Source organism: Panthera onca, chromosome A1, assembly GCF_046562875.1.
Source record: "Panthera onca isolate mPanOnc1 chromosome A1, mPanOnc1 haplotype 2, whole genome shotgun sequence".
In the NCBI taxonomy this organism is placed as follows: Eukaryota; Metazoa; Chordata; class Mammalia; order Carnivora; family Felidae; genus Panthera; species Panthera onca.
The window spans coordinates 188,117,418-188,261,596 of record NC_138339.1 but is presented as its reverse complement, the minus strand read 5'-3'; the positions used below and the strand labels follow the sequence as shown (position 1 = coordinate 188,261,596).

The 144,179-nt window shown below is 40.3% G+C and overlaps 2 protein-coding genes and 2 long non-coding RNA genes across 4 annotated transcripts; 1 reads left to right on the top strand and 3 right to left on the bottom strand.

Moving 5' to 3' along the window:
• Positions 1–32,660: 32,660 nt before the first annotated feature.
• On the bottom strand, positions 32,661–36,618 carry LOC132680276 (uncharacterized). Its single transcript, XR_013554309.2, has 3 exons — positions 36,181–36,618; positions 34,970–35,097; positions 32,661–32,980 (listed from the first exon to the last, which is right to left on the bottom strand). It is a non-coding gene; the product is annotated as an uncharacterized LOC132680276 (long non-coding RNA).
• Positions 36,619–41,807: 5,189 nt separating this feature from the next.
• Positions 41,808–44,025, bottom strand: POU4F1 (POU class 4 homeobox 1). The gene is made up of 2 exons (XM_060634038.2): positions 43,644–44,025; positions 41,808–42,950 (listed from the first exon to the last, which is right to left on the bottom strand). Exons 1-2 carry the CDS (start codon positions 43,764–43,766, stop codon positions 41,808–41,810), a joined length of 1,266 nt encoding a protein of 421 aa, XP_060490021.1. The 5' UTR covers positions 43,767–44,025.
• A 7,137-nt stretch (positions 44,026–51,162) lies between these two features.
• OBI1 (ORC ubiquitin ligase 1) lies at positions 51,163–94,544 on the bottom strand. The gene is made up of 6 exons (XM_060636890.3): positions 94,413–94,544; positions 82,153–82,288; positions 80,982–81,073; positions 78,205–78,453; positions 74,595–74,683; positions 51,163–56,215 (listed from the first exon to the last, which is right to left on the bottom strand). The coding sequence occupies exons 1-6, from the start codon at positions 94,482–94,484 to the stop codon at positions 54,700–54,702; spliced, it is 2,154 nt and encodes a 717-aa protein (XP_060492873.3). The 5' UTR covers positions 94,485–94,544; the 3' UTR covers positions 51,163–54,699.
• On the top strand, positions 93,892–103,625 carry LOC132681953 (uncharacterized). The gene is made up of 4 exons (XR_009611351.2): positions 93,892–94,298; positions 95,143–95,311; positions 101,824–101,924; positions 102,317–103,625. It is a non-coding gene; the product is annotated as an uncharacterized LOC132681953 (long non-coding RNA).
• Positions 103,626–144,179: the final 40,554 nt, after the last annotated feature.

Below are 144,179 nucleotides of genomic sequence, written 5' to 3'. Positions count from 1 at the left end.
GAGGGGGGAAACAGGAGCCTGCTATCCCGCCAACCCTACTTTCCTTAGCTTTCTTGACGACTTAGCCTTCCTCTCTATATCTGAAGCTTGGACTCCAGGGAGGTCCAGAGCGGACGCTGCCCGACCCTGGCGACAGTTTCCAAGCTGAAATTTCCCTTAACGGATGGCTTTCACGCCTATTTTAAAATGCACAGCGCCTCGAGTGGGAAGCGTTTTTAGTTTCTTCTGGGCCCCGCAAAGAATGACAAACAGCACTTCCTGAGAGCTGGCGGGAAGAGTGGACACTGCTGGAAGAGGCAGGATCCCGCAGGTGGAAGACAATCTCGGTCAGATTCACATTTTTGCCCGGGGCCAGATTTGCCTAAAAGCTTCACGCTTCTGCACAGCCTGTCCCCCAGGATCCCCAGCGCACCCAGGGTGAGCATGCTTGTCTCCCCAGGGTCAGCCCTCCAGGTCCACATCACAAAACCTGCTGATGTGCCGTCCAGCGACGCTTCCGTCCTTTGGCCTCTTGTGGATGATGGTTTGGGAGGAGGGAGGATTGTTGACAACACAGGAAACTTTCAGTTCCTGTGACTAAAACCTGGAAGACTTGTCAACACCTCCCAGAGCTGTCAGAGGTGTCGGGCAAGGCAGATGGGCAGTGATTCTGGTTAAAATGCTGCTCCTTATTCCAGGGTCAAAAACTTCATTTCTCTGGCTGGAGTTTGGGATTTTAACTACAGAATTGCAAGGGCAGGTGAAAGGAAACTGTCAGAAATATTAACTGAATAAATAGAGGGATGGATGGAGGCTAGGAAGGAGGGAAGAATGGAAAAATGAAGGGAGGGAGGGACTGAAGGGAGGAAGGGAGGAATGGAAAAATGGAGGGAGGTGTGGAGAGGGATGGAGGGGGGAGGGAGGCGGGAGAGAGGGAGAAGGAATGGACTGACTGGACGGTCTAGGCATTGCTCTATTTAATTCTCACAATCCTAGGAGGCAAGTGCTGTTGTAACCATGCTTCATAGATGAGAAAACGGAAACTAATACAAATGAGTTAATAGTCACATCCCAGTCTTTTTTATTCCAAAATCTTTTTTTAGTAGGTGTTATGCTTACTCTACTCCCATTCCTCACCTACACCAGAAAACTGGAATAAGCAAAACCCTAATGGGCCAGAATCTGACCCCAGTTGCATTGAAGAGTAAGGATAGGAGGTAAGTAAAAGGCTTAGCCTCTCTGATCACCAGAAGTCACAAAGCACTCCCAGTTGTCCTCTGCATCTTAGCTCTGCTATGGTGTAATAAGAACAGCCTAAGGAAATAAGGTACTTGTAATGGTGGTTATTTGTTCAACTTCTTTGATTTTTTCCCCCCTTACTCTTGATTTAGTCTATTTTAGACTTAAGCTCATTGAAAGCATTCGGTTTCCGGACAGTACGAGAGAACGTCCCTTACGGTAGAAGTGGCTTAGATATTTAGGATTCCAGTATCTTTAGCTGGAGAGGAAAGTTGAGGGAGGCAGTGGCAGCACAAGTGGGAAATCAAAACTAGGGTTGCTGAAAAATTGGAAAATTTAATGTGGAGGGGAAAAAAATAAGAATGTAAAAAGTCATTTCTGGATCCTTTAGAATGAAGTATAAGGAAGATTATCTATCAAACCTTTTCTCCATTTTTTTATTCAGTCAAAATAAGAGTGTGAGGTCAAGTTACAGTGGGAGGAATGCAAGTAACTGCATACCTATGCCCCCTTGCCACCTGGAAGAGTACTTATGTGTCAAGTTCCTGAGCTACAAGAGCAGTTTAAACCAAGCTGGTCTCTCCAACCAAAGCCCACTTCCTGAAGGGAGTATGGGATGCCCGGCAAGAAGGAGCACCAGCTGGCTTGCAGCCTTTACCGGGGTCCCAGGCAACATTCAACAAAGAGGGACACAAGACCGGGATAAACTAAACCCACCAAACTCTATTGTACATGTCATCGTGCAGGATAATAACAATGGCTGCCGTGTACTGACAGCATCCAGTTAAGACTCTAATGACATCACCTCACCTAATCTTTACAAAAACCCTATAGACAGGTGCCATTTTTACCCCCACTTAACAGGAAGTTAAAAAAAAAAAGAAAGAAAGAAAAGAAAAGAGAAAAGAAAAAGATCAGAGAGGTTAAGTAATTTACCCAGGCTTATACCACATGTGGCAAAGTGATTCAAGTCTCTAATTTCAGGTACTAACATCTAAATCCAAATAACTGACTACTCAGTCAACCGAATTTCTTTTCCCTGATATGGACTTAGGAAGAGCAAACCAAATCCAAAGATAACAGGGCTTTAACTTTAAAATAAAAATAAAATGCATCTAACCTGTGTTCTCAGGGCAGCACGGGGTCAGTTGTATTACCTCAGCATCTCGCTCATTCATTCATTCAGTCCATAGGAATTTATGTTTAGACTGAACAAAGATCCTGAATAGACAAGTCTATTATATGTTGTATATGCTCTGCGTGTGTTATATATATATATATATATATCTACCATAAATTTATTAACAATAAATAGGAAAGTTATACAAAATATTTTAAACACAATGCTAAACCAGATTTTTTTTTTTAACAGGGCAGGGATTTCTGTTTTATCCACAAATCAAATCAATTACCATTCTCTAAACATTATCGCTTATTGAGGTTTCACTATAGGGTTTGATGTGTACTTAGATGATTCGCTAATAACAACTAAGAAAATGTCTAACTAGCTATCAGGGAAGTGCAACCATCTCTAAGCCTCTAATTATTAAAATCCAGTAACATACAAATCAATATCAAGATAGGAAGAGGGAAGAGAGGAAAATCTAAAGTGTGCCTTGAGAAGACGGCTTCTCTTAGGCTGATGGACAAGTGGTGTCTATTTACTATGCAGCTCATTGGAGAAATGCTTTTGAGGAGTGGAGGATGTTTGAGGAAATATAGCTGGCCACTAGCCAGCTACGATACTGCTTCCGGTCCACACATCAGACTAGAATAACCCAGCTCCTTCGGAGGAGCCCAGGGAGGAATTCCTGGAAATGGCAAAGCGTATTAGATTTCACATTATCCAACAACATAAAATGATGTATTAACATTCTCCCTGAATTGAAAATATGTATTGATCGCTTTAAATCTTAGGTAATTTAACTAGGTTATATTTGCATTATGCACTATAAAATAAACATTTCCAGTTATTTCTGCTCCTATCATGCGCTGAGTATTTTGTCTAAAATATTTCTGCATTGCCTGAATTTATGGTATAAACTGAGATGGTACAAGTCAACCAAAGTTAGTCATCAAATATTTAGGTGTGTTAAATACTACAGTTATTCACAGAGCCCAAAATAATTTTTAAAATGGGACTGTGTCTGATAGTAATATAAAATTGAGAGAAATGCATGAATGATTCTGTGCCATCTAATAACGAAGATGAGGCCGGTGTTATGTAAAAGAAACAAGAAAAATGTTCTGCATAAATGTCAAGGTGAAAAATGACAGAAGACGAGAAGAGAGAGGCAGTGTCTGATGGGCTTAGCTGTAATGCTGAAGACTGGGCTTTCTGGCGGTAAGATTTACATTTCGGACAGGCTGCTGTGCTGCAGGGTGGCAGCTGGCTTAGAGGGGAGCGAGACTGGAGAGAGAGTCTAGTCAAGAGAGGAAGGCAATGGTCTGGTGGAAACCTGAGGAGGGACTGAACTAGGTGAAGCCAGGGGATATTCATCTTTGCATCCCCGGTGCCTGGTATAGTTCCTGGTACACAGAATGTGCTCAAATAATATTTATTAATTTAGCTAAATTTATTTTCCTCACCCACATTTCAACAAAACCTCCATCTCTTGGCTTTAAAACCGCATTTCTAGTGACTATTATAATGCATACTGAGGTTCTAGACAATTCCACAAATACGTCATATAAAAAAAAAAGCACATTTATGAATGTTGCTAAAAATTAACTGGATAATCTGCTTAACATGATCATAATTCATTCCACAAACATTTATTGATCCTTTCCACACTTTGCTTTTCCTGGACCACAGGGATGTGGATAAAAATACGGATTTTAAAGGATTGTTTCAATGCTCATTGCAACAACAACAGCAACGAAAACTAAAGCCAGATGGCCAATTAACTAAGCAATCCTTCGTGCCGGAAATAAGCAAACCTACAGCTGTCATTGCCTATAAAAGTTCATATACCTTGTTGGGCACATGGAATGCACACAATAAATAATTGTAGATTGAAAAAACAAGGCTCTGCCAGAAATTTTTTTTTTAACAAAGTGTGATCAACAGCTGAATTAAATGTACGCTAATCTCATGCTATTGTGCAGCCCCACACCTGGCAGTCCTGCATCCTGGAAGCTCAGTTATCCAGAAGGGAAAGCACCACGATATGAAAAGACTTCTACGCCAACAAATAAACATCAAAAATGCCAAGTCAGACTGGAAGGGCTCCAGTCCAGGCACTGCCACTCAGAAGCTATTTTTCACATGAGCTACTTAGTCTTCTTGAGCATGTCTTCAACTGCACCCTAACTTCAGGGGCTATGATTGGAGCTAGTGTTAATACAAGTACCTAGAAATTGCTGACACATGATAAGCTCTCCATGGAAAGTGATTAGAATAGTGTTATAAGCTGTTGTACCAAAATTCATATGCCCCCACCACACACCTAAAATTCATATGCCAAAGCCCTGACTCCCAATACCACAGAATGTGACTGTGTTTAGAGATAGGGCCTTTTAAAGAAGTAATTAAGGTAATGTGATGTCATATGGGCGGGACCTAATCCAATTTGACTGGAGTCCTTATAAAAGAGGAAACTTGGATGCACAGAGAAACACCAGGGGCATGCCTGCAAAAAGAGCAACCATGCGAAGAAGCCACAGGAAGGCAGCCATCTTTGAGCCAAGGAGAGGCCCCCAAAACAATCCAACATGCCCACACCCTGCTATCAGACTTCTAGCTTCTAGAACTGTGAGAAAATACGTTTCTGTTGTTTGAGCCACCCGGCTAGGTGTCATTTTGTTATGGCAGCTCTATGGCAGCTCATGTATTCTTCAAAGTAACTTTGAGGGGGACAAGAAGTCTGACATTTGAGTGACAACATGTTGACATAAGCATCTAAACTTTAAGTCTTTTTATGGGTTCAGCATTTATTTCCACAGTTAGTCTGGTGGCCTGGCACACACAGATTCTTAATAAGTATTTGTCGAATGTATATATGAATGAATGAATGCACGCCTGCATGCCTGAATGAATGAATATTAAGAAGGTGATAAGCCTCTGGTGCCGGGCACACCACAACAGACAGCTGACAGATTCACAGGAACAATGACTAAATGCTTATTATATGCCAGGCACTGTGCAGTAAAAACTATAAAAAGCAAATGCAAGAACATAAAACCTTAGGAGTCTGAGGGCTTTTAGAGTAAGGAAAAATGGTCCATGTTACCACTTCATTATCTTTGCAAAACACCACTGTGTAATCACTGGCCCAGAGAGGCAGGGCTGTTCGTGGGAAGGAGCACTAGGCTTGGAGCCAGAAGACTTCGGTTTGCTTTCTTGTTCTGGCACTCATGAGAGATCCTTGGGAAAGTCGTTTCACCATCCTGAGCCTCAGTTTCCTCTTCTATAAAACAGGGATATTGCTACCCACCCCACCTATGCCATAAAGCTGAGGCGAAGATCAGAATAGGAGGTATGTGTGTGAAAATGATCGCGAGCCCATAAAATGTTGTGTACATTAAAGGTATCCTGTTAATAATGATAACCTTGAATCATTAAGTAAACATTAGCATGTATTCTGGACATTAAATCTTATATGAAAGGGCATACACAAAAGATTTTTTTAAGGCATTCCATTCAAGTTAATAATCTCCTTTAAAAACTCAGGTCACCTAGGGGCGCCTGGGTGGCTCGGTGGGTTGAGCGTCCAACTTCTGCTCAGGTCATGATCTCACGGTCCGGTCTGTGAACACGAGCCCCGGGTCGGGCTCTGTGCTGACAACTCAGAGCCTGGAGCCTGCTTCGAATTCTGTGTCTCCCTCTCTCCCTGCACCTTCCCCACTCAAACTTTCTCTCTCTCTCTCTCTCTCTCTCTCTCTCTCAAAAATAAATAAACATTAAAAAAAATTTTTTTTTAATTCAGGTCACCTAAAAGTTTATTTGGAAAAGTCACGTAGGAGGTGGCAACTCACGCCTGATGATACTGATAAATGTGGTCACCCTTCAGTTTTTAAGACGGTATTTCTGATGGTAATTATTTGAAAGCTTTTTGCCATGGGCAATTCTGACCTTTAGATTTCTGGTTTTTTAAAAGTGTAGTAATAACCAATTAGCAATTTCCAGTGAAAAATAGAATTTATTATTTTGGCCGATAGATGCAGAAAAAAAACAAGACATTTGTGCAAATAGTGATGTATTTTAGATTTGTTGAATTGTTCATTGTTAATATATTTATATTTCTTTTTCACTTTAACAATTTAATACAGAGGGGCGCCTGGGTGGCTCAGTCAGTTACGCGTCTAACTTTGGCTCAGGTTACGCTCTCGCAGTCCATGAGTTCGAACCCCACATTGGGCTCTGTGCTGACGGCTCAGAGCCTGGAGCCTGCTTCAGATTCTACGTCTCCCTCTCTCTCTCTCTGCCCCTCCCCCACTCATTCTCTCCCCCTCCTTTCTCTCTCTCTGTCTCTCTCAAAAATAAACATTAAAAAATTATTTTTAAAAATGTAATATAGAAAACCTGATTTCATAGACATAGCCACAACACATTTTTTTCCCGCATTACACAAAAGTAATGGAAAAGAGAGCAAGACATGAGAGGAGAGGAACAAAAGAAATGTAGATGAGTAAAATCAATATTTAGCAAAACCCCAAGGTGGAACTATCTAATTCATTTTTTTTGAAATACTGCCAACCCTTGAATATTTTTCAATAAATAGTAGCAAAAAATAATAAATGTCTGGATTTCCACTTAAGTATTTGCAACACAAATCTTTTCAACTTCTCCTTTTCTTTACTTTCACTGGAGAAAATATCTAGCGTTGTGCTAGAAATGTATGCTGTATTGCATTTGTTCTTATAGAGGCAATATGGCAGCTTTAATGGAGTGATGTCGTAAGAACATGGTCTGGTAGGACACCATAGCTAATAACTTTTAAATCCAAGTTGCTTTTTTCACAACTGCAGGCATAAGCAATTTCAAAATATCTGAGTTATAATACAGAAGATTGGATTACTAATCCAGCGTATTTTTGTCAGGTAAATCTGATATGAAATGTTCGCCATTCACCCTAATTAAACAGGGAGTAATTAATAGTCGGTCCTACTTCCACATCTGTAACCCAGGTACCATCAAAGACCAAGTTTCTTCAATGATACATTGAAGCAGAAATTCTTGGCTTATTTACCTCCCAGAATAATGTATGAATATAGTCAGATGATTGGATGCCTTTGGTGTGGATATCTATGCAACTGTGAATGCATTCAGATTAAGAAAATAAGGAATGCTTTACAAATAGACATGATACTGTTAATATAAGTTCCTGAATGCACCCTAAAACATCATTATCTAGATTTGTGTTCAGACCAGGAGGATGACAGACCAATTCGTAAATCTAATAAAACTTACATTCAAAAAGAAACGTTTTTATATATTTCCTACGTGTTTGACAGTCTTTGAACTGTTTTTTTTTTTCTATGTGATTCTTACTTCCTTTTGGAATAAGTTTTTTCCTGTCTTTGTCAACCAATTAGTCGACAACTTTCATTATAGATACATTATACATACTATTGATACATTAAAAGTAGCTTATACATTAAAAGTAGCTTATATATATAAGTAGCTTATAATTAAATATATATATTATTTATATATATATATATAAAACTTATAGAATATAAGTTTTATAATTAAAATTTAAAATATAAGATTTATAATTAAGTACCTTCCATATATTTCCTGGGTGTTTTTCTTTTTGGTTTTTCTAACTCGTGAAAAATTCCAAACACAATAACTTGAGAAAAATAACATTTAGATACCTTCCTTTTAGACTTAACAATTATTAATATTTTCCATGTTTGCTTTCTCTTTCTCTGTGTATATGTATGCATAAGGACATTCTCAAATATACCACAATAGTATCTTATAACTAAAAATTTTTAATTACTATTGAATTTTTATGGAATACAAATTGTTGCATAAATATCACCTAGATCCAGTTGCACTCACATTTTCCTAATAGTCCTTGCCAAAAAAAGAAGTCATCCCATTGCTCGTTTGCCATTGACGTTGTTGTTATTTTACATATTTCACGGAGTTGTTATAGTTCCTTATTCTCTTTTAATTCAGAACAGTCCCCCTGCCTGCCTTTTTTTTCCCCATGATATTGAACTTTTTTAAGCATTCAGGTCCAATTGTCTTACATAGACTATCCCACTTTCTGGATAAAACTGGTCACTTCTTCAAGATGCACTTTCACTTGTACCCCCTTCCCCTGTATTTCTTTAAACTGGAAGTTAGGTGAGAGACTCAATTGGATTTAGATTAAACATTTTTGGCCAGAATAGTTCATGGGTGGTACTTGATACCTCATGTTTGATTATCTAGTAACATATGAGGCCTTCTTGTCCCTCTGGAAGTCACAAACTTGACTATTTGGTAAAGGCAGTGACCACTTGACCTCTCCATTGTAAACTTACATTTTGTCCTGTTTCAGTCTAAACCATGAATATCCCCTTCCTCAACACCCAATGACTTAGCATCTACTGACCGTACTCACATGAGTTGATTATGATATTAAGGACTATAAAATGGTGACTTTCTAATTTTATCCTTTATTCCACATTTATTATTGACAGTTTTCTCTAAAGAATTATCCTCTTTTTCTTGCTTTGTTTTGTTTCCCCTCACATTGGACGGTTATTTTTAATATTTTATCTTTTAGTCCTCATAACTTCTCTAATGTAAATAATATCACCCCTATTTTACGAGTGGAGAAACTGAAGCATAATTAGTAACTTGCTCAGCTAGCTAGTAAATCGCAGATACAGACATGGAATTCAGCTGTCACCCATATTCTTATACCATGGCTCATTATATCACGGTTACCTCATAATATAGAGGCTCACTTGATATAAGGCATCTGTTCAACCCCTTAATTACCAAAGGTCTTTCTCTTCAAATACTTCTGCTGTGGAACCATGACTAAGCTTCCCGTTAGAAAAGATCAAGAACCAACATCTAAACGCTCCCAGCACAGGCTCTAGGGTCTGGGCTCTGATAAATGAAAAATAAAAATAGGTGATGTGCTGGCCAGTAATGGGATGACATTCCTCACTCCACACTCTAGTAACTAAAGATGACATTGAAAAATCTGGGATGCTCTTAGAAAGGGGGCAAATGGGATATTGACCCATCAAGAGTTTGTAGACCAAATCCCTTGAAACCACCAGTTACACAATTTCCAGGTGATTCTCTTATTGGCATTGGCCGCGTCTCATAATTTGGCTGGGGAAAGATGAGTTGTTCAACGTGAAGCTAATTTTGTTCTATTATAATTATTTAGAACTACAAATGTTGGGCATATATGCACCTGGGCAGCCAGTACAGTTTCCATCTACCTATTTCCTCCCCCTCTACTCTTCTTTCCTTCATCTACAAAATAGAATTATTAATAAGAGCACATGAGTTATGGAAGATAGTATATAAAGGTTCCAAATAGCATCTGGCACTACCCCTCTTTATTTCAATTCCAGTTTTCCTTTCTCCTTTTTTCCTCTTTCTCATTCTCCTATTATTCCTTCCTGGAAAGAAGCAAAGTTTAGCCACTGGTACAAAGAAAAGGGGGTTAGGTGACCTAAATTAATTCTTCTAGGAAAAACATTTAATACTAAGTGCCTATGAGGATGGCCTGGGTAGCTTAGTTGGTTAAGTGTCCAAGTCTTGATTTCGGTTCAGGTCATGATCTCACCGTTCATGAGATTGAGCCCCGTGTCGGGCTCTGGGCTGACAGCACAGAGCCTGCTTGGAATTCTCTCTCTCCCTCTCTCTATCCCTCCCCCACTCATCCTTGCTCTCTCTCTCTGAAAATAAATGAATAAAGTTAAAAGAAATACTAAGTGCCTATGATTAAATAGGTATGGTAAAAGATCTTAGAGACAAAAAAATGTGAAAAATTTCCCCCAGAAAGTGTAGAGCAAATATCTGTTACAATGTAAATGCAAAAATAAAGGTCTGCACATGGTTTGGGGAGCTCAGAGGAAGAAACATCCTCAGCACTGTGACTCTGTGAGTTCTTAAAGCCCGGCGTGTCTCATAAGCACTGATTAGGGAGGAACAGTTGCTTCATTTCCTTGTAACAGCAAAGAAAGGTTATGGGATTTTGTTAGTTTTAATTAAAGAAGAATCTAAAAGGAAGGTTAATGTGAACCTGAACTGATCTCAAAGAGTAGACTTGCAGGAAAAGGTTTCCTGTGAGATTTGTTGAAAAGTGAGAGCAAAGACCCTAGGACCCCAGAAATTATTTTCATGAGCAGAATTTGCACAACCTCAGCTCAGTCAGGAAGGCCAGAATGGTGTGTTCCCAGAATTGTTCTTCCAGCCATCAGCGCCATTTTGACATCCTTCAGTCACGGGGATGTTTGCGCTCATTTCATTAGAAGATCACGGACCCACATCAACTCACATTTAGACAACAGAGCCCGGGGATGAGTGAACTCCCCTTGGGAAGAAGCCCCACCCCGAATATCCTGAGCCAGCTGTAGACAGCCAGTTTCTAAAGTTCAATTAAGGTTCCTCAGCAGTGAACTTGTTGTATGACCTTGAGTGAGTCACTTAATATCTCTTGACTGTGTTTCCTCATTTGTACAATGGGGACAGAGATGCTGACCTTTCCCTCATGCCCACTTTGAGGAACAGCTCATTAGCAATCACAAAGTACTTTGAAAATGTAAATGCTGAATTATAATTTTAATCAACAAATTAACCTTGGTGCTTCCCACTCAATCACTCCCTCCTGGGTAAACGATCAAAAATGTTGGCTGACTCAGACACTTCTAGTCCGGAATTCACCCCACACACAAAACATGGCTCCTCCAGAGATCCATTAGAAGTCCTTTTCTGCCCCTGTCACCACACCGCAGGTGCTTTTCTAACACTGATCAGGACACAGGAACCCCAATGTATTTGAAGAGTATTCAAACACGTACTTAACAGACACTTCAACTCCAAGGAAATTATGATAAAGAAAGTAACAAGCCCAACCCCAGGGAGGTGTAAACTATATCTTCTCTGGGTTTGTGAAGGTTTTCAATTATGAAAGTATGTAATTATTAATTTATTTTTAACAAATATTCGCTGAATACTTAAAATGTGCATGTTAGAATGAAATTCTTTTATAGCTCAGTCAGTAGGAAACCTGTAGCAATAAGATCAATGGGCCAGTGGTCGTTGGTAGCAAAGTAAAGAACAGTCTCATAGCCAGGGCTGGGTTGTAGGCAGGGTAGTTTGCGCAAACAGCAAGTCTCCACCGGGTGCCTGACGTGGCCTGGTCCTCACGTCGCTCAAAGCACTTAGTGTCAAGCACATCTTTGTAAAAATGACTCTTCATTTACCAATAAAGCAAGCAATCCAGTCCTGGATTGGATTCTTTTTAAAATTTTTTTTAGAGAGAGAGAGCATGAGGAGGAGAGAGGAGCAGAGGGAAAGAGAGAATCCCAAGCAGGCTCCACTTTTAGCACAAAATCTGACACAGGGCTCAATCCCACGACCCTGGGATCATGACCTGAGCTGAAATCAAGAGTCAGACACTCAACTGACTGAGCCACCCACGTGACCCTGGATTGAATTTTAAGCAGACACTCCCCAATCTAGGAAAAGAAACATGCCAAATCCTCTGACACTAAATACTCTTTGAACTGAAACCAGAGGTGCTTCCCTTCGAGCTGAAACCAGAGGTAACTTGAGTCATAAACCCAACTAGAAATAAACGCCAGGAATATATCCCATTAGGGGAAGTTGCATGCATACATTTACTAAGTTCCATTAATAGTTGCAGGTAGAATAAAACATAGAGTCTTCATTGAAGTGGTTATATTTCCTTTCAGACTTAATCTGAGCCATTCAAGAGCTAGTGTGCTTACATGAGTCATTCGCTATTTCAACACCTATTATTAATTACAAAGTTGTTGTGGCTATACCTGTTACGGATTGATAAAATACAACCACCTCTGGTAGTTAGTAGATAGATTTGGAACCCAAGCACAACACATTCTAACACTGTGATTTGGGGAATCACTCACACTCTCTTAGCTTGAAATTCCACCTTGATGAAATAAGAATAATAATAAATGCCCTTCCTAAACCAGGGCCATTGGGAGGCACTAATGGAATGATGTATGCAAAAACATTTTGTAAGCTATAAAGCACTCTGAGTTTAAAGGATGATGATTATGATTACTTCTGTTAAATCTTCACGGAACAGGTGAATTTGGAAACCCCTCATTAAATGAATAAAAAGGGCACACAGATATTAGAACGGTGCCTGTAGATAGTAATAAATAAGTGTGGATCATCATGCATAGAATAATAAGAAAATAATATTTTCTTCAGATTATGCCTTTGATTAAAAAGATATAACTGGCTTCAGTGTACTTTTCACAGCTATCACATTTATGACCTTTACAATTAACTTCTAAAATATTCATATTTAAATGGCATACCATAAAAATAATGGATTCAGAAAAATTACCATATGTGGCAAGAACAAAGAAAAAACCAAATACTTCTCTCTACCCCCAAAGAGTTTCAGAAGTTTCAGATTAATGAAATTCAGCACTCTCTCAGACGGTATAGACGCACAAACAGAATATCATTTTTAAGAGAATCTAACTCCCTGGTGTCACCAAAACCTGTGGATCACTGCTACTTAACTGTGATGAGATACAGGACAAAATATAGTAAATGGGTAAATAGGCAGGTGAAATGCAATATGGATTTCTAAAACAGTCATCGAACAAGTTTACATATGTTAGCAAATATCTACATGTATTAGTATAAATAAATTATTATGAAATAGTAAAATGACATAAAATAAAATGATATACAGCAAACCTTATAACAATGTAAATTTAGTCCTTGGTTCATTTTCTTCTTAAAAATTATTTTTTCACATTTTCCTAAATACTTTTGAAAATATTCATGTGCCATCTGTTATTGATATACAATACTACAATTTTTTGTTTTATAAGCCTCTATTCTCTTCCGCAGAGAAGATACAGACTAATTTTTTATAGTTCTCTATATAACCAGCCTTCATATCTTGGGAGACATGTTTGGAGACAAGCATGCACTCAATTTTGCTTCCCCAATCTCCTCTCTTAAGAGACAGGGGAGATACAACGTTATGTCCTTGATGGCGTGAGTAGAACAGAATCGATCTCTCTCTCTCTTCCCTTCTCTCTTTCTCCCACCCCACTCCTTTCCCCCTCTCTCTGTCTTTAGGGCCCTCTGGAACAACAATTAAAGTGTTAGAAAAAACCAAGTCTATTTTTCATTTTACCCAAGGATTTTTTTCTCTATTTATCTAATGGTGCATTCAGTGCATTTTTCTCTATTTACCTAACAGTGATTTGATGCATAACAAATCACTCCAATACTCAGCTTCTTAATATAACAAACATTTATCCTTTCATAGTCTCCATGGGTCAGGCATCTAGGTATGGTTTAGCTGGGTCCCTCAGACTCCAGGTCTCTCATGAGCTTACAGTCAAGCTGTCAGCTGGAATATGATCACCACAATCCCCAACTGGGACTGAAGGTATTAAGTTCTCTCTCAACTATTGTAGCCAGGCTGAAGATCTGCATTCCCCTTTGGCCTCAGCTCCTCCATATGCCCTATGGGCATCTCCATAGGACTGCTCACAACATGGCAAGTGATCCCGGGGAGTGTGCAAGAGAGCACCACAAAGGAGGCCACAGTCTCTTTATAACCTAACCTCAGAAATAACATCCCAGCATTCTTGCCATAGTCTAGTCATTAGAAGGGTCCAGCCCCACTCAAGGGGCTTATATAGCATTGCATATCATTCTTAGATCACTCTAGAAAATGCAAAACAGTGACAGATGAGTTTATTTCCTAAGAAACAAAATTAACATACTCAGTGTGACTAATTCCACTCGTAAAATGCTTTTGACGAATCCAATTTTTTTTCCCAAAAGAACCTAATTTATTCATTTCAAAATTGTTTCTGATCAAACCCCTAAACAATAGAGTACCTAAGATGTGTTAGGCACTGGGCTTGCTGCCAACTGTACAAAGAAACAGACAGCCTCTGCCTTCAAGCACCTTTTAATTTTGAACTTTGTTGTTTATTTCCAGATCTTTGAAAATCTTTTTAAATATTTTAGTTATTTGGATTTTGTTTTGTTTTGTTGAAACAAGAAATGATTACCCTTCTAAATAAATATGGAATTAATTGTGCCCTTCCAAAGAGCTTCAAAGCTCTTGAAGTGTCAATATCTCTCTGGATCTTAGATTCCCTAAATAAATAGAGATTCAGTTTACACTTACACAAACTAACACATAAAAGAATTAGGTTGCCTGTCCTGTGCCACAAAGATAAGAAAGATAATGGAATAAAAGACTCTGTCTTAACCTTAGTGGCTATCCACTTCCTTATTCACCAGGGATTACTGGCTTTCTCTGAGCTCAACAAGCCAGTTAGAATCATCATTAGTTTCACAAAACTACTCATGTAGTTCATTTTTACTCTTTTACCTCTTTATCCCTTGACTTGCTGTAATGTACCCCTTTCACCTTTTCCCTGCTCTGATCTTTGCATTAAAGCATTTAATTTTTGCATCATACAGTTGTTCCTGATCTCTCTTTCATTCCAGACACACTGTGCTTTACACTAAATCCTTGAGACCACCTTCAAAAATCCATGTCACATGTGCTTTTGCTCTTGAGGATTCTTGTTCTTTAGTGGTATTGTGATCAGGTTGGCTTTTATTAAATCTTAGTTGACAACAGCGTCTTTCCAAAGAAGAGAATTTGAGCTTCACCTCCATGCACAAAACCAAGCCATGCCTATTTCAACCATTCGTATTAGGATTTGCACTACCTCCAGAGTTTTCTCCCGGTCTGAAATCAGATAATGGGAGAATCTTCATACAAAGTAACAGTCTGTGAAGCAAGATACAGGAGTCCTAAGACAGAGTTGGCTCCTTAAAATAATTTAAGGGGAATTATAATAATATGGCATGCTAATAGTCCACCCACATAAAAGTGAATTATTTCAGTTATGTTTCTATCTATTTTAGTGTAACAGGGTAAAGGTTACAGAGCAAATAGTTAAAGAGTCTACTCCATTGATATTCAACATCTTCACGGCAATATAAAATGCCATACAAGACGCTTTTCTGGTGTTTGACACCACATCTGCCTAAGCTTGTAACATTGCTGGTCTAATTCTTAAGAATAAGCATTATGACTTTCAGGTATCTGGAACTCTGAGAAACTTAAAGAGAAAAACATTTTTGGAAAAAAGGATTACAAAACAAAGATAGTTGTTGTTCATCCAACCGAATTATATAAACACCACTGGATCCATGGGTTAATGACATAAAATCTAAATGTGCTATAGCAGTGAGTGGTCATAAGAGCATAAATTGCTGTCACTGACAATCAGGCAGTCTGGGACCTGTAGGGAAACCAGACGTGTTCATGGCTTCTACCGTGGTTAGCAATATACAATAAACAGCAAAAATGGGCCTCCAGAGGGAATCTGCAAAGGGTTGTAGACAGATGTTCTGAATCTTAGAGTCCAACAGAAGTGTATTTAGGTCAAGGAATAAGGTTGAACAAGGAGAGAAAGAGCAGAAACAGAATTTGTTGTGTGACCTCTAGAAGCTGTTTCAACAGAAAATTGTCTTGATATGTGCTTTCTAAAAGAGAAATGAGATTAGTTCTGGACTACAGTTAAGCTAACATTAAAAATATGGATCTAAATGAAATTACATTGAAAATGTTGTAGTGTTTGAGAGTTCTATGACAGGGTCCACAGAAGAGAAATTTTTTTAAACAGAATTCATTGCCAACAGAACCAAATAGCAGTGTGGTTTTCTTAAATGAGGCTTGATTTTATATCAGTTGTTCAGTTAAATTAAACTTCCTGAGAAAAGTCGTTTTAATTCTTCTACATACCCTTCTTCTTTCTAATATCTATGCAAAGATAAAGAAATTGATGTAGCCAATAAAAGCATGAGTCACACTGGTATGACTGGGATTTTTTTTTCCATTATATATATAATGTTATAGATATAATTATTTATTGATTTATAATATAGGTAAATATTTGTACTTGTACTTAATTCTATTTATTATCTATTATATATATATTTTTTCTATTAAATATATGTCTGTGTATATAAAATCAAAATTATGTTTGATTCTCCAGTGAGAATTAAGAAACATAGGAATAGAATCCTACGTAATCTCATAGGATCCTAGGTGTAATCTTGCTACTTCTGTATATTAGGAAACTGTTGTAATAGGTAATAATATTAATAGCTCAGATAATAGATTATTTAAACAATTATTCTAATAACTACGTTACCAAATTTCCATCTTTTTCCTTTACCCCAACTTATCGCTCCCTTGTCCCCACTACTTGGCTCTCCTAACCTCTGTCTCAGACACACTTATGACTCACTCCAGGCCAGATCGGCTCCCTAGACTGTGCTTGGTTTCTAAAACTTCTTCTAGAACTAAAATATTGGTATTTCTAGAATCTTCATCACCCCTACCCTCTAATCCTATCCACCCTTATCATGAAGAGAATGAGAAAATGACATAAGTTGTCCCCACATAGGAGAAGGTCCACGCAACTTCTCAGTATAGACAAGGCTCATCAAATCATATTCCCACTCATTCTCTCATCCATTTTTGGGTGGTCCGGATGAAGGATAGTTTGCTGATGCTAGGCTACTAACTCCACAAGATTGGACCTCCTATAAAACGGAACCCATGTAGTGGTCTCAGGTTAGATTATTCCTGTTTCTGAAAAGTACACCAAAGAGTAGCATTGAAATATCAAAATATTACCACCATGCCCAAAGTGACCTATTGTGAGAATAATAAAAATATGTTTATACATGTGCACTATATTTCTACTCCTGTGTTTGGAGTCATGGAATTCAGGAAGATGAGGAAACAGTAAAAAGTGAGTTAAAAAATAAGGGCTGTTTATACCTCTTTGTCATAATGGGGAAAAGAACTTAGTTTTCATTTGAAATTTTTGGAAAAGAGTGACAACCAAGAATACATCATACCATATCAAACTAAAGTATGAAATTTTTGTAATTCAGTTATGAAGCTAAGGGCTACAAAATCCTTGAACATTTAAGGAAAAGTGAAAGAAAAAGAAATGGCTCCTATCAAACATCAAAGCTGAGCTTTTGCTACCATTTAGTGCAGTTCCCTCCGTGACCCTCGCTTTTTTTTAAAGTAAGCTCTACACCCAACATGGGGCTTCAACTTATGACCCGAGATCAAGAGTCTCATGCTGTATCAACTGAGCCAGCCAGGCACCCTGTGCAATTCCCTTTTGCAGTCCTAGTTTACACATTCTGTTGACCTCGTTTACCAGTTGCTTTCTTTTCTTTGGTAATAAGAAGAAAGGCCAAAGACAAAATCAGAGATAAGTGGGTGGTGGCACTTCATCTGGTGGCAGCATTGTGGGCCATGGACAAGAGCTACAAGTCTCGGAACCAATGAGTTGTGCAGATGCCCAGTCTCCTGTTAACTTCTGCTTAGAGATTAGTGATGTTCATAAGATTCAGTAACATATTACTTCTAACTGACTAACTCTTGGAGTAATCTTCACGGTGAATTTTTCTTGCCATTTAGCACATTAGAAGAGACATTTTAATTTAATTGACACAATCAATCCACATGCAAGTGGTTAAATGTCTCTTTATTCTTAGTTCTCTCTTGGCATTTTTTGGGAATAAAGAATGACCTCTGCTTTCTATTGTTTAACATATGACTGAACACAAATACAAAACACAAATTATGACAAACACATAGTACTTATTCTAAATATGCACTGCACTAATTTGATTGTATTAATCCCCTAAATTCTCCTACCACCCAATAAAGTAAAATACAGCTAACTCTTGAACAATGTGGGGGATAGGGGTGCTGTATAATTTTTTGCTACCCCCAAAATTAACTACCCATAACCAGCCTACTTGTTGACCGGAAGTCTTACCAATAAGATAAATAGTCAATTAGCACAGATTTTGTACGTTATATGTATCATACATACACTGTATTCTAACAATAAAATAGAGGAAAGAAAATTTTCTTAAGAAAAAATACAGTACTGTACTGTATTTATTCAAAAAATCTACATGTAAGTAGACCCATGCAGCTCAAACTTGTGTTGTTCAAGGGTCAACTGCATGTTATTACCTCCACTGTACTGATGTGAAAGGTGAAACATGGAGAATTTATATAACTTGCCCAAAGTTATATAGCTAATCAGTTGTGGATCCAGGATATAAACCCAGGCATTCTGATTCCCCAATCTATGCTCTCATTTAGCATGTTCTATTTTGAAACAGTCACGTGTTACATGAATTTACAGGAAAAGAAGATAAATGACCTGGAGAGGTTCATGGATAAAATGGAATGGACTTAGAACTTGGCAAGTGAACAGACCATGGCCAGGCAAGGAGCAAAGAATTCTGGCAAGAGGATGAATGATAGGCATGGAGTGTCCCCGGGGGAGTAGAGAAGCCGATCTGACCAGAGCGGGTGGGAATGAGGAAAACTCAGATGAGATCATTAGGATGGAGAATATTATGGAAATTTCCAGTGAACATTTCAAGTGAAAACTAAATTCCTAAGAGGGTAAAGTTATAATTGGGTTAAAAGACATTACCTCAAAAATGTATTTTGTTTTAATTCAATGCAAACAAAGCTTCTGTTCAGGTATAGAGATCTCTAAATGATCATTTCACAATTGACAGAGTTGAACAGGGGAAAATACTGTTGGCATACTGAATGCATGTTTATTTTTAGGTAGCATGGGAGAATGGCATCCAAGGAGCTGGATTTTTCAGTACTGACCCACAGTGCATTTTGATCTGGATTCCATCTTTGTGCTCTCTGACCACTAGAGATATACCAGACTTGTATTTAAACTGAATTGGGTTAAAGCCATGAGGCCTGCCTGAAGGAAGGCTTACAGAAGGAAATTTTCTCAATGCCGCCTTTCTTTTGAAAGCTCACTCCTAAAGGGAAAGCAGCCGAGAGGCAAAGAGAAATTGTGGCCTCCCTGCCAAAAGCAGAAAGGGAGGCGAGGGAGGAGAAATAGAAACACATCCAAACCAACTCTGGGGGAAAATGGATACTATGGACAAGTTTGCCAAAAATAAGAGTGAAGCTTAAGAAAGCAGGGGGTCTCAGTGGGTCACCAGAAAAGTTAAGCCAAGAGGGTGGAGTAGGCTGGCTCAGGAACACGGCCAGACTACTGGAAGGAGAAGCGGGAACAGTTTCATAACCTCTCAATCTTTCCAACTTCTCACAGTGTTCTAGAAAAGAGAAAGTGTGCTTGATAAGAATGATTTATCGAGCAATTATCTCTTTCCGCCCTCAGCTCTCTAGAACTGGACAGCAGACAAGTCTGGTGACTTATATTTGTGGAGTTCTCCGGAAGAGCTTCCTCTCAAGGATGCACAACTTTCCAGTTAGTCACAAGGCAGCTCTCCTTTCTGCACGTTTCTGTCATTTTAACTTCCCCTTCTCTGTCCCTTTCTTGGTCCTTGCTCATTCCCCACTGATTTAGGATTGTTTACTGCACCCGCCATTATAATCATTGCTCCCCCCCCCCCCCGCCGCTGCATGCTTATCCAAAGCACTTGCTCCCTTTTTGCTTCTCCCACCGTTGCTATATGCTGTTCCCACTCTGTCTGGACTGCCTGCTCCACAAGCAAATGGGGACGCCTGGTGCCACCCCCTCTGCCCTCCCTCCTCCAGCCATGCTCTCTGGGTTTTGCCTTCCGTCTCTGGGCAAATACCCTACAAAAGGAGTCTTCCTGGGTTTCTCTCCACTAGTAGAGCTCTTCACACCCCAGGATTTCAAGTCTCCACTTACTCCTGTCCATCCTGGCTTCATAGAACTGCTGTGGTTACTGCTGACAAGCACACGGGGTGGGGGGGGTGCGGTAGGGTGGAGCAGGATATCAGGGGAAATTGTGCTTTAGGTTCAATAATTACTCAGGTTTGATTTGGGTAGCCTTAAAGTGCTGAAAAGTCTGTTTCAACTAAACATCCTACAGTCCCAAATGTGGTGAGCCGGTCTCGTTTTTCATCTGCTGTCATGGTTAACTGGCAACTTCCAGGCATGGGGTGACTGTCTGGCACCTCAAGCACACAATTACACGCAGACAATTACATAGAGAATGCCAACAGATTACAGACCATCAGGTTGTGTTTTAGCGGACGTCTTCTAGCGGGGAATGTGTGCCAGCATCTTAGATCAATTGTGGCACATTGTTTGTTTCAGAAGCTTTGTCCCAGAACTGTTGGGCACCTGATCATTCCAGTGTTTTCTGCATTACAAAGTTGAAGGAGAAACAAGTTTGGGCTGAGTATTCTCAATCACCAGTGACTCAGTGACAGGTACCAAACTCATTCCACTTAAGACTGCAGGGTGAACTCAAATTGGGGTCCCTGAAGACAAAGATGGGATCCTTTATCCAGTGCATTAAAGGAAGCATTTCTTGTTTCTATTAAACAATCAGGAAAGGAAAGATCATGCAACAGCGGGAAGAGCACTGCAAATATCAGGGTTACCAGGAGTCACCCAGAAACCTTTAAAATAATTTAAAGTGGTGATAGAACAAGTAACACAGTGTGTTTCTATTGATGCAGTAATCCTTAACCCTTGAACTTAACTTGTACTTGCACCAAGAAGTCAGTAGAATGGTTTCTAGTTGCTGTACCAAGGCAATTCCCCATAGTTTAATTGATTGGGAATGGTGCTGATTTTCTCATTTAAATTGTCCACAAAGCACTTAAAAAAATGCGACTCTTTGCTGGAATTATTATTCCATGATAATAAAAAACAGAGAAACTAGTAACTGGATCAAGATTAATACTGCGCTGTGAGATCTAAATACATCAAAGATAGATGGATATATCAGAGCTATGATTTCCTCAATTCTTTGCAAGGTAACCAAAGCAATTCCAAGAAGTCTTACTTTATTAGAAATTGGATTTCTTAAATATTATCTAAGTTCACAGTGAGCAGACAGCTACCTTGAAAGTGGGGCTAAGAGAAGATAAAATTCAAAGGTTTGAAAATAAGTAAAGGAGAAGCAAGATGCTTTGAGTCATTAACAGCACAACGCAGGCACATAGAGATACAAAAACAGCTAAAAAGGCAAGGACAAAATTAAACAGTAATGATGATTTATAGTAAGATACTCTGAGACATGACAGAAGTCTCAGTACACCAAAAGGAAAATCTTGTTTGCTCAAATTATTTGTTTCTTCTGTCTAATGAATGTAATTCTAATATACAAGTGATAACACTGGCATTTCTTTGAAATGTTGATTCAGTTTAATTATGAAAATCACCAAGGTATTTTCTAGCTGCTGCATCACTCCCTGTACTAAGATTAATCACATCAACATCATTCATTTAATCTTCAAAGAGGAAGCAGTTGTCCACAAAAGCCTTCAAATAGCTTCATTAGTGCAATTTTTCAGTCTCAAACACTTAGCTGGCAGCCTATGATTGAGAGTAAGGTCATTATATTCATCTATTTCCTAATCTAATTTTTTTAATGTTTCTACATTTAATGTAGAAATGTGCAAGTGTGGAGTTTTTGCCTTCTCTTTGTTTGGCAAACAGCCCAAAACGTGAGGAAAATATGGATTGTGATTGACAAAATATTTGGTTGCTGGGGCTTCAATTCAAGAAATGTAATGTGGCAGGCCCCAAACTGGCACATTTTCCCTTTTGGGGTTTGTTTAGTGTGAAAAGGGCCGGACCTAGAAGTGTCATGTTTTCTTGTCTCTTACAAAGAAAAACTTGAACATGAGAGACATTCCTTCCATTCAGGAACTCCAGTTAAAAGAGACGTCGCAAATAAAATTTATTTAGTGTTTTAAAATGCAAGATGGATTTTATATTCAAAAACAGAAATGGTCAACCTCACTTATGTTTCATTACTAAAACCACTTTTAGCATCCTTCCCTTTGTTAAGAGCATTAATAATTTCTTCCCCTATTGGAAACCAATAAGCATCAGAGTCCCATAAAATAACACCGTAATAATTGATGCGTTGATCAAATCACAGTATCAATCATTTAAAAATTACCAATGCAATCAAAAGCATTCTCAGAGACTGAGAGCAGAGCCTGGCACCAACAGGGGTGTGGCGGTTGAGTTATTTGTAATTACTGTACCTACTTTGAAGTGTTATAAGATGTGTCAGAAAGTAAAATTTGCTGAGCCCTATTACCAAGAATCAAAACTTACTAACTGCTGCTTTAAACTCTGCATCAAGAAATGATTTATTTGACTCCTGACTGGTCCACTTGCAGAAATCATTGCATTGCAATATTCAGTGACTGTGCAAAGGAGAAGGAAAGCATAAATCATGCAAAGACATTCTCAAGTTAATATCTGGGGACCATATGATGCCAAATTTTTAAGGCAAGATCTGCAGATGATGGGACAAATAATAGATGGGATAAAAATGCTGTGGGTAAAGGCAAAGGATTAGGGCTTTTGGTCATGAAAACAGTTCAGAAGCACGCAATGATCTGCGGCAATTATACAAATTTTGTTTCCACAAATGACATATAGACGATTACTGTATTTAAAGTACTAACTTCTTTTAAACTGCTTTAAAATAAAAACTATAATGAGTTTTTGTGGAACTAAATTCTAACTGACAGGACATAATTTTAAGATAAATTATAAAGATCAGAATAACCCCAGCTTGAAAAAGCCAGTGTTGCCATTTGTCCAGCCACAGGTGAAGTCACCAGGATAAAATGCAACTACATTTGGCCTTTGAACAACACGAGTTTGAACTGCATGGATCCACTTACATGCAGATTTTTTTTTCAATAAATAGAGTACTGTTCTGTAAATGTGTTTTCTCTTCCTTATGATTTTCTTCATAACAATTTCTTTTGTCTAGCTGACTTTATTGTAAGGATACAGTGTATGTTACATATAACATACAAAATATGTTACTCATCTGTTTGTGTTAACAGTAAGGCTTCTGGTCAATAGCCCTCTATTAGTAGTTCTGTTTTGGCTGAGTCAAAAGTTATATGCAGATTTTTGACTGAGCAGGGGGCTGGCGCCCCTAATTCCTGTGTTGTTAGCAGATTACCTGTATATGAAAGAGGAGCAAGAAATTGCATTATTTACAAATGTGTACGTTATCTACATATGTACATATATTACAATATGATGATCAGGAGAAAGAGCTTTGTGCATTCTTAACTCATGTTGTGTTAAACATTCAGCCAAATATACAGATAAGAAAGATAAACCCTGTTCTCTTGAGATGCCTTAACTCTGGTAGAAAAACAGGAACACAAACATATCTTTGTAACAGAAGGCAATGTGAGGTAAGTACCTAAGGAGAAGAAAAACATGCCTAGGAATTCATAAGTAGGTTTCCTGGCTGAAAGATCAAGGAAGGCTTCATGGAATGACAACATCTGGGGTTCTAAGGATGGGTAAGATGTTAAAGGGTCAAGACAGGGAAAGAGAAGATTACATCTTAGAGTTTAAAATATTCTATCTACCCTTCCCAACATCTAATGCATATCTGCAGAGAATGATAAAAGTTCTCTTAACTTCACAAGCGTCAAAATGATTTTTTGTAACAATATACAAATATACTTAGAAAGACTCAATGCTCATTCCAGTTGATATGTCTAAAAATGAGCCTAAAATATCCAGTTTAATGGTTCATGTTAGGCAGTTAATCCAATTAATACAAAGAGATTAAAACAAAAACCAGTAAACCTGAACAAGTGTACTTAAACATGTTTCAAAAAACAGATGCATCTACTTTTCAAATAACAAAAAGAAAATTATTTTATTCATGTAAAATCTGGCTGGAAATAAAAATTATAATTTAGAGAAAATGTTTAAAACTGTAAATTATGTAATTTCATGGATTCTTTTATTGTTTCTTCCCTCCCAGCCTCCTTCCCTCTTTCTCTCTCAAAATATATATACATATACGTGTGTGTGTGTGTGTGTGCATTCCCCTCACTGAAAGCAGAGCATTCCTATGAAAGTTTTCATAAGCCAAACTGGTATAGAGGAAAGACTCAATTACCATTAATCTACATGGAAAATTTTTTGAGAGTCCCCAGACCCCTAAAATTACCTCTCTTAGATTTTTCTTATACCTTAGGCCACGTCTTGTTAATGGACACACACAATAAACTGAGATAAAGCACAGATGTTCACAGGCACAGCTCAAAGGCTATGGCTGCTTGATGCTGAGATGCTGAGGGTGGTTCCCAGGGAAGGGGATTGGGGGTGCCGTTCTCGTTGCTTGGGATGCATGCTGCCTCTATAAGGGCACATGCAAAACAAACTCTGAATGCCATGTTTGCTTCTCACCTTTTTTCATAAAACAAAAATCTTCAGATTTCTTTTGGTCAGCAAAACAAGTCCTAATGTAGGTCTTTCATAAAAGCAAAGTAGCATAATGTGGACTTTTGAAACTCAGGGGATACCTGCATGCCTGAGGTTGGAGGTGGAAATTTGCTAACAGATAAAAGTGGATCTCATCAAAACACCTGTAGTAATATAGAATCCAAATATTATTTAATAAAGAGCAGAAAATAAAGCAAATAATGAATAGAGCTTCCTGAATCCATCTAATTCACAAGCACCTCTGACGTGCTTCTGTTCATTTCAATCATCATCTTAAAAGTAAGAAAGCTGTCTTGCAGTATTGGACAATATTGGGAAATCGACAAACCAAAACAGTCTCAGGAATAATAAATGTGTATTCCTGTTTGCCAGCATATAAAGGATAAATACAGGTGGTTTGACAAAATATGAAGAGTTCATGAAACAAAACTAATCATATACAAACTAATACCTAATTTGGGTCCTATTCTGGAATGTGTCTCACTAATATGAGAATATGCAGTGGCTCTTTTAACTGCAAGTAACTGAGAAGCCTCTTTCACAGAACTCTAAGGAGCTTAGAATCACCTTTCTGACCATCTTTCCTGTCTTCTATATATCCTCATAAAATATTTACTGTTCTTCTGAATGACCACTCTGATTATCCTTCGACTCCTTTCAGATTCCCTGATGATGTCATGGAAATGTTAAACCCATTATGCTAAGTTAGGACCTCCATCTGCAGTGACCTCTTGGCACAAGCTTCGAGGACAGCATGATATTTTTACATAAAAGTTAGTCTTCATTCAAATCCTCGAGGTCTGATCCTGAAAAAACACTGACAGCTCAATCAACCCTAATAAATACTTAACTAGGTCCATGGAAAAAATAATAATACAATTCCCCCCAAAAATCCATTACATATTCACAATTGAGTCATAAAAATGTCTATTAAATGTACAATTATTTTACCACATTTTTATTGGAAAACAAGCATTTATCCTAATTTACAGGTTTAACCCAAAGGTGGTACATGACATTCCTTTTCATTAAGCTATTAGGGGAGTGACGAGTGATGGTGCTCAGCTCTAATTATCTTTAATGTAGTGTTTCAAATTGATCATGCATAATGCAATTACAAATCATAATTAAATTAATTTGTATTGATTTAAGATTTTATAAGTTGTTAATAACTACAGTGTAGTACATCTATTTCCATGAGCTGACATTAATATTTTCAAATGCCAAAGCACTTCCTCCTTTTTTCCTCCAATTTTGTTCTCGTTAAAAAGTTCACAAACATACTGGGTGTTGTATGGAAACCAATTTGACAATAAATTTCACATTAAAAAAAAAAGTTCACAAACTTGTCACTACTTTACGGCAGGGAAAGCTAACTTCAAAACCTTACAAGTAGAAGTCTGAGTATTTAAATAAGGTTTCTCCAAGAAACGATTTCTAATGCATTTGTAGCTTGAGGGTCTTCTACATTTAGAAGTATACATGTCTTTGAAACACCCTTGTCCTCCCCCATCCCCTGCCTATCCAGCCCACCACAGCTGCCTTCTTGGCTGGCTAGTAAGTCTTTGCACATCATACCAGCTTCTGATTGACTGACTCCCCAAAACCAATGGAAATGCAGAAGTCCTTTCTTCAGTATTACAGGGGGTGGAGAAGAATCTGGACTCCACTAGGAGGCTCAAGCAAACTTTAGCCAGCAACAAAACCCAGGGAGGTGGGCCTTCCTGGAGACTTCCCTGGTCTCCTCATAGTCACCACATTCAGGGAATAAAATTCCCTCAGAAATCTCCACACCTGAAGACAAAGTCCTAGTAGACATCTGTTCTAGTAGATGGCAGTCCAGGGAAAACCAGGAGCACCTCCTCCCCCTGTTTTTCTCAAGAACCGACTGGGAAGATGGGACAAGGAGAAGAGTAAGAAAAGAGTGGGATGGGTTAATGACTCGAAAAGCCCCCAGCAGTATGTTTTTGTAACAGGAACAAATATTGAGCAAATTTGCCAATTCGGTCTGACCTGTTTTGTCACATTCTAAAAAAGTATTCCTTCACCTCCTAAAACTGAAACTGTAAATCCAGCTAGACCCATGGCATAAACCACAGAGAGACATAACCTCCTCTATCCACCTTCCACAAGCCTGGCAACTGGGGGAGGGTAGATGGTCGCTTTCATGCGGAAGGGTGGGCCGAGAGTTGAAGGGGATATTTTAGTGTCCTTCTCTAAGTGTATAAAATGCCTTAATATTCTATGAGGGGGAAATGAAGCAATCACATTGGGGGGCGAGGTGGGGGTTGGAAATGGAAGTGAAATGTCTATGAGAAAGGCTCAGAAGTGAATATTATGGGTAGAGTTTCCTCATCCCAGCGCTCCTCTCTAAGACGGGTCAGTAACAGGCACCTACTAAGCTTCAGGAGTGCACGGTCATAGCAAGTTGAGGCCGGAAGTCCCCTAAGTCCCCTGGTGGTCTTGGCGGAGTGCGAGGCTTGCTGCTCACTAGCGACCCCTCCAGCTCTCAGGGGGAAACAAGCCGATGCCCGAGCGCACCCCGACACTGGTCCCGGGCGCGGCGCCCAGCGCCTTTCCGAGGGTCATCCCAGCAGGACAGTCCCATCCCGGAGCGCCGCAAGCCGCCCGCCAGCCCTGCCCTGCGTGCGAGCGGCTCCGGAGCCGCGCGCTGGGATCGAGTTCCAGGGCAGCCCCGGCAAGGGAACTCGGACACTTTCGAGAAGAGCACCCCTTTCATCACCGCGAGACAGAGGCTGATGTCTCCGGGATCCTGAGAGTAAACTGAGCAGGAGAGGAAAACATGCGAACACCCAACTCAGGTGGAACCGACGCGGGGGTCCGAGGAAGGGAAGCCCAGCGAAGAGCGAAGGTGGAAGCAGAGGGTCCAAGGGGCTCTTCCCCTGTACTGGCCACCTTAGGCTTGAACTCTAACGTGTGGGGTCGAACTACCGCGATGGTTTCAGATAAAAACAAGCTTGAGCAATACTTTCTCTACACATCCCCTAGTTATTGAAAAGTACGCGCACACACACACACACACACACACACACACACACACGCCCCCCTTCCCCCACCCCCCTACCTCCCTCCCACTCCCTCCCCGCCCCCCCACCCCCACCCCTGGGCAAGAAAGCAAAAGCAAAGGGGGTCCAAAACTTGACTGGGTTGTCAGGCCCAGTTCTTCCCTTAGCCGAGGTGCAACCCAGTCTACCCCGAAGCCACCTTGCCAAGTAGGCGGGACTGCATCCATAGGACACGCCACGTGGACAAATGCAAGCGTTAGGTTGTTCCAGGTTTCTGAGGCCTCAGCCCAGTCTCGTCACCAACTGGCAAAATCAGTTCTCCAGACTGATTTCTGAAGACTTCTCTTTTGAGTCAAGCATAACAGAGGGGTTCCCGGTGGTGTCTCATTCTCCCCAACACTACACGGAAAAACTCCAATGGACCGTTGTTCCCTAGTCTAATATTTCAGAAAGAATCTTGAGTTGTGAAGGGATCTTTGCATTAAAACGTGCTGGACGGAGAAGGGGTAGGAGTGGGGCGGAACAAATATTTTCAAGCAATCTCCATACACATTGCTATATCGAAGAGTAAAATTAATTCAGTCAACACATTATTTTCCTTAACTCCGAATACTCAGAAATGGAAATACGGATTTCCTTGAACTTGAGTTACAACTTGGCAGTAGACTCAACACTCAGATTCAACCCTGAGTTTGAAATGCCAGCCATTAATTCTCCTGTGTGCATTGTCCCTGGGATGGTGATGATGAAGCCCTACCCTCCAGGAATTAGAACATTTGGGGGGGGGGGAGGGGGATTCCATCCATAGAAGATTTAAGATTTAAAAAACAAGACTCTGGTTTTAATAAAGTCATACAACTGAGGCTGAATGTTAAGTGTTTGGAAAAAGAAGGTTTCGTATTTTGTGAGGTTTAGGGTGGGTTTCCATTTTTGGGTTTTGGTTTTTTTTGGTATCGGTATGTGTGACTAGCAGTGCGGGTTGTTAAGTCTCCAAGCAGGAATCAGCTTAAAATGCATGGATTCTATTATATGTACAATTTAATCACAAGGTATTTAAAATAGACATTTCCATCTAAAATCCAATCAGAAATCAACACAGTTCCTCCAGGCATTAGATGATCATCTCGATTTTGCATTTGTAAACTGGGAGAAATAAATGTGACTTGTGGATACCAAGAGGTCAAGTACGGCTGCTCAAATATTTTTCTTACAAAATGACGGATTTATTAGACAAATAAGTAGCCCGGCTGATGCAAAACCCCCAGTGATTGAATTTTGACGTTAAGTCAACAACAACTCGAACTACATCAGTGCTTCAAGATTTAGTTATGATGGTAGAGATTACTGAACAAATAAGAGCCAGAAATGAATACAGATTTCTGAGGATCTGCCCCTGGCACCCTCTTCTTGACATTCTCCTCCATATGCTTCCCCTCTCCAGACTGTATTATAATTAAAGGACTTGCCTGTGCCTTGTGATTGGAAAATAACTTTAAAATAATTAGGCATATTTTTCTGTTAAAAGCAACAACAACAACAAAAGAAACAGGCTCGGAGAGAAAGCCAATTGAGTTTCATTATAAATTCCCTCATGGCCTGAAAGTCACCCACAATTAGGAGGGAGGGAGCATGCAGTGGGTGCTGAGTTTTGTTTTGTAAAGATCTTATTTTCATTAAGAATTTTGATAACCTACTCTCCTACCCTTTCCCCCCTTTCTCTTAAACTGCTTTCTAAAAGAATTGAGGGCTTGGGCCATGTTAGTATCCCACTCGCGGATCTGAATCCACTGCTAAATAATTAAGCCGACCGTAGACTTTCAGGAGTATTTAGATTTCACCTTTCCTGGGTCAATGGCTGAGTTTCTCCCCACAGCGGCAGACCCCGACCCCCCTTTCCGGGGACTGGGGAGGGGGACTGGCCATGGTGCTGAAAATCCTGCGTGAATCTTGTCGGAAGGAAGGGCACTATTCATGAAGGCTTTAGCTCGTCATAAAAGGGGGCTTAAATAATTGAGATTACATTTAAGCATAAAACAGTTCATTTCTCATCTTTTCATGGAGAAAGGCGCTAATCTGCTCCTAGTGTGAAAATGTCTTTTATTTATTCTATGTGGGACTTCCTTATTGCAGTGGAATTGGTGACTTAATTTCCATTTAAGTCTTCTTGAGCCAGCCAAGAACTCATTCCTTCTACCCTCTCTTTCTCTTATTCATCAATTTTCGGCCATAGTTTGTTCCCCCTATTCTATGGAACTGCTTATTTTGCAAGGATAAATCTACATTTGATTTTAAGGCTACATTTGATCAAGGGCTTGACACAATTTTTCTCTGTAGCTAGAAATTTGTTTTCTGGCTATCAAGGCACAGACTGCTAAGAGGCAACAAACTGGTACCAGATCTTTATCCCAGATTTTATTTAAGTGCAGTAATAATTGTATTCTGTAAAATAAGTTGCCCATCCAGGCTCCTCTCCCAGTCTGCCATATTCTCCTCCCACGTATGCATATACCCATAATTTCTACAGATGTTTTCATATGCTGGTTTTTAAAATCATCTATTGTATTAGTTTTCCCAAAAAAACCTGAAAATACAAAAATTGCTAACCCTACAATAGTAATAGAATTCATAAGTAGAAAGAAATGTTTCATAATTATTTGCCATTCCTCAGGATTAAGTAATAAGTTGTGCAATTGAAGCCCTTCTACTACTTCTCTATTCTTCTTCCTTTTTTAATATTGAATAGTTATCTTCAGTCCAATAATGCATCTGTTTACAGTTTGCCTGAACTTGTTTCTGGATTTATATTTCAATATGCTCCTTAGGATGCAAAATTCCTGTCAAATTAAAGAGTGCTCATGTCTTGCCCGCTTCCAGCAAATCACTTGCAGCATCTAATAAATCCAGCTGGGGTTCTTTCCATAGCCCGATGCTGTTGAAATCATTATTGTCCTGCCTTGTTTCATGTCAGAGGCCTCTTCGCCTCATCTGTCATGAAACCAATTTCACTTTATTTACATCCATTTGCTAGTTTAATTACTGTGCTGATGAATAGCCTGAAGGAATTAAGTTACGAGTCTTTGGAAACCCAAAGCGACAGATATATGGGCTACCTTTTAACTACAGGGAAAGAAATGAAGGCCAGTGTGCATGCACCAAAATTTAAAGATAATAAGTGTTTCTGTCTACCCAGCTACTCTTGAAATTCAGGATGATCTTGTTTTTATGTATTCATCATCTTCTGGATGAAATATAGTGCTTTAGAACCTCTCATATTTACAGATTCACTGCAGTTCTATACAATACCATTCTCCATTTTTTAATGGTTTTTTTGGTTTTGTTTTTCCAAAAGAGTTACAGATGATTTTCCAGCCAAACCAAATAATACAATGTGCTGGTGTTTTGGCACTTCCAATGTTAACCTTTCCTTGTAACTGAGAACCTTACTTCTACATAAACACAAATAGGTGCCTCTGTAAAAATTAAGAATATTTAACATGTCCAATCTAATATACAGCATAAAGTATTCCATTAATATTCTATAAATGATGTAATAGATGACATTTATATAATTTTTGTTTATCACTGAGCACAATCTCACAAGTATCTTTTTCAATATATTTTTTAATCATAAATAAGAGCATTCTGCTCTCTTTTTTGCAAGTCCAATATAATAGAGTCCTATGAATCTACGTTAATGACAGATGTTTTGTGATATGGATGTATAATCTATGCTTTCAAATATATATATATAAGTAGTCAATCATTTGCATATATATTTTAAAACCTACAATCAATAAACTTTTTGGTCATTCCATTATACTATAAATTAACACTGTAAATAATGCCTACTAATCATGACATTAAAAATCATTTTCAAGGGTATCCTTTCCTAAATTTTATAATTATACACCTTGAAACTTAAAATTGATAATCCAGAATTAAGTCCTCATATGGTTCATCATCATTGACTACCAATGAAAACAATAACAATACCTTAATTGATATTTGATTTTATATTTTCTGTATCCCCAGGTAGCATCACACATGAAAACAATGCAACTTTTAAATCTAAGTGTCTATATGTTTTCCTTTCATTGCTCTGTTTGTGATTTTAACATCAGCACTTTCATGTTAGTTTATGGCATATGAAAAATATATTCACCATTTCAAGAAAGAATGTAATTTTTTTCTTATAGACTCAATGTTTCATTCACCTGTAGCAGACTTACTCATCTATACCGTCTCCACGTTGAGGACATAATTACTTCTAAGGTTGTGCAAACTTTCTAAACTATTTATCTAACCGAAATTTGTTTTTAACATTCAAGGACAAGAGATAGTTCTAAACAAAGCAGAAATGAGAAAGATGGGAGTTTTAAATACTTTGTCATTTCCTCTCCCCTTAAAAGAATTAAATACTTTTTGTACCCTGTAGACTCTGAAGTTTCATTGATCATAAAGCCAGCCTGAAGAAAGGGATAAAAATGTAAACACTTTATATTTACTCTCAGAAGAACTACAGTGGTGAAAACTCTACTGTATACATAGATCTATATTAATAAATTACATATTCATTACAAATGCTCCAGGTGCCTCCCTCCACACCCCCTAAACACATATTTGCCCCATTCCCCCTCCCCCTCTACTTTTAATAAAGCTCATCTACAAAACAACCTATATAACAAAACAACATTTTTTTGTATCAAGTCTTTCTTATAAAAGTTTTGCGATAAAGGAACCCTAAACAAGATCTTTCAGATGAAATTCCTTTCTATTTTAATAGAGGCAGATACTCTTTCATTTCTTCTAGCAGAGATTTATGAACAGTCTTTAACTCGACAGAAAAAAATTTGCATTGGTTGAATCTTTAGCTATTTTTATTCATTTTTTATAAAAGAAATGGGAATGATGGGGGTTTAAAACGCTTTCTCTACCCCTCTTCCCCTCCCCCATTGCTCTCATTCTCCCCCTTTCGAAGACCCTCTCCTCCCTCTCCAGCTCTTTTTGATTAATAGATCCATGTGGCTAACGGCCTGACATATGGTGTGCGAAGCAGCTTGAGATAGTACCTTAGGCATCCCCTACGGCCATTAACATATTAGGGGCTTATGTGCAGTCAGACAGTCAGACCTCATCGAGAGCCGGCGTTTTCAGAAAGGCTGCACCCCAGAGCTGTTTGATAGAGAGTTTCAATAATGCACCATTCTTCAATTTTAAGCATTGCTTCTAGTGCTGAAACACTGGGACAAAACCAGAATAAAGTTTAGAAATGAGACTCAGTTACATTTAACAACAACAGTAAAATTGTGCCTACATCTGTTTGTACATGGATATGCACGTGGAGATACAGCTTCAAGCTCACAAACACACGTCAGCTCCTGAGTATTATCAGTAAACAGGCAGCGTCGTCTGCCTGGATTTATTTTGTTTAAAGATTTATTTTGTTTAAAGTCCTCTTTATGCCAAAAATACTAACAATGCGATTACAGAACAGTTACTGATAGGGATGATAAAGCAAAAATAAAATACAGTAGAATGTTTAAGAAATAAACTTCTCTGAATCATGTAGCTTGATGCTTTTCCCTCGTAGAAGAACTTAAGTGCATTTTTACATCTGTAGCTTTGAAATAAGAAAAAGAGGAGGAAAATAATGAAAATTTTAACTTTAAAAGATGTGATAATATTTTAGATACATTTGCAGATCAAAGCTCTTGGAAAGGTAACTATTCTTGCTCTACAAAACCTGGAAGTTTACAAACAAAAGTCTTGACAATAACTCTGAAGGTGGGGAAAGCCTCTAGTGTATATATATATATATATATATATATATATGTGTGTGTGTGTGTGTGTGTGTGTGTGTGTACACATACACATATACATCTGGTGAGGGAGATGATATACAAAATCAAAGAAGGCATCCCACTTGAAGCTTATTTCATTCACTTTAACGGTTTAACGGCATAACTGAAGCTAGAAATTCGCTTTACCCAACGTTCTTATTCCAGCCTCCTGCTGATAAACCACTGTACCCCTTTTGAACTGTACTCTGGCTGTTTGCTTGGCAAATAAATGCTGTTCCGCCCTATTAAACCTTTTAGGTAGTTTCATCTTCTGATTTCTCAAATACAGAGCTAATAAGGAGGTGCTTTGATGCTGTTTTACTTTCAAACTATAGCCTCGAGGCGTTGAAACGCGCAAAAGGTAACCGAAAAACTAAATTGCCACGAGCAAGGCGCACCCTCCCTTTCAAAATCGCTCCGACCCTGTGCAGTGCACTGCGTGGCAGCCGAAAATCGCCTGTTCCTGGGCAGAACTACGTCCCGTCGGCAGCCCCTGGGGTTCTGAACCCATGCCACGTTACCAGGGGGATGAGGAGAGGGGGATGCACTTTTAAGTTTAAAAGCCCTAGGATCCCTTGGGGGAAGAGAAAAGCAGAGGAGGTAGAGACTGGAAAGCTTCTCAAAAGTTGATTCTAGGCAAACAAATATCAGATGGGAGTGAAGATGAAGATACAACAACTTGTTTAAGCAGCTAGTAATAAAACTTTTGCATGAGGCGTGGCGGCGATGCCCAATAGTCTGCTCACAGGGGCTAAGCCTGCTCTCAAACACGGGGCTCAGTTTACACTTTGGAGGGAAGACCCCCGCGCGCGCTCATGTCTCGCACACACTTGATTCTCGGAGGCACGCGCGCACACACACACACACACACACACACACGGGCGCGCGCGCGTGTACACACACACACACACACACACACACACACACTCCTTTAGTTGAACATAAGCAAATGAAACAATCGAAACATATCTGTTTTCTTTAAAACTGGGAAGAAAGAGACTCTCGCTCAAAGGCGTTTCATTTCCTCTCATTTAGGTACATTTTCAGAGGAAATGCACGCCCCCGGGAGATAACTCTCTGCCCAAGTTAAATAGGTCCTACCTGCTTTTTAAAATGCCTGCATTTCCATTGCTAACTCATAAAACGTATTTTAAGCAAGATAGTTGAGGTCCAATCTCAGCCTCAGAGCCCCTTGTTACATTCTGCTTCTCTTTCTTTCTCTTTCGTTCATGACAACGCTTTCGTAAAGTCGCATAAATGATCAAAATTAACATAAATCATTATTAGTTATTAGGATTTGCTCTAAATTACACTGTGAATATCGCACCAGCCCCATCTGCCGCCCCTGCTCTCGCAGCAATAGATTGCAGATAAAATAAATGTCCTTACCCCATTAGAAGGTTCCTGTCTCTGTAGCCAAAAGCCAAACAAAAGCAATAAATACCGGGCTTTTTCTCTCCACTATTCAGCTGTGACTCTTTTCATCAGCTCTTCCTCTAGAAAAGCTCGATAGCTGTCTGAAAATATTGCATTTTATATCACCAAAGGGCGATTAATATTGCATTAACTGTATTTAACATTTTTTAAGCACGAGTAATCTACAATGAGTTGGTTTCTGTTAATCGGTACGGGGGTATCAGAACTACTGCAGACCGCTTAAAATATCCGTATAGGCATATTATTTGTCTCACACTTTGTTTTGTTTTGTTTTAAATATACCGTTAGAGTGTAGCGCGCAATGTTTGAAGTGGAAGAAGCCTTGCTAATGGTCTGCTTAAAGTATTCTGACACTGACTGGAGACAGCCAGGTCCCTGCCTTCATTAAATGTTTATTGTCAACACTTGGCGGGGGCGGAGGGGGTACAGGGTGGGAAGAGACTGGTGAAAGTGTATTTCCTCGGCTGGAAATCGTCAACACTTTGTTTAATTCTGATCCGTGCCTACAAAAGTTTGTGTACATTACGCTGCACTAAAACCAGGAGTCAGAGTTACCAAACTTTTGTTTGTAATTCATTTTACCTAACCAATGCGGGCAGTCTGTCTGTCTTCCTCCTCCCTCCTTCCATTTGCCACTTCTCTGTCCTAGCTCTCTCTTAGCATCCTTAGTTTCCCTTCTGGTCTTCCAATCCTCTTGCCTTTGTAAATCAGAGAGAAGCGACCTCCGGGGCATTCCGGCTTGGGGCTGGGAAGGGGACTGGGCGCTTTTTGCAGGGGCAGGACGCTGGACGCACGAATTTGTGCTTTGCCAGCTTCTCTTGGACCGAGATTTTTCAACCTCCGTTTTGCGATCCAGGATTCTACTGAATTCTCCCGGACGGAAGCAGAGTGGCCGGGCTTCCTCGCACCCTGGGTACAAATCGTTGCCTAATAAACTCAAATCCGTAACAGGGCTTTGATGGTGTGCACCTTAACAACAACAACCAAAATCTAAGGTCTTACTCCTCCCAATTATTATTTAAATGTAAACCAGTTTTGGAAGTTTCTTGGTGTTTTAAGGCGTCCAGTTGACTTAGGCAAACTGTGGGGAGGAAAGTATTTTTAACCTCGGTAAGACACTAGTCCCTTCCCTTTTCTCTCGGGACATCTTCAAAGGCACTTACATGGCGGGAGAGGACCTGAGAGCGCCTAATTACCAGCTGCGGAACTCCAGCTCAGCTCGCGACAGGAACTAGAGTACGCAGCGCGCATGTGCGAGCTCGGCGCGCTCCCAGCGCACACCGTGCGCGCCGCGTCCGCCCCGCGCTCTCCCCGCGGTCCGCGCCCCGCGCGCCACCTGCCACCGCTGCGCAGGCGCGCGGGGCGACTGGGCCTTGGACCGCTGGTGGGTCGGGGCGTTTTGCGGCCAGGCCAAGTCCCTGCCTGGGCCTGCCCGCCAGTGGCTGTCCCGCCGTCCGAGAGAAACTGCGGCCTCGGGTGGCTGGAAGCTTCCAGGCCGCGAGTCTCCCGGCAAGCGGTGGGAAGGTGCAGACCCGGCGCCCTGCGGTCGCTTGTTGGAGGCTCACACGCTTGGGGCGCTGGGATTCCCCGCGCGGACGGCCCCGGGTGGGCGGGTGTTTCCATGGCGGAGGGAGAACCCTACACGGGTCGGGGGAGGGCGGGTCTCTCCTGGCTGCAAATTATGACCCAATCAGCTCTGCCTGTGGTTTGAAACGGCACCCGCCAATCCGCCCGCTCGGAAGTCCGAAGTCTACCCCGGATGACAAGTGAGCTGCGGACCGCGGCAGCTGGAGGGGAGGGAGCAGCCCCACGAGGGGGACGCCGAAATAACTCCCTGAGTCCAAGGAGCGCTTGTCCGCTCCAGTTTCGAGGCCCTTCCCCGCCGGAGCCCAGCCCTACAGATCCTCCAGATTCGGGCCGAGGGAGAGGGAGGGTTGCCCGTCTCCCATCAAGCTGACTTGACAACAATTATGAAAGTTTTAATTAGCTTCTTGTTATCATTCATTTTATTAATTTCCAGAACTCTCAAGCCATGAATTATTCAAAGGGCAAGGCAACCGGAGCGGGGCGGTCGCGCGCCCCCGCCGCACGTTCCCGGCCCGGCTCCGGCAGCGCCGCTCGACTGCCGCCCCAGAGGGCGTGAGCCGGCCCGGCGCCGCCAGCCGCGGTGGCGCGAAGGTTTGATCAAATATTAAATAACGTAATTATTGCGACAAGGCTTATCGCGCAGGTGGAAAAGAGGCTCCCCGCGAGAATTAGAATTCGGCTGCTATTTTTTAAAAAATCAATTAAGCTTGCGGTCTCCTTTGAAACCGCCGGCGAGCTCTACGTGGCTCTCTCATCGTGGGGCTAAGACCCAGGCGCGAGTAACACCGATAAGCAGAACCGTACCAGATAATAGATGTGGTCGTCACCCGTATCATCCCGCTGGCCACCAAGGCAGCTCGAATGGGGTGGGGAACACTGCTTTTTAGCCAGAGTCAGAACTCGCAATTCCAACTTCAAGGACTCGACTATGAAAGCTCATCCCTGTTAAAGATGGAGCAGGGATGCTTCATGCAGGGTTGACGCGACGGGCCCGGGCGACAGGGCAGAGGGCAGTGGGCGCGAGCTGGCCAGGTGAGTCCTGGGGCTAGGGCGCCCTGGTTTCTCTTGGCGTGGCTACGTGTGGTAACGGGACCGAAGTAGTCTTAATATCACAAGAACGTAAAAATCGATACAGTCATGGCAGTGGGTGCCTACGGTTTATTTATGAGAGTGTAATCGAAGTTGAGAGCAATTTCAGAACACGCATTAAACAATCTATTCAGAAGTTAGTTGATGTGTCTTGAGGACATCATTTCTTAGAACTATAGAAGAGCAGGACCCTGAGCTAGGGCTGGGGAAAAGAAGAAATTTAAAATGAATGGATGACATAAACGTTGGCAGGTGCATTTCATGCTTGCTTTTCTTTTGCCCTTTCTACTCTTCTACCGCCTGGATTTCCTGAGAAGCTGAAATATAAACGGAGCACAAGTCCCCCACTGTCTCCAACTTACTTTAAGATTATTTTTTTAATGTATGGGAACCACACATTTTACTATTTCCACTCACCGTCTGGTTTCAGAATCTGCTTAGAGTGGAGTTTTTCTTCACAACCAGAAAACTTTGAAAGGACAGCTACCGCTGAGTGACCAGCCTTTGCACTTGCTTAAGGAGGACGTTTGCTTGCTTCTTCATAAATTGACAAAGGTGTCATAGAATAGTCTTATTATTCCTTCCCGCAATACACAGATTCACTCACCAGATAGCAAAGCATTTCTTGTTTTGCACAGTTTCCTACTACATAAAATAGGAAACTCTGCAAAGCATGTGTTTTCGTTATGTTTTATTAACATAATATTGTCTTTTTATTTGGTAAGGATTTTACTTAATACAAAACAAATGTTTAAGTTCTTATTACATACATTGGTCATCATTATATAATACAAATGTATTTGCCTGCAACATTCCTGTTTGGAGCAGATTTAAAAAAAAAAAAAAACAGCCTTTGTTAAATCTTTTCATTTGTTCATTCCTGGTTCTCCAACAATGAAATCCGGTCATACTTTCCTATAAAATAATGGTTTGTTTGCTTCTTTTTTTACAAATGCATTTTATTAAAAACTTTGATGACACTTCAAGTCAACAACAGAAACAAATCAATTTTGATGGAAGAGATCTATTTTTAAAAATACCTCTAGTGCTTTTTTTAAACATTAACAACTGTTTAAAATCACAGCTTTTTAAAGGTACTATTCTGTTTTGAACATCAAGTGTTTTGTTTCACAGATTTGCCGGTGAAATTAAAAAGATTTGGCTAAACTAGGATGATGTCAGAAGATATCCCAGCTATTAAGAAACTTTGTACATTTGGCATCTGATTTAGTCTTGGGTCACCAGGAAATAAAGTATCTCTGGTCTTTCTGGAGCAGTAGGTGGCACACTAAATGTTCCAAACGAACAGAAGCATTTGACATGGTGGCTGGGCAGATCAGTGGATGATTTTTTTTTTTAATATTTATTAACTTCCAAAGGAAAGTCATTTACTTTTTAAGAAATGTTTATAGGCTAGGATAACATACACAAACCTTCAAATGCCTCTTTCCCTGAACCTCAATTTAATTTGGGGGGGGGGGGGTACCTGGTTATTTATTACCTCCCAGCACTCTGAAGTGAGGGCTGTGGTTTAAGAGTTTCTGCAGTTCAAAAAAAAAATTGATAAACACAGGCAACTAATATAGAATTCATTTTATTCAGAGCACCGCTTTTCACATGAGTTATCTGAAAGTGAATTCTGATTCAGCAGAAAAATACATCATTCTCACCCCTTCCTCACTTTTTATCCCCCTTTCAATATCCTCCCCTGTATTTGTGGTTGAATTGAGTCTTGTTTTCTGACCGGCTCTACCAGGATTTGGCCCAGTATAAACAAAAATGCACCCAAATCATAAAACTGCTCTTCTTTCAGTTATGTTTTATTTGTAAGCATACTGGGACACATCCCCCTGTTGTATTTTGGCGCACAGAAATGGTTCTAATAGAAGTGGGGAGGGGGGAAAAGGTAATAGAGCAAAGACATAACCAAGGAGAAAGCTCAGCAGACATAACATGGACAGGTAGATCAATCCGTGAGACATTTCAGGATTAACACTGGCAGTTTGTAACCACTGTGTGAGTGTGTGCATTAAAGAAAATATTTACAGTAATCTTCCTTTTTTTCCCCTCTTCCTCTAAATACAAGAATATGACAAGAATGTTGTGTTTTCGGTGAAAACAGGCAGTAGACTGTGAAATCACACTATCCACAAAACGGTCTATCAGAAAGCTAGCCCAGTTTAGTGCTCAGTTTCAAATGCATAGAATGTTTGCGCTGCAAACAATGATATACAACGTAATTAAATAAATAATACCTAACCAGAGTGAGACCTAATTGTGTTTCTTTCTGCACCTTTCAGATCATGCATGATTTCAGTCTTGTTAAATGGCAGAGTTTTCCTTTTCTCATTTGTCCGGTTTTTAATTTTTTAGTTCTTATTAAAGGATGGTAATAAACCATCTCCACATGAGATCGGAAGAGTATCTTGTGCACCAAGCACGCATTTTACCTAACCACCTTCAACTGTCTTTCTCTTTTTTTTTTAATCCAGTTCATAAAGTATCTTGATTATTACTATGAAATACTATACATGATTTTCTATTTGGGAGACTGATAGTGCAAATTAAAGTTCTTGCTACCCAACATTTATCCCCAGCAATAAATTACTTTTGAATAATAATAATAATAATAGTAATAATAATAATAATAATGAAACACAGTTGTTCTGCTTTCCACCCCAACATGCAGACCCCTTTGAAACAAATGGAGGGCTTTAAACCTGTCTTCCTCTCTTCTGGGATTTAGTTGATTTTTCTCCCAGCCAAGTCCTGCTCCAATTGAAAGCAGAAACTTCTCGGATTTCAACGATTTCATGTTCTCTAAAAGAGAAAGAAAGGGTACCTAGAAGAGCAAGACGGGTCTTGTTCTGGGGAGAAAATGGGACAGAGTATCTCTCCTAGTGTCTTCCACCCCATCAGTCTAACTGAATCAATGGGGGGGGGGGGGAATCAGCAGGTAGTTTAAAATAAACCACACTAAAAAATAAATGAAGGGGCAAGCACGGTCCATGGGGAGGGGGGAGGCCAGGGAGGGGAGGAAGCTTATTTTGAAATAATGTTTTCCAGATCTTAGATACAAAAGCAAACATGAAAAGAGAAAAACCTTGCTAAAATGGTTTTACTTCACTAGAATAAAATACTTCGGGGCCCCTAAATTCTGCCTTTTAGTCAGCTCAAAGACTGTGTGTGTCTCTCTCTCCCAGACCGTCCCCACATGACAGTGACCAGGCCACAGTAGAGGCCAGGTCACCAGAAAACTTGGGACCCCTGAACAGCCACCCTCCCCCTTTTACCTGTGCTCCCACTCACTTTCCAGCAAATGGAGAGCAGCTATTGGATTCTCATTGGAAGCGAGAAAAATAAATCAAAAGAGGACAGGGATGGGGTGGAAGTGACACTTGGAGGGAAAAAGTAAACACTGAGACAGAACAACTAGCTTCGCTACCCAGAATTTCACCCTCTGGTTCGTTTGGTTTTCGGTTTTTAACTCAGTTCATGTATGTAGGGTTGGGGTTGGTGGTAATAATGGTGGTGCTCTTTTTTCTCTTCCTTAGGGGGTAATGAAGCTGCAGAATACGGCTCCCCAGACTTAAGTTACTAAAGCATTTTTTCTTTGCTTTTGTTCTGTTTTGTTTTAGTTTGTCTTTATTTGTCTAGGTTTTTTTGTTTTGTTTTTTGGTGGTTGGTAGGTTTGTTTTTGTACGTAGTTCCTTGGTCCCCAGGAAATTTTGACAAGTGTCTCTGGTCAAAAACAGTCCATCTCCCTACTCTTCCCCACTCTCCCCCCACCCCAACCCCCAGAACCAACCTGCTCCTCAAAACCCCTCCTCCAGTCTCCGCTTTCCTTCCCCTCAACTCCCCGCTCACCCAAAAGGTCCCTCTTTTTCCCCCACCTGGCTCTTGGGTGTCCACACCCAGCACCCAGTCCTCTTTGCTGTGGAGGATCAGGGGCAGAGGGAGCACAGAGAGGGTGGAAGAGAGTGCTCGAGGAGGGACTCCCCAAATGCAAGCAGGATAACGGACACTCCAAGTCTAGGGGGAAGCAGGCCCAAAGAAAGCTCCCGAAAAGCCCCTTCAGCTCCCCGCTCTGCCCCGCCCCGCACCTCCCACCCCCTCAGTAAGTGGCGGAGAATTTCATCCGCTTCTGCTTCTGTCTCTGGTTGCAAAACCACACCCGCACCACGTTCTTTTTGAGGTCCAGTTTCTCGGCGATGGCGGCGATCTTCTCGGAGGAGGGCCGGGGTTGTACGGCGAAGTAGGCCTCGAGGGAGCGCTTCTCCGGCGCTGCGATGGAAGTCCGCTTGCGCTTCTTCTCGCCGCCGTTGAAGAGCTCGGGCTTGTTCATTTTCTCGCGCTGCGCGCCCTCGGCCTCCTCGAGCCACGCCTGCAGGATGGGCTTGAGCGCGATCATGTTGTTGTGCGAGAGCGTGAGCGACTCGAACCTGCAGATGGTGCTCTGGCTGAGCGAGCCCACGCCCGGGATCTTGAGGTTGGCCAGCGCCGAGCCCACGTCGGCCTGCGTCACGCCCAGCTTGATGCGCCTCTGCTTGAAGCGCTCGGCGAACGCCTCGAGCTCGCGCGGGTCCGTGTCCGAGTCGCAGATGGACGCCAGGCCCGCCGCGCCCACCACGGCCGCTGCCGCCGACGCCGCCGCCACCTGCCCGGCCGCCGCCGCCGCCGCCGCCGCCGCCGCGCCGTGGTGCGCCGCCGCCGCCACCAGCCCGGGGTGCGGCAGACCCGACGGCATGTTCATGGCGGCCGCCGCCGCCGGGTGCGACAGGTGGCCTAGGCCGTGCATGTGCGGATGCGGGTGCGCCGAGCCGCCGAGCAGCCCGCCGCCCGGGCCGCCGCCGCCGCCCCCCGGGCCACCGCCGCCGCCGCCGCCCCCGGGGCCGCCGCCGCCTGGGCCGCCGCCGCCCCCCGGGCCGCCGCCGCCCCCCGGGCCATCGTGGGCGCCGCCGCCGCCGCCCGCCGCGCCCGCACCACCCGCGCCGGCCATGAGCGCGAGCGAGGGCGACGAAATATGGTCCAGCAGGTCGCCAGGCTCGAGCGCCTGGTGGTGGTGGTGGTGGTGGTGGTGGTGCGCCAGCGGCACGGTGGACGTGGACGTGCATGGCACGCTGTTCATCGTGTGGTACGTGGCGTCTGGCTTGAATGGGTGGCTCTTGCCCTGGGACACGGCGATGTCCACGGCCGCCAGCGCCTCTGCCCGCGCCAGCAGCGTTTCGTCTAGGCTGGCGAAGAGGTTGCTCTGCAGCTGCAGGCGACACAAACCAAACCAAAACAAAACACACACGCACACACAAAACAAAAACAAAACAACAACAAAAAAAGCAGAAACGCAAAACAAAACCACACACAAGCCGGAAAGCACAAGCAAAGGGCAAACCAAACACAAAGCAACCAAAATAACAATAACGGGGGTGGGGATAGTGGAGAACAGGAAAGACGGAATGGGGGGCACATTGGGGACGAGACAGGGGGGATAGATGAGTAGGGACGTATGTGTGGGGAGGGGGACAGATGCAAGGGAGAGGGGAACACAAGAACACATTCCGGGAACCGGCGTGGGAGACCAAAAAGGAGGGGGAAAAGAAGAAGAAATGGAGATGTAACTCGCAGCTGGGGACCCGTGTCACGCACCCGAACACGCACAGAGACCGCCTTTCCGAGGCGTGAAATTAACAGAGAAAGTGGAGGGAAGTCGAGAGTCACGGCCCCGGCGCTCCCCACTCTGATAGCAGGCGCCCGACACAGAGGCAGAGGCGACGGGAACACGACATTAAGCGCCACTGGACAAAACGTCCCTCGCAGCGGGATTCCTCTAAAAATCCCTGCCCGCAAATCCCCGCACCTGGACCTGTGCGCACACCAGCACCCGACATGCAGTGTCTCGGAGACGGGGAGGGGGCAGGCGCGCGGGCCGGGGCCGCGGGCGTGGGGCGCTTACCGGCGGCGTGGGTAGGCAGGCCCGCCGGATGGCCTCAGAGCTGGAGTGCAGCGACGGGTACTTGTGCTCAGGGAGGGTGGGATGCATGGCAAAGTGAGGCTGCTTGCTGTTCATAGACATCATCTTGATGGCTTGGCATGTAAATCCACAAACACTCCGAAAGTCTGCCGGAAAGTGCGCACGCCGGCTCCCCCGGCCTCCCTTCGGAGGCTGCAGCCGCGGCGGCTGGCGGCGCGGAGGCGGCGGCCGCGCCGGGGGCTGCTGCTGCTCCTCTGCTGCCGCCGCTGCCGCCCGGCGCTCCCTTTGACCGTGCAGAGCGCCGCGCACCGGCCTCGCGATCCCACTTCTCCTACAGCTCTAGCCCCGCGCGCCGACGGGATGCACTCCTCTTACACCTGAGCCCCACTTCTCGCGGCCGGTTCGGAGAGCTCTCGCGAGAGCTCCGGGCCCCGCAGCGCTGACAGGCATCAGCTGTCTCTGTCTGTCTGGCGCGCGCTCGCTCTCTCCGCGGCGCCGTGCGTCTGCGCGCGCGCGCGCGCTCTCCCGGCCGCGACAGGCGCTTGGGAGCCGCTCTTATAGTGACCACCAGCAAGGACAGCGCAGGTGATGCACCTGTAGCTACCCGGGCATGCGCACTTGCACGCCTCACCTTTCCCACCGCGGCTCTGGAAAGATCAAAAGGGCTAGCTATTGTCTGAGGGTACGCACCTTTTAGGGGGAGAAAGACAAGATGCTCACAAGCCCGGTGGTGTTTTCCCTCTCTCAAACTCTCCCCCATCCCCACCGCAAGCCCTGAATATATGCGCATTACTTAGGCACACCTCCACTCCGGGATGTCTAACAAGCTGTTATATAATGTATACAGCTGGATATTTGTATGTTAAATTATGCCCGCGCATTCCTCTGTATACAGTATAAATAACAACACAGAAATGCAGAAGATGCTGTCTTTTGCTGCAAGAACCCGTTTCTTTCAAGGTTTATAAATAGGTTCCTGGAGGATAATCGCGGTGACAGACATTTGTTTGAAGCAGTCAGACGCTATTGATTTCCATATAATTTAATTTCCTCCGCATACTTTGTTGTTGTTGTTGTTGTTGTTGTTGTGAATATAACTGTGTCAGGCACCGACAGTGACAGCCACTTAGGAGCCACAAGGAGCGTGTGCGTTCTACCAGGGAACCGCTGTTGAAATGAAATTGTGCATTTCTCTTATTGTTTGTCTCCTTTAACCGTGTACAAACCCACATTTCAAACGAGCTCCGGGTGATCTGAGGCTTCTAGTAATCAAAAGGAAAAATAGTTAACAGGGTGTTGTTGGGATCCTTTCCTCTCCTCAGCGTGTACACACACACACACACACACACACACACACACACACACACACTTTATGCTGGAAACTCCAGAAAAGGAAATTGCTTTAGAGAAAAAAGAATAAGATGTTGAAAAGAGAACTTTCTTTTCCCTTCCATCGTTTTGGCTTCTTTGCCTCTTATCTCTGCCTCTCTCTCTCCCTCCCTCCGTGTGTGTGTGTGTGTGTGTGTGTGTGTGTGTGTGTGCGCGTGTTTTCTCTTTTCCAATAGGAGATAGGATCAAGCCAGTTTATAGGAAAATGTGATTAAAATATTAATTCAAACCAACTTGAAAGAAAGAAACCTAAGCTCTGATCCGGACTTTATTTTTTATGTATGCTCTTATTGTGAAATCAAAACCTAAGAAGAATGAATCAATTAGCCAACCTGTTATATGTCCCTTGTGTGGCAGGCAGATCAAGGGCCTCCCGTGAGAACCACAGTTCAGGTGCCGAGTCCCCAGGGATACAGCACTTGCCCCGGGTGATAATAACAGCCCAGATGCTATCACATCTGTGGCAAGAGAGCTGGAGAGCGGCAAGAGGCTACTTATGGGAGGCAGAGATCAGATAAATAATCTTTCTGGTCCTTCTCACATCAAAGAGGTCTGTATTTCTACCGCAGAGCCGATCTTACTTCTATAAACCTTAATTTGAGTTCGCGTGGATCTTTTCTTCCAATAAACGCGTCCGTATTTATCATATATTAGCACTCAATACTCAAATTCCAAGAAGAGCCCACAGGCGTCACCATGGCTTTTTCTTTCTTTCTATTCTTTTCTTCTACCCTCCACCCCCTTTGCAGCCAGAGAGGGGAGTAAGAAAGATGTTCACTTGCCGGTGCGAGGAGCCGCGTTTCCATCCATTACGTAGTCCCTGGGGAGTGCTAAATGCAACTTTATCTCTGCAGGGAATGGAGAGGAGCAGGACTTCGCTGGAGGGAGCGAGTGAGTCCTAAGGTAGTCGCCGCCCCGGGTGTCCAGGCTTAACCTAATCCTTCTTGACACCCCTCGCAGCGGTTCCCCGAGCTCTCTCACTAGGGGAAGGAAGGGTCCCACAGAGGGCGAGCGCCTAGATCCTGTCTGCCCCCCAGGGAAACGCTGGCCTTTAGGGACCCTGAAGCGTGCACAGGAGACAGGATTTCAAACAGCGCAGGTTAGGGCTGGGTGGACCTCCAGAGAGCGAGGCCAGCCCCTGAGTACCGGAAGCTCATCTCTGCTCACACTACCACCCTGGGAGGGCACCAGGAAATCCAGCGGGGAGACCCCCTGACGGAGATCAGAAGTTCACCGCTCCCACCCCCCACCCATCTCCTAGTTCACATTTCTTTGGACACCTTTCTTAAGACAACACCTAGGGGTGGGGCCAGACCTCTGCCCAGATTATCTCAGCTTTTCCTGGGGTTAGAAATAGGAGGGCTATAGGTTCAATTCCCAATCCAGCCCCCAACCAATGGACTGGAAGCCCATTTAGGGCACATCTGTGTCCACCATGGTACTTAGCAAGGTGTTTGTCACAGAGTAAAAACGCCCCATGAAATAATATGTGTGTCTGGGAAGGAAGAGAAGGCAGATGGAGGGGCAGGAGTAAAAGCCAGAGAATTCAACAAGCCAAGGTTAATGGGGTGGGGGGGAGAGCTAGAGGAAGATCACTGAAGGGTCTCCTCTCCTCCTTTTAAAAAGGAGATGAAGACTGGGCCAGAGGGGTGTGTTGTCCCCACACAGAGCTGTAAATCTGGATAGCAGCTTGTTCTTTTTTTGGAGTTCAATTATTTCATCTCTCCCTCATTTACTTTCTACTTTCCTTTCCTTCCTCAAATGCTTGGTAATCACCAGTCGGGGCCAGGGCAAGACACTGGAGAGAAAATGAGGTATAAAATATGGGTATCTGCCCTCCAGGAGGTGGCAGTCTAGGAGAGTGGGGCAGCCCTAGGTGAAGAGGTGTTTGTGGTATAGGTGTGACAGGTACAACGAGAGGGCGTTGTACAGAAATATGGGACAGGCTGGGAGATGATGCTGGGATACTTATCTTGCCACATCCCTGCCGGGCCTCAGCTCCAGGCTAGAGAATGGGGCATAGTGGCAGGTCTGCAGGCAGTTCCTTGGTCCTTCTCTACTTACCCCAAGGCTGAAAGAAAAGGGTGGTGGACTGGGGCTCACCAATATGTTACTGCTTTGTTTTCCTGGATTGGCAAGCTCAGTAACTAGCTGGCCCCTGCCTGTGCTAATGATGCCCACATGGGGTCTGAGCCTTGGCATAGATTCCTGGAAAGATTCCCCCCACCTTCCTTCTCCTTGTTTAATGACCACCACAGATTCTCCCCTCCCCCTAGCTCATAGCTTTGCATTTTATCAAGAGGGGGATAATGAATGCACAGCTATTGATTTCCAAGGAATTTCCGCCCCCAGGGATAGGGAGTCTATCATCTGGATCAGAGACACATTTCTTTCCCTCATTAATTAATTTTCTCCTCCTCCTTTGGCAGGCCCCACTTCACATCTCCTTTGGCAGCTCCTTCCCCCCCCCCCCCCCCCCCCCCAGCTCAGAGAGCAGAGATTCCTTGGTTGGAGTGAGGGCCAGCACTGCTGGGAGTGAACTCTCCTAGCCTTGGACACCCACGCACCCACCCACCCACCTCTCCAGCTCTGGAGAGAACGCCTGACAGCTGCTGCCCGCTGGGGCTACCTTTCTCCTTCCAAAGGGGTACGGGGAAAATTAGTACTGGACTCCGCAGCCACTACCTGCACGCATACACACACCTATGGGATTGGACCCGAGTTATTTGTTCGGATTCAGGGACAGGGTTTTGGCCCTGAAGAATGTCTACTTAAGTGCGTGGAGGTTGTGTGTGTATAGGGAGGAGAGGATCGGGCCCCGGGTTCTAGCGTGAACCCAGAGATCTGGCGCTACCTGCAGGACGGCCACCTCGGGTTCTGGCGCCTGGAGCAGGAGCTCTGCACCTGCCAGATTCGGGGAGCCACGTTTCCCGCGGGCACTTGCCCAGTTTTGAAACTAGGCACATTGCACAGCGCAGTCAGCACTCTGCGCGCAGAGAAAGCCCTCAGAGCCCAAAGCTGGCCGGTTGCAGAGGCCGCTTGGGTTGTTTTTAAGCAGTGTGAAGGGGCAGGCAGGGGAGGAGCAGGCCCAGAGTAGGGGCGGGGGTCGGTTCTCCGAAGAGGAGCTGCACTTGGGTGGGCCCTGCACCCTCTTGCGCCGACACTTTCTGTCTGAAGGGTGGAATGGAGGAGCTGCTGGTGACTGTACTTTCGCTTCCTCTCCCGGCCGCCTTCCCGGGCCAAGCCTGGGCTGCCTCTCAGCGCTTCCCTCGCGCACGCCGTTCGCGTCTCTCCTGCTGGCAGGGGCCCGGGATCCTCGCGGGTCCTGCCGGGGTCCTCAGACCTCCTCCACGCAGACCGCAAGGCCGCAGCACCCACCGGGGCCGGCGCTTGGCGGTGGCCCTACCCTCCCTGCCAGCTCCAGGGCCCAGCTCTGCCCCAGCAGCGAGTTCAGAGTCACGTCCTTGCTGGCGGGAGCTCGGAGATTTCCTGAAGGCCCTGTCCTCCCTTTCGCGCCCGGCCCGCGCCCGGCCTGCACCCTGGGCTGCTTGTCTTGCCCCCAAAGCTGAAGGGGGTGAGTTATTGAGGCCCACGGTGATCTCCCGTAAGGATCCCGCCCCGCGTTCAGACCGGATTCCAGATGGGACCTGAGGAGAAGGTTCTTGAGGGAGCCGGTCGAGAACCTACTGTTTTCTTTCTTCTGGCCGTTTAATTCAAGTGCAACTTCCGTTGGGAACATTTTCCTGGATGTCGACCACCCCACCCCGAGATGATGCGCCCCCAGTAAAGTTCACTGCCGGTCACTATCACTCTTGGCGTTACACGTGGAGATTATCTGTGTTTCTCTGTATCTATCTATCCATCCATCAGCTCCACCTTAATCTTAATCTCTCTGTGGACTTAAAACCAACCTACCTTGAAAGATCTGCGGGTGAGGCCGGACAACTACATCTCCATCCTAACAGGGGCATGGCCTCCCCCGCCCGCTAGCTGCCAGAACCAGTTACGCTGTCCGTGTGAACAATGTTGTATCACTAAACGTGGCCACGCGCCCATGTGGTCTAGATCCCAAGAGGAGGCAAGTCGCCCCCGCCCCACCCAGGCTCTTTCAAAACTGGAAGAGCGCGCTGGTCAGAGAAGGGGTTCGAGGTCCCCGGGTTAAAAACAACAACGAACGAACCAACTCTACAGCAGGCACTCCCGCCAGTGACCCTATGCGACGAGATGGAAATTCTGTCGCCTTCCCTCTGCTCAGCCGCCTGCCCACCGCTGCGACTCGGACGCACGCAGGCCCCAGGTGGAGGGAGCTCCGCTGGCGCAAGTGGACAGCAGAGGACCCCCGGCCCTCCACGAGTGCGGTTCCGGGGACCCGGAGGCTGGCGCCCATCGCCCTCCGCAGGCTCAGCTCTGCCTGCTGGAGCAGGATCCCTAGGAGAGCCGGGAGCCGCCGAGGAAAGCGCGAAGCCGCGAGTCCAAGCGCCAGAAGTGCGGAGTTGGGTCCTGTCGCCGGGCTCCAGCGCTCGCCGGCGCCGCCGCCAGCCGCCCCTCCTCCTCGCCGCCCGCACAAATCAAAGCCCCTTGCGAGGGACTGGGAAATAGTTGCCTTGTCATGTAACACATTGCCCTGATTTATTATAAAATTTTAACGAAATCATGCATATTTTAACAGCCTTTAATCACTGCATGAAAATTTAATTCATGGACTGTAGCGCGTTTAAATAAATGAAGTGTTAATTCATTAGGATTAATTAATTTGTTAAAGGATTGTGTGCAAGGTTAAGGTGGAAAGAAAACTCTTTGTTGGTTTCGCGTCTTAATCGCCAGGTTTCGGGAGTGGTAATAAAATGAAAGGAAACCTCAAAGCAAGTCGTTTCTTCGGGTGGGGTCTGGGCGGGACCAGCTGACAGCGCTCTCGAGAGCGCGGGATATTCCGGCCCGAGGGGCCTGGGCGGGTGGGTCCCCCCCGGGGCACTGGGGGGCCGGGGGTTGGGGGAAGAGCAGCACTGGCTGCGGAAATCCCGGAAGGTTGGGTTCCTTGGAATCAGAGAGAGGAAAGGGGGCTCAGAGCCGAGGCTAGCGGGCTAGACCTCACCTCCCCACCTTCAGCACAAAGATGACCCTGTGAGTGAAGCGAGGTCGCGCCTTCCGGCCCTCGAAGCGCAAAGCCTCGGCTTAATGGACAGATGATGGGCCAGCCCTGCCACCTCCTGAGCCTTCCAGCGCCCAGGGAGTCACTGTCTCGCCATCAGGCCGCCGGCCCTGGCGGCGAGGGCGAGCTTAGAGCCTCAGGAGACGCTTGGAAAGAGGAGGCGGAGCAAAGCCAAACTTGCAAGCTCAGGCTGGAGCAATCTAGAAACCTTTCTCAATCAGGAGCCTTGACATCAGAGAATGGGTCCTTCAGCATCTCTTCTGAGACGTCTGCTAAACAGGTGCTCCTTCAAGGATAGCGGACGAGCAAGGGACGTTCTTTTCCGCACCGAGCTCTTATTCATCCTTAAAGACCCAAAGTTAACAGCACTTCCGGTAAGATGCCTGATTTCCTCCCTGCTCCAACCTACCCCCAACACCGACTTTTTCTACTCACCACGTTATTAGAATCAAAAAGGGACACAACTAGCTCCTGTCCTCATAGAAAGTCTCATTTACATGCCTAAATTATTGCCCTTGGGAACTGGATCTTTACACCCCCAAATTACAAGTGTCATACAAGGCACACACTTCTTTCTCCACAGTTGGTTGATCCAAGGACCATTTCTTAGAGGGGGGTCTGCTCCCTGATAAGACACAGCAAGCCTAAAAATCTACCGTTTCATGAAGTGGAACTTCAAGGTATTTCTAGGCTGCATCTGTCACATAAAACTGAAGATCACCCTAGCTTGAGCTCCAGAAGGGTTCTTCTTAAAAGAAATCTGCATCTTAATAGATGTTTCCTCGCTCAGAGTGGGGTTCCGAGAATTAGGCAATAAATGTTCACTATGCACTCTGAGATCATTGCTTAAAAGGTTTTCTCTCTGCCAAGTATTATTAAAAGGGTAGGGTTACATCATCACAGGCAAAGACAGTGTTGTGGGACTCGCACAAATAGGAATGAAAGACCTTATGAGGCTTTGGGAAATACTTTTAATCTAATAAGCCACATTCCATAAAAGTTAAACTGTTATCTCAGTTTGATGTTCTACAAGTGTCATTCACAGGTACAAAATCTAGTGTATGTATTACACTTTGAATAACTGAAAACCATTCAAGTATTAGAAACAAGTTTCTGAAACATCTTAGGGTGTAAGACCAAAGTTCTTCCCTTGTTCAGTGGTACCTTTAGTTTTGAACCAAATGTAGATACAAAAGAGATTATAGAAATACAAAGTACATTTGAAATTTAAGGGACTATAAATCTTAAAGTCTCCCATTTTCAGTTTTAGTCTCAACTGATCCATTAAAACAGGAAAAAGACAGTCATTATGGATAGAATTAAGATTTTGAAAATTAAAAGATGAACACTAAAGGTCATGTCAGAACAAAATCTAGCATCATGTCACATTTCCTTAGCCATTACACTTTAGGTGAGCAATCAAAAGATGCTGTTTTTATAGACATGAACTGTGTCTGCTTCTCTTATCAAGAGTGCATCTTTTTCTAACATCGCCTCTCAGTAGGGAGAGGCTACATGTCAGAGTTAATGTGAATCTTTCTACACTTAAAAGTGGCACACAACTCCCATCCTTGAGCTTCTACCTTAGTAGTGGAGTTAGACCCTGGAACACTGGCAGGAATTAAATGCTACTTGAAAAGAAACATGCTAATACTTCTAAAGTAGTACTTTAAAAAGAATCCGTGGAAATTTCAATTCCATTCATCCTTTGGCCTACAATTGCGAACTCTCATGCATGGGGGAGGAAGAGTACAAGGTCTGGAGTCAGAGGCCCAGCTCTAAGACATGGTTCTGTCCCATTCCAGCCATGTAATCACTGATCTTCAATTCACTTATTTGTAAGGTGGGGATAAGAGTTCTTGACTCACAGAGTTTGAAAAGAGGATTATTAGGAAATAAAATTTAGCAAAGTACTTGCTTTCAATAGAAGTTTTTGTTTTGTGTTTACAGTGTGCATATAATAGATGTACTTGAAAATACAAAACCACTGTACTTATTATGATATATCAGATTATGGTAAAAGAGTACAAATGAGAATATGTGATTAAAATAAAATCCTGCAGGGGTGGCTGAGTCGCCCAGTTGGTTAAGTTTCTGACTTCAGCTCAGGTCATGATCTTGTGGTTTGTGAGTCTGAGCCCCACATTGGGCTCTGTGCTGACAGAGCTCAAAGCCTGCTTCAGATCCTCTGTCTCCCTCTTTCTCCACCCTCCCCCTCCCCTCATTCTCTCTCCCTCTCTCTCTCAAAAAAAAAAACATTAAAAAAATAAAATCCTGGAGGTTATTACCTTCAACTGAAAAAGTCACAGGTTTAATTTAATACATGAAATATTGTTTTAGGAAGGATGGAGCAAGGTTTCTGAAGCAGCTGGGAAATACTCTGGTCCAATATAGACACTAACCCTGATTAGGCATTAGTAAATCAGGTTACACATTCTGGATTGCCATGGCACACTGTCAGTTTATACTGGATTAATGAATTAAAAACTGACACATTCATAGTAAAAAAGAGTTACAGACAGAATTAGAGTGAGGCTTACCCCCAAGTTTACTCTGTGATTACTGAGAAAAATTGTAGGTTTTTATATTTAGTGAAATTTCAAATATATTTACCACATTGTCAAAGACACCTAAACTATTAATATCTCTAAGAGTATCATTAACATATCAAAAGAAAAAATACCACACAAATACTTATTGGAAAACATACATGATAAAATAAAAATGATGCTTTACATTAGCTTTTCTTTTTGGCCCTTATTATTTCCAAAAGTGGAGGGCATGATTCTTCAAATCATAAAACTGATTTGTTATACTTTTATGGTTTTATTGAATCCTTAGAATCTATTATAACAGGGGTCAGCAAATTCTTCTGTAAAAGGCCAAACAGTAAATATTTTAGGCTTTGTGGGCCATACGGTCTCAGCGGCAACTATTCAACTCTGCCACTGCAATGCAAAAGCAGTTACAGATATTACGTAAACAAATGAGTGTAGCTATGTTCTAATAAAGACTTTATTTAGAAACACTGAAATTTGAATTTTATATCATTTTTCTGTATTAGGAAGTATTTTGGATTTTCAAAGACCATCAAAAAGCACAAAAACCATTTTCATAGTTCACAGAACTTCCTTCCACAAAAAACAGGTATAGGCCAGATTTGGTCCATGCTCCATAGTTTGTCAACCCCTATATTATCATGACCAATTAAAAATTACAAGTTTTACTGGTCTTTATAGGCTAATTCAATATCTGAGACACCATCAAGGATTACAGTGCTTATGACATCCTTTATTCAATTCACATAGAAAAGCATGCAGTATTAATGTAAAACAGTACAGTATTAATGTAAAATTGTTCAGTGCACATTAGATAAACAAGTCATTAGCATACAAACCATTTTGAAAGGCCTATATAGGCATACCAAACATGTTTAGAATATACTTTTTCGGAGCCCAAATTAAAAATTGTGCTTAGCTCACCTATTCTCATCTCCTTAACACTCTTCATGAAAAAAATTTTTATCCTACATAAAAGATATTCTATTAGCCAACTAAAACTTTTTTTTCTTAAGGAAAACAGTGCAAGCAAGAATGCTACCATGCATACAGAGTTTCCACAAAGAATAGTAACATGCAAACAAGAACTTGATCACTCCAAAAAAAGCTCCACCAGGATAAAAGTGGATCAAGAACTTGACAAAGGGCAGTTCCGCACCTGTGTATCTGGAACAATAAAGCTACCATGTTTAGGATCCTCCAAACCCAACCGTTCTGTGCCTTCTTTCCAAAGTAGGCTCAATTTCTGATTTTCGACGCACACAAAGAGATGAGCAAATGAAAGCTACCCGATATAAAACAAATATTTTCATATACAAAATGTATTCTTTCATACTAGCAAAATGTTTTCACAAAAACTGGACAAAACACAATGTTAAAAATGCAAACATACATAAAACCTGAAAAAAAAAAAAAGCAAATGAATACTGGACTAAGCTTAGAGTGCTATTTTTCCACCATGGCCTTGCCTAAAAGTTGGGCCATCACTAAACATAAATAAAAAGGGGCAGGCAAAATAACTTCCACCCAAGGAAAGCTTTAAAGAAACTCAAGTGTCTTATAAGCAGTGTGTAGACAATATGAAAAGTTTTATTTAAGAAATCCACGTTCTGAAGACAACTGAGGCTCATTTACAGGCCACTGTATCTAACAGCTAAATCAAGACTCAAGAAAACAAAATACACCCAAACCAGATACATACAATATTCATTAAAAGAAACCCTCTCCCTACCTCTTCTGATTAAAAAGATCCCCAAATGAAAATGAAAAAGGACAAATTCTTTAAAAGTATTCTGGGTACAGGCTAATTCACCATTCTGACTTGACACTTGACTACAGATTATCAATTCAAAATTGTACAGAACTTTTATGAGGGAAAAAGTAACTTTAAAAACTTATATTCCTCTCAGGACGAAAACACAAATGACACCTTTCTAATGAGTCAACTTTTCGTTGCTTTTGATGGGCTGGCATTGGAAAGACTGCTCTGGATTTTTCTTTTCGTTGACTGATTGATATTTTTATTCCTCTTTTCAGGCACAAAAGAAGTAGACCAAGGAGACTGAAGGTGGTTATGAAGACCATGCATCTCTGAGGTCATCTTAAACAAAGATGATCCAAACCTCTGATCTTCAAATAGCCGGTGTGAACTGCTTAACAAAACACCCTGGGAAAACTCAGTCTGAAACAAACAGCTCGGTGGTTTGATTTCATTAGTTCCTGGGTTAGAACTGGTATGGAGTGAAAAATCTTCATTCATTTCTTGGTCAGATGGAGAGAGGAGAAAAAAAGAAGTGGGTTTCCATTCATTTCCATTTTCTAACTGATCAGTAGTTAGAGAACCTTTGGAAAGGTTTGGCTTAGTTCTTTCATCCAACTTATCTGGTTCCTCAAGAAATTCACTGCCTTGAGAGGACTTTGATAACCCATCCAAATCTACTGACTTAAAACCGTTATTACAAGGGCTCTTGCTGTTGTCTGACTCCGACATCATTGAATCCAACTCAGATATTTTGTCAAGGTAAGCTGCGTCCATTGATGCTTCACTGGATGTTCTTGTCCGATTCATTTCAAAACAGCGAATAGAATTCAACCTCTTGGATATGCATGAGCCTGATTTCTCACTTAATTTTAAAGAAATTTCTCCAACAGAATTTGCTATTGTGTTTCCCTCTGAGCTTTCAAAATCCAAGCTCTGGGCATAGCTCGTGGAACAACAATCCCAAAACCCTGTCTTTGAGGAAGTAAAACATTCTGATTTCTTTTCATTTTCACTTCTATCATCTTCTGATGAGTCTTTAGTACAAACATTCGAAGAATCACAAAAATCATCAAACACCAATTTTCTGAGATGGTTTGAGTGCTTTTTGGAACCCACTGCTTTGACCACAGAGCTCTCTCTGTTTTCTGGAGTACTGAGCTGAAGGCAACTAAGGGACAGAGGAGTACAAGGAGCTGGAAGATCATAAAGTTCTTCATCTTTGTAGGGTATACAATCACTTGGCTTATTACCCCATTCTCTTTCCAAGTAAGTATCCATACTTGTATCTGTCACATCTAACATTATTTCCACCCGTTTCTGATATAGGTCTTTGTTCTTAGAACAATTTGGTTCTGTTTTGCTGGTGCTTTCCTGCCTGGCAGAACTGCTGGAAGGCTTTGGCAGGTGAGAACTTGAGGTGGATGAGCCAAGCTGCTTTCTGGCACCATCACCTTGATTCTTTGATGCCATATCCTCCTCACCGCCTAGGCTCCCCTTGCCATCTGTAGAAAGTGCTCTCTGGCAAATGGAATTTATAGCTTCCTTCTCTTCGCTTGAATTTTTTAGCTGTGCAATCTGAGATTCTAGTTCCTCTATATATTTATCACTTCGTTCCAGGGCTTTCTTGAGGCGATTGGTTTCACGTTCATGCTGTTCTACTTTGGACTGAAGAGCAGCTACTGTAAACCTTCCAAACCTGCAAGGAATGGAAGGATAGTTAACTTTACAGTTCAAGCTTTTTTCTTTCTTTTTCAAAGTTAAGGGTGCAAACTATGTCAGCCCATTCTAATCTCACATACCAGTGACCTTTCAGACCAGTCGATGGAACAGTACAAAAGCAATACCAGACAGATGTAGTATCTTCAACAAAGAGTTTCTGCACTGTATGTAATAATATGCATATGATAATACTGGCAAAGATCTCGTAGGATACTTTTGTGGTCAAATAAGACTAGTAATGGCAGAGAGGCAGAAACTTCACTGCTGACTTCCCTTCCAAGAGCTAGCTCTATCAATTCAGCTCATATATGCATGCAGGGTTATCCCCTAAAACAATGGCAAAGATTTATGATAACATTTGAACAGTGGTCCACATTTTGAAATATTTACATTCAATCATTTTCCTATCGTACAGCAGTGTTTTACAATACATTTCTTGTACAATGTCACCTTGTCAAACATAAAATGCCAATTTGAAATTCAGAAATCTTAGCAGTCCCAGCAGGGGTGGTTTTAAATACTTATTTGGACCCTTTCAATTATAGCCACCCTTGATCTGAAGCTTTTACTTGGCCTTCTGAACACTGGGCTTTAATTCATTTCATTTCTACTTATTTTTGGCATTTTACAACTGTGTGGGACATCAATCTCATTTCTTCCAACTTTGAAATACAAAGGCAGTACCTGTGGTTCCAATATATTACGCATAAAAACATTTTTACATTTCCTGGAAAGGAACATTTTGGAGAGTAAATGAAAAAGAACACATCAAAAATTCACTTCTTTTACTCAGCATTATCTTGTTTTCATTATTCCCTTAAGAATGGGTACTGGGTTCAGCTCAGAAAACGCTTCTGAGCACCTAGTATAGGCTCATGGTATTATCCAGAGTGGGGGATACAAAGATCAATAAGACTGTCCCAGCTCCAATGGATATAAAATGCCTACCTTAAATTCCATCTGAACACCAAAGAAAATTCCATCTTTCAAGAAAACTGCTTCTTACAAGCCAATAAACGTAAGCCTTACATTCTAACCCCATGAAAAATATTTCTTGCCACAGAAGTTTTTAAAAAGCCTCCTTTTAATCATCTTTTTCATGACTTAAATATTGATCCGTCTTGAAGAATTCACGGATTGTCTGGAGGGAAGTATTTGAGAAGGTAACAACTTCTTCTTCTTCTTCTTCTTCTTCTTCTTCTTCTTCTTCTTCTTCTTCTTTTCAGTTTACTTACTTATTTTGAGTGAGCGACAGAGAGTGCATCTGCATGCGAGCAAGTTAGGGAAGGCCAGAGAGAGAGGGAGAGAGAATCCCAAGCAGGCTCCAGGCTGTTAGCACAGAGCCCTATGTGGGGGCTTGAATCCACGAACTGTGAGATCATAACCTGAGCCAAAATCAAGTCAGACATTTAACCAACTGAGCCACCCAGGTGCCCCAACAAGGTAACTTCTAAAAATTGTTTCTACCTATGGGTTTATCTTTTTCTTCCTTTTCCCCCTAATTATAAAAGTATTACAAGTAAGAAAATGTACTAGATATTAAAAAAAAAAAAAAAACATAAAGGAGAGGAAATCCACAGCAACTACCTTTTAGAGTCAACCACTACATGTTGTATGCCTCTCACTCAATGCCCAACTCCTTCTCCTACATACAGCCCAATTCATGCTGTAGTTCACTCCGACACAATCCCTGCTCTCGCTGGTCACAAAGAGTAAAAAGTGGGTGGGGCGCCTGGGTGGCGCAGTCGGTTAAGCGTCCGACTTCAGCCAGGTCACGATCTCGCGGTCCGTGAGTTTGAGCCCCGCGTCAGGCTCTGGGCTGATGGCTCGGAGCCTGGAGCCTGTTTCCGATTCTGTGTCTCCCTCTCTCTCTGCCCCTCCCCCGTTCATGCTCTGTCTCTCTCTGTCCCAAAAATAAATAAAAAACGTTGAAAAAAAAAAAGTGGGGCAAAGGTAAATATAGATTCATAAAATCTCAGAGTTAGAAAGGGCCTTAAAAGACACGGTACTGAATATTGATCTACTCATTGCAACTAACTGAACTCCCGGAAAGAGCACACTCCCTTCTAAAAAACAAAGCAAAAACCACAGGTATAACAAAAACAAAACCAAATACAATAATAAGCCTCCCTATTTTAAAGACAAAGTTTACTACTATGAATATCTGGTTAAATGAATGCTAGTAGTTTTTCTTTCTTTGTTAGAGACAAATGTTTGGTTTGTAAATGCTATAGTTGAAAGAGCTGTAGTTTCTGTGAGAGAATTTTAAAGAGTGAACAAAGATCTTAAGGACATCAGCAAAAATGTTAGTGAGTTCTTGACTGTAACCACTGTGGCATAATCAAATAACCCACATATTTTTAAATGGAAAAATTGTGTATCATGTTTTTTTAATGCGAACGGCAAAAGTGACAGCCTTAAAATTAGCTTATCAAAAATTTTTTTCTTAAGTGCAATTTTTACAATAAAGGTAAACTCAAATGAAAAAAATCAAATGATTTAAAATTGAATAATGTTACTAGATAGTAAGTCAGCTATTACCAAAGGATGTCCTTGGGAACTCAGAGGCTTACCTAAGGAAAGACAAGTGACAAATAAGAAATATTTCCCAAAATATTTATAGTTTCTTATTCTAGGTTTCAGCCTGGAATTTCAAATATAATGTCACTTTAAGACGCTACATTTGCCCCTCTGTTTATTTTTAAATTATGTTTTGAAAAGAAGCAAGTTAATAAATGGTTCTGAGTTGAAGTCAAAAGGACAGCCCTAACCATGTATTGTGTTACTTCAGAGAGAAAGCTGAAGTGCCATGAGAACCAACAACAAAGGCCAGCAATGGAGCACATATGACAGGGACAAGCAAGCAGAAGTCACTGATGGAGCTGGCGGTTTTCTAAAAGGTCACTGCCCTCAATTCCCCAAAGTTCCATTTCAATACTTTACAAGTCTATAATACTCTGAGTGATCAGACCTTTTTACCATGCTAATAAGAGGCTTGTACTGGTGGGCAAACTAACAGAAATGTACAGTGAAAGCCATGGAACTGATCAATTAATTAATCAATCAATGTAATTTGTTTTTGTCTCTCTCTCTCTCCAATTAAAGTATAAGCTCCAGGAAAGCAGGGAGTTTGGCCATCTTATGTTTACTGCTAGTCCCCTAGAACAACTCCTGGTATACGGTAGTCCTCATTAAATACTTCTTGAATAAATGTTATTTTCTTACTTTAAGATGCATCAATGCCTGACACAGCAAGACAGAGCCAACACCGCAGGACAGGATGGGCTGAAGGGTCCATGGGCCTCTATTACATGTAAGTATTATGAGTTGTTATATTACTAAGTTGAATGTTTCATACTTTGGACTGTTTTTCTTTTTTTTTTTTTTTTTCACTGACACCAAAGAAAGCAACAGAGGACAACATATACACAGTACAGTTTTGTGGGTTTTTTATTTTGTTTTTTACTACAGGTTTGCCATCTTATACTGCTCCTTCCAAAAACAAAAACAAAAAAAAACCTTGCACTTCAACCTTAGCAAAAGAATGGAAACATAAGACTTTGACATAGTTATTAGGAATTTTTAGCTCACAAAGGTATCTATATTAAATTTGGCAAAGAGAAATTAATCAAGTCATATAGAAATAACAATTAGGACTGCATATCTGATGCGATAATTCCATAAAAGAAGACAATGAAGATAATGGCTTATTTAACTTTGGGTTTTAATACTCTGATTCACACTAATTCCAGATATTTCCAGAGTACATAACATTAAATGAATCAATGCCAAGGCAAGCCAGAGGGAATTCTAACATCATTTACCATACTTCCTTTTCCTGAGCAAATTTCAAAATGGAGTATTTTTATAAACATTCCATTAGAGACCAAAAGGCTTTGATTTTCAAAGTAGCAGTGATGGCCAAAGGCTTCATTATGTCAGAGAAAACCTCGTAAAGCAGTGTGGGAGCTGCAACTGATATACCAGAAGTATGTTCTGCTAGAATCTAGGAGAAGCTTAAAGGATTTTTCAGCTTGCAATGTTAACTGATATATACATTCTGGATTAGGGCTCCTTGTCCAAAAAGCTACAGAGGTGCAAGATTGTTCCTGTCCCTATTAGCAGTAAGAGAGATGAAAGTCCTATTGGTTTGACCTCTGAGGTATTATAGAGTAGAGCGTCTTTAACAATGAAAAGTTCCTCAGTCCGCATTTTCTCATAGCCCATCACACAGGAGTAGTAAGATGTGCTCAAAGTACCAAAAGACCTAACCTCTAGTGCTATGCTGCCATTAACTATTTGTGAAAACTTGAGCAATTAACTTTGTGTCTCTAGTTCTCAATGGCATCCCCACAAAAGGGATAAATGCATCAAGCCCAGTGGGTTGCTGAGACCACTAAACTTCAGAAACATCTTCAGGACACAGGGTGACACCAGGGAGGTGAATCTACCTGCCTCCCATGTATCTGATTTCACATCTTTCCCTTACTTGCTCGCTGAGGTAGTAACTGTAAAAGAAAGTGAAAGCAATCTTTGGATCTGGATCAGCTTTTATAATCTGGCCTACGTGACAGTTTTCCAGCATAGATATCCTTGCTGTACATGGTTCTTATATGCGTAAATTTCAGTTGCCACAGTTAAGTAACCCCAGTCACTTAACAATGTGGTTCACACTTACCACATTATATCAGCTGTGACTAACTGCATGAAACTGCATAAAATAAAAATCTCACTACTCGCTTTTCAGTTCACAAAACACTACATAAATAACAGATGTGCATCAGTGACCAATCAGGTCACTTCTTTCAAAGTCTGAAAGTGATTGGTCAGTCTGCATCTGTTATTCAGTTCACAGACAGACAGTAAAACATGTAGTGCTGCCACATACATTTTACAAGGATGAATAATCAAAAGACAGAACTGGCCAACAAAAACGGTGGACCAAAGAAATGTAAAGTGATCAATGCTAGAAGTAAAACTGGATCCATTTGTAAATGTAGTTACTGAAGATCTGACCACAGAAATGTTGAAACTGTCACTATTTGAGAGACCCTAGCAATGCCAGAGGAACTTGGGAGCGGCAAACTTATTGACATAAATAAGAGAAGTAGTTGTGATGAAAAGAATAAAGATGTCTAGAGGAAGTGACAGGCTGGTAAAAAAAACTTCACATTAAGGCAATATGGAGATATTTCATGACATTGAAAACATTAAGGATAAAATGTTGGGAGCTGATGCAAACTTAGGAGTATGGCAATTCGTCAAGGCATCAGAAAAGATACTGGCTTCATATCGTAAGTTATGATACAAAGACAAGCACTATTCAGATTATTCTCTACAGGTTTTTTCACAAAGAAATACCTTAATTTGCAATGTTTCTAATGTTTTAAATTGTACTGTGTAAATATTAACACACTAATTAGTTTTACTGTTTATTTCCATATACATTTATAACTGATAACAAGAGATTTAATGTTTTGACAAAAATTATCAAAGTTTATAAAGCAACTTGGTTTACTCATTGATGATTAAGATTGCTTTTCATGGTTTTAACCTGAATAGCCTTTTTATGGTCGTACACAACTGTGCAAAGTGAGGATCACCTATACTAAAGGAACAGTTGATATGTAAGAAAACCAAGTAAACTTATGAGTCTTGAAATTTTTTTTTGATTTATTTATTTTTGATAGAGAGCACAAGTGAGGGAGGGGCAGAGACAGAAGGAGACACAGAATCTGAAGCAGGCTCCAGGCTCCGAGCTGTCAGCACAGAGCCTGATGTGGGGCTCGAACTCACAAACTGTGAGATCATGACCTGAGCTGAAGTCGAACACTCAACCGACTGAGCCACCCAGGCGCCCCAGTCTCGAAATTTTTTTAAAATAACTACCACTTACTTACCCTAAAAAAGAATAACCCATTCACAGGGGGAATTTTATTGTAGAGTTGCCTGTCTATATAACTGCCAATTGCATATCTGCTCATTCTGAGTTTTAGATATTAGAAAAATATCTTACTTTAAACAGAGGAGAGGTAGGGTTTGGAAGGGAAGAACATCCCATTATTTCTTTCCCATTCCTAAGTATTTTCTTCTAAAGCAAAATTCACCAGTGAGAGATTCCTTAAATTTGCAAACTCCTGTTTTTGATTACACATAACTTAAGTGAGTAGCTTGTAACATGAGCTCTTCAGGAACATGAGTTTTGACAGGAGTGGGAAGAACAGGGAGAGGCCCAAGTACTGTGTTCTGCCTTGTGTTTATGTGTGCAGGGTGGGTAAAGGGGCATATTTCAAGGAAAGAGGGCAGAGAGGACCAGGACTGTAAGAAGCTCAAAACTGTATTTGGTGGTAGGGGCCTTTGTCTCATCTGCTTCCAAAGGGTCATCTCTGTGTTCACCCATATCTATCTAACTCTTGTGTATGTGTCAGGAGGACGGTGGGGAGCATTCTGTCTTTAAACTACTAGGGATGGTGGGGGGCGCCTGGGTGGCTCAGTTGGTTAAATGTCCGACTTCGGCTCAGGTCATGATCTCGCAGTTTGTGAGTTCAAGCCCTGTGTCAGGCTCTGTGCTGACAGCAAGCTCAGAGCCTGGAGGCTGCTCTGGATTCTGTCTCCCTTTCTCTCTGCCCCTCCCGTGCTCACACTCTGTCTCTCTCTCAATAATAAATAAACATTAAAAAAAATTTTTTAAACTACTAGGGAAGGGGCGCCTGGCTCAGTCGGCTAAGTGTCTGACTTCAGCTCAGATCATGATTTCATGGTTTGTGGTTCGAGCCCTGTGCCGGGCTCTGTGCTAACAGCTCAGAGCCTGGAGCCTGCTTTGGATTGTGTGTCTCCCTCTCTCTCTGTCCCTCCCCCACTCGTACTCTGTCTCTGTCTCTCAAAAATAAATAAACATTAAAAAAATTTTTTTTAAATACAATAAACTACTAGGGAAGCTCTGGGAAGTGGCCTATGCATTTTTATCTGCTGCTGAGCTGTGTGACTTGCCAGTATTTCTTCAAGAGTTTTCTTTTTAAAGTTAAATACTCCGTTATGAAAATGCTATATTCTTAGAGAATTTATTCATCATAAAAGTATGGTCTATGGCCAATCCTAGACACACAAGTTGGTCCCACAAAAATACATTAAAAATATGAGGCAGACTGAGAGAACAGGAAGCATTCTTCCCTCCAGAAGACTCAAGACAACATTTCTGTTTTCTGGACCATCATCAAATAAACAAAGAAAGAAACAGCCCATCATCAAATAAATAAATAAATGAAGTGAACTTTTATGATGGAATTTACCAAGAGTAAATGTAATTATAGTAATTATTTAACAGTAGCCTGATGACTACTGACAATGATGGTGACAAAAATAACAGCAGCAGCCACTATTTACTAAATGTTTACTTGCATCAAGCACATTGCTATATGCTTGTTATAGAAGATCTTTTTTTTTAATGTTTATTTATTTATTTTGAGAAAAAAAGAGAGGTAGAGAGAACATGAAGTAGAGGGGCAGAGAGAAAGAGAAAGAGAGAGAGAGAGAGAGAGAGAGAGAGAGAGACACTCCCAAGCAGGTTCTCTGCTCTCGGTGCAGAGCCTGATGTGGGGCTCGATCTCATGAACTGTGAGATCATGACCTGAGTCAAAATCAAGAGTCTGGCACTTAACCAACTGAGCCACCCAGAAGCCCCAATCTTTTTAATTGAATTGTTATGTCAACCTTGTGAAAAATGATGTTATTTTGATTTTAAAGATAAGAAATGAGAAGCTTAAAAAGACTGTCTCTTGTTCAAGGATAGGATTTGAATTCAAGTCTGAGTCCAAATACCATGTCTGAAATCACATGAAGTGCTTGAACATGAGATTCCTTCTTAAGTAATATAAGCACCTGTTTATGTTATAAAGTAATGTAAAACACAAGCTAGGTTTGCTGAGCACACAGTTTGTACGTACAGTTAAGAACATTGCTGTAATATTTATTAATACATGCATTTTCTAATGAAACATGGTGAGGAAATACGGAAAGATACAGGAAGTCATGCAGATATGTATGCACAAAATTTATAAATATTTATCAAACACCGACTATGTTCTAGATACACGCTCAAGAATATTTTGTAACTTCCAAAGATCATTCGTTAAAGTGGCCTTTCAGGAAACTATAGCACAGACATCACCCTGGCAAATGCCAACCCAAAGACAGTGGCTATTTTTTTTTTTAAGTTTATTTATTTATTTTGAGAGACAAAAAGAGAGACAGAGACAAAGAACCCCAAACAGGCTCTGCGCTGACAGCGCAGAGCCCAATGCAGGGCTCAATTTCACGAACCTTGAGATCATGATCTGAGGCGAAACCAAGAGTCGGACACTTAACCGACTGAGCTACTCAGGTTCCCAAAAGAGGGTGGCTATTTTAACCTGAGATATGAAGACTAAGTCTGAACCAGAACCACAAATTTAAAAGCTCCATCTTTAAGTGTGCTAACTACAGAAAGTATACATGATCATCTTTCTACCTCATGCATAATCAGCAGGCATCTTCAACTGTAAGGAAACAATGCTACTTATGTGAAATGAGCAAAATTTTAAATGCAAAATTTTAGGGCCCAAACATCACATAGGTACTGGTCTCAGGGTCTAATATCGAGGCATTAAAAAAAAAAAATACAAACTATATTATGCTGCATCTTAGTTTTAGCACAGAATAGAAAGTGCTTCAACATTTGCAAGAATAAAGAAGTCACAATTTCCCCCTTAAAGAGGTGACATGGAAAGTGGAACCAGATAAAGAAATAAGGCCTGTGCAGCCATCCTTCTTCCCTTTACCTCCCAAAAGTACTGTTTAAAGATTAAGGCACAGTCTGCTTTGTAAGCTTTCAAACAGAGAGCAGAGTTTTGAAATAACAGCTCATATTATTAACACAATTTTAAAGGAAGTTTCGTGTGTGCATGTTTATTAAACTAACCATGCATTTGTAGTTAAAAATCGTGATGCTGAAAATTCTTGCTGAGATACCTAGAAATTCTTAACACAAACAATCCTAGTGTTGAGCTGCATACGTAAATTGAAGAGGAACAGAGTCCCTTTTGTAGTCTTTAGAAAGGGCTGACCCATATATATTTAACTGCCTGTGTTGGATAAAACTACTCTTTTTACTGTGGACTAAATTCCATTTTATTTAGCAAATATATTTCATTTCAATTCCACACAGAAATGCCCCAATTTTCTGCCCCAAAGGAAAAGATCAGCCTTGAAGTTTACGGGACATCAATGGGGATCCCAATCTTTTGTGGAAGGAAACAACCTATGACATGCTATTTCCTAGCTTGTTACAGTTCTAAAAGGAGTAAAGGACTTATATCTTTTCTTAAAATGTAATAACCTTAACAACAGCAAAATTTCAATAGTATAAGAGAACAACTATTGTTACATGAAAAAAGCATAATCAAAAATCTCTGGACTAGTCTATACATTTTTCACTACAATTAAATAGTTAAATCATTCTCTCACCAGGAGGAACAATCTAAAACAAAATAAAACAACACAAAAAACTGTGATCCAGCCGCCTTGTAATTATTATTCATTCTGACGACAGTTACTGAGGACTAAAGTATGCTGAAGGGCCATGAGAAAGGAAAACAAAAGGAGCCGAAGACGTTCTCCTTGTTCTCAAGCATTTCACAATCTTCCTGACAACCTTACTGCTTAGTCATTAGCATGCATTGCAGGCTCCTAAAATATCTTATCAATACAATAAAGACAAGTTGACAGAAAACTGCAGTAACTGTCCATCCCCAATTAGCTGAGTACCCAGAGAAGGGCCCCTCAGGCAGCTGAGGGGCCTGAGCACACCTGGCTGTCACAGTCTGGCCCCAGGGTATCATCAGGCTCCCATGACAGTCTACAAGCTCCCCTTCCGGGAAAACCAAAGGGCATAGCAGAATCAGTCATCAGATCAGGCCAGGGTCAAATACCAGGAATCATGGTATTTGTCAGAGCAGAATCATGAGAAGCAAAAAAGGCCAGAATAGGTCAAGAAGGGACAATAGCCAAGGCCAATAAGACCAGAGGTGTTGCTGAGGAAGCCGAAAGGCAGGAGAAATCTGAGTGGTACTGGCATGTCTGGAGACAGTTTAGGAAGAGCAGAACTGTGAACCAAAAAGGAGCCTCAGCTCAGAGTCAGCATGGAGACAGGTTGGATATGCTCAGTTCAAGTTCAGAGACTCAAACAAATCTTGTCCAGGAGCCCAGCAACATGGCCTCCTCCTTTCCCCTTTCTTACTCCCAATCTCTAGTACAACTTTGGAGAACTTCAGGAAATCCTTCTGCTCTCCCCATTTGGAGAAAATGCCAAGAATCTTGGATTTCCTATCCTTATAAACTCTTTGTACTTTAAGCTTCAAGAAAGCTCAAAATCTTAATTCCCTGGTTAGTTCCCTTCAAGATGCAGATGGAATATTACAGTATAAGGACTCCTTCCATCTGCCAGGCTCCACAGAAGGACACACACACACACACATACACACACACACACACACACACACACACACCTTCACATACATGTATTTTACACAGATACATATATGCGTGCATTTTTAAAAATATGTTTTAGCTTTAAGAAGCTAAGCAGTAGAGGGGCGCCTGGGTGACTCAGTCGGTTGAGTGTCTGACTTTGGCCCAGGTCATGATCCCGCACTTCGTGGGCTCTACCCCTACGTCAGGCTCTGTGCCTACAGCTCAGAGCCTGGAGTCTGCTTCAGATTCTGTGTCTCCCTCTTTCTCTGTCCCTCTCCCACTCTATCTATCTGTCTCCCCAAAATAAATAAACATTAAAAAAAAAAAAAAAAAAGAAGCTAGGCGGTAGATTAACAGCATGCCAGTCATGGAACTGCTCAGTACGCCATGTGATCCCTAATAATATAAGAAGAATGGGAATATGTTAGGAAATCATGGAGGGCTTCAGAGACAGAGTGACAACTGGGGAGGAATTAACCAGGCAGAATGAAAAAGGAGAGACTAATGGGAAGGACCAGTGAAGGTAAAGGAAAAGGCATGAGCAAAGCTGCAAGGCTATGTCACACCATGGTGAATCTGGGCCCGGTGAGTAATTCAGCATGGACAAAGGCTGGAGAGGACAGAAAAAGGCCAAAGCTCAAGTCATATTGTAAAGAGCCTCACATACTTACTAAGAAATTTGAGGACAATGGGGAATCATCAAAGGTTATTACGCAAGGGAGTGAGGTGATCAAATTTATATTCTCGAATTCTAGCAACAAAAAGGCAGATGATTGAGAGTTGAGAGTGGAAAGAAGAGCAATCAGTTGGAATGTTGTTTAAAATAGGCTAAGCAAGAAATCAGGTGGATCTAAACTAGCAGGATGAGGAGATGGATTACATAGACATTTAAGAGGTAGCCTAGAAAGAATATACTGAACAATTAGGCGTAGGATGAGGAGACAGGGTAGAGAAACATAGAGGGCTGAAGTTTTTATCTTAGGCTACCAGATAAGTAGTAAAGCCGTTAAGGAGGATAGGAAGAAAGTAAGAGGATAAACCATCTTTTGAGTGAATGGATAATGGATACAATTATCTAGACACATACCTCTATTAGTTCTTGGTGCTACATATTGTTTCAAGGCCATAAAATTATTTCTGTTAATCCTCCCAAGAACACATCACCCACATTTTACATAAAGAAAATGATGGCTCCAAGGGATTAAGTAATTTATTGAACGTTATTTACCTATTCATTTAATTATTCAACAAATATTTATCAGGCACCTTTTAGGTGCTGGCGTTTGCAAGTGAAGGAAATAGGCAGCAGAGCTTAGAGTTTAGAATGGAGGAGACAGACAACAAACAGACCAAGCAAGTAAACAAACAAGATAAATTCAGGCTGATAAGGGCTAGGAAGACAAAAATTCTATAACCTTGGTTCAGCATTAGCTGTGGGCTCTGTTACAAGGGCATTTCAAGTTTTAATTCATTTAACCCTTACTACAACCTATAAGATCAGTACTACTATTGGCCTCATTTCACAGAAGACAAAAAATGGAACTACAAAAAGGTTAACTATCTTCCCCCAAATCACAAAGCTAGTAAGTAGACAAAACCAGAGTTCAATCCTAGGGAGTCTGGTTCTGGAGCCTGTGCTCATAATCACATGCTATCCTGCTTCACCATGCCATGACTGTATTACTATGGTATCCCAATAAGACAGGGTAAGGAAGTAGAAGGTACAAAAGCAGAATGCTTCTTTAGAATGAATGATCAGGAAAGGCCTCTCTGAATCTGATGACAGAATGAGTCAGCCATATAAAGATCTGAAAACAGAACATTCTAAGCAGAGAGAAAAAGTCCAGCATGTTTCAGAAACACAAAAAGGCCAAAATGGCTGGAGCAGGATGAGCTGGGGGAATGGGAATGAGAATGAGAAGCAGAACAGGCAAACATTGACTAGTTTGTGAAGAAACGGATTGTATTTCAGGAAAAAACTGGACAGTTTTAGGTAGGAGACTTATATAATTTGATTTATATTTTATAAAAAGACAATTTCAAGTATGGTGAAAATGAATTGGGTAGGGAAAGGAGGGGCAGAGTGGAAACAGGGAAATCTGAAGCCACGTAATCTGTCTCCAGAACTAAGCATTTATTTAAACACTATGCTTTCTGGTGAATTTAAGGTATAGGATCTTGGGTGAAGGTACAAAATAGACAGATGGGAATACGAATGTACAGCTAAGGAAAAAAGTTGAGGCCAAACAAAGATTAGATTTTATTTTATAATCTCTGACATACAGGTAGATGATTATTAAAGCCATGGGTGTAAATGAGATGACTCAAGGAACACAAATACAGCAAAATGGGAAGAAAGCCCAGGTCATCATCTGTGAAATCTATTCTTTCCTCTTCAGAGCATTTTTTTCCTTATACTAATAACAGGAAATACTGCTCACTATCCAGAGAGTGTCTGGAGCCTTTATCTTCCCTCAGGAGGAGCAGGGGCATGGGGGAAGATTGGTCCATAATGACAAGCCTTGGGGTTGCTATGCAGTAAAAGAGCTGCATGCAGGGAAACTTTATCAAATCCATAGATCTCACTAAAGACACAATGACAAGAACACATGACATTCCTGAATACATATTTATAGAAAGGAAAGCCATTAATCCAATTATAACCAAGTTTTATATTAATGACCTATGGAGTTTTAAAGTAAGTTAGGAGCTGAGGGCAAGAACTGGTGCTCCACTAAAGCCTCATACTAGTGGGCACAACCTCTGCCTAGTGTGCCTAGAGGGGGGAAAAAAAAGGCACAACTGAACAGTGAGATCTCAGAGAGCGGGCATGAAACTTTCAAATGCTCTACAAGTCAATTTTTCATATCTCTTCAAGCTGAAAAAAAAAACAAAAAACACTAAGGAACTCCTAACTCTATCAAGGACAACTCTCCATTTCTGGGCACGGTTTAGGGACAGTAACTGAAGCCAAGGAATTTAGGAACATGAGAAATGTAACACTAAGGTTTTCCCTTCAGCTTCTTCTCATTCTTGTTATTTCTTACCACGTAGAGGTGTGACACTCTTGGTGTTCCCCACTAATTAGGAGACTAAGAACAGGCCTTTCTGTTTAAAGCAGAGAGTGATGGATATAGTGGAGTCATGCTAACCAGCTATTTAAGTGGGGGTGATGACAGTCGCAATGACAAGATGTGCAAATTACATACCTCTACACCTTCTGCTCTGGTAAGTTTGAGAACGAAGCCACCATGCTTCTTGAGCGTAATTGCAGCCACTACTGGAGACAAGGGACTGGAGCTAAAGGGACTACTTAATATTCCTAACAGCTCAAGCTGTTTCCTCTAGCTCAGAATGCCTTCCTCCTCACGGAACTCTCCATCCTTCAAAGTTGGCTCAAGTCCTGTCTCTCTGATAAAGACTCACCCACTGCTGTCTCATATTTTTTTAACTCATATTGCTGTCTTTGCTATTTGGTTTAGTATGTTCAGTCTTTATTCATTTCACGTATTTTTGTTTCTTGCCTTTATTAGATTATGAGCTTCCTAGAGGCAGGGACCAGGTTTCATTGGTTTTATTTACTTATTTTTTTTTATTGTAACAATGTTCAGGCATTCACAGAAGTAGACAGAATAATATAACCAATCCCCACATACTCATCATTTACATTCAACAGTTATCAAGATTTTGCCTCACTCCCCTTATTTGTACATCCCTTTTTCCTGCTATTAAAATATTCTATAGTCTGTATTTTAGTGTGCTTTTCTTCCTTTTTTTTTTTTTAATTTAAGAAAGCTCCATGCCCAGCATGGAGCCCAACACGGGGGTTGAAGTCACGACCCCTAAGTTCAAGACCTGAGCTGAGATCAAGTGTAGGCTGCTTAACCGACTGAGCCACCAAGGCACTCCTAGTATGCTTTTCTAAAAGAAAATACAGACATTTTCTTAAGTAACCACAATACCTAAACAAAATTAACAGCAACCCCTTGGTATTACTGAATATCTAGTTCGTACTCAAATTTACCCAACTGCCTCAAAAATGTCTTGTTATTAATCAATATCCAAACAAGATCCATATACTGCATCTAATTATTATATGAGGCAGACCCCCCCCTTCTTATTTTGCCAATGATTTTTTTTTAAGTTTATTTGTTTTTGAGAGAGAAAGAGAGAACGTGTGAGTGGGGGAGGGGCACTGAGACAGGGGACAGAAGATCTGAAGCAGACTCCATGCTGAGAGCAGAGAGACCAACACAGGGCTAGAACTCATAAACTATGACACCATGACCTAAGCCGAAGTAGGACGCTTAACCAACTGAGTCCCCCAAGCACCACCCCCACATTGCCAATGATTTAATGAAGAAACCTAACCGTTTTTCCTCCTGAATGTACCACATTCTGGATTCATCGTTTCCTCATAGTCTTAAGAGTTATGTTTTTCATCTACTGACTCAACAAATATGTATTAGGAGCAGAATATGAGTAAGAACTCTATAAAATGTAGTGGCTACAATAGCGAACACATCTACAGTCCTGCCTCAAACAAAAGAAAGCCATGAAACAAATAGTTATACAAAATATTAATTATTAGCAATTATGATATGTGCTACAAAGGGAAAGTACGAAGTCTTAAGAGAAATTACGACAAGGGAGCCTAACCTAATTTAGGGGTCAGGAAAAGTATTTATTTTGTGTAGTTAAAGCATCTTGTACAGTGTTAAGTACATAAACACTCAGTGCTTGTGGGTTGGCTGGGAGAGCAAGTTTTCTTCAGATTATCAGCCTTGTAAACTAAAGGGACACATCACCACCTCTGGAGTTCTGAACATCAAATCTGATTCTCTTAGAAGCCCATGTTAAAGAAAGCTGAAAGGGAAAATAAAAGGTTTTCCCCAGGTGAATTCTCCAAACAATTTTGGAAGATAAGAAAAATTTAAGAAGTGGCTATATAAAGTCAAAGAAAAAGATCACATTTTTCTGGACCATCAGTTTAGATATTAGGGCAATGAATTTTTGACAAGTAACAGCATGGGTATTATTGAAACCTGGAAGATCACGCTTAGTAGAATATCTACCATACTGCTCAAAAAGGCTTGGAGATTAAAGAAGAGAAAAGAAAAATATCCAGGTACACTTTAAGAGTGGATACACTGGATGGTAACAGACAGAACAGAAAAACAGTAACACAGGAGATAAACGATAATCCAGATTTTCATTTTAGAAGGCTATATAGCACTTTAAAGTATTATAAAATGCATCACTTTTATATGGCACTATCTACTTGAGACCAATGTAAATGTTTAAGTCCCCCTTGTTCACACCAGATGTCAGTCTAATTTGGGGGCAATAACATGATTTGAGTGTCTTAAAAAGAAATACTTTCTGCCATGGATTGAACTGTATTCTCTACTCACAGTCAAATAAATTCATATACTGAAGCCCTAACCCTCAATGTGGTGATATATAGGGATAGAGTCTTTAGGAGGAAATTAAGGTTAAATGAGATCATAAGGATGAGGCCTTAGTCTGATAAGGTATCAGACTAAGGACACCTTATTAGACTTGGTGTCCTTACAAGAAGAGGAAGAGAGACCAAAACTCTCTTTCTTTCAGATATGTGAAGACATAGAAAGTGGTTGTCTGCAAGTTAAGAAGAGAGCTCTTGCCAGAAATTAAAACTGGGGTTGATTAAAACCCCTTGATCTGGGGTTTCTAGCCTCCAAAACTGTGAGAAAATATTCAATGTTTAAGCCACCCCATCTATAGTATTTTGATATGACCACCCAAGCTGACAAATTCACTTTCCTAAATTCTTTCCTCTCTAGGGTCTAAATTTTAAAGCTCTCTCTTCTGCATGATTTGTAGAATATGTCTGTGCAACTTGAAGGATACATCAGAAACTAAAGCTGTGTGTTTAAAAAGCATACCTTGACACCTAACCAAGTAGACCAAAGAAAAATAATTGGTCAAAGCACTTCTAGTCAAGGGAACAAAATGGAACAGATGGTTTTATTTGTTTGCACTTACTTTTAAACTCTTGAAATTTCATATTTTTTCAATACAAATAGGAGCTCTCCTCAGGTGAACCAGATCTGGGTATTTTCAGCTGTGGTCAGCTTCTCTCTGAATCCCACTAGGGTTTGGTGATGCAGAGTAAACAAGGCTATAAATCAAGTGCAATGCATTTAATACCTCAATGCATTGCAAATTGATCTAGAATAGGGGTCAGTTCAAATTGTTTTTTAAGTGAAACTGTTCCCTTCCCCTGAAGGGAAAGAGTGGAAGTTAGAGCAAATCCTGAAGTTATATGGGATTTAGAAGTGTGGTTGCTTGTTAGCACAGACAGAGGCCAGGTTTCGTCAGGCGAGATTCTTCCGTGGTTTATCAGGCTGGAGCCATGGATATTTAAAAACACATCCTGGTGGCTGGCATTAAATCTGAAATCTGGTGGGCAACTTTTCAAGAAATAAAAGCTACAAACAAAACAGCTTTAGTTCCATTCAGCATGCTGTGGGAAATACAGCTAATGGACAAGCATTACTATGACTGGCAAGGCGAGGTGCCAACAAATGAGAGGAGCAGAGTTTCAAACCACCACATAACAGCAACATTTCCTAAGCTTATTTCACTAATTTGTCAAAGCAGAACATTATCTGAAGTGAAAGAAAAATGAGGTTGGAATGCACAGGGGAAGGAACTATTTAAAAGTAAAAGCTATGCTTCTTTCTCTATCAGTTAGTTATCTCTGCTTTGAGTAATCATCGTTTACTTCTACCATTTTCTGATACCACACTTGGTTTGACTAAAGGCAATGTTTTCTCCTTTTCATATGATAAGCAGACAGCAACTTCTAGTAGGATAAATTTCCACTGCCGGCTTATGTCTGCCTTGCCTTTTCCACTGGGAAGAAATGAAGTCTAGTGGTTAAAACAGAAAAGTGTGGAGTTCTGATATGCCACTCCTCAGGGAGGGATGGAGGGCCATATTCCCTGCTTACTGTGTTTTTTTTTTCCCCCTAAAGAAGAAAAACTTCAAGTGCTACCTTCCATCCTTTCTCCATCTTTAATTCTCAACTCTCAATTGTATCTTATAATTTTAAACAAACTGTTAAGCAGGTCGCTATTTGTACTCTCTTACTCGGAATAGAATGAATACTATCCCATCATAAAGAAAGAATAAATTTACTTAACTTTATAATTAAAATAGTCTAAAATTCAACAAATGATGCCTTAAATTCTATTTCAGATAGGCTTTTCACTATAATGGTTAATGTAATAGTGTAATGGTCCTCAGTGTAACATAATAGAGGATGTACTCCAGGGCTGGACTACCTGGGTTCAAATCCTATTTCCACCACTTACTAGCTATAGCTGTGCAGATTTAGATAAATGAATTTCATCTCTCTAAGCCTCTGTTTCCTCATCTGTAAATGGAGAACACTAATAGGATACCGCAGGTTGTTGTACCTGGCAAACCGGAAGCATTATACACATGTTAACTACTATTAAGATTGCTTCAGAGAACATCTAAAGGGCATTATGTTAATCCCCCTATTCTCTGTTAGTACTATTAAAGTTATATGTAAAACCAAGTGAAAGTTCTCCAGTCTCAGGTCACATAAAACAATCTTCTTGCTGATCAGGTAAGAATGAAATCCCTTCTCCAAAATTCGCCCTAACTGATACAAAGATTTCACCAATAACATAAGCATACACTTGACTTTTAGAGGCAAGACATTCTATTCAAACCTACAGGTTTCGTTGAAAAGAGTCAAATGAAAAGCACATACAATCATAGCACCTAAAATACTGACACAATCTGAAACACTGCTCTATAAGCAAAATACTTACTTCTGGGGTGATCTGTTATCAACTTCAGCCTTCAGTCGTAAATTCTCCCTCACCAGGCCACCATTTTCCAATTTCAATTTTTTATTTGCCTTTAAAAAAAGAGTTGAAAATAATTAAGCATGAGCTAAGACAACTGCTTTGTAAAAATTATGTCATGAGCCATCTGTATTTTTTAGAGTGATATCAGAAAACTGAATACTAGAACATGGCCTTCAGAAACTTAAAATCACCACTGGGAATGACTTGTGAATCTGTGAACACAACCAAGCATTTTTAATCCATATTCCCCAAGCACTCTCCAATTCTCCTATCCAGGGAAATAAACAGAGCTATGTTAGTTAGCTTAGAGTCATTAAGGGACTATACTAATGGCAAATATGTTTTTTTTTTTTTTTTCTCTTTTTCACATAACTGAATACTCTAAGCATGGTAACACTATACCACATGCAATTATTTGCAAAACTAATGCTAAGAGTTAATTCTCATGAATTATGAGCTATGAGATTGATTTTTGGTTGCTCTTTAAAAATAGCTTTTTAGTGATAACAAATCTAATATAATTAAACCACTTGCTTTCTTTCTTCTAAAGGCTTTCCCGAATGCCCTGACTCACAACTTCTGGGACTCTCAAAATTGGGTCAATATTTTCTTTTTTTTTTTTTTTAAAGTTTTATTTATTTTTGAGACAGGGAGAGACAGAGCATGAACAGGGGAGGGTCAGAGAGAGGGAGACACAGAACAGGCTCCAGGCTCTGCGCTGTCAGCACAGAGCCTGATGCGGGGCTCGAACTCACAGACCGCGAGATCATGACCTGAGCCGAAGTCGGCCGCTTAACCGACTGAGCCATTGGGTCAATATTTTCTAATAAATTCTATGGCTTCTCTTGATTAAAAAAATCCCACTATTATTTTCTTTTTTGAATTGTCTACTACCTAAAACTTGTCTGACAAAACATCAATTGCTAGAAAATTTAGAAGTTGAATATTGATTTTGGACAGGCGAAAAACTAGTGTGCCTCAATTTTAGAGTCTTTTTCAAAGCTATTTAAATTCCTCAGTTATAGCATTTTTAATTCCAAAGAATAACAACACTCCCTAGCCTAGAAACTAATCTCACTAACTTGGCAAGAGAAAAATCTTTGACCAGAACATTAATATTTAAAACATTTTAAGGTAAATGGATCATAAAAACTACTGTCAACAAAAAGGTTTAAACCAGATTTCAAAAATTTGACCCATGCTTTTGGCTAATTTCTAGAACTTCTGACTATATTACTTGTCCATCCACACACAAATGCCCCAAGAGGATGACAAGGTAAGAAGGGCAAAAAACATTCTTCTAGGTACAAAGCCTAGCTCTTTTACTTAGGTTCACTGAGGTTCTCTCTGGACTCTGAGCAGCTCCTTCCCTTCACTGTCACAAACCAACCAGAACCATGGAGGGTTAATTCTTTAAGTGACTGACAAACACTACTGCCCCCTCTGAAGATATAAGGAAAGTCATTTACTTCCTCAAACACAGACAGAGAATGAAGCTCTCAAGGATAGCACCATAAGAGGAGGCACCTAGTGAATGCTTTTTGATGATGATGACAAGCTTAAATCTGAAACTCATTTGATTTCTTTCCCCCATTCCTTCATCTGTATCGCTACATTTCAAGGTCTTTCCCCAGTCTTGTGGCTAATATTCTCATTATGGGCTGGCTGGTTCTTCAACTATCAGAGGTATTTTCAAGTTCAGGAGGTTCAGGTGAGTGAAGATTACAAAGGGCAAAGTTCTGCCTATTTGTTGCACCAGAAGAGTAATGAGGACTTTGGCTAACTATTTTACATTTGCAACACTGACTGGGTAATGATACTGGCCTCATAATGGTTTCAAAACTCACTTAGTCCTGGAAACATCAGAAAACAAGTCCATGTCACTCATTCTAAGTAGACTGAATCTTCTGTACTCCTATATTTGATTTATAGTATGTTATTATTTTGTGTTTCACATCCAAAGTTTACTCCTATATTTGATTTATAGTATGTTTTTATTTTGTACTTCACATCCAAATTTTGCTTCCATGTGTTTTAATTCATTTGTGTCCCAGTTTATTGCCTCATACTCTCTAATACCACCACGAGGCATCCAAAATGAGCTTATTAAATATCCCAAATAATTCTGAGGTTTCAATGTGCTTTGGGTATTGAATTTAACATGTGACCTTTAAAAGAACAAAGAAAAACTGTGTTTTATGGAACTCTTTTTTTCATATAGACTCCCTACACCACTCTTATGAGTAATGTTTTCATATAGATCTTCATCTTCAAAGAAGCATTTATTGAAATGAAAATTTAAATGAAACTTAACAACTATAAAGGAGACCATGTAGAACCTAATTATGGCTCAAGAAGATAAAGGGAAGTTAAAAGGGACATGGTAGATTGATAAATACTATAACTTTCCAGCTGTCTTTCCTTTTCATATCCTCTTCTTACACAAACCAACAGGCTAATGTTGGCCTTCAATATCTAAAGAAACTACACACTTTCCCTAAATTTGTAACAAACTCAGTACCATTGTATCTGTAGTTTATTTTTTCTCTAAAAGCACTAAGTTCCCTTCTTTCTCTCATTTTGGCCTTTGTTGAGCCCAAACAACATTTATTTTATACGTGGGTATGTGAAGATGGTTTAGTATTTACACTAAGTTGCAGACTTCAATGCTACTTAACTTCGCTGAGGATCTGAGGGTAGTAGGTGATGGTACTTTTTAAAAATATCATATGGAGCTCATTAATGATTTCAAGGAGGCAGGATTCAGTAATTCGGCACAGTAACAATATTTTAAGGGAATGCAGATAGGTTAAATGGGTGGTTGTAGACATGGATACCACAAAACCATCTCAATTCAGACCAACAAAACTCCACTGTGGATATACTTGAAATCAAAGTCACTCAATTATAACCTCTTGTACTAATGGCATGGATCTCATCTCCTTTCCTAGAGGTTTGCCTTTTTCACCTGTGCTTTTATCTCGTTGGATGAACGGAAGAATAATTGAAGAAAAATGAACCCACATCATAAGCTTTAATACTCCTCTGCACGGAGTATTCTAAAGCAGGTGCTCACAGCTTCCTTGGAATTAGTCATTAAGCCTAACTACTAACAATCTTAAAAATAAGAGGATGGTAGTACTAGAAAATATATAATCCAAACTTTTCTTTTTATAGGTAGGGAAATGGATACATGTTTGTTTTTATGCATACAGGCCAGTCACTGACATAAGCTTAAGAAAAATTAAGCCAAACCACGAAGAGGGGAAATAGAAACACATCCTTTAAACTGATGTCACTTGTCTACAAGAAGATGCAAACTCATATAGAAGCACTAGAGTGTCTCCAATTATAGTCACAAATGGAACCGCCTGATATTTCTTGGCAGCTAATGACATTTAAGGAGGAAAGAGTTTTCCTATTGCTTATAAATGCTCATCCAGAGATTTTTGTCCTTCTCCCACAATCTTCTAATGAGTCAAGATAATATGGCTATTTATACTTTTGAAGGTACTCATAATACAGAATTTTAAAAACAACTGTAATAGAATTTTTAAAAACCACAACTTACTTCCTTTAACTTATCCACGTCATCTTTCACTTTTTCATAGATTTCGTTCGCTGTTCTAAGTTTTTTCTTCCACTCTGCTACAGTTTCTGGGTCAATTTTACTTGGATTGTCTGCAATTGGATGTTTGTCTTCAGTTTGGCTGCTTTGCATCAAGGTTAAAGGATCCAGAATAGTCTTGATTTGTGACTCCAAGCTGAGATTTTTACTCTTAAGGTCTTCTACCTCTTTCTGCAGACAATCTATTTCATCCTGATAAAGAAGTGCATATCCATTAGATAGACACAGATACTGAACACATATGTATGCTAAACGGAGATCAATGTGTTTTTAAATTTTATACTCAAAATTCTGTAGATACACAGATTAGTTACGCATCAGAATAGTTCTGTAGGCAGAAAGTCACGTACAGTTGAAATTCTCAAAATAAAACTGGCATTTCCACTGCTTTAATTCAGTGATAGTTTGTGGTTAAAAAAATAAAAATGTCAAATCTTTGATTTTATTGAAGATATCCAGAATGACAAGTCACATGAATTCAACAAGGAACCCATTTCCTTCCACTTTCCATTTCAGAATAATTTGTGTCATTTTTAGTTATACTTTTAACTTTTCTACATTCTGGTTCTTCCATTACCACTATGACTATTTCAAGTATTAGTTTTCCCCATCTGGAACTGCTTATTATCTTAAACCCAGTTACTAAACATTTGATCTAGAACTCTTTTTTTGTGATACCATTTATTAATCTATAATAGATATTTCATCTTAAACTAAGACTGTTAGAAATTCTGTTGTTAGAAAATAAACTGGCAAGTAGCTCAATAAGCCAGAACTCTTAAAGGATTAATCTGATTAGGACCTAAGTATGATAAATATTAAGTATTTAAGAATACATTTTAGAATTAATATAGATAGTACTATTGCATTATAAGAAAATCACTTTATTTGTTGGAATTAATGTATTAATGAATAAACAAATAAGAATAGGAAAACATATATGAATCAACATTTATACAATCATTTATGTATGTCCCACTTTATTTCAAAAGTTTTTGAGGCAACTGAAGCAGTTTCCATGCATATACTTCAAAATATTTTGTGTCAAGGGGCGCCTGGGTGGCTCAGTCGGTTAAGCATCCAACTTCGGCTCAGCTCATGATCTCACGGTTCACGGGTTTGAGCCGTGCATCGGGCTCTGTGCTGACAGCGCAGAGCCTAGAGCCTGCTTCAGATTCTGTGTCTCCCTCTCTCTCTCTGCCCCTCTCCTGCTTGTGCTCTGTCTCTCAAAAATAAATAAATGTTAAAAAAAAATTTTTTTAATAAACATTAAAAAAAATAACAATAATTTAAAAAAAATATTTTGTGTCAAAATAAGAGAATAATAGTATCCCCTCCTTAGTCAACATAAAATAACAACTGGGCTTAATGGTTACTATTCAAGAACATATAAATGCCATAAGCATGAAACTAATTTGGAAAATTTCCATTCCCATGTCAAATCACCTTCATAAGAAATAAAACTACCGCATGATCCTACTTATATGTGGTATCTAAAAATGCTGAATACATACAAGCAGACAGTTAAACAGTGGTTATCTAGGGTAGGGAGGTAGGGCACATGGGGAGGTGGGAGAAACAAGATGGGTCAATATATACAAAGTTGTAGGATGAGTAAGTCTAGAGATCTAATGTACAGCATGAGAACTACAGTTAATACTGTAGGCTGAATATCAGAATATTGTAGTACTGAATACTAGAAATTTGCTAGCAGGGCATATTTCAGATGTTCACAGCACAAAAATAAAAAAGCACATGATGAGATGGCTATGTTTATTAACTTGACTAATGCAATCATTCACAATGGATATGTATATCAAAACATCATGTTGTGCCCCTTAAATACATGCAATTTTTATTTAAAAAAAATCACTGGTTAACATGCAAAAAAAAAAAAAAAAATAGAAAATAGCATATTTCACACCAAAATCTCTTTGCTGGTAGCTGACATAAGTATATTTACTTTACCAAAACTAATGAGCATAAATTATCAGTGAGTTAATAGACAAACCAAATGGAATGAAGGTTATAGTCACTGTTTACCAGAGAATTCATAATGCCTTGTGGGGGCTGGAAGACTGACTTTAACAAGTGAGTTTCCTTTGTTTCCCAACTTCTTGAGGGAGCAAATACTTATAAAATGATGTCTGTTGACAAATTTGAAATTAAAGAAAGGAAAAAAGAAATGCTTGTATTTGTTGCTGTCTTCTATTTGAAATAGAAAAGGAAAAAAGAAAAAAAGTTCATCAAATAAGGTATTTTTTTTTGGTAGGCTCCCTACCCAACATGGGGCTTGAACTTACAACCCTGAGATCAAGAGTCGCATGCCTTACTGACTAAGGCAGTCAGGCGCCCCTCAAATAAGATATATTTAAATTGGCATCTAAAACAAGATTTCGGGCACCTGGGTGGCTCAGTTAGTTAAGTGTCTGACTTCAGCTCAGGTCATAATCTCACAGTTTGTGGGTTCTAGCTCCACGTTGGGCTCTGTGCTGACAGCTCAGAGCCTAGAGCCTGCTTCAGATTCTGTGTCTTCCTCTCTCTCTGCCCCTCCCCTGCTCGTGCTCTGTCTCTCTCTCTCTCAGAAATAAACATTAAAAAATAATAAGATAAAATAAGATTTCATTGGATGTTTACTCTAAGAAGTCCAGAGACTGAGATAGCTCAGTTTTACCTTGAATTCAATGCTGTCCTCATTTTAAATTGTAAGTATTATTTACCTCATATTCTTTGTGGAGTAACTCAAGTCTAGTTTTCCGAAGGTGCTTCCTGACTGTATGGCTTAGCATAGGTTCACTTTCACTTGTCCCTCCTACAGGACAAAAAAAAAAAATGTAACTTTCTTTGTGATTTAAACAGTATGAAAACAAAGATAAACTTTTTTCTTATTGTTTTATATGGTTCTCCAGCTTAATTTCTTCATACTTGGGGCTGCGACTTAGGCCTTTTCTCTATCTTGATCTTGAGAAAAGAGAAATATCAAATAATGCCACAAGAAATACCTTCAATAAAATATCATGTGTGTTTACTTACCTGTGTATCTTATTATAGTAAATTCAATGAAAGCAAAGGCTATATTTTGTTGTCACATTTGTACTACTGCAAAATTTGAATACAAATGTTAAATAATATAAAGCCAATGGTTATATTTATATTTAACCAAAAATTATGTAATATATTATCCATGTTACCAATTTAAATTTCATACAATTATCAAATGTTTACCTATATACATCATATATAATCATATAGGATATAAATATTATTATAACCAATGTATTCAAACATACCTAGTTACTGGTAACACAAATAAAAAGATTAATGTGTCTTTTTACTGAATCTAATAACCCAGTTACAATGGATTATGAATAACAGCATTAACTGTATGCGCATAACTCAATACAAGTACACTCAAAATGAATTCTTCCTGAGAGCTCTTTACTTATGCTATGGTTATTTTCTTTGTACTTCTTAGTATCATGATAGCAAAGGCATTTTACAGATGTTGTTTTTCAGGACATTCTATCCAAATACAAGGATGCCTGAACTATTTTACTTGAGAGAATTTATGAAGTATCACTTATATAAGAATGAATAAAGGCAGGAGAGGGACGTGAAGAGAAGCTGGGGAAATACATTCAAATTATTTTCATCAACAAAATTCACAGCAGAAAAATACTCCTCTACCAGATTTTACCCAGGTACCCAAGAAATTAACCTTGGAACAATCTCTGATTCTTCTTCAGATTTCTTAGTTCCAAGTCCTACTAGTACTTCGATAATGGCAAAATGACATCAGTGAAAACTGTCTATTTTCGTCTTCCTCCAAATATACACTATTTAGAGATTGTTTCAAATCTGTTTCTATATGTTTATAAAATAGGCCCTTACCGATAATCTCTTTGCAAGGATTTTCAGGAGTGATGGGGACTCTGCAAGCTGGACACTGGCTATTATTCTTCAACCACAAATCGATACAAATTGAACAAAATACATGGTTGTTGATGCATATGACAGGCTGGCGTACCTTTGAAAACAGAAACATTACTTTTAGCACAGGGCAACAGTCATAACTAGAATCCCAATAGGTTTAGTTTAGAGCAAAAAAATTGCTTCTCTAGAATACAGTAGAGTAGGTGTTTTAAAAGGAAATTATCTAGGATTTATAAAAAACATTGGTTTATAATTTAAACAGCAAACAGTGCTGATGGAAATACGGACATACACTAAACACACAAATCTCTGACTCCATTTAAACAAGCACAAATACTAATACTTTACATTTATGTCGTCTTATATTTTACAAAGGGCTTTCACATGCACTTTCTCTGTTTTTGTTTTGTTTTAAATAATCCTGTGAAGTAAACACAGGAAACATACATCACAAATGAGGTAACCAAAGTGTGAAGCAATTAGGTGGCTCAGTCAGGATTAACTATGTGTTTGTGTGTAGTTGTTTTATAAGACAGAATATAGAAGAGAGAAATTACTTCAGTTTTCTACCTGATACTAGTTTGTTTACGTATTTATTGTCTATCTCTTCCATTAGAAAGGAAGCTGCATGAGAGCAAGAACTTCCTTCGTCTTATTCATGCCTAAATCCCTGATGCCTAGAAGGCAGCCTAATACACAGTAGGTACTCAAAAAAATGTGTTAGATTAAGTAACTGCTATTAAGACAGTATTTAACATTAATTAGGTAGGGAACTTACCAGAGGGAATAAAGACTTAATATTCTTCAACCAGCAAAAATTTTAAAACAGAAACCAAAATAACACCGAAATGCTTAGGCTTTCACTTGATTTACAAAGAAATGTTACTGTGGGACTCAAAACACTTTACAGCATTTTCAATATTTTCCTGTTCTAATCATAAAAATACCATTTGAGAGTCCTGCACTAGAGACAAGAAGATCAAGAGAAAGCAGAGGAAGTAGAGAGATAAGGAAGAGACAGAACCACCACAAAACACTTTCTGCAGAGGAAACGCTTGTGCTGTCCTATATCTGCCTCAGAAAGACACTATGAGTATTCGTTCATTTGAAAGGGGTCTCCGCCCTCAAAGAAATCACAGGTGTACGGCAGTTCAAGATAGGCAGGTAATCATTTTCAGTCTCACTGTGAAGAACTCTCTGGTTGGGGTGCCTGGGTGGCTCAGCTGGCTAAGTGTCAGACTCTTGGTTTCGGCTCAGGCCACGATCTCACGATTCTTGAGTTCAAGCCCCCCATCGGGCTTTGCGCTGACAGCATGAAGCCTACTTGGGATTCTCTCTTTCCTTTTCTCCCTGCCCCTCCCCAGCTCAGGGAAGGAAGGAAGGAAGGAAGGAAGGAAGGAAGGAAGGAAGGAAGGAAGGAAGGACGGACTCACTCACTCTCTGGTCTTTGTCTGGCTTTCCAAACGTTTAGATGCTCCCTTGATTATGAACACTAACATATGAAAACTAAATAAGGGAAGATAAATTCAGCATGCATTTAGACTTCCTTTTAGAGAAACCAATTCTAATTCATTCAGTTCAAATGATTAGACAGGACTGATCTGAGTGAATGAATGAGACCATAAAGGACAGCTTCTCAAACTCTTCTTCTAAAGTGAGCCTACCTACAGAGCAAGGAGTGAATGTTTATCTAGGACGTATTCTTGGTCAGAGTCTCAAGAGGCAGACAAGTTGGAACTTCCTTTGCAGGTTCTGTTTTTTCCTAAAAAGTCAAGTGATGCGTCCGAGTCCAGACCATTATATATTTTGGGGTGTTTTAATTTCATCTTTAAGTCATGAAATGTTTTAAGAAGAAAAAATTTCTCAAACTACATACCAAAAAGATATTGCCTTATCTATCCTGTAGCTTCCTGCAACACACACACACATACACACACACCACATTCCTGCAATACTCCTAGAAGTACATATACCCCTAAATTAAGAAACTCAGCTAATGAAAGAAAACTTATCTTCTTGGGCTTTTAAAGCAACGATTTAATGTTTTTTTTTTTTAAGTCATGAACTCATCTAAAATGGATGAAAGCCAATGGTCAAAACATAAAACTGCACATTTAAGGAGATTCAAGATGGTCTCCTACTGACTACAGGCTTCCCTCATTAGAAGCTCATTTAAAGGCCATCAGTATTTTTTTTTTTTATTGTAGAGACAGAACATGAGCAGGGGAGAGGGGTACAGGGAGGGAGGGGGACAGAGAGAGAGAGAGAAAAAGAGGGGGGGTGGGGAGAAAGGGAAAGAGAATTTTAAGCAGACGCCACACTCAGTGCGCAGCCTGATGCGGGGCTCCATCCCACAATCCTGGGATCATAACCTAGGCCCAAATCAAGAGTCAAATGCTCAACCGACTGTGCCACACAGGCACCCCATAAAAGCAATCAGTATTTTCTCTGTAACTGCTCCCACAACTAAGGTTAAATACCTCCCCAATCTAAAAAAAGGTTTTGGACATCACAATGGTTGGTGCTATCATTAACTAAGGTGAGAAAAGTGGAGGAAGAGGAGTCTTATAGGTGGTGGAAATCAAGAACTCTGTTTTGGCTATATTAAATCTGTGATGCCAGGGTGACTTTTAAATGGACAAGGCAGAGTCTGAGAATCACTGGCATAAAAAATTAAAGCTACAGGACTGGAGGAGATCTCTTCCATGGGCAGAGTAGCTGGAGACAAGGCATTCCAGGAAGCAGAGGAAGGAAAAAAAAGGAGCAACAGCAAAGGGAACTAGTCTTACAGAAGCCAAGAAAAGTTTTTCAAGAGGAAGACAGTAGCCAAGCATGTCAAATAAGAAGAAAATGAGCTTGATATGGACAGAGAAATGACTATGGGATTTAATTACATGGAAGTCATTGTGATGTGTTACTGACAAGCACTGTTTCAGTGAATGATAGGGGTGGAAACTTGATTGAAGTCTGAGAGACAGAGAAGGTGAAGTGATGACAGAATATAGACAATTCTTTCATGTTTTGCTGTAAAAGAGTGAGCATAAAAATAAGACCATGATAAGAAATGCCAATGGGAATGTTATGGTAAGGAGGGAATATTAATGATGAAGGAAGAAAAGCAGGGATCAGAGCCATAGGCAGCAAAGTCCCTAAGAAGTCAAGAGGTAATGAAATCCAAAGCACAAAGGAGAGGTTTGGCTTTTATGGGATTGAGGATCTGTCTTTCATTGTAACAAAAGGGAAGGCTGAGGGTGTGAGAACAAATGCAAAGGTTGGAAGATCTGCTGATGGAAATGAGAGAACTCATATCTAACTATTCCAAATGCCTATATTTCATCATCAAATACGAGGTGAGGTTACCAATTGAGAGTGAGAAGTTGGGTAGGGATATCAACTTGAGAAAACAGGATAAAAGCAGTTATTTTGAAAAGTGAAAAAGTAAACTTACTAGTAATTTTGGCAGGATTGCCAAACATTGTTGAGTTCCTATTTGAGATCTGTGGTTTTGACTATAAACTAAGACCAATTGAACATAGATGTGTATTTTTCTTACCAATTTTTACCTGTTCAGTTTCAGGCAGGAAGCAAATGAGTAGTACAGTTTACTCAGAGTTGGATTTTTGCCAAGGAGAAAGAGCGAGACAAAGGAATGATGACCATAAATGTCCACGGCTAACAAGGGACATGAGTGTATGAATGGTAATGATGACGGTGAAAAAGTGATGTTCATAGAGCCAATGAACTGGTCTTGATAAGGCTGAAGTAATGCTGGAGAGGAGTCACAATGAAAAGAGGATCAGAGGGTAAGTTGCTTCTAATCAAAATACCGGAGGTGGTAGAGCTGCTTTCTCTAATGTTTTTTCCTGGGCCATCTTATCTGGCATAGTTCTATTTCCTCTCTTAATCTCATGTATCACATGATGTTAACATCTTTCCTATGACAACTCCTGAGAACCCTCTGTAACTGGACCTCAGTAAGTGGCAGAGCTTAGGCTTTGAGAGATAAACCTGGGGCCAACTCCAGCTCTGCCATTTGAGCTGTTTGATCTTGGGCAAGCCCTTTAGTGACAATGAGCTTCTGCCTCTGAAAACAGTGGTTTAACTCAGTATACTTTTCATTCAGGCATTAAGATTTAGAAATGTAAAGATGTAAATACAGAGAATACCACAAAACAATCCTAAAAAAAAGAGAGAAAGAAAGAAAAAAGAAAAGAAAAGAAAAGAAAAGCTAATAACATTACTATCTCCGTATGCTTAGGAGCTAACACCATGGAAGGATCTTGTAGCTGCCTCAACCACAGCATGTTCAAAACCGAACTTGGCCTCCTCCACACATTTGCTCCTCCTGCTGCATTCCTTATCTAAGTTCATGGCAGTACTGCCTCATTACTTGGGCTAAAGCACTCAGAGCTATCTCTGACTCACTTATCCTTACCACCCAATCTTTCACCAAATTCCGGTATCATGTATCAAGTCTAAGAAGCCAGAGACTTTAAGATGCACCAATATTTTATGTGCCACTAAGAAAACAGAATGGAAAATACAACTGTAATATGCCATCACTTGTAAGATACAGTCAGGTTTCAAAAAGTTATGATGTGAAGAGGCGCCTGGGTGGCTCAGTTGGTTAAGTGTCCGACTTCGGCTCAGGTCACAATCTCATGGTTTGTGGGTTTGAGCCCCGCGTCAAGTTGTGTGCTGACAGCTCAGAGCCTGGAGCCTGCTTCGGATTCTGTGTCTCCCTCTCTGCCCTCCCCGCTCGCACTCTCTCTCTCTCCCTCAAAATAAACATTAAAAAAATTTTTTTTTCAGTTATAATGTGAAAAAAGTCCATCCCAGAATGTCAAAATATGGCAAATCTACCTCCAAGTGTTTTTTGTTTTGTTTTATTTTTACCTATCATGTATCCCTTCTTTTCCATCTTCACCTCAATGAGTTCAGGTTCTCATTCCTTTACCCTTGGATCTACTGCAATGACCTACCTCCTCACAACCTTCCTGGCTTCCAAATATTCAGTTCTGTCCACCTTTCATACTGATGCCAGAGCTACCTTTCTAAAATAAGGATCAGTAGCTTTCACTGCTCGCCTGCAAAACAGCAATGATTTTTCCCTGTTCACAGTTTTAAATATAGCATTCAAAGAACAACATAATCTGGTTCTTAAGTAGCCATTTCGTCTGTTATTTCGATACTGATCTTCTATTTCAATACTTGATATAACCTGTACTTCAAGCACACAGATCTACTTGATGTTCACCAAATTAATAGGCACATTGGAGGCTCCCTGTTTATTGTGCTCTCATTTCTTAGCTTGATATATCCTGCTGGCCTCCAGCTTCCCCAATGAAAATAGACTCCCTTCCAGCTTTTAAGATGAAGATCAACTGCTACCTCTTCTGCAAGGCCTTCATTAATCCTTTTTAGAATTAACCGGGTCTTTGTCTGATTTTCCTAAGGGTACTCCTTATGCATTGATTTAATGTTCACTTCTATCTGCATTGTGCTTTACTTAGAAAATTGTTTACATTCTGTTCTCCCTGTTAGATTTCAGGCTCCTTGGGGGCAGGAGAGGGGCATGCTCATCTTTGTATCCACCTATAGCACTTGCTATAATGCCTGGCACACTCTAAGATTAATAAAAGTGAATTTTGATGTATTAAAATGAAAGGCTGAGATAACATTCCTTTAAGTGTCTCAAGAAGCAAAAGGTCAATGGCCACTGCCAAACTGTGAAACAGCAAAAGTTTAACCTTTCCATTTAATACACCAAATTATATAGAACAACCACAGGCAGACGACTTGACTCTGTCTGCTAAGAGCCACTGGCAATGCCACCCACAGGAGAATTATTTTCACTGTTTGATACCTGGTATTGTCACTCTCATTGGGTTGGAGTTTTGGAACGTTGACTAATTCACTTCTTTGGACCAAGTACTTATCAGATGATTATTTATAAACAATGGTTTAAATTTACCTTAGGAGAATAGAAACCTATAAATAAGAAAGAACTACTAAAACAAATTACTTGTTATTTATTTGACTGTAACCTATAAGAGCAAACTACAAAGCATCTAGCCCTCCCACAATTCCTGTCCACCCATCTTCCTCTACCAAGATCCTGGTATATACAGTATCAAAATATGCATATAATTTTCTTCAATAAAATCTTTCTGAGATAAAGAAATAGTCATAATTTGCCTATATTATTAAACTTTCCATCCAATTTACTCTCAAATGAGATCTGTGGCAGTAAAACAGTATTCTTATGAAATAAAAATGTAAGACAACAATGGCAAGTGACATGTACAATTCCAAACTCATCTAGAGTAAGGATGTTGAAATGATAGTCTAGGAATGCACCCTGAGGGTGGTGAGGAGGAGGAGGAATGGAAGAGAAAGCAAGGTATGAAAAGTGGGCTCTTTGGGGCACCTGGGTGGCTCAGTCGGTTGAGCATCTGACTTCAGCTCAGGTCATGATCTCACTGCTTGTGAGTTCGAGCCCCACGTCAGGCTCTGTGCTGACAGCTCAGAGCATGGAGCCTGCTTCAGATTTTGTGTCTCCGTCTCTCTGCTTCTCCCCTACTTGCACTCTGTCTGTCTCTCTCTCTCTAAAATAAACATTAAAAAAATTAAAAAAAAAAAAAAAAAGAAAAGTGGGCTCTTATCACTGAAATGGGCCTGAGAGGGCAATCCTAGATGCAGAAAAGATTAACCCTAAATCTGCAATTCTACTACACAATTGTCATTTCTTTTATTTGAAGATGTTTCAATTTTAAGAGACCACTTTACCACCAAAGCTCCTTTCTTAAAAAATAGATGTACCTGAGAGAAGTCATGTCAAAATGGGTTATTCATTAATATCCATATCATCCTGGACTCACCTACTAGGAGTTATTATACACTGGTTTAGGACAAGGTTTCCCAAATTCAGCACTACTGACATTCTGGACTGAAGAACTTTTTTTTTTTTTTTAAAGTTTATTTATTTTGAGAGTGTGCATGCAAGTGCGGGAGGGGCAGAGAGAGAGGGAGAGAAGGCCAAGCAGGCACCACACTGTCAGCCAGACCAGGGGCTCAAACCCACAAACCAAACCATGAGATCATGACCCAAGCCAAAACCAAGAGTCTGACGCTCAACCAACTGAGCTACCCAGGGGCCCCTGGACTGAAGAACTTTTTGATATAGGGATCTGTCCTGTATATTGTAGGATGTTTAGCTAGCAACATCCCTGGGCTCTACCCAGTAGACGCAAGTAGCACACCCCTGGAGACAATCAGAGGCGTCTCTAGGCACTGCCAAATGTCCCTGCAGGATGAAATCCACTCCCAACCCTTTCAGAACCACTGGTGTAAACTATTCACATATTTCCCTAACAACCTAATGGGGTTGGTAGTATCTAATTCATTATCAGCTGTGGAAACTGAGTCTCAAGGAAAAAATAACACAGGTTATAAGTGGCAGAACCAGTATTTAACCATCATTCAATGTGATCCAACTGCAAATTGAGTGCTCTTTCAACTAAGAAATAGTTTTTTCTTCCTTAGTACAGAGTTAGTGAACAATAATCTGGGAGTAAGAAATAGAGAGCACATGCCTGAAAGAAGCAAGAAATTTGGATCAAGACTTTGGGGTCAATAGGGGCTGTAGAAAAAGGCCACTGAGAGAAGTGATGGGAAGGAAAAGCAACTTAACTGGCCTGGCAATTACACTTCAAGTCGGTTCCTGTGCCTTTTATCATCTTTGCTAGAGACTCGAGTTCATTTTTCTTCAAATAATATTCTTTCTTGCACCTATGTCAGAATTTTATGGGTTTCACTAGGGAAGACCTAGAAAGACTGAAAAAGAAGGCTGAGGTATAAAAATGATGGGTAATAATAACTCCTCTGCCTCAATTTGGGGATTTTGGAAATTTTTCAAAATGAAATTTCTGGATTGTTCTTGCTATGTTTCAAGAAATCTTTGGCTCTGGGCCAAAACTTAGATCCTAGAACTTTAATAAAACTATGTGATCCTGAGAACTAAGCTGCTTAATACCTATTGGTTTAGGTCTCCATTTCTTTCTAGGTAAAAGAAGAAATAATATATCTTGCCTCCCCCACCTTCATCACTACCTAGAATGCTTTCAAGGATCATATTTCTTTAGTAAATATGTCAGCTCTTACATACCAATCTTAAAATTATTAGGATACATCAATACTTTTTTTTTAGTAATTTTTAAATTATGTCCTAAGTACATAAAAACATAATACTGTATTTTTTGAAAGTGTCTGCATTCTTCAAACTTAATTTGGAAAGGAAAAAAATGTAGTCATATGGCTTTTGTCAAAGTAAATTACTTGTGACAATTATGTACAATCCACTCTTGGGAACTGAAGAGTCAATCAGGAATCAAACGTGGGCTCAATGTACTGAGGTCGATAACATGCTGGCCAATCAACAGCCCCTGATGAACACTGATTAATTAGTTTAGTTGCATAAGGCTTCTTACCTAGCCTTACCTTGTCAACATTTTTAATCAACAATATGGGTGGAATGCAAGGCCTCCCTCAAAGAAGGGATTCTTCCAGTAGTATTCCTAGCTTGAAACAGTCCACCCTACTTTGGACACTGCAAGAGACAGATACCCCATATCCTAAGGAAGCTGATTTCGTTTTGGATTATTTCAGCCACAGGGCTTGCCCTTACATAAGTACAAATCTTAATACTGTAGAGCTACACAAAGCTTGATTCCCTTCCAAATGAAAAATAGTCTGTATTTAAAAATTTGCTATTATGTCCATTCATTCCAACACAATTCCATTCCACATATTCGAACCTCAATTTCAACTCCTTTCTAAATTTCAAAATACTCTAGTTTTTTTATATTGAAGTCTCAAACTGGACTTATACTCAAGTGACGAATAACTGAATATGATACACTAACGTTGAAGAGCACCAGAAGTCTAGTTGCTTGTCACTTCACTTCAGAACCTCCTTCACCTTTCATTAAACTAACTATAGTCTACATTGGGAGACATGTTACTCACGGAAAAATGCAGACTTAGTCAAAAACATGCAACAATAATTTGATTTTGCAGCTGGAATCCTAATTGATGAGAAAAATGACTGGAATTATCTAGAGATAAACTGGTCTGTAGCAATCTGGTACCAGGACCTAAATGTCACTTAACTGATATCCTGAACCTGTATTTCTGCTTGCTGGCCCACTAGTTCTAGGCAAAAAGAAAAAATTAAGGAGGAATAGGCAAAAAAATATATTACACATAACTCATCCCACAGAATGTGTATCTAACTTCTTCAAACACATAGAGCTCTTGAGATATTGGCAAGGTTGCTAAACATTATTAAGCAGAAAGAATCCACCTTTAAGGCTAAGGCAGAGAAAGGCAGAAAATGCAAAATGTCTAAACTGTCCAATTTTAAGTACATTTGTATCCAAAAGACAAAGTATTGACAGTGTGCATACTTAGGCTATCTCCACTACTCTTATGTCTCTATTCTTCCCCATCCCTGTCAGCATCTATATTATCTATTCGGATTTAAGGTCTCTCCCACCCCCAACTCTTCCTTTAAGGTAATATGCACTTTTTTTTCTTTTTTTTTTTTCTTTTTTTAACAGTGACTTCTCAGGGATAATGGCTCCTAATTCTGTTGAACAATCAAAAGAAAAGAATCTTGCTAATGGTGAGATTTTTGGACAAATAATGAGGGCAGCAAAAGAATGGTTATCTGAGAGAGGGCTAGTCAAAAAGGACCTTACCGCAGATCTCAGAGGTGGCCAGAGGTGTGTGTCAGGGAGGTGGACGCGGCATTGGAAACACGGTACTACCCCAGGTTATGCTATCTCCAGTACTCCACAATTACCGTCATGTGGTGAGGGTTAAGTGGCCCAAACAGATCAGATTTCCTTTAACTGTACAAAAGGCAGCAGTTATACGGAACCAGTTAAAACCTGGATGTACTGCGGCAATTTGTAGAACAAACAGGTCCCACTCCATTGGGAAAGCAAATCTTCATAGAATGAGTGCACTTCCTCAGGAAGCAACTGGGAAGAACAGTTACTAGAAAGGCTGGTTTCCTCATTTGAGGGCCTGTCTCAGTGCCCACACTAAAGTTTAATATTTATTGAATATTATTATGCCCCAGACCTTATGCTAAACACTACAACTGAATTACTTCATTTAATTGTGCCCAGAATGCAAGAAAGAGTGTTGCTTCTATTACCATTCCCATCTCACAGATAAGGAAACTGTTCTGAGACAGGTTAAGTAACTTGTGTAAGGTCACAGAACTAATAAATGGAAGAAGCTAAAACTCATAGTCTGAACACAGAACTCAGGCCTTCAATACATTTATGCTTCCACAGTAGACAGAAGAAGATGCCTGTTTACAAACCATTAATCTTTTATTAGATTTCATTTTAGAACACAGCTAAGCAATACAGGAAAAAAAGAGAGAAAGGGATGGAGGGGAGGAGGCACACTACAAGAGTGTCTGCTATCACAGATGAGCTCACGTGAGTTTTTAGGAAGAATTTACTGAAGACACAAATGATAACAGAGGTTCAAGCCAGAGACTCTAAGCCTTAGCTTTTTTATGTCAAAAAAAAAAAAAAATGGGGCAACCAGCCCTATCTATTTCACAGCACTGGTGAAATGAGTAAATGAAGTAATTAAATGCATACAAGAGCATTCTGTAAACTGCAAATCACTGTATTCTACTAGGTATCCTTTTTTGTTAAACACAAAAAGCACAGGTATGGAAAATCAACCAGGCAGAACACATTGTCAACACAACTGCAAAAGAGCCTGTTAACTAATGGAAACTAGATATAATGTGTACAACTAAGACCAAAGGAAAATTATTTCCCAAGATATTTTTATCAGCTTTTAATGCTACTGTTGAGAGTAAATGCACTCAGAACTTAACCCGTACTTGTGGCAACTTCATGTCAGAGACCAAATGTAGACTAGCAAATATAAACATCATCTCCCCCTCCTCCCAGCTCTGTATGTGGGCAGTGGCAGCAAATACCAGCTCAAATACCACCCTCTACGCCACCATCCTTGATCTCTCCAGTCAGAATTGATCAAGCCATCCCCTGTATGCGCTCACAGCACATTTGCTATTTCCTTGGCATTTCATTCTGACTGATACCAAGAGTTACCAGTTGCTTCCAAGCCTGACTTCCTACTACTGCTTGAACTCAGTAAATTCACACAGAACCCCAAACACCTAAGGCAGATGATCATACTGGCTGGCACTCCAATGTTTGCTCTATGAAGTTTCTAGGTCTCAATTCCACGCAGGAGGCTGTAGTTTCAGTCTGCACTCGAGGGTAAACAGACACATCACAAATGTAAAAACAATTCGGGGTGGGAAAAAAGTCTGACTGCTCATACATAGGATCTTCTTTCTTGATCTATGCGTTAAAGAAACGCTCTTTTAAAAACCAAGTGGGAGGCACAAAAGAAATGAAAGAAGAGACGAATGCATCAGACTCTTCAAAATTCTGTTTCTAATTCAGAACTACTTTATCTAGCTTCACAAACACGTTAGACACCTCTTGCAACACAAAGAGCGGGGATTCCATCTCATCGCTGAATGGTTCCAAAAGACCATGCCTCTCATTCTAAATACCACTCAGGGGTGGGTACTATTTACCTTTCAAATTCTGAACCCAGAGCAAAGGACATTCTAAAGGCAGGGTTAAGCAAAGGAAAGGATGTTGGAAATGGAAAAGACTCTCCAATTAACACAGCGGGCAGGCCCAAGGACAAGAACATTCCACTTGTGTAGGGGACGAAGGAATCTTGGGCAAGACTCCCTGGAAACGTGCTTTAACGGGCTTCATACACGCCACACAGGTGGCAAAGGGGCGTAAAATACTGTTGCGATTCCTTACTGACGAGGCCTCCTTCGACGTCGGAGTCGGCCGGCCGGGTGAGGCCGGCGGAGCTAACAGAGCCGCCTGGCCGCCCTTCCTTCAGACCCCAGGCCGCTGTCATCCCCCTCCAAAAGGCGCAGAGGATGAACCCAGCAACCACGACGCGTTCCCTTCGTCCCCCAGGACGCGGCCTCCCAGCGCCTGAGGAGAACGCGGGTAAGCGTCTGCACCCATCTCCCCGTCCCCGCCACACACGGAGACCGCCCTCGGCTCCGGCGGGCGACTTCATACCCGACCCTGTTTCGAGAAGTGCCCAGAATCACCCATTACCTTCCCCAAGCAAATGTGGCACGTGATGGGCAGAGTGAGCGACAATGTAACGTTCTGCACGGTCTGAGCCATGGCAGCGTTCAGAATCCCGCCAACACGGAAGTCCCGCCGACGGCGGCTCCTAGCCGCGACTGGGGCCGCGCGAGGCCGGCTACGGCAGCCTGGCAGGGCCACAGCCCGCCGGGAGAGGAAACGAAAACGCGCTTTTGAAACGTGCGGCCAACACGGCTTTTCCTTTCCTTCCTTCTTCCCTCCCTCCCTCCGGAGCTTCCTTCCTTTCCTCCCTTTCTTCCTTTCATTCAAAAAAAAAAAAAAAAAAAAAAAAAGCCCCGGGTTCGGAAGCTGCAAGATTCTTGAGAATGAGGAGGAAGGCGGTTTACTATGGGCATCGATGGAGGATCTTGAAAGTTTAAATGAAAGAGTAGCAGTGCAGAGCAGAGAGGAAGATGGGGAAAGCGATTTTAAATGCCTTACTCTTTCCCGGAGGGTGGGTGGGAGTTTTCTGCCTAAAAAACCCCACACAGTCTGCAAACGCAGGGCGCAGTCAAAACAGGAAGAGATAAAATGTTATATATACATTTTAATTTTCAAAAAAAAAAAAAAAAAAAACACCTTTCTGCCGCTCTCAGATCTTTTTCCATTCTGAAATGATGCGATGTTCCTTAAAAACAAGAAATAGTGATTGTCTCTTGATCTCTTTCTGAGACGATTTGGATACATTTAATCGCAGGTTTCCCTGAAGGCTTGCTTTTCATTGGCCTTTCTGTGGTTTCCAACGGAGACTAAAGGGTCAGGGCCACGAACTCTGATTTACACGTCCAAGTGAGAAAGCTGCAAACAGTGCCAGCCGTCCATCCTCTGGAAAGCACTTGAACAAGCCTGTGAAGCCTTCATTTCAGGTGCGTGGTTTGGATAAGCTAGGTAACATTGGGCTGTAGGACTCGGAAGGAGAATGTGTGAGGTTCTAAGTTAGCATTTCCTACTAGTGAAAAAGAAAAAACTCTAAAAGTTCCTTCATGAATCTTGAATGTAACAGATTTGGAATTTAATTGCAACTTACTTTAAGTGAGGGCCAATGTGATTAATTTATGCAAACATACAGTTGTGAGTAGAGAGATTAAAAACAAAACCAATGGAACTACTTCTACCCATCTTTGGGAAAACGACACAGAGACAGTATAATTAGAAGCAGCAGGTGGTCAAAGGAAAGGGTTTCTGGATCTGTATGGGACGGTAGAAATCACTGTCCCAACAACTTTCTGGCTCTACTGGCTTCAGATAATTTATTTGACCTTTCTGCTTCTTAGCTTCCTTCTTGGTAAAGTGTGTGTGTGTGTGTGTGTGTGTGTGTGTGTGTGTGTGTGCGCGCGCGCGCATTAAAAGAGGTCAATGTATGTTTACTATCATGTCTCAAAGAAACACAATAATGAGACTGGACCAGCCTGAAGAAACCTAAGTCCAGTTCAAAATCTGCTCACAAGTGACAGTGAAAATTCTTTGAAACATCTCAATAACTTCATTTCCTGGGAATTGGAGGCCATCATGCATTTGGAATTGGAGAACTAGGGAAAACTGCCTAGTTATTGGCCACTTTTTCAAAATGCCTGGCATAAAGTCACTTGGTTTGGCTATTTTTTGGCTTTTTGAAGTCATATTTTTATGGAGTCTGGAATTCACATGTTTTCCTAATGCATCATTCCTGGCCAAGAGTGTAGATGTTAGGCTTCAGAATGAGACAGCTCCAGGTGGATACCCACTGTCATTCAAGTTTCACCTTGTCCCCAGCCTGCTGTGTTCTTCCTGTTCTCACCTCACTGATAGCTAAGATGGTATATGTTAGGACCTGTCATTCCCACCCTTTGAGTGGGATGTAGGACTGAGAATGTTTTGCCTTTCACATCCATCCCTAGAAACTGCAGCAGGGAGACATGTTGAAGACATTTTTTTGTGGTTGTTTTTTTAGTTATTGGGGCAAATTCATTTCTTGTTAATCACCTCAATGATTGGTGTTAATACTCAGTCACAAAGCTGAGTTTAAAAAACCATACCCTACCTTTTAGGTAAAATGTCAAAACCTAGACTCTTCCCAACATCTCTTTCCACATTCGCTATCATTGTCATGGCTTCTTGGTGCTTAGTGCTTTGTCCACATAGTTATTTCTGTGTTGATCACGCTGTATTATATTTGGTTATGTGTTTGCCCCCACAATAGACTGTTTCTTGAGGTCAGAGATTGTGTATGATATCTAGTATCTGGTACTCGGTGACTGTTCCACAAAAGGTAATATTTTCTTTCGCTACAGACACAGGGTGCTGTAAAAATTGCCTTTACTTGTTTTTCACTTCAAAATGGAAGACTTTTTAAAAATTTGGTTTTTGCTAATTATACATTTAATTTAAAATTTAAAATTAAATTATAATTTAAAAAATTAGCTTTTTGCTAATTATAAAAATAATAAGGCTCATCTTAAGAAAAGTAAGCCATTTTTAAATATATAAAATAATAAGCAGGGGTGCCCTGGGTGGCTCAGTTAAGCATCTGACTTCAGCTCAGGTCATGATTTCATGGTTTCTGAGTGCAAGCCCCACATTGGGATCTGTACTGACAGCGCAGAGCCCGCTTCAGATCCTCTGTCTCTCTCTCTCTCTCTCTCTCTCTCTTTCTCTCTCTGCCCCTCCCCTGCTCACTCTCTCTCTCTCAAAAATAAACATTGAAATAATAATAAAATAAAATAATAAGCCAAATTTCTTCAGTACTAACGCCTCACTTTTCTATCCTGTGTGGTAATCACTGTTAAATTCTAGAACATATCCAAACATTTTAAGTCATGTATATGTGTATAACCACAAATAGGATCATACCATAACATACCTGCTTTTTTTTTTTTAACTAATGTTTGGTGGATAGGTACACACACATACATATCTAAATAATACTGTTAGAGGGGCGCCTGGGTGGCTTGGTCGGTTAAGCGTCCGACTTCGGCTCAGGTCATGATCTCACTGTCTGTGAGTTCGAGCCCCGCGTCGGGCTCTGTGCTGACAGCTCAGAGCCTGGAGCCTGTTTCAGATTCTGTGTCTGTGTCTCCCTCTCTCTCTGCTCCTCCCCTGTTCATGCTCTGTCTCTCTCTGTCTCAAAAATAAATAAACATTAAAAAAAATTTAAAAAAAAAAATAAATAAATAAATAAATAATACTGTTAGCAATACAGGTTGATTATGACTCCCTCTAGGCCCAAACTGATTGCATGCCAATTCCCAGGCTTTGCTTTTTTTTTTTTTTTAATTTTTTTTTCAACGTTTTTTATTTATTTTTGGGACAGAGAGAGACAGAGCATGAACGGGGGAGGGGCAGAGAGAGAGGGAGACACAGAATCGGAAACAGGCTCCAGGCTCCGAGCCATAAGCCCAGAGCCTGACGCGGGGCTCGAACTCACAGACCGCGAGATCGTGACCTGGCTGAAGTCGGACGCTTAACCGACTGCGCCACCCAGGCGCCCCTAGGCTTTGCTTTTGATAATGCAAATAGTTTAAGGCTAGGAACTATCCTTTCCTTCTGCTCTATGAACAGCATTTCCTTTTGTTGACAAATCATGTTCTAAATAGATGTTATTTGGCCAATTTTGTTAAATTAACGCTATTTCTCTAATAGAAAAACAAAGATTACTTGGCTCATTGTAATCTTTGTAAATTGTACAAAATGTACAATTGTACATTGTAATCTTTGCTTATTGTAAATTGGCTTAATCTCTTTCTGGACTTCCTAGTAGCCTTATGGAGAGTCCTGTGACCCAAGGAATTCTATCAGATATAACATCTGAGATGGGCTAAAGCCCCCTAAATTCTTAGAATTATAAATTTTTACAACTAGAAAGAATCTAGGGTTTGTTTTTTTTTTTAGCAGGTTCTCCTTTCAGAGATGAAGATATTGAGACCTAGAGAGATAAACCACCAGGAAATGGTAGATTTGGAACTAAATCCTAGATCTCACTTGGATTCTCTGAGATTGTTAGCCCCATGCCTTAGTGTAAGTGCAAGATGTATTATTATTAATAAAGTAGTTCAGTAATAAAAAGTCAGTTATAATTGAATTTCTTTGCTAAGAAAACCATCAAATAGCTATGGAACACCTTTTACCCCTTGTTTAAATCAGATTCATTTTTATGATAAATTATTTAAAAGCAAGTTTAAAAAAATATAAAATCTTAAGTGCTATTAAAAATTGATTAGGCATGCATTATTCTTTCATTGACCCAGTTCAGATTGTTTTTTAATTTTTTTTTGGTCAAAGCTAATAAATTTGAGTAGATGTTTCAGACAGACATTTTGTAATCATTTGGTCATCAGTCAATTAATCACAACTTCATAAATATTGATTTCAGATTATATTTATTTTTCATTCCTGAAAGACAATCTTTTTTGTTGTTGTTTGTTTTAAATTTATACTCCCCCACTTGGATTGTGGTTAACACTGAGGAAACTCATAAAAGTTGGATTAATTTAAGCATAGGTGCTGGCCCAGCCGCATGGACGTCAAGAATGGTACTGCCTTCTCACAGGCTGCAAATTCTGAACTAAAATGTCTTAAGATAGTGGCATGAAAGATGCTTGTTACTACTATAGCAAAAGAACTTGGGTTTTTCTTGCAAGGTTTTTTGTTTTTGTTTTTGTTTTTTTAAAGAAAGACTACTAAAAGTTAGCCTGCATTCATTTAATGTACTTCTATTAAAAACATTAAGGAACAACGAATTCAGGCAATGTTCTGCCTCAGGGAGCTTTCATTCTACTGGGAAGTTGCTCCAAGCATTGGCTTGGAGCCAAATCTTTGCCTCTTGAGTAGCAGTTGAGGTTTTAATGCTTAATTTGCATATCAAGTTTGTATGTAAATCACAATATAAGTGATTGCGAAAGGAATAAATAAATGAATGAATGAATAAAATAAATAAATAAATAAATAAAATTAGTTATCTGTTGTTCCATCAATATTTAAAAATCTTAAATGGCTTTTTAAAAATGTTTATTTAATTTTGAGAGAGAGAGAGAGAGTGTGTGTGTGTGTGTGTGTGTGTGTGAGCGGGGGAGGGTCAGAGAGAGAGGGAGACAACAGAATCAGAAGCAGGCTCCAGGCTTAGAGCCGTCAGCACAGACTCCAATGTGGGGCCCAAATCCACAAGCTGTGAGATCATGACCTGAGCCAAAGTCGGATGCTTAACCGACTGAGCCACCCAGGCGCCCCTAATTTTTTTTTTTATATGCCAGGCACTGGTCTAAAAGTTGGGTATACAGCTGTGAATGCCTGCCTACTTTTATTCATTCAACAACCACTTCACTGACTACCAATGACATGCCAGCCACTGTGCTATTAATGAGCCATTTTATAAATGGAACCACTGAGCCCAGCTCTTCTATTCTACCATAAAAATGCCTATTTCTACAGTAATTTCTCTTCTGGATGTGCTTATTGTCAGTTAGCCTCTGGCATTGTGACACAGCAAGTTATAGTTTTAAATATTTTAAAATGTTGCAAATTGGATGATTGTTTTAAATTAGGTAATTTTTAAAAGAATATTTTAGTTCCACCTAAGGCTAAGTGGTACTTCACAAATGTTTGTTGAATGCTAGAGAATAAATAAAGGAAATGTTATCTCTGGGAATATTGTTAACAGATTTTAACAGGAACCAGAAGACGGAAAAGCAGTGGGATTTGCCACAGTAGCAGAATCGGGAACACAGTTCTGAGATCCTGACTGCTTTTGTCTTTAAATTGCCCGCAGAGCACTTCTTTTTCTTTTTGCCCTTTGTTTAGGGGTTAGCAGAACTTCCAAGATAAGATCCTCCCATAAGAACTTAAAGCCAGGCCCTTGTTTTCATGTTATTTACTTAAGCCCTGTAAATAATGGCACTCCATCTGAGGACACCTCTCTTACAAAGGCATCCTGCACTTGGCCATGGAGTCATCAGCGGCTGGCTGCAGCCTTGCCAAGTTGCTTTAGGTAAAGCATCAACACCTCCTTTACACACTCAACACTCCCCTTCATTGTTTTAGCAGCTGAGTCATTTACTACAAGTGTTATTTAAGATATGGCTCTATTTCCCCATATCACCATCTTCACCTCTCTGATCTGTGATTTTTACTTCTTTTTCTCCCCACACCACTCACTACGACAAGTCTCAACTTTTGTCTCTTTCATGAGGCTTTTCTTGCATGCCCGAGCCTCCTCATAACCCTCTTGCCTTTCAAATTCTGTATCACTTCTAATCTATATCAACCAATTTTGTACCTCATGAATGTATTCTCCAAGCCCCTATTGAACACCTACTATGGCTCAAGCACAATGACAAATGCTAAAGCTAAAAAGCTGAAAGACTGGCTGGAAGTCTGAGATCAAGGTGTCACAGGCTTGCTGCCTTCCGAGGGCGATGAAGACGGATCTGTTCCATGCCTGGCTCCCAGCTTCTGGCGGTTTTCTGGCATTCTTTGGTGTTCCTTGCTTGTAGAAGCATCACGAAGATGCCTACCTTCATATTTATGTGGCTTTCTCCCTGTGTGCATGTCTGCGTTCTAATTTCCCCTTTTTATAAGGTTGGCAGCATGGATTAAGGGCCCGCCCTACTTCATTACCACCTCATCTTGCTTAATTAGTTATATCTGTGATGACCTTCTTTCCAAAGAAGGTCACATTCTGACATAATGGGCTTAAGACTTCAAAATATGAATGGGGGGGTGCACAACTCAACTTGTAACAGTATCTGTGAACACTATTTAAAATGATGTCCAACTCCCTACCTTCAGGGCACATGGTTGGTCTGCTAGGCCTTGCCCTCCTGTCTGTGGTGGGAGCCTGGGTCTAGTTTAGCAAATAAGATACAAGTAGAGGTAATGTGGTTACTTCTTGGCTGGAGCATTTCATTGTCTGTTTGAGGTTGCTGAGAGCTCTCTTTCCCTCTGCCGTGGTGACCATCTAGCATGTAAGATGGAACATATACAGAAAGCAACATGGAACGAGCTTTGACTCTTGATCGGCAAATAGCCTGAAAGAAAACTGAACCTTTATTATTATGAGTGACTAAGTTGTGTTACTATATCATAACCTAGTGTTTCCTGTTACAATAACTTTGAGGAATATGATTTATTTGTATTTTGCTAAGGGCTGAATTGTGTCTCCCCAGAATTTATATGATGAAGCCTACACTCTCAATGTGACTGTATCTGGAAATAGGGTCTTCAGTAGGTAATTAAGGCTAACAGAGATCATGAAGATGGGACCATAATCCCATTGGACTGTGGCCTTGTAAGAAGAGAAAGATCTCTCCTTCTCTTTCTCTTTCTCTCTCTCTTTCCCATCTCCCTATTTTTATTTCTTTCTGAATTTTCATTTTTCTCTTTCTCTCCACTCCCCTCCCCCACTTAGGGACACATGAAGACCAAGGCCGTCTGCAAGCCAGGAGGAGAACTCTCCTCAGAACCCGACCACCTGTGGCATTCTGATCTGGGACTTTCAGTCTCTGAACTGTGAGAAAATAAATGTCCGCCACTTCAGCCACCCCATCTGTGGTATTTTGTTAGGGCAACCTGAGCTGGCGAAGTCACTTTTTTTTCTTACTTATATTGATTTATATGTTTTCCTACTTATGCTTATTTAGACTCTCATAATTTTTTCTTGTGCTTTTTCTAATCTATGAAAAATATTAGTTTTATAATTATAAAAGATTTAACACTTAAAGAAAATTCCTTCAAAGCCACATATTTTAGTAGATGTGCCACCCAGGTTATCTTTACAATGAACTAAATTCAAAGGAAAACCAAAATTCAATTCAAGTTCATAGAAATGTGTTGAAAGCCACAGCTCTCGTGGCCGCTGTCCTGAAGAGCCTCACACCAATCTCCTACCTCTCTTTCTGCAGATACAGACTTTTAATGATAACACAAACCATTTCTGTACTTCACGAACTGAAACGGCGATTTGTGGTGTGGCATCGTTCTCAGTCTTCCTCGAGTGTTCCCTGAGATGGAGGTAACTGTGATAAATCGTAAAACCGTTCACCAAAATCGGCTTCCGCTCCACTTCCTGGACGAGGATTAGATTGTAGAGTTCCACCAGAGTTGGGCCAATGAAATGTGAGCAGAAGCGACATAGATCTCTTTCAACCCGAAGCTCTAAGAGCCCGTGCTTCCTTCCTCACTCCTCTCCCCCTCGCTCTGGGTACTGGCAGTCGCTCCCTATGCCTGGGTCACAGGGAAGACAACAGAGGGCAGAGCTTCAGGCCAAGTCCAGTAGACTTGAAACATGAGCTGGGAAGTCTGTTGTTATAAGCCACCGCGATTTTGGAGCGTTTCTTTTTTAACAGCTACACATCCTAGCCCATCCTCACCTATACAACGTTGGGCACGCTGTGTGAGACTCGGTGTGTGGTGTCTGTGTCTGTACACATGGCACAGGTTAGCTTTTCCTTGGGACAACCTGTGTGACAGACACAGACATAAAGCACTCTGTTCTCCCTTTAGGGGAATCTTGGTGCTGCAGCAGTTGAGGGTATTGTCAGCAAACGTCCTTCAGTTCTCAGTCCTTCAGGGTCTGCCTCAGCTGCAGAGAACCATCTCTACCAACGTCATATCCTTCCTAGGCTGGCCCACATCTGGCAGCCGAGGGAGGTAGGGATGTAAAGGTCCGGCCAATGAAGGACAGCTCTGTTGGGTCATTCAGCTCTAGAGCCCCCTGTGAAATCTGTCAGGTGTGGGTGGGCCCGCACCCCAGCCTGGATCCTTCCTTTGCCCAATCCTACTTCCTTCGCTTCTTGTCCACAGGTGTCGACCACAAGGGCACTTCCTAACAAACCTTTTGCACATTCAGCTGTTTCAGAGTCTTCTTCCCAGAGAACCCAGTCTGCCCCCAACTTGCCTACCTTTAAAGAAAATGAGAGAAGTGAGTGTGTGTGTGTGCGTGTGTGTGTGTGTGTGTGTGTGTGTGTGTGTGTATACACACATATGCTGCCAGTGGGTCTCTGTGCCTTGTTGTCTCCCCCACTTTCCTCCTTTGGTGACCCATTTGTTCATAAATATGCCATTATTACTAATTAGCTGCAGCCAACCTCTGCTCCTGCGGGCCTCGGAGACTGTCTACCTTCCTCTAGCAGGTATGACAAATGTGCGAGCATAACTGGCAGAGTGTGACCTCGTTTCTTTGTTTAAAGTCATTGGGAATAAGAAGGACCATTCAGAGGTCAAGAGGCTGGGCCACTTTAATTTTTGTGTTTTATTTATTTTTAGATTCTTCGGTATATTAAAAACTGAAAAAATGCCGAGTGTCACAAATTGTGTGGTGTATGCTGAATATTTACATTTAACAGATTCATTCCTTTAGCCCAAAATACAAGGCAGTGTAATTACTTTCACATTGACCAAAATAATTATAGGATTTATCATAGCCTATGAACTCCTGGCACTACAGGTAGTACTGTCTTGTACAAGTTTGGGTTTGTTTCTGTTTGTTTCCAATCCATGGGTCACATCCCCATCGGCGGGCCATGAAATCAATTAGTGGGTGAAGAACAGGGCAACCAAAGTGGAAAAAACTCCTTCACCCCCTGTCCCTCCAGCCAAGGTGAAGTAACTGAAAATTTTTATGTGGGATTTGTGACTGTCCCCTTCTAGCTGATGCAGTCTCCTCATTTATCCCAACTTTCTCCACTTTCCCCAGGCCTTCTCCTTCACCTCCATCTGTCCTGATTGCAACCAACACTTTAAGAACCTTCCAGTTGCACACAATGGAACATAAATACACGTTACATTGCATGTGGTAATGGTAAAAGTATTATTTGTTCTGGGTGGTGATGTAAAGTAGATTTCTTACCGAGGCAAGTATTAAAATGTTTGAGAACTAGTATCTTAATGTATATATTTGGGCCGAGTGTTGGATGTCTCCTTTTAATATCATCAGTGTGCCTCTATGACAGAGTATTTATATTCTTTTTTTTTTAATTTTTTAAAATGTTTTATTTATTTTTGAGAGAGAGACAGAGAGAGGGTGCGAGTGGGGGAAGGGCACAGAGAGGAGGAGACACAGAATCCGAAGCAGGCTCCAGGCTCTGAGCTGACAGCATAGAGCCCGACACGGGGCTCAAAGTCACAAACTGTGAGATCATGACCTGAGCCGAAGTCAATGTTTAACCGACTGAGCCACCCAGGCGCCCCTATATTCTTTTTGAGATGATGTTAAAAGTCAAATTTTGAGTCAGCTGATAAAGGTAAGACTTGGGGCAAAAGAATCTAGTTCTCGTCCAAAAGAGGCTTCTTTGCCCCCGTTGCCTGTTCTTCTTACTCCTTCACCGAAGCATAAAGTTACACGTTATATGGTTTCAAGGAATAGTCTAAACCTCGTTGCTGTGACTTTACAAAAACTGCGGAGAAGCAAAAGGAAAGGGTCTTTTATTGCAATTTATTTCTCAGACACATAACCCTAGCAGAGCGGCTAAAGGTAACTCAGTGAGAATGGTGGTTCAGTCCTGCAGATCCTTCTGGTGGACATACTGGTAAATAGCTTGCCATTCTTCCTGTTGTATAGTTAGAAAATTGAGGTTCAGAGAGGTAACGAAACCGCATAGGTATTAAATGCCATAAATAGATTTTCTGACTTGTATTCCAATGGCTGTTTATTCAACAATAATTTGTCAAGGATGCGCTATGTTCTGGAAAATATGTGTTAGGCCTGAAGGATATTGAACTGAGAGAGACATGGTGTCTGCCTTCAAGGAGCTTAATCACTCTGGTACTAAAAGTACCTTTAAAACTCAATCAAAATATAGTAAGATAATATAGCCATAACAGCTACCACTTATAGAGCACTTATTCTGGGGGCACGTGTGACATCTTGCACAGTGCCGTGGAGACCCTGAGGAGAAAGTCTCTTTCAGGGTAGGGATCAGGTAAGCTTTTGCATTCCTGGGAAAGGATAGTTGGAATGTCCAGTAGCCAGAGGAGACAGCACGGGCCCTCAGAACAGTGGGAACTGTGTGTGCAGAGGAAATGGCTGGGTGACAGAGAGCCTTCTGTTACCAGGATGCATGCACGACTTTGGCTATGCAGTAGGGGAAGGAAATCAGGAATATTCCGGAATTTCTACTTGGACAGCAAGGTGGGAGGTGGGATGGAGGCAATTACTGAACTTGAGAAGTTTGTTTAAGATTCAGTGTTGGGATCTTTAAATGGATATTCACTGTCCAGAAGAATTAGCACGTTCTAAACTGTTAGGTTTGTATTTGTCATAAATGACTAGGTTGTAGGAAAAGCTGGTTAAAGTCAGGTTTTTTTGTTGTGACTGGCTTTGCAGGATTTATTTGGAAAAGAAGAATATATCTTGGGATACTTCAATATGCAAACTTTTCCATGAAGGGCTCTTGTCTCTTGATTTAAATTCTATAGCTAAAAGATTGAGGAAATAAGAGAACTCAGTTTTAAAATGTTTATATAAATATAAGAAACCAATGCAATAGATGGACAATGGACAGGTAGTTACCAGAAGATGCAGTCTTGTTGAATGAAAACAGGATACAGTTGAAAATAAAATTTGTATTCAATGATGCTTGAATAACTCTGTCATTACTTTGTTATGTTAGTCATTATTTGGGTGGATCTACAAGGGATATAACATCATTACATAAAAATAAATTTTTATTTACTTCAAAGATTTCATTTTTAAGCAATCTCTACATCCAAAGTGGGGCTCGAACTCACAACCCTGAGATTAAGACTCACATGCTCCACCGACTGAGCTAGCCAAGCTCACCTAAAAATAAATTTTCATGAGTATGAAAGTATAAATCTGGAGGACGCCTGGGTGGCTCAGTCGGGTAGGTGTCCAACCAGCTCAGGTCATGATCTCATGGTTCCTGAGTTCAAGCTCTGCATTGGGCTCTCTGCTGTCAGTGCAGGGCCCACTTGGGATCCTTCATTCCCGCTGTCTCTGCCCCTCCCCCGCATTCTCTCTCTCTCTCTCTCTCTCTCTCAAAAACAAATAAACGTTAAATAAAAGTATAAGTCTGTAGGAGTCAAAACATGTGCTAAATGGGATCAAAAATTCAATTACTGACTAAAGCCCTTTTCATTATTTTCTTACTATATTTTTAATGTTTATTTACTTTGAGAGAGAGAGAGAGAGAGAGAGAGAGAGAGCATACTGGGCAGAGAGAGAGGGGGAGAGAGAGAATCCCAAGCAGGCTTCACGCTCAGCGCAGAGCACAACATGCGGCTCAATCTCATGACTGTGAGATCATGACCTGAGCTGAAATCAGGAGTTGGGCCTTTAACCAACTGAGCCACCCAGGTGCCCCAAGCCCTTTTGTAAACTGGTGAAAATAGAGTATGCTGTGCTTTTTAGAGAACAAATGGAGGTAATATTTTGGAAAAGGAAAGCAAGGCAGGAAGGAAATGTATACACACTGTGTTCCTGCCGTATGTGTATCGACATACTTCCTCTCCACATACTGCCTTCATGTGCAACTATAAAGCAAATATCTGTTATGCAGAATTCAAACGACCAGAGATCTCAGATAACCGGTATCAATACTACACAAATATAATTGGAATTCTTAATGATGATTCTGTGACTCTGAAGGATCTTGCCATGCCTCTGGGATCCTCAAGGCTGTATTATTAAATTATGTCAAGGTCCATATTAGTGTTAATTATGTTTTATTATATTATTTGAATATTGGTTATCCTTCTGTGCTATACATTGTTACCCTCCTTTGACCTGATAGCTAATTAACTATGTTTTAATTTGCTGTGTGTAAATTTTGTGAAAAAAGTACATTAACATGCACATTTGATTTCATAACTGATCTTTAGCTGTGAGTATAAATGTGGCATTTGATAAAACATGCCACTAATATGAAAAGAATATAACCTAGATGCACTATTACTGTCTTATATATATGTTTTCTTCTACATTACCTTCTTGAGGCATTTGGCAGGAAAAAGGTGGTTTTTTTTTTTTTGGTTTACAAAAAAATCAAGATATAATGTTAGTATATGGCATCAGTGAACCCTGGTCACTGTCTGGTTTACTATTCTGTTCTCTAGCTTATGCTCTGTAGCTCTGTTTATCTCTTTAGTTCCAAGTTTGATCTTTGGTGATAATACCAAAGACACGTCTCAGAACAATCAACATTTGGCAGAATGTGCTTTCTAATTCTAAGTCTGCAGACCATAATAACCAAGGTAGGGTGTTCAAGTCAGGGAACCCATCCTTTTGGAGCCCTCTCCTCTAAACTAGCTCCAATTTGAAGGAATGATAAGAGGTTTGTTTTCAGGATAGTAATAATGGCCAGCTGCTTACTGGACTCCACTTACTGGATTTCAGTCAGTCGTAAGAGCTTTAAGTGCTTCTGCTCATTTAATTCACAGTACAACCCTGTGAGATTGTTACTGTTTTACTTTTGAGAAAACTGTGGTTCATTCGTTCATTTAGCAAGTGCATATGGAACACATACTATCTGCCAGGCACCGGTCTAGGTTTGGGCCTAGCAAAGAGTAAAATAGACACAGAGTTCCCACCTTCTTAGAGTCTACATTTGCTGTAGCCTCCAAAAAGGTTTTGAGAACTTGGGAACCTCAAGCTAGAGTGCCTTTTGAACTCTAAGCCAAAATGTCACAGAATCTATTTCGCTCAGCGAGGGTTTCTGAGTGTCTACTGTGCATGCTCAATGGGAACAGCCTAAGACTGAGAGTCAGACATCCTCACGATGTGTCTTTGGGGCAAGTTCCCAAGCTTCTCTGACTGTATGGGTACTAGATGAGGTATCACTGAGTTACTCTATTTTTGTAATGATTCTTTGTGCCTAAAACCTTTGGATACAGTCTATAAAAATATATGTACTCCAGAAACATTTGTAGATGCTGACTTTGAGGAATGTAAACCTTCTGTAGGATTATGTAGTTTGAAAGTTTATTATTAAGCTTTGGATTAATAATTAGAAAAATTGGAAAGATGCTATTATTTCAGTTTTACATTTGTGAAAACTGAGGTGAAGTGGCTTGCCCTGGACACAGAAGGGACAAACATTGGGACAAAGATACAAATTCCTCTCTTCTTGGGGGTGCCTGGGTGGCTCAGTCAGTTAAGCGTCCAACTCTTGATTTCAGCTCAGGTCATGATCTCATGGTTTGTGAGTTCAAGCCCCACACGAGGCTCCATGCTCTCAGTGCAGAGCCTGCTTGGGATTCTCTCTCTCTTCCTCTGTCTGCCCCTCCCCTGCTCTCTCTCTCTCTCTCTCTCTCTGTCTCTCTCAAAATAAATGAATAAGCTTAAAAAAATCCTGTCTTCTCACAAATTCTGGCCCAGCTCTGTCTCTATTTGGAAGGGAAAACTGAGCTTGTCTTGGAAAGAATTATTAATCTTTTAGTATATTCAAGATACTGTGAACAAAGATAAATGGAATACGGACTCTACTTTGTAGCACTTGTAGTTCAGCAGTAGGGGAAACAGTTATACATAAAAACTTCTAAAAAGGAATAAAACGGTAAGAGTCTTAAGGAAGATTAAAATATGTGGCAATGGGAATTGGTTGGTGGGATAAATTATTTTAAGTGGGCATAAAAAAAGAGTACATAGAAAAACACCATTTAAGCTTGTCGTATATGAACATATGGAGTGTGTGTGTGGGGGGGTATTCTAAGTGATAGCCTAAGGTAAGTTATGGAAATAGGAAAGGATTAAGAAACAACTCAGAATTCAGTTTAGCCGGAGCATAAGCTGTGTAAGGGTAGCAGTAGAAAGGCCGGCGAGACGGGCTTGAGGCCACTGGTGAAGGTCCCCAGGAATTGGACTTTGCTTTGTAAGCTCTTAGGAGCCAAAGGACATTTTGAGCAAGGGAGTGTATGATCAGAGTTGTGCTTCAGGAAATCCAAACCATCAACAGTGTATAAAATGGATTGGATTATGGAAAAAAAGGCAGAGTGTTATGCATGCTCCATGGTGCCAGGAATAAGAGAGGTGGATCTATATAGACTGGAATACTGAAGGATTTCCTAGAGCAGGGATAACTTGGTCTGGGCTTCGAAGAATGGCCAGATCTGCTAGGGAGAGGTCTTGGTGGATGAGGATGAGCATTCATCCTTCTAGCATTCATTCTCATCAGGACTGTGGTCGTTTTAGGAATAAAAAGACATACGCCCTTTGAAGAGCAAAATGAATAAACAGAAGGGCCCCCCAGAGTGAATCCGAGGGTTCAGAAAGCTCTGGAATCAACCAAGGAAGTAGAGTCAGGGGCCAGAGATGCCTCTGGGGCTGCATGACCTAATCCTAGGGCAAGTTGAGGCCCCGAGACAGGAATTTGACTCTTAAGGGGAATGTGAGGCTTTATGGTATTCCCAATAGCATCAAAACTTAAACAGTCATCACTAGATTTATAGAGGATGGATGGACAAGATTAGACCAGGTGGCTGGACAAGACTCAGAAGCTCAGCCTGAAGCAATGCAGCTCTGCTAGGAACAGCTGGGAAACAGCTGCAGCCAACAGCCCCTGCTGGCAAGCTACTGCCAGCGACAGGCGTGCTCAGCACCAGGAGAAGTGACACGAAACCTGCAACATGAAGCACTGGGCATCAGACCTTCCAGGCCAAACCTGAGACACACATTAGGAGGCCTCTTTCTGCTGGTTGACTTACTGTATTTCACTTGCCCAGGGAGGAAAAATGCCAGTAGATTATCTTTCTTGCTTCAAAAGGAGACCAGGAACCTCCATTTTGAGTTTCTTAGGTCTTATATGTCATTGTTGTCTACACCGCAAGCCTCCTGAAACTGACAGACTTTAATGTGTTAGTGTGTTTGTGTTTACGAAATTGCCAGGATGTTGTCGGGCTGATTCATCATTTTACATTCCTACCAGCAGTGTATGGAAATTCCAGTTGGTCCACATCCTTTCCAACGGTTGGTATGGTTGGTTAGGCTTTAAAGGGTTAGTCATTCTAATAGGCGTATAGTGGTATCTATCATTGTGTTAATTCGCATTTCCCTAAAGGATCTTCTCATGTGCTTACTTGCCATCATATACCTTCTTCGATGAGGTGTCTGCTCAAATCTTTTGCCCGTTTTAAAAATTGGATTCTTGCCTCCTTTTTAGTTCTAAAGATTCCTCATATATTTTAGATACAAGTCTGTGATCAGACCTATACTTTGCAAATATTTTTTCCCAGTTTTTGGCTTCTCTTTTTATTTTCTTAACAGTATCTTTTAAGAGCAGAAGCTTTTTAATTTTGATGAAGTTTTTGCTTTCTCCTTCCTCCATCTCTCTGATTCTTTCCAATCCAAAAACAAGGCGGATTCTGTTGGCTCACCGTGGCTGATGTTTGAACAGGGCCATGCTGGGTCAAGTTGCACCTGAGTTTAGTTCAGGCATTCCCCCTTATATGTTTGTGATTCCATAGTTTTTGTGGCAAAGAGTACGGGAATTGAGTGAAAGAGGACCATGGAAGGTGAAGGTTTTGTGGGAACTCTCATCAGATCTTCAGTTTGCCCAAGAATGGCACTCAACCCATTCCAAAGGATTTTGAGGGAGTTTCTCTTATATTCATTAAAAGCAGATTCCTTGACAATTGTCTTTTTGGACATTTGGATCTGGTGCAAAATGTGACTTATGTAGGAAGGGAAGATTTGAGTCTGAGCCTTGTGACTTAGGGTGGTAGATTTCCTTGAAGGCCACTTCAAGTGACTTCAAAGTATTGACTTCTCCTGATATTTGAGTCATTCTCCAAACCCTTCAGAGGCAAAGTTGCTTCTTGTTAATAAATTTATTTATTTATTTATTTAGAGGGATAGAAAGTCAAGGCTAAGAACAGCTAGTCTTAATTTCCAGAAAAATATCTGGAATATCCTTTAAAAACTGTATTTCATGATCCTCTAAAAACTGTTTCTAAAAATGTGTTCCTATACCAGAACAGATAATTGTTTCCAACCCCGTACTTACTGAATCAGAACATCTAGTCTGCGGGTCTGCCTGTGATTCTTCTGTACATCCACACTTTAGAAATTAGGAAGAAATGGCTTTTCTTGTGTGTTTGATCAGTTATACAATGTGAATGCTGGCCTTTGTGCTGGGGCAAAAGGATCACAGGAAGGCAGACTTTATAACCAATTTCATGCTTTTTATAATCAAAATTGTGTACTTCTAGAGAAGGTGTAGGAAAGCAGGATGAGAATCCCACACCGACCCCTGGAGCAGAAGGGGTTAAATTGCAGGATGCTAACTAGCAGGACTGGATTATTACCTGCTCTAGGCAGGAATGCACCTAAGTCTATTGGCTGCAGGCAACAGAGTCCCTAAGGGGTGTGGGGCAGAGGCATCTGTGGTTGGGAGGCATTATTTACTGCCTATTCTGTGGGGCTGAGAAAAGTGGATGTCATTTTCTTGAAGTCAGAAGGAGTGGAGAATGGCAGAAGTCATTTCCTAGAGGTTTGGCATTTGGTTGCAGAGGTGTAATACATGTCAAAGAATGGCTTTTTATTTTCTTTCCTAACAAAATACAAACCTTCTTGTAATGCTAAAAAAGAAATGGTGTTTATCATGAAATACAAAAAGCTTCCGACAAGTATGACATCCCATTTATCCACGATGTGAGACCATCCAAAGCCAATAATAGAGCTTTCCACATATTGGATATACACTGTACTTTCCCACTTCCTCATGACTGTGTATGTATTTTCTCTTAACGCTTATCCACATTCTATCCATTTCCAAGGATAGACTTAAATGCCAAGTACCACCTGACTGTAGTCCCGCCCTAGCCACCCCCCACCCCCCCACCCCTCCCACCCCCCCCCATCCTCCACATCTTGCTGCTATATACTTTCAACTCTTCCTTCTGACAGGAGGTCATTGCCTTGCCCAGATTAAGTCTTCTCACCGTTCTTATAGTGCCAGGCACAGGATCTGTTTCAGTGCACTTGCCGTATTTTCCCCAACGTCTGAAATGTTTTTCCCCTCTCTGCTCTTTTAATACAACTCATATTTTAAGATCAGAATAAATCCCACACCTTTCTCAAGTTTTTGCTTGACCATGGAAGTCGATCATTATTTCTGCCTCCTCTGCTATTATAAGAATCTCTATCTCTGTACAGATCTGTATCTGTATCATTTTTCATGATTTGTATGATTTATTATCTTTTCATGAGTTTTATCTTTCCAACCAAATTTAAGTTTCTTGTAGGCTATACGTCTTCAGCTTCTTCATGTTCCTCCATAAGGCTGTCATAGAAATCTAGCAATTCTAATGTTTCCTGGTGAAATTCAATACAAAGATTAGATTCTAGAGGCTAGAGTCACACACACACACACACACACACACACACACACACACACACACACAGAGAGAGAGAGAGAGAGAGCTATGTTCTAATCTGCCATTTAGAACATATCTGAATCATACCTGTACTTCTCCTATCTCACCAGATGGTGAGCATCTAGGTGGCAAGGAATCTTGTGTATATCTTTAAATTCATAGTTGACAGTGAATTCATATTTGTTGAATTGATAATTAGAATGGACCTTTTTATGACACCAAAAAACATGATCTACCCTACTCTTACCTCTCAGCATTCTTTTTCTTTCTTTCTGTTTTCTTTCCTTCCTTCCTTCCTTTCTTCCTTCCTATGTGCTTTTAAAACTGTAATATCAATGAATAGAACTTCTTAGAATTGGATATAGTACCTTGCATATACCCTACTGTTTCACACCTCTGTGTCTTTGTTCAGAAAGTGAGTGCCCTCTGGAATGCTTTATCTTTATTTGGCCAACTTTATAATGTTCTTCAGGCCTCAGCTCAGAGTCTCCTCTAGGAAATCTGATCTGAACCCTTAAGAGTTACGTTGCTTTTCTGCTATGTTTCCAGAGCAACCTCTCCACACTTCTATTTTCACCCTATCATATACTGTGGAAATATTCTGTTCATGTGGCGGTCTCCCTGGTTAAACTCCACCCCTCCAGGTCCTAACTGTGTCATGTTTTGACACAGGTTATTTCTCAACCTGTTACCCATCTCCCACCCCTCATACACAGTCTGGTATAATATCATAGACATGCCATAAATGTTTGTTGAACTGTTGGCCCGGAATTCTCCACTGGGGGGAGGGTGATTTTATTCTCCAGAGTTTATTTGTCAGCATCTGAAGATATTTTTGATTGTCACAATGTGGGGGTGGTTAGTGTTGCTACTGGCATCTAGTCGGTAGAGGGTGGGGATGCTGATAAACATCTTACAATGCACAGTACAGTCTCTTGTCCCCCCCACCCCCCCCCCCACCCCACACCCTTCCCCAACCCCAGGAATTATCCAGTTCAGAATGCCAATATAGTGCAGAAGCTGAGAAATTCTGGCTTTCATATTGTGATATGAAAAATGTTTGCTAAAAGCAATGCTTTGGAAATTTTAGACGCTATGCTCTCAACTCTGTATTATTTGTCTTTCAGGAAGACTTTTAGATTTGCATTCACAGATGGGAATGAACTTACAATAGTAGCAACTTGTGATATGCTAGTGAAATGGCTTGGTTTCTAAGTGTGATCAATGTTGGAAATTAGGAGTTAAAAGCTTTTGTTCATGCAGGGTTCTGTAGGTTTACTAAAAAACTCTCTACGCAACTATTTGAATTAGTTTCAGGTGAATATTAAAAGATCGAATCTTTGTGTGTGAAAAATCAATCCCACAGGGATTCAGAATAGCTTCTCCTGGTCATTTATGAACTGAACTGGGGAACTTTTTGAATTTTATGTACTAAATGTAGCCATACTCCCACATAAAACTGCAGGGGGAACTGTACTTACGCAGGAGAGACTCTGGTATGTAACTGCACGCAAACATGGCTTTCAAATGACTTCAACTCACCTACTTAGACCAAAGAGGCTGTCAGTTAATTTAACAAACTATCCCTGTTCCCTGATCTTTGGGCCATAAAAATTGTTCATCTGCTCAGTCACAGGCCATTTAATTTTGGATGCATCATTGCCAGTTGGTTACAGTAATTAGCATTCCCTATATTGTGGCAGCTTCCCTGAAGCTATGCTAAGTAGGGTTGCACTTTTGTGTGGAAACATAAGCTGGGTTGTGCAAATGAGCCTGGCCACCCATCTTAGAGACAGAAGCCCTAACTGCCATCTTCTTGGCTCGGGGTGCCTTCCAGGCCCACCTGCAGATCTTATTTACTGATTATTAATGACAAGAACTGTAGGCAGCTGTGAAAGGCACAGCATGGCAACTCAAAGCTGCAACTCAAAACTATCCTCCGTGGGACTGTAATTTTCTTGAATGACACCTGACTTCATTTTAATTTCTTTCTTTGCTCCAAATGCACTTGTGCTGGAGAAATGCAATAGAAATTCAATGAGCTTCATGTTTAATAGGCAGACTTGCAACATTTGTTGGTGCATCTGTTAGTTTCCTGGCAGAAGCGGGGCATTTGGAAAGGAAATATACATTTGTGTCTGTTCCAGAGTTGGCGCACAACCTGTAAGGCGATGATTCAGCAGGGCCCCTGGTGAGATACCAGAGAACAAGGTTACCTAGTGGTTCACTAGTTGCCAGTCTATGAAGATCATATATTATTTGGGTTTAAAAATCAAATTTGATTGAATAAATGTTAATTTCCGAATAACATCAACCTTCACGGTTAGGAGATCAGATTTTCATTCCAATTAAGAGGGACATGGTATTCTATGTATAACTCTGAAAATGAATTGGCTTCATTAGGAATGAAAGCTGGATATAGTTCTTTCAAATGCACACATCTGCATTTTAGTTTGTACATCTGCAGAGTTTTGGTTTCCCGGGAAACCACCATGCAAGTTTGTAAGAAGGTTCACCCATCGCACGTTGCTTTATATCCAGAGTGATTTTATTTCCTTTTCGAATACGCTAGAAAGTAATATTTCATCTGTGGAATTCATTTTCACGTGTTTAATTTTCAGATTAATAGGATGAACACCTTGAATGTAATTAAAAATAGGTTATGTTGTTTTCTTCCATTGACTGATGCTAATGCAAATATGGGGGCTTTAGCTCACATAAGTTGCCTTCTTGTCTTTTACTGCAAGGCTGAATTGTTCCAATGAATAAAGGCATCTGAAGTTGAAATTTTGGGGGTGAGGAACTTATAAATTTTATGACGGATTGGCCATTTTGCTGTCCTCTTTAATCATCATATTCTCTAAGCACAGTGAACTCTGCTAATTAAAAAATGATCTACGTAGTCTGGGTGCAATTAATCTTTATTTGCATAAGTTCTGAGGAAAAATAAAGTAAATATTGCAAGTATGGAAAAGAGCTACTTTCGGTATTTGGCGATTGTGCACGCGGTGGGAAACAGTGATGGTGACCACCAAGATGAGGACCAGGAACGCGTTTGCTAGTGTAGTTGCCTCACACTACCTTCTAAAACGTAAGTCCACAAAGGATCATTTTCATAAAATGCCAACATCAGCTCAGGAATCCAAGAACAATGGATGTGCGGGGGGGGGGGGGGGGGGGGGACTGGACGGAGCCCAAGTCCAGGAATTTCTCATTTTGTTACAAACAAACAAACAAACAAAAACATGAAACGCTCAACAGAATAGCCACAGCAGGGGAAGCCAGGAGCAAAAGGACTTCAGAACCCCAATTTAGAAATTCTTTTAGACCACATCACAAGAGCTACAGTAGGAGGAAAAAAATGGGACAAGTTCTCATTGTCCACGATGTATTTCTGTTAGAGCAGGTATCTTTTAAAACCATAGCAGGATCGAAAAGCTAAGGTCTGCTTCCACTCCTATTCATTTTTTAAGGTAACAAAAGTCGTCTTGCTTTTGCTAGGGGAGGAGGAAAGAATGTAAATACTTGTCTGAGAGTATTGTGGTGAATGGCCTTTGGAAAGCTTTATTGACAAGTGCAACCTCAATTATAAATGAAGGGAAAGGCAAGGTGTTTGTAAAGGCAGTCTTTTTATTGGGGTCTCCTAGCAGGTTATTCTGGTCAGTGTCCAGAATGAATCAAGAAAGAGAAGAATTCAGAGTGACTAGAGTTCTGTTCTCCATTTTACCATCCTCGATGGCTGTAGGACATTGGGGAGACTCTGGAGGGTAAGCAATTTCTTAGGTGGTTGCAACGAAATTTTATTTTGGTCAGGAAGACCTCTTCTGGGGAGCCAGTGATATAGAAGAAACGAAGCCCTAAGTTTTTGAACTTCACAAAGTTATTTCTTGTCCATAACAAATACACATATTTTGCTGAGTGCCATCTGTAAGTTCATACCTCCTAATGGTAATTCACCAAACTATGGTAAGTAGTGAGAAAATAAAATGATGGTAATAGACATCAAATCATATAACTTAAAAACTGAAAGGAACCTTGAACATCACCAAAACACACAAAATAATAAGAAAAGAGTTTCCTCCCAGAAACAAAACAAAACAAAACAAAACATGATTTTTTGCTCCGTTGTGGCCTATATTTAAAGCACTGGCCAGGCTTCCTCTTAACTCTTTGTATGCTGTTTGTTCTGCATTGTTATTGACTAACTGCAGGAAAATAAAGGGATAATTGTAAGATAATTGAGGCCAGGGTTTCAAAAATTCTCTGGAGTGGATACCCTCTCACAGCAGTTCAAAAGTGGGTGTAAACTTCGCCCAACTCTCCAGGTAGATGATATTCAACCCTGGAAGTTATCTTTGGGAAGCCCAATCAATTCTCTAGTAATTCTGGACATTCGTGTCTGGTACCAAGTAGATTTGGAGTGGAAGTGGGGAGGGGTTTATCGTTAAGGAATACATTTGTTCTCTGATGATGACATTTGGTTTATGGAAACTTAAGGGGGTATTCAGCCAAAAAAAAAAAAAAAAGCCATCTGGGACAGATTTGATTTGCTGACTGCATTAAAATGTACCCTAGAGGGGCGCCTGGGTGGCTCAGTCGGTTGAGCGTCCGACTTCGGCTCAGGTCATGATCTCGCGGTCCGTGAGTTCGAGCCCCGCGTCGGGCTCTGTCTGTGCTGACAGCCCAGAGCCTGGAGCCTGTTTCAGATTCTGTGTCTCCCTCTCTCTCTGCCCCTCCCCTGTTCACGCTCTGTCTCTCTCTGTCTCAAAAATAAAAATAAAAAACGTTAAAAAAAATTAAAAAAAAAAATGTACCCTAGATTCGTTTTAATCAGGTGATGGTGATGCCAACAGATCAGGAGGCAACCGCCATCAAGGAACTAACTCATAGGTCCCTAGAAATAGGCATGGCCCATAGGGCCATATGGGAAGGCCCTATGGGAAGTAATCCATACCAGGTAGGTCAGGAGGCACAAGGGACAATGGGGAAACATGGCCACCAGCCTTTACTGAGTTTCTGCAAGAAAGGTGAGGTAGGGCAGGGTAAACAGTTTAGAACTGAATAGTTTGAATAATTTCAGTGAGCTCTGGATTAAATGGGTGGTTTCTAATTGCCTGATACCTGGCCCTGAGGTGATACAGGATAGGGGAAATACTGGCATGGCATTTGAGAGTTTGTTTAAGGAGGCGATTGGGGTAATGGGTTTTGTTTTGCCTATGGAAAGCAAACTCCCAGGCAAATTGTTTTGCGGGCTCTAGGAATTAGCCACCCGTGGAGGAGCAGTCCCTCCCCTGGTCCACAGGGCCCCCAAAATGCCGAAGAATCAGAAAATATAGAAAATTAAAAACATGACGAATGTACTGGCCCTCCTTCAATCTGAAAAGTCTGTCTTGTAGGACTGACCTGCAATTAAAGATGAAATCTTGAAATTGACCGGATGCTGGCCTTCCTCTCCTGAAAACAAAGTGGGACCTTGACAACAGATGGCAGCTTGTCTTAAATGTTTGGCCAAATAACTCTCAAGGAAGTATAATAGTAATCAGAATTACTATTTATTGATTCATTACTCTGTGCCAAGTACTATGTGATGCACTTGGCATATATTATCTTATTTATTTCTTTTTTGACAAAGTAGGTTCTGTCATCTCCACTGTGATATGAATATACCAAAAGCTTAGAGAGGTTTGACAACCTGTCTCTTGTTACTTCCTCAGTTGACAGCAGAGTAGGGAATCTTACCCTGTCCATCTCTGGCCACCGAGGTCAAGGTGTGTGCTCTTAACTGCTACACTTAGATGCTGAGATTTCACAGAGCAGTGAAAAGGAAATAGTAACAAAGATAAAGAAACTGACTGAGAATTGTCAGCATTTTAGTTTTGCAAAGTAAGACCGTTTAGTGGCAGGGAGGTGGGGGAGAAGTTATTACACTATTCCAACAAAAAGACAAAATATTTAAAAAAATGGAAGTAAGAAAGACGTAATCTCAGTACACAGAGCAACTGTTTCCATGGAAATAAATGCAGTTCTATAAAAAGTCACTGTGGTGCCCTGTCACTATAGATAGTGTCTGAAGGGCATGGGTTGGGGATAGGTGTGGGGCAGCACTGAGCACTGAGCGGTGGTGAGGGTCCTGGCACCTGTTGGCAGTGCTCAGCATCTGGTAGGAGGCCCTACAGGGGGCCATCCCCCAATGTTGTGAAGAGCGACAAGAGATCAGAGTGGCAGCTGAGAACTCTATGGCTCTTTCTAGAAACACCATTTTCAGAAACCCCAGAGCAAAGTCTCGACAAAGGATGAAAGGGATTTAAGGCAAATACAAAGAGAAAGGGATGCATTTAGTGTCTTATTTGAGTGAAAGGCAACAGGATAAATGGCTTATTCATGAGATAAAAATTTAGCAAAGCTGTGGAGGACAAAGGTGAGGTATTATTGAATAAGGACGTGAGTACTTTGTGCAGAGATGACTGGTGACCAAATATCCTATGTCCTCATTAAGGACAAAAAAGGGACATTGGCTAAAATAGCAGCAGGAAGGTCATAAATCAGATATACAGAGCACATGATGACTGCAAGGTTCCTGAAATACTGGAATTAAGAGTAAGAAGTCCTGTTCCAACTCCTTAGCCTCATTAATTCTTAGCTGTTGATCAATATGAACGATGGAATTCATTTTTTTTTTTGATCCTCTCATTTCTATTTACAGCTGAAATGAGTTCTAGGACAGGTCTTTCCCATTTGCCACTTTGCCTTTTTCATTGTGATGAAATATTTGTACATTTCTTTTCAGAGCTATTGTTGGAGGAGGTCACCGAGAGGACATGACCACAGGTTGACCTGGAGGTGGACAGGGGGCAATCGGAGGCTCCTCACCTCCTCCCCATCCTTAGAATATATGTCCCGCCCACTGTTTCCACACCAGGAGCTGTTTTGAGGACAGCCTCGAGAGAGTAAGGTGTTGTTGAGACTTTCTGAACTGTTTACGTGACATGACCCCATTCTGAATGGGACTGACCCATTCAGGCCTCTATGTAAACTTTTAAGATTCTGGCAGGAGGGTGTGGAGATCTACTCACCCAAGACAAGCCCCAAAGGTAAGTTCGCTTGCTCATGTAAACGACCACCTACCAGTCTAGAATGGTCTGCCTCATTTTTCAGTCTCTCCTTGCCCTCTGTGTAGGGGGGCCCAGAGGGGGAGCAATTTGCAAACCAATAGCTATCTATGAGACTGAAATAAAGAATCTCCTTTTTAAAGTTTGTAAAGACAAATAAAGTAGATCGAGGAGGGAGATGTCCTACCTAGGTCTCACTTTGGCCTTTAGGAATGACAGCAATACTGTGTCTACATACGCATAGACTAATGTGACCTATGGCTGTGATAGTGTGTCCGGGAATGTAGAACTCAGCAATTCAGGAAACGGTTTCAGGGTGGGAAGGAATACGAGCTTTGTGATAAGGGCCCAGCAGAGTGAAACGCGGTATGTGATTGTCTGGCACGCAGGAGACCTGAGGTCTTGCTTTCGCTTTTCCTCTATAATTTTTTGGGAATGTTCTCTTTCTCTCTGTACCTTTACGCCTTTGCACTTACTTTGTTACTCACTAGCAAGCTATGATTATTATAAAGAAAAGGGCAGATATGTCTCAGGCTTCTTGGAAGAATAGTTCTTAGCATTAGCACATTTTGGAGCATGGTTTTACCAAGTCCCTTGTCTTTATGTTTATGAGCACTTGGCAAAGGAGGCATCATTTTTTATATTTTGTAGATGAGGAATCAGAGACCCTTGAAAGGCTGCTGACTTGCCCACAACCACATAGCAGGGGAGATGAGACTGAAACTCAAGGCTGTCTAGTTCCAAAGCAAGGGCTCTCCACCTGTGGTGTGCATATGCACCGAGACCTTGTGAAACGGCAGGCTCGGGCACAGAGGTCTCAGACGTGGCCTGAAACTCTGCACTCCTACCATGCTCCCGGCTGCTGCCCATGCTAGTGGTCCCTTGACCACAGGTGGAGGAGCGAGGTATGAGACTACCTCTTGTTAACAAATACGGTAGAAATCTTAAGTTGCCTTCCTCCTGAATTGAGGGGAAAGTATTCAGTCTTTCACCCTGAATGTGATGTTTGTTGCAGTTTTTGTTTGTTTGTTTGTTTGTTTTGCTTCTTTGTTTTTTTGTAAATGTCTCCTATCAAGATGAGGAAGTTCCCTTTTATACATAGTTTGCTGAGAGTTTTTATCATGAAGAGATCCTGAATTTCTGCAGATACATTTTCTGCATGAATTGATACTAGCACATAGTTATTTTTTAATGTTTAGTTATTGAGAGAGAGAGAGAGAGAGAGAGAGAGAGCGAGAGCACAAACAGGGCAGGGGCACAGAGAGAGGGTGAGAGAGAATCCCAAGCAGGCTCCATGCTGTCAACGCAGAGCCTGATGTGGGGCTTGAACTCACGAACTGTGAGGTCTTGACCTGAGCCAAATCAAGAGTTGGATGTTTGACTGAGCCAGGCAGGCACCCCCATAGGTGCTTTTTTAAAAGACTGTAATTATACTGATTGGTTTTTGAGTATTGAGCTAGCCTTGAGTAATTATTTTCTTAAATAATATTTATTTTATTTAAATTCTATATATAAGATATGCTTGTTGAAGAACATTCAGCAAATAGAAAAAGAAAAAAGTAAATAAAAATTACCCAAAATTTCACCACCCACAGATAATATTGCTAATGTATTATCAAGCTTCCATATAGCTTTGAAGAAGCACTTATGTATTTGTATTTTTACAGAGTTAACAGTAAAACCGTGTAAGTATACTATGTACATCTTCCTTTGTTTATGTGACATTTTATCTTTAGCATTTATAATTGTTAAATGCTCCAGGCCTGCTTTTGCCTCAGCGACTGTGTGCTTCCTTTAATCTGGAATCCTTATTGACACTTAGGTTCTGTTCTGCTTGTGTTGTTATCCTTATGAAGTAGGACCAAACGTCTGCATGTATAAGTCTTTGCTAATTCTTAATAAATTAAATTCATTTCTAGAAGCAAAATTATAGACTCTTTGTGTGTCAATATCTTTGACATTCTTAATGCCAAATTTTTTTAAATAATTTTTTTAAATGTTTATTTATTTATTTTGAGAAACAGAGAGAGTAGGGGTGGGGGAGAGAGACAGGGAGAGACAGAATCCCAAGCAGGCTCCAAGCTGTCAACACAGAACCAGATGTGGGCTCAATCCCATAAACAGCAAGATCATGACCTGAGCTGAAATCAAGAGTCGGTCGCTCAACTGACTGAGCCACCCAAGCGCCCCTAAATTACTTTTATTTTTTTTAATGTTTATTTATTTATTTTGAGAGAGAGAATGAAAGCGAGTGGAGGGGAGGGGCAGAGAGAGAGAAGGAGAGAGAGAATCCCAGGCAGGCGCCCGCTGTCAGTGCAGAGCCCGATACAGGGGCTCAGTCTCACAAACTGCGAGATCATGACCTGAACCAAAATCAAGAGTTGCACACTTCACCGTCTGAGCCACCCAGGTGCCCCCCACATTACTTTTAAATAGCCGTGTACAAGAGTGTTTTGGTCATTCTCTCTTTTCCAAATTAATAAACTGTTTTTAGAGCAGTTTTGGATTCACACCAAAACTGAACAGAAAGCAGAGTTTCATCATATAGTACCTCTTGTCCTCACACATGCACAATTTCCTCCCCATCAACAGACTGCACCATAGTGGTACAGCTGTTAAACTGGATGACTGTATACTGACACACATTATCACCCTAATTCCATTACATTAGGGTTTATTCTTAGTGTTGTATGTTCTATGGGTTTTGGCAAATGTTATTATCTTTTAAAATACTTTTATCAAATTGGTATTGCTGTCTTCCATCTTAAAATTTAGATTTTAATTTCTTTTTAGGAGATTTTTTTTAAATTTTTTAAGTGTTTATTTATTTTTGAGAGAGAGAGAGAGAGAGCGAAGGCGTGGGGGGGCGGGCAGAGAAAGAGGGAGACACAGAATCTAAAGCAAGCTCCAGAGCCTGACACAGGGCTTGAACTCATGAATGTTGAGATCTTGACCTGAGCTGAAGTCAGCTGCTTAATCGACTGAGCCACCAGGCGCCCCTCTTTTTAGGAGATTCTTAAGTACTCAATTGAACTGTTTATGTTTGTTGACTTTGCCTATGCTATCGACATGCTCTTGTTTATGTTGTTTGTAAAAGCTTTCCATGCAATAAGGCTTGTAATACTTTTTCTGTGTTTTCCCCAGTTTGTCATTTTATTGTAGTTTGCAGTCTACAGAGGTTTAAATTATTATATATTGAAATATATTAATTCACTGAAATACTTTAATAGGTTTAATAGTTATTCTATTGATTTATAAAGATTCCTTCTGGTCATCTTATCTTCAAAAAAGGACAATTTTCTCTTTCCCATTCCTTACTTTTATAATACGTATGCACACGTTGTTTCTTATTCTTGTCTTTTTGCACTGGCTAAGATTTCCAGAACACTGGTTAAGATAGCAGTGATAGTGAGCATCTCTCGTTTTTGTCTCTAATTATCGGGGGTCTAGTGTTTTACCATTTAGAATGATCTTTATCGCTAGCTCTTAAAATAAACTTTTAACAGTGAGGATGCTTTCTCTATCTAGGTTACAAAGAGTTATTCCCAGCAATGACTGATTCCTGATTTCCGTGGGATACTATGGATCTTTGACTCTGACATTCTCAGCACCTGCATACCAGGATGGGGCTTTGAACCATCGGTTTAGCTTCCTAAGCATGTCTTAGAATTCTTTCTGGCAGCAGCCATTAACTTGGCATCTCTCTGTGGTAATTTTGCACTCTTCCACAGTATATCCAGACCATAAAAAATCAATCCAGACTTTAGCTGCTGAAAGCTCTACTTTCAGCAGAGGCTCCAGAGAAAACGAAGCCCCTCGGTTATCAGATGCTTCTACTATTTCCATCATTTGCCAGAACTCCTGAGGAACAAATACTCCTCTTTTTATTCTCTTCTCTTGGATTAGGAGTCCCTCAGAGCAACCATTCCTGTCTTCTGCTTCTCAGGGACAAGGGACACTCCTCTGCCCATTCCCAGTCTATCTAGACCTGCTGGTTCCACTATTTTTAGGAATCCTGTGGCCAACTGAACGCTCTCTGATTCCTGTCCACTTGGAACTGAAGTTTTGTAAGGGAATTAGAAAAACTGGAGGTGGAGAAGCAGGTAAGGCATTTGATCATCTCCAAAAGCATCCCTTGTATCTAGAGAGATAACCTCTCGTCATTCTGGAAATTACCGAATCTGCTTTACTGAGCAAGGGGTGAAGGGTGGAAGAGTGATTGGGGTATCTTCCAATCTTCTTTCAGACAAAGGGGTTTGCATTATAATAGAATGGGTAAAGGCAAAGATCTGGATCCTGAAAATCTGGATTTGAATCCTGGCTCCAATACTTTTAACTCTTTGATCTTGTGTAAGTTACTTAACTTCTCTGTATCTCAGTCTTTTCAGATATATGGGGGAAAATAAAGGTATCTATCTTGTAGGATTCCTTTCAGAGTTTCGTGTGTTTATCTATCTGTATCTGTATCTATTGATATGTAGATAAGCAGATATATAAGGTTTAAAACAAATGCATAGCGAATAGTAAGCTATCATTATTCAGGTGAAACATGATAGCCCTCTACCTACTGTTCTCAATCCAACTCCTTTGACCTTTTAGTTAGCAGAAAAATCTCCCCAATTACTAAGATAAACTGCCACTTTTAGATCTTAGTAGTGGTGTGAATTTTTATGTTTTAAAAATTACTTAATACATTTTAATAGATGTAAAATATCCTAGATATATTTTAGTATTAAGGTAGGAGAGGCTATTAGAGTCCCATAGGCAGACGTCATTAAAAAACCTGCTTGTAATCTTGTAATGTGGGGATAAAGTAATGAGGATTAAAAATAAAATGGGTTTGGTAATTTTATTGAACTTGTCATAGATGTAAGCACAATAGGATGAATCCAAAAGACACTATGATAGATAAGCTGCCACCTAACTAATACCTTTGAATATGTGACAGTAGCATTTTTTTAGATTCAGCCTAAAGTTTTGGTGCGGTAGACCTATAACGTAAAACATCTGCTTGATGTAAAAATATTTTTGTATGTTAGGTTGGATGTCGAACAGAATCATATGTGGCGTCAGATGATACTCCAGTGCTAGATTTAGAGGCTGGCAATTATAATTCAGTATCTTTTTCAACTACATGCAAATGTAAATATATGTTATTTGCATACACCATTATACATTTGCTGAAACTGGTTACGACTGTGATTAAAAGTAAGGATTCTGGTTATCGATAAAGGGGACTTATTATCTCATTGCCTGCATTACTAATTTGTTGTAAAGCCTTGCTACTGAAAGCTTGGTCTACAGATCAAGAGCACTGGCAACATTTGGGAACTTGTCAGAAAAGTGGAATTTCAGACCCCTACCAAGACCCAATGACTCAAATCTGCATTTTAACAGGACCCTCAGGTGATTCACATGCACCTTACATTTTGAGAACCACGGGTCCAGGGCAGTGGTGTTTGAACGTTTCTGTACACCGGAATCAACTAGTAAGACTTTGTCCTAACAGCTCATACCAAGTAAATCAGATATCTAAAGGTGGAACCCAAGGCCTCAGCATTTTTGAAAACGCTCCACGTGATTCCAAGTGTGCAGTCAACTTTGAGAACCAGTGGTCAACATCCAAGCGGTGGTCTGCCTTCCTCCAGAAGGACCCTCCTTTTTTTCAATCTCCGATTTCAAGTTGGAGTTTGGGAGCAAGAGCAGTCTATTTAGGTGGAAGCCACAGAGACTAGAAAAAGGAGGTTATATTCTTTATGGAACTTAAGACCCAGGTTTCCCAGAGACGCAAACATTCAACTCTGTATTTTCCATGACTTTCAAGTGCTCATCAGGTAGGGTAGTTAGGGGTAGTGATTTGTTTTTGACAGTTTCTAGTGAATGTTACTCCAGATGGGTGAGGGACTAGTGATGAAATTCCATATTGTTCAGTATAGCCTGTGTCTCTCACTGCAACCCTCGTTACTTTCATTTACAATGATGGCAGCCCAGAGTCAGTGAAAGGCACCATGTGAGCAGTCTACTGGGAGAATCTTCACTCTCAGTAATCAGTCTGGAGGCCTTGGCTCAGCACCCGCGTGATGGGGCTACATCATAAACAGCACCATTGGTGTTGCTTTGAGAAAGACCTATGCCCACAAAGTTGCCTAAGTTAATTTTTTCCCCTGCCGGGGAACTGCCTTCATTTGCATTGACTCTCAATGACCTACCTTCCTTCAGGCAAACACCGGCCTGCAGTCAGAAGGTCAGAAGGGTGGTTTAAAATAGAACTGTGTATTTAATGAATAACAATTGCCACACGTGGGTTTTGGTGACATCTCATGCTAGCAGCATCTGTAAGCTTATGGTCCTGGATCAAGCAGGCTGCAGGTAGGAGGCTGGCATAGGTAAGGAGCAGAAAAGGTGGTGCAAATGGTAATGGGCTACTACTACTCAAAGCCTTGTAAACTGTCGACCGAAAACCTCCCTTGTTCATTTCATTCAAGTGATTATAGCCTTTTCATTTTTTCTTTCATATACTCACTTGTGACTTGGATCATTAGCACATGCCCCTTGCAACAGGGGAGGCTGACTTGAGGTGAGAGGGAAACAGCAGGAGAATACGAACTCCTAAAGATTCAGCTTTCATGGCGGGCCTGCAGCTTGAAAATAGACATAGAAAAATAGAGACGATATGACAAATAAGCAAAAGTATTGTTGATTCGAGTTCTTGCAAATAATTGCTTGGATGCAGGCAATTTTTAATGTAGAAAAATGCCCTTAGGGGCTTGGGGAATACAAGAGAGCCACCTGAGATGTTTAAGTTTTGGAAAAACAACTATTTAGCATGCACAGTGGCTACTTTTTCTGCTGTATTTTAATGTATGCAAATGTAGTCCATACTGGAACAACAATCTCACGGCAGGTCCGAATGAAGCCAATGTAGGTGGCGCTTTGATGCAATTTTGATTTGAAATTACTCTTAGAAAATTATGAGCGTGTCATGTGGTGGCAACATGCAGATAGTGCAGGGAGAGGATATTGATTTTTTTATATTCATTTTAAAATAGAGAAAGTGTTGTATTCCAAATGATGTGATTAGGCAAACTATTAATATCATAAAGCTCTCCATAAGATTTGGTTTTTTTGTGTGTTCTGAACACACAAATCAATATTGAATTCTATTGTTAGTCTACTTGTGTGCTTGTATATTGGGGCATTATTTAACTTAGATAAAAGAGGAGGAGAAGCTCTTGATCTTATATAACCAGTTCAAAGATTTTTCTCTAGAACCATTAAGATTTACTTTAACGTAAATATCTATTGATCTTTAATTTGATCATTAATTCTTTTTGTAGGTCTATAGTTATTCTCATGTTGAAGAAATCCAGTTTACATGGAGATAGTGCTGATTAGAACCTGCATATTCACAGTGTTGCTGCGATAGCTTGATGTCATCATTGGGCAATTACTGAGTGTCCATTATATATAGAATTCTTTACGTTGCAGAGGAATCAGAGAAGTTACGGAAACCTTGATCCCTACCCTGAGGGGAAACAGGAAGGAACTATCATTTATGGAGTATTCATTTTCTACCAACCTCTAGAGTATTTTCATGTTATCACAAATAAGCCATACAACGAGCCTTGAGACAGGCATTATTATCCTTGTTTACAGATGGGAAAACTGAACCTCAGAAAAGTCAGTCATTCAGTATCACACAGCTTATGATAGGGAAACCAGGGTTCAAGCTCTGATGTCTCTTATGTCAAAATCTTGCCTTTTCCATCACAAAGAAATAAAGCATAGATTTAAACATTTTGCTATAACCACAGCTTTTATAGACAAATATATCAATGTTGAGAGAATGCTAGAAAAATTAACATAAGTTAGAGTTGATCCAGGAAGACTTCTGGGAGATGGTTTTTGGTTTTTGTGTGTGTTTTGTTTTGTTTTGTTTTTTAACGTAGGGCTTGATCCCATGACCCTGGGATCATGACCTGAGTCGAAATCAAGAATAGGTCATCCGTTGCCTAACTGACTGAGCCACCCAGGCGCCCCTAGAGAGAGTTTTTATAAAGCGTCTTGTATGTGTTACCATTGCCCTCCTCTGCCTGGCAGTATTGTTTTTCTACTACTATCTTCTGCCTTGCAGAATCTTGATGCTAATTTACTAACAAAGACTGAAGTATGTCCATTTTCCTGAAATTATAGATGTGAAAAAACACTTTCTGTTTCTGGCTATTCCTATGTGCCCGTATTTTTAAATTCATATTGCAATTTTACAAAACGTGGGCTTTTAAAGCAGAATGTCACTTAAAAATAGGTTATTTCTTAATAATCATAAGGAATAGATTATTTACTCTTCAGGCAAAATGGAGTAGCGTTGAATTCACATCTATACTCGTGATACCCTGATATTACAGCTCCTATCTCTCTTCCTAAATTACCCAAATCAGCAACTTTGGTGGATTTATTTACTTGATTGGTATTATACAGATTACTCACAAATGCTAGTAAATCAACTTCTGTCAATCCTTATTGCATTTGCAGATAAGAGAGAAAGATAAGAACCCATAGGGACAGATGAAATTAACCTGGGTAAGACTCCCCATGCAGTAGCATCTTCTGCGGTGTATCAGTTTCAAAATTATGCCACTGTTGTTTCAGGCTGACCTGTGTGACATGGTCCAGAATTCTGTTTAGTAAGATGAGCGGTGCCACCCTCAACATTGCAGGCTGTGCTACTTTACTTTTCTATATTCTTGTAACGCTGGTTTCCTGCTAAATGAAATAATCTCATCTTTGGCTTCTATGAAATATTGAGTTTATTAAGGCAAGCTTTCTGTCCCTATTTAGGGCATGGTCTCCTGCTGGGCACGAACGAGTGGATTCTAAAGAAACCGACAGTTTGCCTTCTACAGAATGATTTGGGGGTCTCTGAGCTCTTTGGATGATTATCTACAACAACTAATCCATAAATCAATACTGATATTATGATCTGAGAATGGCTTTATTGTATTTTACATATTAAAACATAAGCTTCTGATCTTTTCTTTAAAAAATAATATGCTGATTTATCCTTTCTGAATTCATGGCATGGATCCTAACAACACAAAATTATTTTAAAAATTCAATATTAAATGATCTCCTTGGAGTCAAATGAGAAGTAAGCAACAAGACTAAGCATATATTGCTTAGAAGAGCTGCTGGTTTGATACAATGGGAAGTGATATTTAAGCTGCTGTTAGCTAGAGGTGATTCATGAAATCATTTAGAGAACTCTTAAATGTAGAGGTATCTCTTATAGGTATGTTTCTTTGGTCTGGAGCCAGGCCACTACACCAAGAGCTGAAAAGCCTAGGTCCTATTCACAATTCAGTTGCTGCGTAAACATCAAAGCAAGTCATTACAACCCTGTGCCACAATCTGTGGGAATGCTTACCTCCCAAATTTGTGAATAAGCCAAGTATTAAGAAACTACTGCTTATAATAACGTCATGGCATGTTACATTCCCAGAAACTTTAATTATATCTGATTTCACATCTACCTTTTGAAATCACTGATAATATTAGGCACATATTTTTCGTTTGCACCTTTTTTATTGTTGTTAAATATTACCTTTGTTTTTAAAATTTAGAATTATTCTATGCTGTGAGAATGTATCATTCTTGCTACAGCTCCAGTCCATGACTTATTATTTGCAATGATATTAATAATTTTACCCTTTTTAGCTTCTCATGTTAAACTTTGACAGAAGGTCCCCAGTTCTCATCTATGCTTTCCTTGATTTGTCTTTCTTATTTTTTTTTTAATTTGTATTTTATGCTGTCTTTTCACGTTAGGACCCTACCCATATGGTTTTACCTATTAGGAAGATGTGTTCATATATCAGTGCTTTTAGAGGAAAGGACATTTACAACTTTAAATATGATGTTATTTAGTCATATTTAAAATATTTTAAATGCAAGTCGGGAAATGAGAGGCTGGAGCAAACTTGTTTTGGAAAGGAAGAAAAATCAAAAGAGAACACTGAAAGGGAAACAAAAGGAAGAGAACAGAAGAGGCAAAGAGGCTTTTGAAAACTTCCTCCTGTCTGTCTCAGCAGCTGGCATCTTTGAGCTTCTTCAACCCCGGAGTCCTGTGCAAAATCTCTATTATGTTTTTAAGCATCCACAGGGGTAGTGGGTGTGTCAGCCATTGCCTATGCAATGGTAGTAGTACATGTAATGGCATGTGTCTCATTCATCACTAGTCTCAACAAAAAGGAAATGTGGCAACTTGTCCCTCGTCTGCCCCCTGTTTCTGCTCTTTTGATGTCTGCTGTCTTTCCTTCTGGGCCTGGGAGGATGGTGTGGGTCAGGACAGCCAGGACAGTGTTCCTGAGCTGGTTCTGTCTCCAAATTCCACCAATCTTAAAGTGGTAGGGGAGGGAAGAGCATCCCTACAATAGTGCCAGGCACATGGTAGGGATTCAAGAAACATTTAGTGAGTAAATAAATAAGCCAAGAGCTGTGAGACTTGTCTGAAATGCAGTTGGAGGCCTGGGGAGGCAGCAACCCTAGATAGGCCATGGGAATATCGGGGGAAGTCATATAGAGATCACTCTCAATCAAACCCCATCATCGCCTACATTTTAAAAAATGGGTTTATAATTGACATGATAAAGTAAGCACAAATTCTGTGTACAGTTCAATGAGTTGTGACAATAATATATAGACCTATGTAATCACTGCCTCAAAAAGATACAGGTAATTCCAATCATTCTGGGAAGTTCCCACATGCCCCTTTCTATTTCCTCTCCCTCGACCCCATGCTCACTCTGAGGTCTTCTATAGATTATTTACATCTCTATTTGGATTTCCTGTAAATGGAATCTGGTTTTCATTTCATATGAAAACATTTCTAACTTTTTTCACTTAATGTTTTTGAGGTCCATCTATGTTGTATCAAGTAATTTTTTTTTAATTGTGGAGTGATATTCTGTTCATACGGACACATCTCAATTTGTTTGTCTTTTCTCCTGTTGATAGACATTTGAGTTGTTTTCAAGTTTTGACTATTACAAAGTTGCCATAAATATTAAAAATACCATCCCTAACCTTTGGCAAATTTCTAATCTGCTCTTCATTTCTATTGTCATTTTAAGGATGTTATATAGGTGAAATCATACAGTATGTAACTTCTTGGGTTTGTCTTCATTCACTCCTCATAGTGCTCTGGAGATTCAGTCAAGTTGTTGCAAGTTATGAGTAAGTGATCTGTTCCTTTTTGTTGCTGAGTAGTATTCCATGGTGTGGATGCACCACAATTGATTTAATCATTCACCATTTGTTAGACATCTGAGCTGATTCCAGTTTTCAGCTATTATAAATAAAGCTTCTATAAATATTTGTGCATAGGTTTTGTGTGAAGCATAAGTTTTCATTTCTCTGGGATAAATGCCCAAGAGTGTAATTGCCAGGTTGTATGGGTAGTTGTATTGCAAGTTTAGTTTTGTTTTGTTTTTAAATGTTTATTTATTATTTTTGAGAGAGAGACAGAGTGCGAGCAGAGGAAGAACAGAGAGAGAGGGAGACACAGAACCTGAAGGAGGCTCCAGCCTCCAAGCTGTCAGCGCAAAGCCCGATGTGGGGCTCAAACTCACAAACCGTGGGATCATGACCTGAGCCAAAGTCAAGACGTTTAACCAACTGAGCCACTTAGGCATCCCGCAAGTTTAGTTTTATAAAAAAATGCCAAACCATTTTTCAAAGTGGTCATATCATATTCCCACTAACAATGTGTGAATTATCTAGTTTCTTCACATTGTCTTAAAGCATTTGATGTTGTCATTATTTTTTATTTTAGACATTCTGATAGGTGTGCAGTGATACCTTGTTGTTGTTTTAATTTGCCCTTCTTTAGTAGCTAATGATGTTGAACTTCTTTTCATGTATTTATTTCTCATATGTATTCTCTTCAGTGAAATGTTTGTTCATGTTTTTTGCCCATTTTTTCATTGGGTTGTTTGTTTTTTTTACTGTTGAGTTTTGAGAGTTCCTTATATATTCTAGATATGGGTTCTTTTTGGATTTATGTTTTGCAGATATTTTATCTCAATTTGTAGCTTGTCTTTTCAGCCTCTTAACAGGGCTTTTCACAGAGCAAAATTTAATTTTGAAGAGATGTAGCATCAACTTTTCCTGGTAGGGATCATGGCTTAGTGGTAAATTTAAAATTTTGCCTGGCCCTAGATCCTGAAGACCTTATCATATGTTTTTTTCTAAGGTTTTATAGTTTTATATTATACATTTAAATTGCTGATTCATTTTGAGTTAATTTTTGCAGAAGATATTAGATTTAGGTTGAGGTTCTTTTCTTTCTTCTTCCCTTCCTCCCTCCCTCCCTTTCTCCCTACTCCTTTCCTCTCTTTCTCCCTTTCTTTTTTTTTTTTTTTTTTTTTTTAAATTTTTTTTTTCAACGTTTTTTATTTATTTTTGGGACAGAGAGAGACACAGCATGAACGGGGGAGGGGCAGAGAGAGAGGGAGACACAGAATTGGAAACAGGCTCCAGGCTCCGGGCCATCAGCCCAGAGCCCGACGCGGGGCTCGAACTCACGGACCGCGAGATCGTGACCTGGCTGAAGTCGGACGCTTAACCGACTGCGCCACCCAGGCGCCCCTCTTTCTCCCTTTCTCCCTTTCTCTCCTTTTTTCTTTTCTTTTCTCTTCTCTTCTTTTCTTTTCTTTTCTTTCTTCTGTGTCTATAGATGTCCAATTGCTCTAGCACCATTTGTTAAAAGACTATTGTTCTTTCATTGGATTGCTTTTGTGTTTTTGTCAAAAATCAGTTGTGGATATTTGTGTGGATTTATTTCTAAGTTACTTATTCTGTTCTTTGATCTCTATGTCTATTCTGCCAATACTGTATACTCTTGATTATATGGCTATATCTTAGCCAGAATATTGGGTAGAGTGATTCCTCCCATTTTATTATTTTTCAAGAACGTATGAGCTATTTGAACACTTATGCTTTTCCATGTAAATTAAATTTGTAAATTTTAGAATAAGTTTGTCTATGTCCACAACATAGACAAAAACTTCTTGCTGGGATTTTGATAGGAATGCTAAACTTACAGGTCAATTTGGGGGAGAATTGACGTATTTATTATATAGAGTCTTTCAATCCATGAACATGGTCTGTCTCTAAGTCTACTTTGATTTTTTTAATTTTCAGCATATGGATTGTGTACATATTTTATTAAGTTTATATGTAAGGATTTTATTTTCTTGGAGCAATTGTATCAATGGGATTTTTAAGTGTTTATTTACTTAATTTGAGAGCGAGAGAGAGAGCACACACATGTGCAAGTGACTCTGTTAGCACAGAGCCAGTCATGTGGCACAATCTCACAACCATGAGATCACGATCTGAACTGAAATCAAGAGTTGGATGCTTAACTGACTGAGCCAACTAGGTGTCCCTGAGTGAAAATTTTTAATGCAATTGCCCTGATTGTATCTAGTCATTATATATTATGTGTGTTGGTGGAGGGGGCAAATGGCTTGTCTTTTATTTTGTAGGCTGTCAGACCAAGAGGAACCACATCTTGATCTGAAGGAGAGGACTGCACATCTCCCAGAATTCCTCAACTTTAAATTCATTTAATAACTAGATGAAATGTTCGGATTGTCTTTTTTGAGAAGTGGGTGAATGTGTTCTATGTATGTGAAGAAAAGAGCACATGGGTCTTTGCATGGCCAAAGGGGTAGATTGGGGCAGAAATTGCCTCTTTATATTCTGTTATTCCTTTCTACACAGTAATAGAATTTTCAGAATTTTTCAGAAAATCACCCAATTTTTGGCTTCATTTTTCAGCCTCATTTACACTTAAATGTAGCCATGTGATTAAGCTCTGGCCTATTGGATATAAGTGGATATGGTATACCAAGTTTTGGAGTTCAATCGTTAAAGAGGAAGAATGTAGCCATTGTGATTCCTCTTCCATCCTTCTAGCTACCTGGAGTGTGAATGCAGGGCTGGGCCCTTCTGGATGTGAATGAAGGCAACACTCTCCATTCACATCAAGGAGATGTGAACAGTAGTAGGGATATTAGACAAACAAGATGGAAAGAGTCAGGGTCCCTGAAGTGCAAAGCCATATCAGCAAAATCTGCTTATGCTCAGTTTGGGGCCCTTTTACAGGAGTTGAACCTACATCCTAAAGTATAATTTACTGAGCAAGAGATAAGAACTATTAATATTTGGGGGTAACGCTTAGCAATCATTTTTCTTTTTTTTTTTTTTTTTAATTTTTTTTTTTTAACGTTTATTTTATTTTTGAGACAGAGAGAGACAGAGCATGAACGGGGGAGGGGCAGAGAGAGAGGGAGACACAGAATCGGAAGCAGGCTCCAGGCTCTGAGCCATCAGCCCAGAGCCCCACGCGGGGCTCGAACTCACGGACCGTGAGATCATGACCTGAGCTGAAGTTGGACGCTTAACCAACTGAGCCACCCAGGCGCCCCAGCAATCATTTTTCTAAGTGAATATATGGTTAAAATTATATTTTATTTTTGTTTCTCTATATTTACTTTTATTAAACAATATATATGACTGCCTTCTTTGTCAAAAGATGTACAACTATGATTATACTTTTAAATAATGACAAGCATTCCGATATGCATCTACCATAATTTAATTAGCCATTTTCTCATTCTTAGCCAGTTTTTGCTATGATAGATAGTATTATAATGAGTGCATTTTTATATAAATCCTTGACCACATTTTTGACCATTTCTTTTGGATGGATTATCAGAATTACTTGTTACTTGAGCAAGAGAATAAGGCTCTGTAAACCTGACAAATTAATTCCAGAAAACTGCACTAGTAAATGTATGTTTTCTTGTCCCCTTACCAAGATAATTAACATTTTAAAAATGCTTTTGCTATTTAGATATTTGAAAACAGTATCTTCTTGTTATTTGAATTTGCATTTTAAAAATGACCAATAGGGGCGCCTGGGTGACTCAGTCCGTTAAACGTCCGACTTCAGCTCAGGTCATGATCTCGCAGTCCGTGAGTTCAAGCCCAGCGTCGGGCTCTGTGCTGACCGCTCAGAGCCTGGAGCCTGTTTCGGATTCTGTGTCTCCCTCTCTCTCTGACCCTCCCCCATTCATGCTCTGTCTCTCTCTGTCTCAAAAATAAATAAACGTTAAAAAAAAAAAAATTTAAATGACCAATAAAGGGCGCCTGGGTGGCTCAGTTGGTTAGGCATCCAACTTTAGTTCAGGTCATGATCTCATAGTTCATGAGTTCGAGCCCCGCATCGGGTTCTGTGCTGACAGCTCAGAGCTGGAGCCTGCTTTGGATTCTGTGTCTCCTGCTCTCTCTGTCCCCCCCCCCCCCTCACATTCTGTCTTTCTCTCTCTCAAAAATAAATAAGCATTAAAAAAATAAAAATTAAAAATAAAATAAAAATGACCAATAAGGTTGAATTGTTTTTCTCATTTATATCAGAGCCATGAAATTCTTCTTCCATAAAATAGCCATTCATATTATTAAAAGATAAACTGAGGCACATTAATTTTTTTAATTAATTAATTTTTATTTTTAAATTTACATCCAAGTTAGTTAGCATATAGTACAACAATGATTTCAGGAGTAGATCACAGTGAGTCATCCCCTATGTATAACACCCAGTGCTCATCCCAACAAGTGTCTTCCTTAATGCCCCTTAGCCATTTAGTCCATCCCCCAACCCACAATCCCTCCAGCAACCCTCAATTTGTTCTCTGTATTTAAGAGTCTCTTATGTTTTGTCCATATCTCTTAGAATAATATCCTCTAGTTCCATCCGTGTTGTTGCAAATGGCAAGATTTCATTCTTTTTGATTGCTGAGTAATACTCCATTGTATATATATTCCATATCTTCTTTATCCATTCATCTGTTGATGGACATTTGGGCTCTTTCCATACTTTGGCTATTGTAGATAGTGCTACTATAAACATTGGGGTGCATGTGCCCCTTCAAAACAGCACACCTATATCCCTTGGATAAATACCTAGTAGTGCAATTTCTGGGTTGTAGGGTAGTTCTATTTTTAATTTTTTGAGGAACCTCCATTCTGTTTTCCAGAGTGGCTGCACCAGTTTGCATTCCCACAAACAATGCAAAAGAGATCCTCTTTCTCTGCATCCTCGCCAACATCTGTTGTTGCCTGAGTTGTTAATGTCAGCCACTGTGACAGGTGTGAGGTGGTATCTCATTGTGGTTTTGATTTGTATTTTCCTGATGATGAGTGATGTTGACTATCTTTTCATGTGTCTGTTAGCCATCTGGATGTCTTCTTTGGAGAAGTGTCTATTCATGTCTTCTGTCCATTTCTTCACTGGATTATTTGTTTTTTGGGTGTTGAGTTTGATAAGTTCTTTATAGATTTTGGGTATTAACCCTTTATCTGATATGTCATTTGCAAAAATATCTTTTCCCATTCCATTGGTTGCCTTTTAGTTTTGCCGATTGTTTCATTTGCCGTGCAGAAACTTTTTATCTTGATGAAGTCCCAATAGTTCACTTTTGTTTTTTATTTCCCTTGCCACTGGAGACATGCTGAGCAAGAAGTTGCTGCAGCAGAGGTCAAAGAGGTTTTTGCCTGCTTTCTCCTCGAGGATTTTGATGGCTTCCTGTCTTACATTTAGGCCTTTCATCCATTTTGAGTTTATTTTTGTGTATGGTGTAAGAAAGTGGTCCAGGTTCGCTGTCCCGTTTTCCCAACACCATTTGCTGAAGAGATTGTCTCTTTTGAATTGGATATTCTTTCCTGCTTTGTCAAAGATTAGTTGCCATACATTTGTGGGTCCATTTCTGGGTTGTATATTCTGTTCCATTGATTTAAGTGTCTGGTTTTGGGGCACATTAAATTTTTGACGGTTCAAAATCAGGAGATGCCAAACTGAAAGTGGTTAGCAGAGCTCCACCAGCAGGAGCTAAGGAAAAGGCCTTTATAGAGCAGATACAGAAGCAACCAAGGGAATTATTTAATTGGCTGTATCTTCAGGGGTTTACCTTATTTGGGAAAATCTAGTTGGCTGTTTGTGACTGGTTTTTCTTAAGTTTGATTTCTTAATCTTGAGGCATTTATAGGAATCCACTCTGGCTTTGTTGTTTTTTTTTTTTTTTTTGCTTTCATAGGCTGCCAACGTAATAGAGCCACCTTAGTCTAAGGGCCTTTTTGTGTAATTACTTTTACAAAATTCTTTTTTTTTAATTTTTTTAAAATGTTTTTTATCTCAGACAGAGAATGAGAGAGGGCAAGCAAGGGAGGGGCAGAGAGAGAGGGAGACACAGAATCTGAAGGAGGCTTCAGGCTCTGAGCTGTCAGCACAGAGCTTGATGCAGGGCTCGAACCTATGAGCCGTGAGATCATAACCTGAGCCCAAGTCTGACACTTAACCAACCGAGCCACCCAGGCACCCCGAATTCATTTCTTATATTACTGTTGATCCTTAGATAATGATTTCATTGTCTACTTTACATGAATTCCTTTTGTATTGAGAATATTCATTCTTTATAGTATAGCATATGTTTTCCTAATTTGTTCTATGTCTTTTAACTTTATGATATTTTTGATCAGCTAAAGTTCTGAATGTAAAATGATTTAGGATATATTGGCATTTCCTTTCATTCTTCCATTAGTTTTATGATCAGAAAGCATTTCTTTCTTCAGAAATAAGATATATTTTCAAATTTTCTATTATCTTGGAGTTTTGTTTGTTTTTTTTTTTTTAAGTAGGCCTCACATCCAAGTGCCAAGCCAACATGGGGCTTATACTCACAATGCTGAGATCAAGACCTGAGCTGAGATCAAGAGTTGGTTGCTTAACCAACTGAGCCACCAGGCTCCCCTAAATTTTCTTATATTTTAAAATATTTTTATTTTTACGTGGATTTCTGAAAGTAACTTAAAATGTATTTTAGTGTATGGTATGAGGAATCTAAATAATTATTTTATCATACATAGTTTTCTCAGTGACATAATTTGATTATTTCATTTCTTTCCCATTGTTTATGATTCTTGCATGATCACATATTGCATTTTTACAGCATGATGACTGTAGTTAACACTGCTGTTTGATATGTAGAAAGTTGTAAAGAGAGATGATCATAAGGGTTCTCATCACAAGGAGAAATGTTTTCTTTTGATTGTATCTAGATGAAACGATTGATGATAATTATACCTACTGAGGTAATCTATTTCACAATAGAAGTAAATCAAAACATCATGCTGGACACCTTGAACTTACACACTCATGTATGTTAATTACTTCTCAATAAAACTGGAAACAATTTTATTTTACATATACTAGGGTTTATATGGCTGTCTCTATTGGTTCTTCCATTTACTCCAAATAGCAACTGTATTTTTATTGGCTCTTCTATATTATATTTCAAAAAAATTTAATATAAAAAAGCCAAAGAATGATACAATAATCATTCATATTCCAACTACCCAGAATTAATATTAACATTTTTCACATTTGCATTGGCACACAATTATTTTAGTTATTTTGGCTATGTAACATTTCATCATAACTGGCAGGGCAACTTCCATATAACTATTTCTTTCCAAAAGTTTCTTACCTGTTTTTACTTATTTATTCTTTAAATGAACTTTAAAACTATTTTATTAAGTTCTAAAAATTCATTGAGAGTTTCATTTTTTTAGAATTTTGCTGATAAATAATTTACAAAGAAATGATATTCCCAACCAGAAAAATCACATTCTCTTATTTTCTTGTATCTTCTTTACAGTTCTCCATAGATTCACATAGTTTTTGTCAACATGGATGTCACATATTTTGAGTTAAATTATTTCTTAGTACCCAATGATTAAAGTTTTGGTATCTCTTTCTCCCATTGTATCTTCAAATGGGTTACACACTTTTACGTGTTTATTCTCACATTGGATTTGAAGAACCTAGTTTGGAATGGTTAGACACCTTTCTTAAATTATACAATAGAGTGGAGTGGAAGAATGAGATTTGTACCTATGTCTTTTTAATTCCTAATTAAAGTATAGTTGACATACAATATTATATTGGTTTCAGGTGTAAGACATAGTGATTGCACAATTATATAGGTTACAAAATGTTCACTGTGCAAAGTCTAGTTACCATCTGTCACCATACAATGTTATTATGACAGTCTTTTTACTGAGGGTACAAGTAGTCCCTCCATTCTGTTCCATTCTATCACCTTCTGATATTGGCAAAGAGCCTAAAAACTACTGATGAGAACTAGGATATGAAACACAGTGTCAAGTTCTGAAATGAAGAAACAATATCATGAGGACTGGCTTTTGCATTCAAGACACATTGTTTGAAAGACAAAAACCAAGTGGAAGACACGTAATTAATTGCAAAACAATGAAAGAGATCAGCACAATTGTTTTGCAATAGTGATTACTCAGTGGACCCCTGTGAATTGAGTGAATGCAAGATGAGCTTTCACCAGATTTCCTGTTTTTGCTGTTGCCCACTCAGCCCCTTTTTTGGCTGCTGCACTTTTTACTGCTCATGCTTATTTTTGTTCTGGCTTCTAGATGCCTGTGGCTGTGTATTCACCAATGTTAAATAAACAGTCTGCATCCTCCAGCTGGATGCCCTGCTTTCTGAGAAATGTCTGTGGTTTTATTGCAACAAGTCCTAATGAAACTTGGTCCAATTACATAAACTTATTAAATATTATATGAATAACATTGCCACCACCACTGATGTATGTTGTGATTCACTCCCGACTCGACTGGCAATAAATAGCCATTCCCCCAGACAGATAAGCTTTTGCAGATGGCTACCTCTGTTCCTCAGCTGGCTGCTGTTCCCTCAGAAAGCTGACTTGGCTCCACAGCCGCGGAAACTATAGTGTAACCAGGATGCTGATGAAGAGCAAGCCTGGAGCAGGGCAGAAAGGGGGTCATTTATCACAGGATAAAAATTCTTCCTATCTACAGGTGGAGGAAGGAGATGCAGGGTAACAGCAGGAGCAGAGTTCATCTGGCAGATTTATTTATTTTTTAAACAAATACTCTAGGACTTACTCAATCAAGAGTTGTGCTCTTGAAAGTAGTCAGTCATCTCAGGAGAATCATCGTTTTCTAACTTCTCTTGAGAAATCTCTTGCAGAACATGCCTTCGTGATAGTATTTCATATGTCAAATAACATTTGATATTTCATATATGCCTTCTGCGGAGCCCCATCTTGTTTCTTTGAAGATGGCTTTCATTTCTGGAAATGGCCAAAATTCACTGGAAATGAAATCTTCTGGGTAAAGCTGGTGAATAAAATAAAGAGCTGGATGTTTGATGATGACTGACATGTGATTGTGCCTTGATAAAGCGGATTTTTATTTGGATTTGAACTGGTTTTAATGACAAAGAAGTTAAACATAATGGCAGCTCATTGGTTTGCATAGATTTATACATTTATAGTTCCTGAGGCTCCTTTTTTTTAAGGTCAAACTCATTTGTAAAAATACATTCTAGGTTGCCTAGTTAAATGCCAGTCATATGATCTGAATACCTCTTCCGTGTCTTGTCAGAAAATTGTGGGATTAACCAGAGCTTCACTATGTCCTTCTTCTGCCAAACCCAGATTGCTTCTCATTTAGTTTGTTCCCTGTCCAGGAACCTGATAAAATGCATTTATCACGTGGTCTCACCCAGTCCCTAATGGAAGAGATGATTTCTGAGTATTAAAATGATTGATTAGTTGTTGGGCCACTTGGCCATTTCAGTGGTTTTCTTTTTCTGGAAAGTTGCAGCCATTTTACATCTTACTTTGCTATAGTTTGACAATATCCAAACTTATACTTATTCTCTTAGGTGACATCACTCCATCTTATTCAAAAGGAACTTAGACCTTCTAAAGTGACCTTGATAAAATGGGAATGGGCTTACTTAACCTTTTCAAAAGGCAAACTGGATGCATATATTATGAAATTCAATTATCCAATGATAAGCAAGAATAGCCTTGAAGAGAGGAAGAAGTGGACCAAAGAGGAATCAAGAAAAAGCATTCTGGAAGCACCAACAGTATAATAGCTGCCACCACCACATCCTAAACGTGTGTCACATGCCATGCACTGTGTTTGGGACATTACCCATATTATCTCATTCAATTCTTGTTTCTACTGTATTTGGTAGCTATTTTCCTCCCACTTTCAGGATTGGTGCTCAAGATCACATGGTAATAAGTAGTAGAACTTGGCTTTAAATCCGCATTTTCCTAATTACAAAGCCCATTTCTTTGTTCCAAACTTTATTTGATTTGCACTTTGACTAGGGCTGTAAAAGGTGTGTCAGCCATTACGGTAGAAGAAAGAAAGGAGATACTCATTTTCTTCATTTAAACTCTTGGGGCTAGTTTAGAACTTGACTCAAAATGTCAAAGACATAAAATGCAATACATAAACAGAATATAAAAATGCAATAATAGCTAGGTTTGGGACCCTGAAAAAGTCGTTTAATGAAAAAAGATGGAATTGGCCCGCACATACAATAGTACAGCGAGTGAATTTCCTTATTAAAGAATGAAAGCATTTCGTAGTCCCCATTTTGCGTAATCTAAAATGTGGAAGAGAGGTTATCTTTACACAACATTATGCACTTTGATGTTTCCATTCGCTATGCCATTTTGGCTTTCTGATACAACACTCACTGTATAGTCAGTCTCCCTCTGAGAGCTTTCTTCCAGATCAAAAAAAGATGGAGTAGCATGGATTATTTTGGTTTGTGCATTGCTCCTTCTCTGAGGCAGAAATGTTTGCGTTTCTGCGGTAAGGTCACTGGGAGACTAGCTCTGCACATAGAATTTCAAATATAGCCTTTGTACTCCATTTCTCTCAGTTAATTTACATATTGTTGCTGTATCACCTGTTAGCTTTGCAGAGAGCATACATTCAAGAACAGTAGAAAGTTTGCTGTTGCCCAATGACGAGGTTGAGATATTTAGAGTAGATGGAAAACTAGATCTGGATGAGAAGGATTTCTTACAAGATTCCTGTCCCCTCTCTCTTTCCTTCCAAAGATTTTGAAAACATCAAGAGAGATTCTTTGTTTTGCTTCATTTGATTCTTTGTTTTACATCACCTTTCATAATATTGTTCATCCCTTTCCATTCCTTTCCACTTCTTAAAGCTTATTTTGTATTTTTTTTTTGCCACACTTTAGTGTTACGTTGGCCGTTTAGTTGTCACCCTCCCCCATTAGACCACAAACTCTGTCTTGTTCAAGACTGTGTGCTCAGTGCACAGCCAAGCACTTGACACTTGTGGGTTATTTGTAGAATGAATGAGTGTTAATTGAGTGGTTGGCTTCAATAATTTTTAGCAGGATCACCAACACTTTCCCCTCAATATTCAACTAGATTTTTTTGTTATGAATACATGGTATCTTATTTAAGCAATAAAATAGTCTGAACACATAAATGTATTTTGCAAAAAGTGTACAAAAAGGCTAAGAGAAGTCGAGAGATTGGGCAGAAAAGGAGCTCCCGTGTATGTAGAATTATCAGCTCCTTTTTGTTTCCCTTCCAGGTTGCAAAGATTGAATTTTCTCCAGCTTACACTTCCCTCTGCAGCTGCTCACCCGTGGGGACTCTGTGAGCTTCCAAAGCTGTGCAGCCACAAAGGCTGCTGAGAGATTATTGCCCATGGGGAAACTGAGGAGTAGTGTGACTCGGGCTGCCAGTGCCACTAGAATTTATTTAGATTTTAGCATGATAATCCAGACACTGCCCACATTCTCAGAAAGACATGAGTTTAAGAGAAGTTTATTCGCCAATATAAGTGAGTAAATCTACTTTTTTCTTCTTTTAAATTAGAAAAGGGTCATACTTAGACAATGTAGATTCTTAGGTGTTTGTCTTTATCAGCTTTTAATTTGGTTTTACTTCCTCATATTTCCTCCTTTAAGTCTTTTGTTTTGTTTTGTTTTGTTTTGGTGGAAGAGGAAGGAATGCAGAAAACAGAAAAATTATTTGTTATAATTTTTTATTCTTACTCAGAAGTAATATGAAGTATCTGTCTACTTCTTTTTTTAAAATATGTTTATTTTTGAGAGGCAGAGACAGAGCGTGAGTGGGGGAGGAGCAGAGAGAGAGGGAGACACAGAATCCAAAGCAGGCTCCAGGCTCTGAGCTGTCAGCACAGAGCCCAATGCAGGACTTGAACTCAAAAACAGTGAGATCATGACCCGAACCAAAGTCGGCCGCTTAACCAACTGAGTCACACGGGTGCCCCTCCCTCTACTTCTAATAAAAGACTGGTATAGATGAGTCAGCCTAATTTAGGTCATGTTTATTCGTCAATACCAACATTATAAGCCCATTTAATTCAATTCAACAAATATTTATTGACCATTTTCTCTCTGGGTAATGAGATGTGACTATGTGATCCATATAAATATAATAAATATATAAATGAAATTAAAAATGAGACCAATTATTTAAGCCATACACACACAAAAATAAGCACATCAACAATATAGATAATATTTTTTAAGTTTACTTATGTATTTTCAGAGAGAGAAAGTGTGCCCACAAGTGGGGGAGGGGCAGAGAGAGAGGGAGAGAGAGAGCATCCTGAGCAGGCTCCATGCTGTCAGCACAGAGCCTAACGCGAGGCTTGAACTCACAAACTGTGAGATCATGACCTGAGCTGAAATCCAGAGTCAGATGCTTACCTGACTGAGCCACCCAAAAGCCCCTGTAAATGATATTTCTAAAAAAATCCACCCATCCAAGTAGAAAACCAAGATCATTTTATGGGAATTTTCCTTTTTTAATTTAAAATTTTCACTGATTCAGTTCCTGTAATTACTATTTTTCTTCCCAAGTCTGTGGGCTGAGTCCACAAGCTGCCAACCCTGTGGGCCTGAGATACTTGGAAAATAGCTAGGATGTTAAAATTTCAAATAGAGTTTGGACCTTCCATTTCCTTAGGCAAATAATTGTTCTTGTGTTTCCAACTCTACTGATGATCTTTTGCTTCTAGAAAAATTTGGAAGAGAATTCCTCAGAGTTTTTTGTTTTCTTTAAATCAACTTGCAAAACCCAAACAAGCTTGCCTGATGTACTAGAATATAATAGTATCTTCCTAAAGACTTCTCAGGAGAGTGAAGTGATCAGAAAGCAACGTGATAGGAAGTACTTGCCTTTCTTCACTTAAAAGACACAAACAAAACAAAAGAATAACAAATATTTGCTACTCCGAAGAACTGGATGAAAGGTACAAGTGGTAAAACTTCATTAATATCGTAAAGCTTGTTAATATCATGTGGCATCCATGATTTCCAGTTATT

What these genes read in the sequence shown, in the direction of transcription:
- POU4F1 (XM_060634038.2), bottom strand. Translation starts at nt 43,766, where the DNA reads ATGATGTCTATGAACAGCAAGCAGCCTCACTTTGCCATGCATCCCACC. An exon ending in CCTGCCTACCCACGCCGCCG is followed by an intron (nt 42,951 to 43,643) that starts GTAAGCGCCCCA and finishes TGTCGCCTGCAG; the next exon opens with CTGCAGAGCAACCTCTTCGC.
- OBI1 (XM_060636890.3), bottom strand. Translation starts at nt 94,484, where the DNA reads ATGGCTCAGACCGTGCAGAACGTTACATTGTCGCTCACTCTGCCCATC. An exon ending in TCCTTGCAAAGAGATTATCG is followed by an intron (nt 81,074 to 82,152) that starts GTAAGGGCCTAT and finishes TTTGTCCTGTAG; the next exon opens with GAGGGACAAGTGAAAGTGAA. An exon ending in TACTCCACAAAGAATATGAG is followed by an intron (nt 78,454 to 80,981) that starts GTAAATAATACT and finishes CTTCTTTATCAG; the next exon opens with GATGAAATAGATTGTCTGCA.